This window comes from Prosopis cineraria, unplaced genomic scaffold (assembly GCF_029017545.1).
Source record: "Prosopis cineraria cultivar Desert tree isolate PC_DT_omini unplaced genomic scaffold, ASM2901754v1 PC9, whole genome shotgun sequence".
In the NCBI taxonomy this organism is placed as follows: Eukaryota; Viridiplantae; Streptophyta; class Magnoliopsida; order Fabales; family Fabaceae; genus Prosopis; species Prosopis cineraria.
The window spans coordinates 27,389,460-27,509,613 of NW_026555340.1; the positions used below are offsets into that span (position 1 = coordinate 27,389,460).

Sequence of the window (120,154 nt, forward strand, 5' to 3'; positions counted from 1 at the left end):
TGAGTTGGGACAAGAAAGGCGTGTAAAGACGTAAAAAAATAGCGAAGAAGGCATCGTCATTAGGGAGGTTGGGACAAGGACTTGTGCAACTCCGAGTAATGGGAATTTTGCTTTATAGTTTATACCATGGTCCAACGTGCGAGGTCAAAATCAGAGCAAACGAGTCCGAAAATTTCCACCACCAGAATAATCAGTCGCAAACTTTTTGCTTTAGAATCACAAAAAAATTTAAAAAAATTAATTAATTTAAATTAAATCTTAAGTGTTAAATTTTAAAAATTTACAAGTTCATCTTTAATTTTACAATTATACTGTGATAAATTTATAACTTATATTTTAAGTTTTAATAAAAAATAAATTTTTTATTCTTTAACTATGTTAAAATTTTAAAAATAAATTATAAATTTATTACAGTATAATTATAAAATTGAGAGATGAACCTATAAATTTATAAAATTTAAATCAATTGGTCATTTTGAACATCTCATTTTGTTTTTTGTTTTTGTTTTTGTTTTGTTTTGTTTTTTTTTTTTTTTGGGCCACTTGCGCTCGTGAGAGTGACTGCAATTCCTGCTTCGCCCCACTTATCATCGTTCACACTGACACTGCTACAGTGCTACTTACTAAAATTGCGTTGAACCTCTGTACCTGTGCTTTTTGCGATCTGGGTGTTTCATTAAGCGTCATCATCGTGGAAAACCATGATTGACATAAGAATAATGAATCCCTCTCTGTCTTTCGATAGATTCGAAAGCAAAAGGCGAGCAGCACGCACCCACTCAACAGAGTTTCTAACCACAATATCACAGACCAATCTATCTCGGCCACAAAAAAACTTGGACGCTTTGCGCTTTTCTGGTTCTCTTCGCTATCTTTTTTCACCTATACCTACACTGGCTTGGTTGCTTGCTTACTTCATACATGAACCAGAAAAAATACCCTTCACCAAAAAAATAAAATAAAATAGCTTTCGCTTAGAATGCTGAAAATGGACTGTCATGGTGGCTACTCCAGTAACTGGGTACGCCTCTGTGACTCTTGCAGAGTGTCTGCTTCGACTCTGTACTGTCACACCGATTCAGCGTACCTCTGCTCTTCCTGCGACGGACAAATTCATTCGCCGAGATATCCTTGTTGGCCCCACCATCGGGTGCAACTTTGCGGAGCGTGTGAGAACGCTCCGGTGGCCTTCACCTGCAAGGCCGATGATGCTTCGCTGTGCGTCAACTGTGACTTCGAAATTCACTCGGCGAATCCAATCGCTAGCCGACACAACAGGGTCCCTGTGTCTCCCCTGTCTCGTATACCGAACGACAACGTGGCAACTCCTGAAGACCAGCCTAATTACGAGGTTGTCGACAACAGCGTAAGTAGCAAGGAAATGGACGAGCGAGAAGCTGACTCATGGTTATTGCTTGATTCTGCTGACACAATAGACAGCCAGGTTGATGACGGGTTTATGTTCGGAGAATCAGAGGATGATCACCATGCTTACATGGGGCTTGTTGAAGAGTGCGATTCATCCATAAAGTTAAAAAATTTCCAGGAAGATCGTGATCAGGAGCAGCAAGCTATGACCTTTTCTGAAGAGATGAACGAAAGTGACAGTGTGGTGCCAGTTCAGACCAAGCAATTGCAGCCAAAGCAGCAGCAGAATATGTACTTCAACATGGAGAAGAAGCCATCAAGAGTGGCTTTCACAAATTATGCCTTGAATTGCCGGAGCGTAAGATGATTATTCATATTAGTGTTACTGTAATTTTTTGGGAAAACTATCCCTCCCTACACTTTACTTATATTTTATCGTAGATCTTTACATTTTTCTTTTTTAATATTTTGAATCCTTATAATTTTATTTTTTAATATTCTAAATTCCTACGTAAACATAATAAATAAAGTATAAAGACCTTAGATAAACATAAAATATCAGAAAATGAAAGTATAAAAATTTAAAATTTAAAAAAAAAGTACAGAACTTATAATAAAATACGAGTAAAATGTAAGAATTAAAAGGTATGTTTTCTCTAATTTTTTTATGATCATCAATATGCAACTGCGTTCACTGCATGTTCTCTGCTTCTTTCGAGTTGTTCTAGGATAATTGATTACTGTGTGTTGTGTAAATTCTTTTTAACTGTGTTTTTGTGGGCAACTTATCGACTGATTACAGCGGAGATAGCTTTTTCACTATGAAGCATGCTTGTATGATCAGAGACTAATATGTCTCTTCTCTGCTGGGCACTATGCATCCAAAGCGTTGTGGCTCAGCTTAAATTTAATTATTAATCATCATGTAAATGCTACCTTCACAAGGTAAGTTTTCATGAATAACCTTTGGTGCTTTATACGGCTGCCATATATATACAAACACACATTTGTCTGTTTGTGTGAACCGTACTCAAAAGCCCTTGAATTTTTTTTAGTAGATTAAAAAAAAAAAAAAACTTGAACTCTTCTACTTTACTAGTTAGAAAATTTTCAAAACTCAAGTTCCTGGCTCAGATTTTCATGTTTTGTTCCCTGACTAACCCTCGTGTTCTTCTCTCTTTTTTTTTTTTTTTCCAAAAACAGGTGGCGGTTCCATATATGGATGCTCCAGTGCTGCAAAGAGGAACGGCAAGTGACATGGCAGGCTACAGATTTGGCAAAGGAACAGAGATATTCCCGAGTGGATCAGTTCCAATGCAGATCCACTTTGGGCAGATGAACAGGAAAGCTGGAGTGGAAAAATACAGGGAGAAGAAGAAATCTAGAAAGTTCGAGAAGAGAATCAGATATGCTTACAGGAAGGCCTACGCCGAGAAGCGACCCAGAGTGAAGGGCAGATTTGTAAAGAGGCAAGAGTTAACCTCAGACGAAGGCGTGCCTCTCCATTGAACATCTCAGCCACCACGAGTGCTTAGCTATAATTGAATTTGAACTAGTTTCAATGTCAAGTCCTGCTGCAGAATATTAAGTTGTTCGTCGATTTTACTGAGTTTTGATCAGTTAGTTTGGCCTGTTTGTTTGTTGGCGAATGTCAAATTGTATCCTCTGCCACCGACTTTGAGCGTATTTCACTGTTTAAGAGAGAGAGACCGGGCTTGTTAAATTTTCCTCTAGCATTGGAATTTATATATTTGGGTTCAAATTTTAAATTTTAAATTTTAAATTTTAAATTTCATATTTTTAATTTATATATTTAAAATAATTTTTTTAGATGATTTAAAAAATTTTAAATAAAAAAGAAAGATGAACGGAGATTCAAAACGATATAAAAAATTAAAAATAATAAGTTTATTTTTTTAACAAGAGATAGATAAAATATAAAAAAATCATAAAGATATTAATAATAAAAATTTAAATAGAATAAGATATTTTAAATAATTAGGTGTAAAAAATTTAAATTATAAAAAATTTTAATTTAAAATTAATTTTTATTTGAATTAAATCTAAATTCATAAAATTTTATGTATTTAAATAAAAAATTAATTTAAATTTAAATTTTTATTTTTATTAATCCAAACATGTTTCTATATACTTCTCATTTTGTTGTTATGACGACCTAAACAATTTTGGAATAAAGCGAGAGTTAATTAATCTATTATCACTATGTCACATATCAATGATGATTTTAAAAACATTGATGATCTTTTTTTTTTTTTTTGAGATTACATCTCAACTCATGATTATAATACCAATAGGGGCAGGAAAAGTTGGTGTTATGACGTAATAATAAGAGTGCAACTCATATGTTTCATTTAAAAAAAAAACTAAATGACAAATTGACCCTCAAATGATAAGTCTAAAGCATTTGGATTTTAAATTTATTTTTTATACAAATTTTTTTTTTAATTTTTAAAAATAATGTAATGTCAATGTAAAATTAACTTTAACTAAATCAAAAAATGACCCCAGAAAGTACATATAAAATAAAAAAAATTACATAAAAAGATCCAAAATACAGCCAAAGACTTAAATAATTATATAAAAGGATCAAGAAAATTGTATTGGTCATTTTCTATAATATTTTAGGTTATTTTGTATAATTTTTTTATCAACTAACAGTCAAAATTAATATTTATTTCATTAACAGTAAAGGTCATATTATATAAAAAAGAGTTTAAAATTTCAAACACTTTTGAATCTATAATTTATGAGCTAATTTGCCATTTAACTTAAAAAAATACTAATTTTATTTTCTGTACACTCAAAATTTCAAACACTTTTGGATCTATAATTTATGAGTTAATTTACCAAGGTGATGGATAATTTTGAGTGTTCATCACCCTAGTAAATTTATAAGACTTAATTTATTAATCTTCTTCTTCTTGCTTTTTTTGTTTAGAATGACAAAGAGGCCTAAAAAAATTAATTAATTTAACATAGGTCTCAAGTGTAAAAATTTAAAAATTTTTAAGTTCAACTCTCAATTTTATAATTTTTTGTATGTAATGAATTTGTTATTTATTTTTTAAATAAAAAATAAATTGTAAATTCATTACAATGAAATTACAAAATTGAGAATGAAACTTGCAAAATTTTAAAATTTGGCACATAAAACCTAAATTGAATTCATTACTCCCTTTGAACCTACTCTCTTTGTTCCTATATATAAAATATTTTTGATTAAATTATGCAAATTAATAAAAGCTAGTTATTTAATTAAAAGCACAGCAATATTTTAATTTTATCCCTGATTATTATAAATAACAAATGAATCTTTTTTTAAAAAAATTAATGAGAGTACTTATCTTTTTTTTTCATAATTTACTAAGAGTATAATGATCTATTCATTAAAAAGTATACTAATAATTTTTTATATTTATGAATTGAAAAAAGTTTTATAAAACTTTTTATATATAGGGACAGAGAGAATATGTGTTATTCTCCCTTGTTTGCCCCTAACAAAATTAACAACATTGTTAAATAATTTGGCATTGCATTTACAACTCATTTTTTATTCAACTTACTTTAGATAAATGAGCATTGATATTAATATCAGGGAGAATTATATTCAACCTCTTTCAAAAAAATTAATCACAGATAAGAAATAACAAGAAGTTCCATTTAAGCTTGAAAAAATTAAAGCCAAGCTCAAACCCGATTGAATACCCAAATTTTTTATTATTAATAAAATTAGATTAAAAATTAAAAAAATCTTCTTTTTTAAATAAAAATTGAAATTGACTAAAACATAAAATAAAACACTCTTTTAAAATTCAAGTATTCAAGTCGAATACGGCTAAAAACCCAAGTTGTTATAATCAAATTTGAATATATGGCTTCTTTTATAAATTTAATGAGTACCTATACACCGTTGTTAACTTAAAGACATCATAAGCTCGTAACTTAAAAGTGATAGATTTGATCATATTAGTAGAAGAATATAAAGACAGAATCAAATTCATATAAGTTCATAAAATCAATTCTATATCAAAACTCAAAAGTAGAGATAGAACATAAAAGCATATTTGAATCCATCACCATGTTTTTAGAGAGTGTTTTCTAGATTTGTCATTGGTGGAAACTCTATATTTTTAAGAATGGGAACTAGAGAATGTTCTTTTTAATTGACTAAATCAGTGACCACAACTTCTATTTATAGATTTAATATGCTTGTGATATTTATGATTTGACCCCTAAATAAATTATAAATATCACACTAGTCTCCATACATTTGTCCCATCAAAATTATACCTCTAAACCTCAAAACTTTAATTTAAATAGATTATTTTATTTAAATTTAATTAAATAATGGCTACATTTTTAATGTGTGTGTGTGTAGCCCTAGGTTTTATTTACAACAAAGAGTTTTTAAATACTTTCACACTCACTTTATCAATATTATAAACAGTTTTGTACTGTCATTCACTTATAAATACTATTTTTTTTGAAGAATAAAAAAAGGTCCATTTACATTTTTTGACTTTTAACCCATATAGACGATGTAGAAATAGAATGTCGACGCGTAAGAAAAGCGAAAGAATATTGTGCACCAACAGGCGTAGGTAACCACCAAAAAGCTACCCTTGTTTAAAATACGTTCTTTTTCTTTTTATTCTCTGAAACAAAATATTCTATCTATATATATATATATATATATAGAAGGGGGTTCGATTTTTCTTTCAATTATTTAATGTGGAAGAAAATTCGAGTTCAACGTTTTTCAAATTTTATCTAAAATAATATCATGAAAAATATGTAAATAAACTATCCAAAATTAATTTTTGAACTTGATATTTATGTATTTACTTTTTCTCCACTTTATTTCTACTAAACCATTTCCCGTGTATACGGACAAAAAGAGTTTCTTCATACGAGATAGACATTAAAACCGAAACACATGGGCACTACATTATGAGGAATAAAACAAGATAAAAAGTTGAGTATGAAACTAAATGTACTACCACAAAAACAAAAAGTTACTTAACAGTTATTTTTTTTGTCTTACTTGACAGGGAAGGGAGGCCTACCTTTATCAAGTTTTGATTTTCAGGTTTAGCCTTTAGTAATAGTCAAAATTGCCAGCAACGAGAAATAAATCACTATATTTTATTAAAATTTTTATTATTAAAATTCTTATATCCTAAATCCTAAATCCTGAAAATCTAAAATCTTGGCTAATTTGCAAACTAAAATTCTAAAGCTAAGTTGCATAAGATATAAAAGTTGGCCAAAAAGAAAAGGATGTGCAAATATATATACAATTATATATAAATTAGTTATTAGGTCCAACCACTACTACTATCCACATATTTGATATCGCTTTAGCTATCTCTTTGATAACTTTTTCTGTAAGTGCAGTTGCTTAACTCACATAATAAATGTCTTCACAGTAATGTATATAAAAAGTCAATAAATTCAAGTCATTGCCTAATTAACTAAATTTGTTTATAATTAATAATTTAATGTAATAAATTTTAATATATATCCAAGAGGGTGTAAGTGATAATGTCTTTCATGAATTTTATTAAATAATAACTATAATTATTATTCTGATCTAACTAGAGTGGATACTATAAAAAAAAATCAATGAAATGATATAAAAATTGATGGTTCCTTGATTAAAAATTTAATCACTTGAATGAATTCATTTAATGTGGTACATGTGTGTAGAGAGTCAAAAACTTACTTGTCAAAAAGTTGTACCATATTTTTCCTGCTGCCTAGTTCCCTATTAAGAGCATTAAGATATTATATCTTCATAGTAACATGATTAACCATAATAAACATGCAATGCCTCCTAACAAGAAATAACAAATGTTAGCAAGCAAAGTAAATATAAAAAAATATTTACTCATACCAAAAGTAGCTCACCCTTTATAATAAGGAGTGAAAAATAAAAATATCATTGTCTGCTCTCATGTCTCTGAATTGATCTAAAAGCTTCCTTGGTTATATCACCATAGGAAGGGATGTCATGGGACCTAACCCTCTTGAACCTCAATTAAGGGCCACCAGGGATCATGAATAAGGAATAAAGACAAGTTCAATGTAAACATAAACAAGTTAACACACACATACACATATTTTTTAACATATAATTTAAGTAATTAACCAAGCATTGTTAAAAAATTACCTCATATGAAAGCTCATCAAATTAGTACTTGTCATTTTATGCTTAAGGATTTTATTTAAAACTTCATTCCAAACAACTTCAAAATAGCCTTGACTTGCTATATAGCCCATTCTCAAAATTAAAGACATCCCTAAGCATCACTTTATGTGCCATCCTCGTAGCTGTCCAAGTATTTCTTGAGCTTTATACTCTCTCTTCATACTAATTTTAATTCTTGTAAATTATAATCTAACTTAATTTATACAAAAATCAAGCACAACAACAAGAAAAACATATTTTTAATGGCAGCAGTAGTAACAACACAAAGCCATTACATATATACTTAATTCATCTCTAATGAAACACAATAAGAATAAATTTATTGATGCAGCAACAAGAGAAATTCAATTCGTAACTACATTAAAATCATACAATACACAACAATATATTTGAAAAAAAAATGTTGGCTTATGCCCTCTCTTCCTACTACATATCATCTATGTACCTTTCTAATCTAACTTAATTCAAACAAAAATCATGATGAACAACAAGGTACAACTCCGACATTGTACAACACTACCAGTATATGTACTTGATGGTTGTTACAGAACAGCTTTTTTACTTGTCATTTTTTTAAGTAACTGTCAAATGGTGTCTTATTTAGCTTTTTTATATGTATATATATATTTTTGGCAGTTAAGAAATTTAATTCGTAGGCGACGTGGGTTTAATTGAAATGGGTAAAAATAACAATAGATGTGAAATGATTCGAAGAAGATAAATAGTGGGAGGGTAGCGTATAATCCATGTGCTTTTATATATAAATAAATCCCCTCTTAAAAAGAATTGTTGATTTCTGTATGTATCACTTTGCATTAAAATGTTAATCTGTAATTTTTTTTTCTAATTTTATTATTGCACAATTTTTTATGTGCAGAGCAAAAGGTTATACATGCAGAAAAAAGTTATTTTTTAAAGCTGATAGATTCAACAACCGGGAGCTTGGATCAACGGGAAGGGAATTGATTTAATATAGCTAGTACAATAGTGATTAAATTTCTGATGGGAGGTATGTCCTCCAAAGAGTTCCCCACAAACAACCGGTCGGATTAATTTGGGTTAAAAATATGGGTATCAAAATTCGTGTGAAAAAAATGATGCATTCAATAAGAATAAATTAAAAAAATGATAATAATTTTTTTAATTATATAAATAACAAGTTAATCCTTCAAAATGTCATAATTTTATTAAAATTTTTAAAAAAAATTTTTATTATTAATAAATTTATATAAATGATCAAATTACTTTTGTTAAAAATATAAAATGATCACAACTTTTGTTTAAATAATTACAATTTTTTTTATATTCACAATAATATAATAGTAAATTACAATTTTACATATCAAATTCTTAATATTAGTGTTGGAAATAATAAGTAGTAATCACAAGTTTTATTTAAATAATTACAATTTTACTTCTTATATTCACAATAATGTAATAACAAATCACAACTGTATATATCTAATTCTTGATATTGCTACAAAAACAATTTAATCATTTATATAAATTTATTAATGAAATGAAAGTTTTTAAAGACTTCACTGAAATTATGACATTTCAAGAAATTAAATTATTATTTACATAATTTAGATAAAATTTATTGTCATTTTTCCTTTAAAAATTTATCTTTTTCAGAAAAATCATTAATTTAATTATTTCACATCAATTCTAATAAAATAACTAGAAATAATTTATATATAAGACGAGAAAAAAATATGTCATATTAAAAATAAATTGATTCGATGAACAACCTTGTGGCCTGGTGACATATCCCGAGGATGTTCCTGAAGAAAAGTGAAGAACGCTTTTGACTTTATAGATTAGAAAAAAGAAAAAAGAAAAGAAAAGAAAAGAAAAGAAAAGGGCTAATAATGAGAGAGGATTCCATGGTTATGGTTATGAGGTTGCAGGCACCTTGTCCCCTTGGACCTCCTTTTTTTTTTTCCTTGACCTCCTTTGCATCTTCTGTCTTTTGTCCCTTCTCACTTTAGTTCGACGAGCATCAGTTTTTCCATTGTCATTGGTTTGTGCTCCACCATGTCTGAATCCTTCTGGACCACTTCATTAATATTGTTTTTTTTTTCACTTTATATATGCATGATTATGTTTAAATTAATATCATATATCCCTGCCCCATATTCCAAAAGTTTATGCTGTTAGGGTTAGAGATTCGTCTGTTGCCCACACATTCCCTCTATCTCCTTGGAATGTTTCGAGTATCAAAGCAAAAATTTGATATAAGAAGTTTGTTAGCCTAAATCATCCTTAGACTCCTATACTCAACTTGATTTAGATTAGTAAGAATCAATGTGACTCTCAAATTGATTTGACATGAAAAAAGAACCAGCCTCCACCTGAATGTTTCATTTTCCATGGGAAATAGTGAATAAATTGAATTTCATTTTTGAAAAACCACTACACTCCATAAAAGTTACACATTAATGAAGATTTTCATGGACTTTATTGCTAAAAAATTGTTCAACTTTCATGCACTTTTTTGAAAAAGTGCAAGGCATGCATAGCAAGAGTAAATTTAAAGTTTTCTTGCAACCATCAAGCGCCAACAAGGTTGTAACAACTGGTAAAAAGTTATTTCAACTTAACTAGTAATCTCAAATTTAAATTATGAAATGCAATTGCGTTAAAATTTGGGGGTAGAACCCGTCGACTGAAAAAAATTTGCCCGCACTCAATTCAGATGAGCATAAAATTTCATGAATTTAATATGGGACAGGCATAAGATATCATGCACGCGAGCCATAAAAAAAGAAGAAGCTGTTTTTGGACAACAGTAATAAAAAAAGAAGTTAAAGTCTTGCATTCTTTTTCAAATGCCTTATAATTTAAAAGTTATTTCAAATCGCATGTTTAATGCTTGTGAAGAAAATAACAACAAATTCCTTAAAAAGATTGCTTTTTATTTTTACTCAAGGAGGTATAATCAAATTGAATATTATAATTGATGGAAATTATATTGATTACTAAAGAAAAGGAATAACGAGACTAACACCACGCATGCGCCGCCCAAAATATCAATGATGGCATATACTAAAAACAAAATTAGTACTAAAAAAATACTTGTGACCAAAATAGTGTTTAAAATACAATTACCATCATCAAGATTATGTTGCAATTAATTGCAATAATTACGTAGAACACAAAAATATGAAATAAAAAAAAAGAAACCATTGCAATTTTATTCAGAAATGAAGAACTTAACAAGCACATCATGGAACCTCCATGAATGTTTCGTGCTTTATGAGGCCCGCAACATGGCGCCATATCTTCACGTTTGAGGCTTATAATGACGGGCCAGTATTGCACATGATAAGTCCAACTTAATTCCCAGAACCAACAAGCGTGTTTCTATTTTTTTCCACAAAAAAAAAAAAGGAAAAAGCATGGAGTACTCAGAGGTTAGAAAGTGCTCACATGTATGTATGTTCGTCATTTCATTACAGTTCCTAACCAAAATGTGTCTGTGATAGAGAGAGAAAGAGTGCGTGTGAGCGGAAGCACATTTGAATCCATAATTTAGGCAGAGATATAGGTGGAGGTGGGAAACAAGTGGGCTTGACTTATATAAAATATTTTTTAAAAGTTGATTAATTTTTGAAGTTTTGACTTATTCAAAAGGTTTAGAGCTGAGTCCATAAACCTTTTATTATTTTTTTATTTTTTAAAAATTAAAAATTTTAATTATAATATTTCGTATTTTTAAAATATAAATTATAATATTAAAAAATTAAAGAACATATCTTCATAGACCAAGAACTACAAAATCGCCCCTTTCATTCTGGGGTGACAGTGGGATCATACCATTCAAGCCTTTTTTTCATTCTTTTCTCGAGGGTTTGGAGAAAATTGCAATTAATAGGATTTTTCTAATCCTCCCTTCCTGAAAGGAAGAACGTAAAAAATAAATAATAAAAAATTTAATTTTAAAATATGGACCTATATTTTAAAGTTTAAATTTAATTCAAAAAATAAAAATGTTTTATTTTTTTGGAATTAAAATGAAAAAAAAGGCTTAAAAAGGCTGTTGTATCCCTTTTTTTAGGTTTATCAAGGCTGGGCTTTAAAGCCCAAATTTCCTAAAACATGTCATTTTTTAACTCTAACCCTTATAAAAATGAGTTTAAATGAATGGCCTGTCAAGCTTGACCTTTATTTCTGGCTCTAAATATAGGAGTGCAATGAAATTGATCTTTCAAATTGTGTTTTCTATGGAAGGGATGGTAGCGAACTATTTTCAAGACAAAACCAATATAAGGACCAAAACTCCTTTTTCATATTCATGATACTTCTTTCATTCAAAAATATAAAGTATTTTTAACCGAATCTCACTTCTCAATAAAGTAGTTACCTACTTTCAAACTAACTCTATTTATTTATATTTATCTCTATCAAACACTCTATAATAAATATAAAGTCATTCATTAATGGGAACATTTTTTAAAAAAGACAATGATTGCACCTTGAAAGACTATAAATATCTTATATTTTTAGACGGAAGGAGTATTTATTTAGTTTGTCTCTTCCTTTTATTAAATCAGAAATATTATCTTAACAAGGTTTGATTAGAAACATAATTTTGACGTAAACATTTATTTTCGTGACAATTGTACTCTTTAAATCTTAAAATTTTTAATTCATAATGTAAACATTTATTTTCGTGACAATTGTACTCTTTAAATCTTAAAATTTTTAATTCAAAAATATACTTCTTTTTATTCAGGCTTAATCCTATGATGACATCATATTTGAACAAAATTTACATTTTTTTAATAAAAAAGGTTTAGATAAGTTGGTTTTTGAATGTTTACTAGACTTAGAGCATGCTTCTAGATTCAATTTTAAATCACCTACTAACAAGAGTTTAGTATTAATAGTGAGATTTGATTTCACAATTTTATAAATTATAAATCAATTTTTTATTAACTAGACTAATTTTTGTTGTAAATTTACACAATTCTACATATGCTAAATTTTATGCAAGAGGACAGCCTTTCACAAACTGCCCATCTAAAGTATAGTGCCCTTCTATCCACTAAGTGGATGGTTGTTATGGGCATTTGATATATAGTACACTTAGTTTAATAATATAAATCAATGGGCATTGTTGTTGTTTAAACACTTGATCAAAATAATTCAAAATTACGATGAAAAAACTCAGTTAAGAAAAATGACACTAACATACAAGAGTATAAATATAAAATAGGAAAAAATTATTTTCAAAATCACATGAGAGACATATTTTATATTAAAAATAAAAGGGAAGAGATTTGAATTGTCACTACAAGGATACCTATATTTAATATTTAACTGTCTCGAGCAAAATTATCTCTTAGTATAAGCACAAGCAAGTAAACTTGATCTAATACATCCATTTTTTGAGGTCAATAAATGTGGCTAGGCGAGCTTGAACTCTCCACGTGCAGTCTCTCCATGTTACTTTTAGAATTTGGTTTGAATATGATATGTTTTTTAAACTGAATTCTCACCAAATTAAATGAAAGAATCATGCTCAACCAATTAAATATACACGTTTCATCGAATGATAATAAGCACATGTATAGAGAAGTTTTTCCTTTTTCTCGTACCTAGACTTTGGATATAAAGATTCATAAAAATGATTTTTTTATATATATATATATATATATATGGTGGGAATTACAATAGGAAAAGGCACAAAGAGAAGAAGAGAATCTGATCTGAACACAAGCAAAAGAAGGGTGGGAATTTAATGGGTTTGACAACCACATGAAGAGAAGGCTCCAAAAAAAAAAAAATGAGCCATATAATTTTATCTCTTCATCCGTTCTTCACTTTAAGTATCTCAACACGTGTCAAAAGTGAGAAAGCCCATGCTCTCATATATTCTATCTCCATTTCTCAGATACCCTCCCATCTTAAAATTAAAAAAAAAAAAAAAAGCCTATTTCTGGTAGGAGGCAGAGTATATCTGGTTTCATCTCTATTAATTTCCTCATTTTAACTTATCCACTTGCTTTATTTGATTCAATCCTTCAACATTCTGTCCAGTCAATTCACAATAACCAATGCTCGTATAGTATGACCCATTTGGACTCAAAAAATTAAAGAACCCTCACCTTCATGCTGGGAGTAAATTACGTATATAAATAGAGTTAATCTCATAAATTATACTTACAATTGTGAGTGAAACATAGGGAATAATATAACTTTTAATCCCTAATCTCTTCTTAATTATTGATTTATAAATTATTAAACTTTGACTCAATATAATTTTGTCCCTGTACTTTATTGAGTTAAAAGAAATTATAGAGCTTGAGTTGTACCAAATCAAAAAAAAAAAATTAAGAGTCAAGTTGTTTCAAATTATAAAACTAAAAGGATTAAGTTGTTTTGAGTCAAACATTAAGAACTAAATTAATAGTTGTGAACAATTTCAATGACCAAAGGCTATATTTTTCTAATAAAAAATTATGTAGTTCTTACCCAGATTTAGATTGGATGTCATAGACAGATAAATTCCGAAACAATATAGCCATTTCTTTTTTTTGGTTGGATCTTAATGAATCTGTTAAATGATCAGGATTGAGCCATTTGGATTTTCTGATTTTTCCCAATAAAATGGCTAAGAACTCATAAGTTTTTTGACGAAACTGAACCACAGAATGCAACAACTGGATTTCAAATTGGGCGAGAGCCGTATAGGGGACTACTCATAGTTCCCTTTTGGTCTGATTCACAAATAACGCATATTCACTGCAGGGGGATCGGATGTATCTATTTCTGTCAAACCATCATTGGTCCTTCTTCTCGATCACAAATCTCCACTCATAAAGCTTCTACTTTGGATTCTTGGGTTGCTGTGACCTTTCTTCAAATGCTTGCCACTGAAATATACATCAGCTCCAGATGATGGATTGGAGAAACAGCAAAATATGGATGATAGGCCTATGTGAGCCTCAAGATTTGCCTCTTACCTTTTAGTATCAATTTCTTCTTTGTCATTGGCTTCTTCCCTAGCTTAGCGTATCTCCACTGATCACAAAGGGGTTCGTTTTTTTTATTCGCTGATCGATGTTGTGGTGACCAGCATCACATTTTTCACCGTGAATAAAATTCTCATCTAATCCTCTTTTCTGATCTGTCGTCTCTTTCCTTCCAACAAGTAAAAACGTGGCTGCCGAGGCTCTTAGAGATCGATCACTTTGTTAGCAAAAGGATATAATGCCAAACAGTAGGAACTATATATATATATATATATATATAACAAATGACACATGCATAATAGCATCATCAATAATAATGAATACTTTCCTTTACATTGGGCACTCTCTATATATCTGTTTAATCATTAGCTATCTTTCTTTCCTCCATGAGTATATACATTTTTTATTTGCTGATTTACCGAAGTAAAGATTACTGAATGAGGATGATATAACTGGTTCTAGCTAAGTACACTAACTACAGATCACACGCCCCTAACTGGTTATGATAATAATGAATTTCAAAATGACTTTAATTAGTCAAATAATCTAGGGCACGCCCGAACTATATGAGTAGACTAGAAAAGGGAAGACTTGGTTTAGATTTAAAACAAAGCAAAAGGCTTAAAATAACTCCCCATTTCCTTTCGATTTTGGTCAATTCAAACGAGAAGGATCTAGCAAACTCAAAGTTTACTGCTTCAAGAAATCTTGCCTTCATCAGGCGCGCTCCACAGCACCACTGCCGTGTCCTTCCAGAAAATAAATAGCAGTACTGAGACCATACCTATATATCTATATATAACTTATTTACATGTCTATATCGAAATTCTTTTACCGACGAGCCAATGGTCCTTCTTCCTGAAAAATATTTCATCATCCAGGGTCGATCATAGATTAAACCCCTCTAGCCAGCAAGATCATCAAGTTGTACATGAAATAAGAGGTCCATATAATAGTAGATCATCGAAAAATGATTTTCCCTTGCTCGCCCTCTAATCTACTGAGCACGTACGATGGAGAAATTGTTATATCAATACCATCTAATTTGACAGTTCAGAAAAACTGTTTTGTTCAGTGACTCTCAATCCATTTAAATTGATCATTCTGAAACAAGTTGGCTTATATATGAATGCAAGCTTAGTGTGGTTCATTAATTCTAGATCTCTGTAGATATACAGATGACAATTAACAAGTGATGATGAATATTCAAGATCGCCTTCTGCAATATGCTAGTGTAGTCTGATTAATTCTTTCAATTCATCGATCACTGTGTGTGTATCATGCATGCGATGTTGAAGTTACATCATGAATCCCAAATCATGAAGAAACCCATATACTGAGGATGATGTGATGACAAAAGCATTATGCGAATTACAGCGTAACAGAAACTACACTATGAACTTATATTATCATAGTTCTGAATTACACATATCTGAGGATCAACTTATTGCAACACCACTGTTATTGTATGTAACAATAACGTAGGCATGAGATTGAGGAATTGAGCATAAAGTCACAGAAACTGAGAGATAATATGCAGACAATATATGTATGTATATATGGAGTAGAGTTTCAAGCCCGTTTAAGAACACAGAAATTGAAAAACGAGTTATAAGGATCCCACTGGAACCCAATCTCGTCCCCTTTCTTGAGCTCCCTCCTTCTGACGAAATCTTGGTTCCACTTGCCTATGAAAACATAGCTCTTGGAGGAAGGCCATCGCTTGAGGACGAGGTGGTGCATGGATTTGGAATCCAAGTCCCAAACCCTAACGGAGGTACCTTCGTCGGAGTCGGCGGCTATTGCATGATCGAGGCCCAGCATAGGAAGGATCTGGCTCCTCACCAAATCCGTGGCCAGCAACAGACGGCTCGAGATTCCCAGATCGCTTTCGGTCAGGATCTTCTTGATCTTCCACGGATCTTCGTACAGCTTCAGCGTCGTCGACACTCCTCCTCCTCCTCCTTCGTTCTTGCTGCTGCAGAATCGTCGCCTTGAAGCTCTGGAAGCTTCTGGGTTCGTGTGTTTTCTTCTCTTTGCCGCGAACTGTACTCCCCTCTCTTGATCATCTGTTGGGCTATTCATGATGCAGCAACCGCTTATCTTGAAATATACAGCAGCTTTTGATGTTGGTGATGATATATGTAATGACTAATGAGTGTAGTTTGATTTTGAGCTCAAATGAAAGGACTAGCTGGTAGTATATATAATTGATGGGAATCTCGACTTCATGCTACTTCAATTCTTTGATCAAAAAAGACTTCATACTGCTGCGTGCGGTTTCTAGTGAATTGTATTCCCATGTCTCATTCCTTGTTTCCTTATCCTGCCTTTATATACGCTGGAATTTTTTTTTTTTTGGGAAAAAACGCAGGAATTTTTTTTTATAAACTATATACGCATTATTTTACCTAATTTACGTTCTCAATAAATTAACTATTAACTACTTTTAATCTTTAAAATTACATATTTTTATTTAATAGAAGTCTCAATTAAAAAAAATCTTACTAATTACACTTTTAGTTAAAGATATTTTTGTAAAAAATTGTTAACTACATTTTCAATCAAAATATTTTATATTTTTAAATATGATATTTTATTAAAAAAAAGTGACTTATATTTTTAAATGGAGTGATTGTATAATAATATATAAGCACAGTCAGCAATCAAGTTTGATGGTTTCTGGTGGATGTAAAACATCAAATTATAACAGTTCCGTTATTTCTAATTCTAAATGCTTAAACTTGTTTTCACCGTATGTACACCAAATATTAAATAGTTATATAAAAATACTAATAAATTTCGTTAATTATTTATGAAGTTTGGACACTCCATACAATACATGGGGCCTACATTGATTTGCAGTAGAAAGAATGGAACTTTTTCTTACCAAAAGTTAAAAAGAATGAAGCCTGGAATGCCATTCTTAAGTCTTTAGCCTTTGGCAGGTACGGAATGGGATAATTAAGAATATCCTTGCGTGCCACTTTCCACATCATGTAACATCACACGGACGAATATTAACAGCTCATTACTTCTAAATAGTTTAAAAATAATTTTTATAATTTAAATTTATAATTTTTTAACAGGTGTTTTTTAAATAAAAAAACTATTTTCTAGAAAATGATAGTTAAAAACTTATCTTTATTTTAGATTCTGCATTCATTTAAATAAATTTTTCTGAAAAAATAAAAGCAAAAAACTGTAAATCTAGATTATCCCAGATTAAATTTAAACAGTCTAAAAATAATAAGTTATTAGTGCCCATTTGTAGGATGAGCATTGAAGGTGACTTCTCCATTTGTCATAGGTAATGATTTAATTTAAAAAATCAATAAATTTCTGTTAATTACTCATCACTTTAGTCAGGTTTTATTAATGTCTTGCATTTAAAATGACTGTTGGAAGTGTCTCTCAAAGGTTGGACCTTTATAATTATGTTCGAAGTTTCATCTCTGAGTTCGAGTTTTAAAAACACACGTCTCTAGCTAGTCTTTGGATTTTTGGATTTAAATTTTGAGAGATTCACGTACGTTGCCAGCTTTGCACGCGAGTTTTATTCTCTTTTGTCATATTTGTCATTGAAATTTAATTTATATATTATTTAAATATTTAAATAAATTCTACCGCGTTTGTTGGTTTTTTTTTTTTAAATTGCTTATCCTTCTATCAGAGCTAATTATTCTTTTTTATTTTATAACAAGGTAATTATTCTATTTGAGGAATATTAAGGCACAGTCAAGTATTACTTGAAATTAATACTTCTTCTAATAGAGATTCATACTGTGACAGACTGGATAACCCCTTTTACTAAGTCCTATCTTTATTGGTTACGATGTTTGTTGGTTTTACTTTCTTTTTTTTTTTCTTACTCGGTCAGATAATTCATTTGATCTACTTATTATTAGGATTATAATATATTTTTAATCCTTTAATTTTATATAAAATTTTATTTTGGTCCATGTATTTTGATAAAGTATTTTTTTCAATATTTTAACTGAATACATTAACTTCATTAAAATAAAATATATACATTAAACTTTTAAATATTGACACAATATTTTAAGTGGTAGCACATTAAGTTTATTTTTTTAAATAACTATAATTGACTTAAAAATAATTATTTAAAACTAACGGTGGTAGTAGTTAATGATTAAAAAATATTTTATAAAATTAAGCTAAAATAAAATTTTATGTAAAGTTAAAGAATCGAAAATATTCTTTAGCCCTTATTATTAAATATTTATTTTGAAAAATCAATGAAAAGAGATAAAGAAACATTAATTATCAAAAACTAAATTTGAAAAAAAAAATCAATTTGACATGAAAAAACTAACTTCAACTAGTTTTTAAGTACATGTAAGACATATAGGCAAGTTCTAACTTATATTTATAATCCTAACATAATGTCATGTCAAGAAGCAAGAATGCTCAACTCGCCCTGCTTATCGCTTAAGCAAGTAGGTGGAATTCGATTATTTTTTCAATTTTTGTTGGAGAATAAATCCAATTATAAAGGATTTCTCTTTATATATCCTTGATGATATTGTATTTGTCTTTGTTTCCAACTGTATTGCAAAAAAAAAAAAAAAAAAAACTTACAACGGGTACACACGCACGCACACGTTCTAAGAGCCTTGAAAAAAACTGCAAAGTGGATTCTTAGGATTTAAGGGGAAGCCACGCAGTTAAATAAAATGTTATGAAGAAAGATGGTGAATTACATAAATCTAGTCAAACAATTGCAATAAATAAATAAATTTCTTTCACTGTCAATGATTTGAGAATAATTAAACTCTATTATTTATGAATTCTAGCAAATTTGTCTTTTATGATATCTCAACTCTAGCTAGTAATTGATTTCATCTTGGGATTTTCTTTTCAAATCACATATAATTAAAAATAAATTAATTATTAAACTCAACGTGATATATCACTCCTTCCAGTGTCATACGCGAGAGACTTCTTTCAACATGGTTTGGTTTCCAATAGTATAAAAAACAAATAGTAATGGCTAGTTCATTAATTGCTTTAATCCAACTCCATTAATTATTAATTAACGCAGCAATATAGTGTTCATCAGGCATTAATTGTTTTTCATATATGCGTGTTGAGTGGGAATTAAATAGGGGCATTAATTGTTGAAAAATCCTCACGCGCAAGACTTTATACTTAGTCTTATATATTTAACATAGTTTTATCCAATCATATCAAGACATGTGAATTTTAATGTATTAATAATATCAATAACAAAAGTTTGTTATCTAATATATGATGTATAATTTAATTAAAAACAAACACTTTAAGTATATAAGGCTGAACATATAAGTTTATGGATGAATGAACAAACTACTCTATGAACTTTAGGTCCAAAAGCACATTAATCCTGAACTTGTGTATTATATAAATTATTTTTTTAACTTTTTAAAATAGTACAATTTGGTTTTTGGTCCCCTTTTATAATTTTTGAGGTTATCTTTTTTTTTTTGTCAACTAACAGTCAAAATTAAACTTTTGCTAACAGTAGGGGCCATATTATATCATTTATGTAAGAGTTAAGGAAATAATTTGTATAATAAATAAGTTAGGGTTTATGATGCTACTTGATCTAAAATTCAGAGAATAATTTGCTTGTTTACTAAAGTTTTTTGAAAAATGATTTTTATTTGGGACAAAATTATGAATTTCAATTGCTTTTAACCAATTTTATTAATCTATGTGAATCAGTTATCTCTCACCTGTTTCCTACACAAGAAACTAGAGGAAAAAATAATTTTATCAATAAATGATAAAGTAACAATGATAATTCATAATATTTTGTATGATAGTGTTGGCTCGTTGTTTCAAAGAATTGGTTAGAGTATCATGCTTTTTAGAGGTGTGCTAGATGAGCATGTTTTCAAAATTGTAAGCTAGATCAGATGATCTAGTAGGTTTTTAAAGTTTTTTATTACAATTTCTTTAAAGTGTTGAGTAATTGTGAGAAATTGTGAGTACGCCAAGTGACATGTAGGATTTTGTTGTATTACTGATGCATTAATACAGTAAGTGTTCCATGGGGACAGAGGGAAGGAGAAAAGTACAAATTAGGCTACGAAACAAAGTTTGTTTAGATGAATGAGTTCACACGAAGTTGGTTAATGCAGGGTTAAAAGTTTATAATTTGTGTTGGGCAAGTCTTGATAAGTTTTGGTAGAGTATCGAAATCCTTCTATTATGTGCTCGTCACCTATTTATAAAAAAATAAAATGGCACCAGAAGAAGCAGATAATTGTTTGCTATATTAAATCACCAAGGATGTATTTTATCATGTGAAATGGTGAGAGCAAGTGTGCCGAAAAATTCAGGTAAGTTAGAGTGGGCGTCATTGACTTCTTTAATATCCCAATTTTAAATTTTGGAATTTAAGTAACATTAGGATGAGATTTCATGAAAATTGAAAATTACCATGTAATAATTGAGTAAGGAAAGTTTTACTTAAAAAAATTAAAATATATTTTTTAAAAAAATAAAGGTTAGGTGAAGTGAAAAGGGATATTTAAAATACATGTTTCAAATTATGATATTATAATTAGTTAATTATATTTTATTAAAAATTATTTAAAAAATAAAAATACATAAATTCAGGTCAAACCTTTAAATTTTCATGATCCTGAAAATTTTATTATGTATATATATATATATATATAGATATAAATACATAAATACACACACAGAAACGTGAACATCCACCCGCCCACCACGTGTTTATCACCGATGTGCCATATGCCTTTCTTCGTTCAATGCCCGAGGTGAGAGGCAGTATCATTTTTCTGTGCGGCGTTCGCAGAATAGCGAGAGCCGGATGTCGAGAGGGAGCTAGAGGGATCGCTGGGCAGCTTCAACTGAGTGCCGTGAGGTCTTCAAAATTCAAGACTCGGTTGTGTAACTTCTAAAAATATATTTAAATTCAAACTATATTTTAAAATATATTTTTATTAAAGTTAATAAATAGTTGGATTTTTTTATAATTTTTTTATATGTAACTAAAAAACTAAACACATACTTAATCTATCTCATATAAGATTTCTAAAATTTAGGTAAGTGATCTAGCTTCTTATCTTTTTTTTATATATATTTTTGGGTTTTGATAAGATAAAAAAAATATAGAGCTAGATAGATTTTAAATTTATTGAGCATTTCTAATTGATTATTGGGTTGTTAGAAGAGTTAAAAGGTTAGATCAAGAATTTTATATTATTAGTTTGCTCAAAATATTGATTTTGAGGATTCTAAGGTAGGATTTAATATTTTGATAGACTTATGATAAAAATAATGGCTTATTTCTGGTCTAATTGGCTAGAAAAGTTGTCTAGAGGTTAAATATATTGATAAATAAGCTGAATATAAGGATTGGAGTTGAATATATAAATCTAAAAAATTGGATGATAAACTTTGAGGTAGAGTTTTGAGTCATTTGAGAAAATCTGGGTGTAAAAATTTATTATTAAATTTATAAAGGTGAACAAGGAACAAAATTTTATGGAAATCATTTTAAGTTAAAAGATAAAATAGTTTAGAGATGAAATGGAAAATATTGGGAACTATTAGAGTTGAGTTTCAAATAAATAAATTATTAAGACTTATTAATGAATTATATTTATTCTTATTAATTTTTTGTAGACTAACGTTTGAGTTGAATTTGTTGAATGATAGCTTGATTTGTGGAAATAATTTCTTATAATGTTTAATTCTTTCAAACATGCTTGGTTGCTTTAGAAATTGAAAATAATAAGATTCCTTCTAGTGATTTTTAAAAGTATAGCAATTTCTTCCATCTCTTTAGCTTTCCTTGCTCTTCTAGCAATTTCTTCTAGTAGTTTTCAAAATTCTTATTTCACAATGGCTTTGTCCTCTTCCGGTTGTTTACCGAGGTAAACTAAGTTTATCTCCCTTACTATCTAAGGTTCATGTATTTCTTAAGGTTTGTTTTGACTTTAATCTCTTAACCTATCTTTCAAGGCATGAGTGCTCTCTCGCCCCTTGGCTCGTACGTTCAATTTGGGTGAGTATTCATGCTTTCTCTAGGGCTTCCTTTATCTTCCTAACTTGCAAAACAAGCCATTGTTTTTTTGGCCAAAGTCGGTTTGTTGGATTCTTCAAGATTCTCGATCTTCTTGACCCATGGGTTTTAAAGGTTGGGTAACCTATATCATCTTCTCATCTTCTCTAAGTTACTTTTTGCCTTCTTAGCATTTTATTATTGGGTGCTCTTTGTATCCAGTTTCAACCTTCGACTCTTTTAATTGCACTACATTAATAAGAGCTACTAGAGGGAATATATTTTCATTTATCATTATGATTTCTTTCTTTTCCTTAGGGAATTTGAGAATTCCTCCATTTATGTGTTCTTGAATTGCATTTTTGAAAGGCTAGCACATATTAATTGAATGATTTTAGGAATAGTGATACTTACAATAGTCTCTCCCTTTCTGTTCTTCTCTATAGGGGAGTTTGTGGTTGGTCAACAAAGAGATGACCTTTACTTTCAACAAGAAATCGGAGATCTCATCTAACTCGTTTGTGTCAAAGGTGCACTTGAGTTTAGGAATAAACTAAGCTTTACATTGTTAGAGTGGTTGAGTTCCCTATAATGGAACTGAATCTTGTAATGTGTTCCAATATAGATGCACCATCCTCACTAGAGAACAGTGTGAACTCCAAGACATAAAACCTTATCAAGAAGAGATCTTATGATCAATGGGCTTTGTATATGGCTTATGGAACTTTGGCCTTAATAGGGGCCTTAAGCCTAGCTCGTATAGTTCTCTCATTACCTCCCTGATGACCTCCAGGTCCACCAAAGTCATTTCCCTTCCTACATGATTCTTTATCCTGGTCTTCTTTGGATAAAAATTGTCCCTCAAGCCTTTGATGAGTTGCACGATGTCAAGTTCATATGCAATTTGGTAATTTAAAGGATTAGTATGGGCATAGTAATACATTTGTAAAGAAGCCTTATTTCTCATGTCAAAGTGGCCATGTTGGATTGCTTTCTTGATGGTTAGGGCTTGATGGACTCTTTTATTCTTTAAGGTTGCCCCTATTCATGAGGCTTTTCTCGAGAGTGTTTCACTTAAAGGTCTCCTCTATTATTATGTAGATTGCTGTATGGATGGTGAACTAATTATTCAGTAATTGCATAGTTTTCGTTATAACCTAGCACAGCTCCATATACCTTCTTTAGTCTTGCTCTTCTTACTGTTGGTGAAAGAATTCCCTCTCCTGTGCTTTAACAGCTCGAATTCTTTCTTTTTCTTTAGCCTTTTCCAATTGTTGAGCATGGAATACTACTGCCTCATCAACCTATTGTTTGGTTATCTTCCTTATAGCACCTCATGAAGTCCTTCAGGTTTTTTTGGATTTGCTTGGCTTTCCACTCAGAGCTTTTCTAAAGGCCCTCTAGGCTATATTCAAAAATCCTCCTAACACCTAATAGTTCTATGCGCAGGTTGGATATAAGCTTATCTAATCCAAGTGATTGGATGTCTTTTAAGTTGGGAATCCTGCCTCCTTTTTATCATAGTGAAGTAAGTCTTAAGTCTTGTGTGTTGTGCTTGTACCAACACATTTCAAACCTTGAGGGCCAATATGGTCTTTATCTTTAAAATCTTTAGAAGAGGTGTTTCTTGGCATTGTCTTTGACAATTTGGTTCCATTAAGCATGCAAAAAATTGCGTTAGCTCAATTTCTAGGGTATAGGTTAGAGTGTTATGCCCTTTTGAGGTATGTCAAGTGTGCCTTATAAGCATGTCTTCAAAAGTGTGAACTGAAGCAGATGATGGAGTGGGTTCTCAAGGTCCTTTACCATAATTTCCTTGGAGTGTCAAGTAAGTGTGAGAAATTACAAGTGTACCACATGACACATAGGACTTGATTGCATTAATGATACATAAGCATAATGAGTGTTTCATGAAGGCAGAGGGAAAGAGAGAAATACAAACAAGCCTAGAAAGCAAAGCTTGTTTAAATGAAGGAGTTTATACTGAATGAAGTTGGTTGACGCAAGGTTAAAGTTTGTGTTTTGCACCAGGCAAGTATTAGTAAGCATAGTACGTGCTCGACCCTTTTAAGCTCAAAAAATTGAGAACCAAGCTACTACTTTAGTCTTTAAAAAGGTAAATCGGGCTTAAAAGAGTCCGCCTTTTTAAGCCTGAAAAAAAAAAGGCTGACCCTTTTAAGTCCTAATATATTTTTTTTTGAAAAAAACATAAAAAAATAAACAAAAAAAGACATCACATCACTCAAGCTCAACACTCATTGTTTAGTCTAGACAGTAGACATGCACATTATTATTTGCTTGCTTTGAATGTTTTTGCATTCTTTAAATACCTTGAAATTATGATTTTGGTTTATTATTTATTTCAAATAATGAGGATGAAGAACAAAGATATGAAAAGCTTAATATATTTGCCATTGATGAGGATCCACAAGGAGAAGGATCAAATCATATTGATGTTTATGATGATGAAAATCATCAAGGTTTAACTAATGATACTACCAACGTGTAATTGATGTTAAAGTTAACCTTGGGATGTTATTTTTTTATCAGACTTAAAATTTTTATTGTGTGAATTAATTTTATTTTATTTTCCTAAACTTAATGTGATGTGTAATGTAATAACTTTGTTAGAATTTTAAATATAATTTTTAAAATTTTTAATTTTAAAAATAAAAAATAATTAAGGCTAAGGCCTTGAGGGCCAGCCTTTCAGCCCTGAGGGCAAAAACCGAGCTGCTAAAAATAAAGTTTTGAGGTATAATTGAATTTAAAATGGCTAACTTATTTAGGCCCTGATTTTTAAAAGGTCGGCCTTAATTAACACTTCTGTTAATAAGTTTTGGCAAAGTATTGGGAAGTGGTGAAAGCGAGTGCACCAAGAAATTTAGGTAATGGGTAAAGTGGGTGAGATACCGTTATTGACTTCTTAAACACAGCATTCCACTTACACTATGAGGCTAATTTGTTATTGGGTTGAGTCCCCCTTCACATTGGACTGGGCTTTGGCCAATTACCCTCTTGGGCCCAGTATGCCACTTTTGATCCAAATAGATGGAAAATAGCATGAATGAGGTGGATCCACTGTATGAATAATAAAGTAATAGCAATATTTCATTTTTAAACTACAAAATGCTGATTAATTAGTTACATTATAGATATTATTGTCAACTATTAAATATATAAAACTAAGTATATAAATCTTTGTCTTGAAGAAAATAAAAGGCTGAGTAAAACTTATCTAAATGGGAGCTTCATATTCTCTCTCTGTCTGTGTATGGCAAATCCTTATAACTTTGCAAGGAATATAGCTCTGTCAAAATGGAAGCACAATATTTTCCGTGACAGCTAGAAAGATTATACACTTCATTTTCTTAAAAAAAAAAAAAGAATGAAAATGAGAAGCAAAGCAAGAAATTAATTTTTTTTGGGGGTGGGGGGGATAAAAAGGATTGATGCTTTTTGAATAACTGGGGGAAAAGCAAACATGAAAAGGGTGCGAGAGAGAGAGAGAGAGAGAGAGAGAGAGAGAGAGAGAGAGAGAGCTTTTTGACATTCCTTTCTTATGTTCCCTTTTCTTAGTTTGGTTAGCTGAATGAATTCACATCCATAATGCCACTTGATATTCACAATCCGTTCAGCATAGAAAGTCATTTTGGGCGCGCACACACAGAGCCTTATTGTTATTTGATTTTTATTCACCAACGCCATTTTTTTTTTTAATAAAACACCTAACAGGCGTGACGTCTAATGGTAAAATGAAATCCTACTTATCTATGCTCGCACACTGGTGCAATAGTTTAACATTCCACACGCACATGTTAAGCAAGCTTGTTAATGAGTAAAGCACCAGCCTAAAATTTTGTGCTAAATGAATCAAAATGTGTTCTTTGGGTCCACGTACAGATGTTTGGGTCTAATTTGGAGTGATAATATGGGCCCATAGTGGTCAGTCCAAAGGCCAGCTCTGTGATGTCTCTCGCTTTATTTTTCCGGCCTAAAATTCCAAAGGCTGTTGTCCTTCCAAGTTCCAATCTGTATGTCACAATTTTTTTCTTTTAAGATTTGGTTTGGATGAGAAAAAATTAGAAAGAATTTCTAAAAAATAATTTTTTATCATTCTTGGAAGTTTTTCATGCTATTATTTTTTCCCAAGAGTCAGAGTAACAGTTCAACTAGTATAACAATTTTATATTCCATGATATACATGCATGCATCATGAATGGTGTTTTCAAACAAGGCGGCATGACAGATTAAAGAATATTTTTTGGCCGGAACTAATAAATAATTAGATATTTAAATGAAAGGTGACCGATGGTCATGTGGATTGGATGCACTAAAGCAGTGCCATCTTTGATTCAGTGAATTTGGTGGAGTAATCCCTTAAATTTTTATTAAGTTCCATTATCGAACACTTAAAAAAGGAGGGATGAAAAAAAAAAAAGTTAAATCAATAAAGGACCTATTTGATACTCCCCAGTATTAATTATGGGTTCCAAAACTATGGTTGTGGAATTCTTTATTTAAATATCTTTAATTTTCTTAAATTGTATTCTATTTACTTCCCAAAGCTCCATTGTACAGAAGCTTATTTTTTCTTATGGCCATCTATCCCCGCTTGAATTTAAAAAATCTTCAATGTTGTGTAGAATATTTAACATCTTTTTTAGATTAACCTGTCATATCTTGCTCGCTAAAGGAGTTGACCCTTTTTTAAGATTTTTGTTTTTTTTTTTTTGGGTTTCATCATATGGTGTTTTGAGAAATTTGGGAGTATCATTGCCACCTGTCTAAGCTATCTTTTTTATACATTTTTTTTTGCCAACCCTATCTAGGCTAACTCAAACATCACCTTGTGAGATTGTTTTTATTAATGCAACATAATTAAATAAGTTAATGCTATTAATAAGAACGACTTCATCTAAAGGTCCAGGTTTATTTAGGCCCATTTGTTTAAGCTTTCTTCATAAAAAAATTATTATTTTTTAAAAAGAAATTTATTTTATGACATTTTTTATTGTTTGTTTGAATTTTGAAAATGATTAGAATTCAAAAACAAAAAAATATATAATTATTTTAAAAATTACTGAATAGCTTCTCAAAATAATTAGATGACTTAAATGAAAGAAAATGCCAAAAAACTAAAGAGATATTTGAAAATATCATAAAAATTTAAATTAATTAAATAATAAATTATTTTTATGAATAAAAACTCACGAACATGACATAAAATGCAAAAAACAACTTAATAATAACCATTTTTGTTATTATAAGTAAAAATAAAATAATATTAACTTTTTATAAAATCTCTATAAAATAATTGTTTTTTGACAAAATCTCTCAATTGTATGGAAACTAAAAAAATAATATTAAACAGGACCAACCTTAATTTATTACTCTGCATGTTAGTAACTGCCTATCTTGTTATCATTAGAACGGTCCTTCATTCACTAAATTATTTTATATTTATTTTAAAATAAAATATATTATTAAATAAAGGTAAATATGATAAAATAGGATAAGTTTAAAAATAAGTACTCCCTCCGTTTAAAACTGTAAGGTATTTTTAATCGAATCTCACCCCCAATAAAGTAATTATCTATCTTTCAACTAACCCTATCTTTTTATATTTATTCCTATTAAACATCTTATAATAAACATAAAATCATTATCAATAGGGAAACTTTTAAAAAAATGATAATGATTACACCTTAAAAGATTAAAAATGTCTTGTATTTTTAAATATTTAACTCTTTAAAAAATATTTTATATTTTTTATCGGAGAGAATAACTCTTTTATTGAGGATAATATTCAATAAAAAATGCTTTAATCAGTATCAAAAGTCACCCTGAGAAGTAAATAATCATGCCAAATATTTATATTTTGTCTAAATTCAGAAGCCAAAATTGAAAGCACCCCAATTTGTCTTATCAATGCATTTTTTTTACTCCCTCCGTTTAAAAATATAAGGCATTTTTAATCTTTTGAGGTGTAATCATTGCTTTTTTTTAAAATGCCCCCATTAATGAATGATTTAATATTTATTATAAAGTATTTAATAGAGTTAAATATAAAAAAATAAAATTAGTTTGAAAGTAAATAACTATTTTATCAAGAAATAAGATTTAATTAAAAATGTTTTATATCTTATAAAAGAGAGAATAACTAACAAATAATTTGGCAAACATGTTGCACAGCCTGGCAGGTGAGTTTGGCAGAGTGCCAAACATATCTACAAAATTTCTTCCTTATTAAGATATATATATATATATATAGGAACCTAATTTTAAAAAAATTATAGATTTTTATAATTTTAATTTATCTTTAGACTTGTAGTCATGACACTATTCTTAAATATGATCCTAGAGAATACTATGACAATTGTGTGCGCGTGGATAGTTTTAATTGGAAGCGCGTCCGTGGGATATGCATCTCCCCCATCCCACGGCAACGAGAAGTAACGAAAGGTCAAAAAGAGTCCGTGTTAAGGTGTGGCAAAACAAGATCAAAAACAAAATCCAGTGACGAGAAATAAATACTTGTTTATTGTTCATTTTTCCATTCAGGCGACAGACATATCCAGTATGAATCACATTTTAAAATGGCCGATCCGTACACATGATTAAAACAGAATCTGATCACCAACTGTGGAAATACTGTCTTGATGCAAAACAACCACATCCTTCGTCCTCACGTGGAAGCCATCAGCAAGACAAGCAGGACGAATAAAACTGCACCTTACTTTGTCCCGTAATATCCTATCATGTAAAGACCTTGCATGCTTTCGCCTAATCTTCATACGATTTCCAATCTCTATGTTCCTTTTGTTCCTGACCATCCACTCGACAACAGCATGACCCCATCTGTTCAGATTAGTCAATTTTCATAATGCACAATTACGTAAGTCATGCAGGTTTTTTCACCCTTTCACCGCGCGCCTTGCGTTTGTGCAAATGTCTGGATGAGCTTGTCCCACTACTTGCCCAATATAATATCGTTTTAAGATCATCCAACCCGTCGAATGCTTCCAAATTGAGAATAGCATTGAATCACACTGGGAGATGCATATGATTCATGTACACAGTGGGTCAAGTGAAACGGGTCATTTCAAATGTCAAAAATGTCTTTTCGCTAGTTAAGGCTGTAGTAAAAGTCCTGTGTTCAGACCACTATTGCTTCTACCTAACAAAGTTTCTTTTCAGATAGGAGAGAGGACCCGCAGCTGTTCTAAAACAACATTGATTGTTGTCTATTGTGGAACGAGGAAAAAGGCAGGGGGCTGCGTGTCTCATTTCATACAATTATGCTTAGAGTTTACCATATCTCTGTCCAAAACCATGCACTTACGTTTCCCGATAGATTCATTAAATTATATCATAATCTGATATCATCGCGTAAAACAATCGCTTGATATATAATAGCATAGGCAAAAACTTCCACATGACTAAGAAGCTAGAATGCCCTCTTTGTTCTTCTGATTTAAAAAATAATAATAATAAACAATACTGTCTTTGTTCTTCCCCCCAACAACCCAAGAGAAGCGCAGTAAATTGGAGATCAGAGGATAAAGTTGCAGATAGGGCCAGAGGCTCCTTGGGTATGGGTTCAATACAATCCGAAAGCTCTTGAACTCCAGTTGGATTTTGCAGTTTTCCAGAAGTGAAAAAGCCCGCCCTTTTTTTCAATGACAGGACAAGATAATTAAAGGTGTGGAAGCTGAATCAGGTAATATGAAGATGTCCTGTTTAAACTATGGGTCTTATATTCTCTCCAAGTTTTCTTTCTACCTTGTGGTAATCTGTCTTCTTTTGCATTAAAAGCTCCCTCTTTTATTAATGACGGATGCAGAGGAGTAATGATGATTGCATCTTATCATCTAATGAAACCCAATGGCGCGACGAACGACCCTATGTCTTTGGTATTTATACTTTTTGTAAGATCCATTTCACTTTCATTGACAGCTTCTAGCTGTCTCTGCTGCTCCATGAGTCAGAGAATTAATGGGTATTTAGATTTCCAGGGGGTGGTGAGTGTCTCTAAGCCATTAAATAGAATTTGATCTCAAAGTACCTAAAATATATCCGTTCAAAGTGATGAAAGAAGAAGTGGTATTCTCAGGTGGCTATAAAGAATAAAGAGCTCCTTCTACCATTCTCATTTGAACCTCCTTCTCCTTCTTGCTTTCTCAGGATGGAACAATCGCAGAGCAACGGAGGCGCAGAGGAATGTCAAAGCAGTGAATCTGGGTGGACCATGTATATTGGATCCACCATAGATGATTATGAAGACGACGACGACGTAGATAACGATCACACCCCTCAAGCTGATGTAGAAGATGATGAAAGTGACGACTCGATGGCTTCTGATGCTTCTTCAGGCCCGAGCCATTATGGGAATCCATGGGAGAATATGGAAGGAGGCTATGGCATGGGAGAAGAGGAGCATGATGAGAAGTTTTTCTTGGGAAAGAAAGATAATAACAGAACAAGAGGGAAGCAAATAGCAGGTAGAAAGGAGGAAGAGAATGAAACTGTATCCATTGATGACAAAGGTAAGGTTCCAGATCAAGACAGTGACAAGGTGAGAAGAAATTTCAGGATGGCAAAACGGAAATAGACGTACCTCTATATGCTCAGTAGGTTAATTGTTTCGTGGGTTTTTACGTTATGTTTTAAGACATGAGTGAATGAACAGAAGGGGGTTGTGTGTGCGCGTGAGCCTTAGCAAAGCTGACAGTTTGTGTCTTGTTTAGATGTGTAATCTCATGAGGCAATTACCGCAGAGCATCTCTAGTTGCATGAAATGCAGATATTAAGAAAGAGGGGGCATGTATGAAGTAGTAGAGGATAATGATTTGGTTGTGGCAATGCTATTTAAGCTGTGTTGTAAGTTGTCATATATAATATTATCTGGTAAACTCAATTTCTTTCATATATTCATGATTCATATGCCTAGTTAATTAGATTAACTCCCATTGGTTAACATGGAGTCGGAGCTAACAAAATAAATAAATCTACTAAAGCAGCTTTGATGTTTTAATTGAGAAGATAATTATTGTTCAAAATTGTTAACTATAGATTTTTTCCCTTTTCCTCCCTGCATAAGATTATAATAGCAATAAAAAAATTTTGACCTGAATAATGGCAATCAAAATTTACATGACATATATGCTATGAGTTGTGTTAATTTGATTCTTTAGTAAATGAGCCGAGCAACTTGAGGGTGGACATTAAAACTAGGTTTTTCTCCTTTTGTCGAACATATTTGGGCTAGATCTGGCTCCGAAACAAAGATTAACCAAGCCCGACTTGAACTGCTTCTTTCTTTGATGTACATACACCTTCTGTTTTATATTAAGTGTCACGAAAACAAACTTCTTTTTATGGTTTAAAATAAGTGTAGTTTTTAGATTTTAAGAAGGTATTAAATGTTTTCGTTTCTCATTAATGCACTCATAAGTGGCCAAATAATATAATTTAAAGAACACTGGAGTCATTTTACAAAAGGAGAATCTCATCTAGGCCTCAGGAAAAAAAATTGCATTGAGGGATCAATGTACTCTCAAAAATGCTTTTTTGCAAATAAGTTTTTAGAATAAACAATCACCCTCAGTGGGAGAAAAAAAAAATTAAGTTTACTATCAATAAACAATTTCTTATTATATGTAAACTTCAAATTGAGAATTTGTAAATATCTAATCATAAAAATATAAACTTGTTATTATAATAAAATAATTTCACTTTTAATAAACAACTATTTGTTAATGTGTAAACTTAAAGTTATGAATTGGCAAACATGTAATTATAAAAATTCAAATTTGTTGTCACAATAAACCTTAGTTATAAATGTAGGAAGTCATAAATTTTAAACCCTAACTTATAAATAAATAAACATATATTTATGAATATTTAAACTTTTAAGTTATAAATTTATTAATTTGATCAAGACAAACATGCCATCCTTAAATATAAATTTTACTTTCAATGAATGATTATTTATTAACACATGAAAATAGAGCTATGGCTCCGTAAATATGTAGTTGGTAAAAATTTAAACTTTTACTCATTACCTTTTTTCACTAAGGACAGCTGTGTTTTTTCTTCTAAAAACATACTTTCAAAAAAGGTCTCTAGCCTATGGAATAATTTCATAATGTATGTGACACTAACTACAATTTTTTTCTTCCTCTGGGCCTAAGATGAAATTCTTCCTTTACAAAAGAAATGAAGAGCTCCTTTTGTACAATGACTCCATCGATTTTGAGTTATACTTATCTGATCCTCTTTATAAGTTATTTATATCAATTTTATTAATACTAATGTAAAAAAAGTATAAGAAATAAAAGAGCATAGAATTTCAAATATGCCCTTATATAATAAATCTAAAAAATGATGTCACAATACTTCTTCTCTTTTATGGAGGATAATTTTTAAAATACATTATAAGTATTATCTAAAAAATCACACCATGATTTATAAATAAAATCAAATGGACATTCTAAAATGTAACTTAACTTATAAATGAGATTGGAGGGAGTAATTCCTAAAGATGTCAACCACTTTCATTGTATAGATTATAAGATATTTTTAGATAAAATTACACATGCCAATAAAATTTATTCAATAAACTTTACAATCTTATTTTTTTAAACAAAATATAAGCTTTCGTAAATGCTTTTTATTTAATATTTTATTTGTAAAATAATGTTAAAGAGAGAGAATATAATATAACAACAACAAACCTTATCCTATAAGGGAGGTTAGTTACATGGACTATATGATATCATTATACTCTATCATTTGTTAAGTTTTTAAAAATGTTATTAATTAAAAGGTCTTACTCAATAATTTTTAAAAGCGTTCTCTTCGATATTTTTCTATCCCTCTTGACAAGATTTAAAGTCATCTGTTTCGCTTTCCTCACAATTGTCTCCCGTGGTTTTTTTTTTGTACATATCTGAACCACCTCAAATAATATCATTTTTTCTTTAATAGATGTCACATTCACTTTTTCTTGTATTCAATCATTTTAAAATTTGTCTTTACATATATATTCACACATTCATTTTAATATTCTCATATCTATTATTTTAACTTTATGCTCTTGTTGTTTTGTCAAAGTCCAACATTCACGACTATATAAAATTATTGATCTTATAGCAGTTCGATAAAACTGTTCTTTAAACTTATCAGGTATCTTATGATCGAAAATAACTCATTTAACTTTTTTCTAATTAAATCACTCCGCTTGCATTCCGTGTGTAATATCTCCATTAATATCTCCATTTTATTGGATAATTGCTCCTAAATATTTAAAATTTTTTAACTTAAAGTGTGATTTGATCACCTAATTTTACTTTTATTTGAGAAGAGTAAAATTATAAAATTATTATTAATAAAATTTTATTTTATTTTATTTTATTTTATTTTATTTATTTTTTTTTTTTTTTGAGAAAGGGGAGGGAGGCAGCAAATAATCAATTGAGCTCTCATGCACGCACGCACACTGCAAAAGTAGGGCAGGGGTGGAAGGTTGAGGGAGTTAATAGGATATCACATGCCAATGTACTATGAAGTACTGCAACTGGGTTTAGCATTAATTGCTACCTGACATTGTGTCCTTCAAATGAGGCAGATTCAAATCAAATAACTCGTTCCCCGACGTTCCACAATGTCGCTTTCCGTCACAAAGCATCCCCTAAATCCAGCAATAATATCACATGTATACATTCCTTCAGAGTTTTTATAAGCTGGCTAATGTCATCCATTCATCGTATCAATATTACAAATATAACAAATTTATTTAACTTGCCATTCCCAAATGTTATGGCTCAGGAACAACTCTTATTTTAGAAAATAATGAAACTCTTTGTCTAGGATGATCTTGACAAAGAGTAGCCTTGTTTATATTATTTGAGATCCCAGCAAAGCTCTTTTTTTTTTTTTTAATGAGAAAGGTCATGACAAGAATCATGCAAAAGACAAATCAGTGTTCAAAAAACTGTCACACCTTATGAGTGTTTTGTTTAAAATTTTAATATTTAGACTGGGCTACGGAAATTTAAGGGGGAGTAACATAAAAATTTAAAAAGAATATTATGTGGGTGTTTCATGCATGGGAAGGTTTCATGTGAAAATGAATGCATGATTGTGGTAGCAACTGAAAATGTAATGAAAATGGAGCAACTGAAATATCAACCCTCCGTTTCATGTTATTTCATAATTAATGAACAGGATATTATGCTTTAAAAATAAAAATAAAATGCTCCTTCATCACTACTCTCTTCGTCTCTTTATATGAATTATTTTGAAAAAATTAATCATTTAGTCTTTATAATTTTGACCTAATTGTAATTTAGTTCTTCAACTTTTACTTGTTATAATTCAATTCCTAAAGTTTTAACTCGGTCATAAAGCAATCTATAAGCTTTATCTCTTGCAATTGAGCTTATAAAGTTTCAACTTCTTAAATATTAGTCCCTATATTTTAAAAAATAAAATTATAATAATTTAAAATATTAGTAATAAATTTTAAAATATTTTGAATCTTTATAATTTTATTTTTTAAAATATAGGGATCAATATTTAATATGTTAAAACTTTAAGGATTAAATTACAAGAAATAAAGTTTAAAGATTGATTTGCAATCAAGTCAGAACTCCAGAAACTAAGATATAACGAGTCAAAGTTGAGGGATTAAATTACAATTGGGTCAAAATTATAAAGACTAAATGATTAATTTTCTCAATTATTTTTTAAAATTTTATTTTATTTTTAAATATAAGGAGTGTTATGATATTTTTTTTAATGACTTCACATTTTTGCTCCTATGTTAAAAATGGAAGGGATATTAGTTATAGTCTTGTGTTCTACCATCCCACCATGATATTGATTGTGATATTATCAGAGATAAAATTAAAAAATTATTATGATTTTATGTAATTTTAATTAAATAATAAATTTTTATTGACATATGGGATTTGATTAAAAAATCTCACATATAGAGATAGAAGGAATATAATATAGGGGCATTTTTTAAAAACTTGATCTAATATATAGGACATTGAATATGCTTTATATGTTTTTTTTATTATGTTTGTACTTTATTATATTTCACTCAAGGAATTAATAAATGTATTTTTAAATTTGAATAAGTCAGATATTATATTTATTTCATTTAATGGTATTATTGGGATTGAATGATATGAAAACTTCAATAAACCAAGACTTCAACTTAACTTTTTTAATAAACATAAAAATTTAGTGTTAATTCTTTTATTTTTTTATTGTTCATGTGGAGTATCATTTTATTGGAGATAATGTACGGTTAAATACTAAATGTAAAAATTTCTTTCTGGGAGATTTAAATTTTAATTTATTATATTATGAATGACTACTCCTTTATGCTAAATTCAATTCTTGTGAGTATTTCTTTTGTGCCTTGTTTAATATAAGGGGAGAGTTTTTTATGGAAGTCTAGCTAAAAGTGAAAGTGGAAGAAAAATAAAAAATATGTTTGATATGATGATGAAAATGAGATAAAAATTTTAGGTGAGCAAAATGGATGGAATTGAGTTTTTATGGAGGCATAATGATAGTGAATTTTGTGATTTTAAATAGAATTGAGTTTTTTGAGTTCCAATAAATTTCAAAGTTTCACCTTTATTTTCACGTTCACCTCTCCAATCCCAACTCCAACATTCCAAAAGAGGCACTATTCTTTCTCCATGGGACTACACGGAGGCATTTTGGATTGGTTTTACAAAAACTTGGATAATTTAAAATGATTTTTTGGGTCCCCAAGAACTTCCATTAAACCGCAAGAAGAGATAACGGTAACCGATAATAAACGACGACGTGGAGGGAAGCGAACCACGTCGCTCTTTCCCACATTCAGTTGGGTTGGGTGATCCTGTGACGCGTTTCTTTTCTTCCCCAGGCAAGCCGATTGTCATCACCATAGTTATGAACTGATCCTCCTTCGTCCCAGAAATGTCGAAGCTGCTTCCCTACAGCTCCGTTCACAGATGCACCACCTTCCTTGCCCCTCCCTTCCCCGCCTCTGTTGCCTCCGTTTCGCGCCTCCATTTTCGAAGCCGCCTCTGCGTTTCGGTTTCTTTTCAATCGCACCTTAAAAATCTTTGTCCCTTTCAGTCCCGTAGAGACCTATCAGTTTGCGCTTTCGATTCTTCATCTTCAGAGACTAAAGACGAGGAAGAAGCTGTCGGGAAGGATGAAATCAATAATCAGTTTGTTAGAACTGCTGGTGAGGATTATCCGACCGGGGAATTTGAATTTCAACCCATTACGGGTTGGAGAGGATTTCTAGTGAAGCTTAAGATGCTGGTTGCTTTCCCTTGGGAGCGTGTTCGCAAGGGCAGCGTTCTCACAATGAAGTTGCGCGGCCAGGTTTCCTCCTTGTCCCTCGATATATGTTTTTTGCTATGAATTCTTGTTAGGACTTGTTTTTAGGCGTTTACTGTTTTATTAGAGGAAATATAAAAAGGATAAGATTGCTAAGTTTGATTGTAGAAAAGTGGTGCAAAGCACTGCGAATATTTCTACATCTCAAACACTGAATCCACTGCTAGAGGTGTAAAGCTAGGATAGGCTTTGGATTTTTTATTTTTTTAATTTTTGTTTCGGAGTATAAACGCGCTGTTCATGTGTTCAGATATCTGATCAAATAAAGAGTAGATTCTCTCGGGGATTATCTCTGCCTCAGATTTGCGAGAACTTCTTGAAAGCAGCATATGATCCTCGTATTACTGGTGTTTATCTACATATTGATATTTTGAATTGTGGGTGGGGTAAAGTAGAAGAAATTCGAAGGCACATACTGAACTTCAAACAATCAGGTATATTTAGACTTCTATTTCGACAATGCCAGACTAAGAATTTTGCATATTAGATTATTTGGATCAAATGGAACTCTTGTAAATTCACTAAAAGATTTTCTAAACCTACACACCAAATTAGATGTTATTGGAAAAAATGAAAGAAGGTGGCAGCTTCTAGGTTGTACTTGGGGTTTATTTATCTAAATACTCCCGCCGTTCCTAAATGTAGAAACCAGTTGAGGGGGTTTTTTGGCTCCTAAATATAAGACCTCAATCCACTTTGTCTTCCAAATTTATTATTTTCCCCCAAACTATCCCTATTGATTGCACATATTAAAAGGGGGTTTCATCAATGAGGGTAGTTTCCATTGCAAATGATGAAAGGGAGTGTTTTAGGGAAACCAATGTACAATTTTTACAAATAACTAACTTAACTAATTTTCTTAATTGCTGTAAATTAGTTATGTAGCTTCTACATTTAGGAAAGAAGGAAGTATCATTGTAGTATGCCTTTTCCCAAGTCTCTGCTGATATGTTGAATGATTTATTGTGATGATTATTTATACTTGTGAATATCAATAGCATTGGTTGTTGATGTTATTTGTAGGAAAATTTATTGTGGCTTATGTCCCTTCATGTCAAGAAAAAGAATACTACCTTGCTTGTGCTTGTGACGAGATATACGCCCCTCCAAGTGCCTATTTTTCTTTGTTTGGCTTGACTGTTCAAGCCTCATTTCTCAGGGGTAAGGTGATTTTTTCTTTTCCTGTCATATATTCAAGTAATATTTTTCTTTTCTTACAATTCTTCATTAGGAGCGAGAGGGAAGAATTTGCAACTTTCAGGACCTGTTTTATGACTATTTTCCTGTTTCTTTACATGATTTTAAATCATGGCAAATGAGTTAGATAGACTATCTTTTGTGTCAGTTGATTGATGAATCTGACGTTTATTTGGAATCACAGAACCCTCGTCTTACCTTGAGTGCATTGTCCGATGTATTTTGACATGATTAGCCTCAAGACTTTCTCCTGATTTAGGAGGGTTGTATGTAAGGTTCCTATATTAGCAGCCTTTATAGTAATAATATGTTTGTATATAATATGTTGAGATATCCTCCTTGTGAGGGAATTATTTGGTACTTAAATTATCCATGTAAATATTCTGGTCTTGATAGCTGATACTAATATTTACTTGCGATAAAAGTGTGCAGAGGTTTGTTAAAATGCTATTATATATTTTACTAGATTAACTGAGGCAGAATTGGTTGCTTAATGTTTTATTAAATTTAACTCTATGGAATAACTCATGTATTGGTTCTTTTTTCATTTTTTTAAGAAAATCATGCTATGGTTATTCTTGAATTATGTTTTGTACACATCTTTGCATTTTTAAATTGCATTAAAGGAAGTTCTTCAGTAACTTCATGCATTTTTTTAAATCATTTGATGTCTGTCTACTCTTAAGAGAGTTAAGATTAAACTAATTTCTTACCATAATTTATTATTTCCTTTCAGGTGTTTTAGATAACATAGGAATTGAACCACAAGTGGAAAGGATTGGCAAATACAAAAGCGCTGGGGATCAACTGGCCTGCAAAACCATATCTGAGGCAAACAGTGAGATGCTGACTGCATTGCTTGACAATATCTACACAAACTGGCTGGATAAAGTTTCCTCTGCAAAAGGTGCACTTGCAATGAAATTTTTAGTTGAATCTTGAAGCAATAAGTAACCTCTGGGCTTTAAAAAATTTTATATAGGAAAAAAGAGAGAAGATATTGAGAACTTTATAAATGAAGGAGTTTATCAAGTAGACAAGCTGAAAGAAGAGGGCTTCATAACTAATATAATCTATGATGACGAGGTATGTGAAATTCTTATTTTTCATGTATTTGCTTCTTTGACCAGCTCATGGAGTTTACTGTTCTCACAGTTACCTACATGCAGTCATGCGCATATCTCATCAGAAGTGGTTAATTTATTGTTTCCAGGGATGAAAATACACATATATCAGAGGTTAAAAGGATGTGTGCTACATTCGATGTTTTGCAGGTTGTTTCAATGATGAAAGACAGACTTGGAGTAGAAACAGATAAAAATCTTGCCATGGTGGATTACAGGTTATTTCCACAATGATATACTGATGCAAACTTGCACCTATAATCTTCTAAGTCTTTTGATCATTTCCAAATATTAAGAAAACTTGAAAATCTTCATGTTTGTATTTTGTTGTAAAATGGGAAATTGTGTGGATGAAAATGGACTTGTAGCTATTTAATATGGTCAGGAATTTTTTCATTTGTACTCATGAAGTCAGAATCCTTAAGTTCTCCTATATTGTGGCACATTTATGTATATTTCTGTTTGCTTATTCTATTTTACTGATTCCCTGCTCAAAGTTGCTCTTTCTGATTAATAAGAACTTGAAACTAGGTCATATTAACGGTCTAAATGTAATCTGTTTGCATGATTAATCACAGAAAGTATTCCAGAGTTAGGAAATGGACCATTGGAATGTCAGGTGGTAAAGACTTGATAGCTCTTATCCGAGCCTCAGGGAGTATTAGCCGTATTGAGGGTCCATTGGGTGTGTCAGGCTCAGGGATCATTGGAGAGAAGTTTATTGAGAAGATTCGCAGTGTGAGAGGTACACTTGATATTTTAGCTTATCTAAAATTAAACACAGGAGACCAAGTAAAATTTGCTATAAATAGTGAAATGTTAATGCTTATTATGCTTGACTTCCTGATTATAGTGGTTGAAATTTAAGTATCAATTTCATTAATGTTCTCTTGTTTAGAACAATTACACAAATCTTTACAAAATGATGTGAAGCAAGAGATTACATTTCTATGCTACAAAACTTGTTCAGATGTATGGTTTCGTCCCCAAGACTTGAGGCCTGAAAGTGGAATCTGTAACATTTGTTATATATAATTTAAGAGATTTCTCAGGTCTCAGACACCAAGGAAGAGAGACTTACTGGCCAGAGAAAATTTGAGGGATACAAGTAAACGCAAATAATTGAGTACATGATAAATATATGTTTGGCAGAACCACTCATTTTGTATGTTCGACCATGTGGAGTGTGGGGGTTCAATTCCGTTCATATGGCATGCTACAGTAGGACTTTAACCTGGGGGGATTATCATGATCTTCATTGTTCATCTTTGGTGTGGTTTAACAAACCTGAAACCTTTGACAGTATTCTTACAGTTTATTTTCGTGAACTGGTAATGAGAATAACGTTGTCTCCTGGTCACATTTGAATTCTTTTGCTCTTCAGAGTCCAAAAAATACAAGGCTGCTATTATCCGAATTGACAGCCCAGGAGGTGATGCTCTTGCGTCTGATCTGTAAGTGCTGGTAAATTTCCCTCCAAATTAATTTTATGTATGAAAATTGCTCTGTTGATATGGGAATTGTAAGAAATTGTTGATTATTCGTTGACACTTTTGAGTTAAAAAATTAATCATATCCTTAATAATCTGTCTAAATTTAAAGTATGTGATTTTGCATTTGAGAAAGGAGTGTGAGAGAAGGATAACCCGCAGGTTCAGCTAATCATACTCTTGGGTCATGATCTGCAGGATGTGGAGAGAAATCAGACTTTTGGCTGCTTCAAAACCAGTCATTGCTTCAATGTCTGATGTGGCAGCAAGTGGAGGTTATTATATGGCAATGGCAACAGGAACTATTGTTGCAGAAAGCCTTACTTTAACTGGTTCAATTGGAGTGGTTACAGGTGAACTTAGGTGCTTTAATGGGGAAAGAATTGGGGCACGGAGATAGGATGATTTAAATAAAAGTCTAAAACTAATACTGTCTGTTCTTGTTCAAATAAAGAAAAATATAGAGAACTAAAAGAAACATTGTGTAAGTATCATACGAATGCATGTAAAAAATGTTGAATAATTGAGGAACTTGCCTGCATTCGTTTTGAAATCTACACTGGCATTGCTCAATTTGGGATATTCTTTTTACATGTTCCAAACAAAAATCATTCTGTTTCCATCTACCATTTTGCTCAAGACAAACAAATTTGCTCAGTAGCTAGATCAACTGAGGCAAGGAGGGGTATGTGCAAGACTGTACTATGCTGATTTGATAACTCTGCATGCTCCGGAATACCAATAACTGACACATGAACCCCGCCCCCCAAACATATATTGTTGTAATTCTTTATGCACATGATACTGCATGTTAGACGTTACACATTAAGAAAGAGTAAGATGAAATAAATCTTAATTATTGGGTATGATATATGTTGGAATACTAACCCCCTCATAATGTGGGAATTAGCATCCTCTGAATTATATATATTAAACCTAAAAAACCATTTATTTCTTTGAAAAATGCAAGAGCATTTAGGTAATTTCCTTAACAACGAATTAAAAAAATTAAAACGTCTTCCATTTATTGTATGTGCAATTTATAATCTGTTACTGTGATTACATTTTCTTTTAGGAAAATTTAACCTGGGCAAACTGTACGAGAAGATTGGATTTAATAAGGAAATCATATCAAGGGGAAGATATGCTGAGCTCTTTGCAGCAGAACAACGCCCTTTTAGGTAATATGGCCCGGTAAAAATTCTTTTGGAGGAGAGAATATTAACCATTGCACCATGCCAATAAAAATCCAGGAACTGCATAGTACTCTAAAACCTTTTTTTTCTTTTGGGCCAACTCTAAAAGCACTGAATGTTAATTTTTGGTTGCGAAACTGTCTTGATTCTTCCGTCTGAGTCAGGCTTCTGATTAGATACTGTATACATTTCCTTTTAGATGTAAAATCTTGCTCAAAATATTCCAGCTATCCTCGCTGTGGCCCTTTGTCTTGTGGTTTAAATGCTATGGCCTTTGTTTTGTCAATTGTCCTCCGCAGGGTTATAATATCTCGATTATATCAGCTCATGCATGATGAATGTGAGACGGGCAAATATTTTTATCTTATCTTTATTTGCTTGTGCAGACCAGAAGAAGCTGAGTTATTTGCCAAGTCTGCACAGCATGCTTACAAGCAATTTCGAGATAAGGCAGCGCTTTCCAGATCCATGACTGTATGTTTGGACTGTCATTCTATTCCTTCTCTTTCTTTTCTTCATCCCTGCTGATTCAAGTGAGAGCTGCTGTTTTCGTCAATAGGTAGATAAGATGGAGGAGGTTGCACAGGGGAGAGTTTGGACTGGTAGAGATGCAGCTGCAAGGGGTTTGGTTGATGCCATTGGTGGGCTTTCTCGTGCAGTAGCCATAGCAAAATCGAAGGCCAATATACCTGAAGACAAGCAGGTTAATTCAGAAATGCCTTTTTGGTTGGCAATGAGCATATATGGTCGTATGTTGAAAACAAGTTCTGATGGTGATTCTGTAATTATGAGACATATACCAGGTTACAATTGTGGAGCTCTCAAGAACCAGCCCTTCTCTACCAGAGATTTTAAGTGGCATTGGGAGTACCCTGGCTGGAGTAGACAGAACATTGAAGGAACTGGTGCAGAGCTTGACATTTCCTGATGGGGTTCAAGCCCGGATGGATGGCATCATGTTTGAGAGATTGGAAGGATATCCTTACGCCAATCCCATATTGACATTGATAAAGGATTACCTTAGTTCCCTGTAACCAATTCATTGTTCATTTCTTCTCATATCTCTTTTTCCGGCCAAAGAAGTTGCCCATGGTTGTACTTGTCCCCTCAGTCGTCTTCTCCAAATGCCAATCCTTGTACATGCATGCTGCAAAGTTCCTTCAATACATGTAGCTATATTCCCTTGTCCATGTTGTGTGTAATAACAATGTATATGCTACGCTCAGAGTCCTCACACGCCTCTGTGAAAATCCATGATTACGAGTATTCCAGCTACTGATGCTTTCTTTTGCTCAGACAACTAAACCATGGTTTGATAATGAAGTGAATAAATAACCATTAAAAACAAATGAATAAATGAATAAATAAATATGTTATTTGAACATCTTTTTAAAAATAGGAAAAATATAATCATAGGTCCTTCTAGTTCCATCAGGATTTGCTTTTATTCTTTATAATTTTTTCTACTGTTTTCAGTATTTATAGTGATTAAAAACACTAAAAAAACTGAAATTACATGTATCTAAATAATAAGTGTCACCAAATCTTTATCAAACTGAACTGAAAATATTAAAAAAAAAATCTACGAGTCTAAAAATAAAACCAAGTGGAATTAAAGAAATATGCATTTTTAATTGAATATCTCTTAATAAAATAGTTACTTATTTTTAAATTAATTTTATTTTTTTATATTTTTATTAAATATTTTATAATAATTATAAAATCATTCATTAATAAAAATATTTTTAAAAAAAGATAATGATTACACCTCGAACGATTAAAAATATTTTATATTTTTTAACATTTAATTTTTTAAAAAATGCATTATATTTGTGAATAAAGGGAGTATATAATTATCTTCTTTCCTTAAAAATATTATTTTCTAACATGGTTATCACCAAATTTCTTTTATTGCAATATAAGTAGAAGATTTTTAAAAAATATTAACGACACATCCCATAAAAAATAATTTCAAGTTATATTATTTAAAAAATTACGTTTTTTCCTACAACAATATTTACAAGTTAAAAATCTTATAATCCCCTTATCTATACGAGCTAGAGAATTAATTTATAATAATTAAAAATAGTTAAATTAATTATTTGTTGATTTTTCTGAAATACTTTTTTAAATTATTCGCACCGTAAACTAACTGTTGGGATGGTTTGGAAAAATTATAAACTTAAAAGATAAAATAAAATAAAACTTTACATTTAAAATCAGAATAAACCTATCAAGTATCAACCAATTCTTACGTATAAAGGACAGGAGGGTATCTTAGCGCTTTCGTTAATTCGTTTGCACAGGAAGGACACTGGATGGCTCCCTAATTTATATGAGAAAGATCATGATTATCCAAAAATAAAAGTTTATTTTTTATTTAAAAAAAGAAGAAGAAGAAGAAAAACTCGTGAAATCCCAACAGCGGACGACCACACCATTGGAAATCTAGCTTAGATCGATGTGCTGATAGTGTTACTGTTGTTGCTCCCTCTCCAATTACAGAGGATGCAGATGGCTTCCCTGTCGCCACCACTGTCATGCCATCACAACCAGAAGGTTCCCTTTCTTCGCAAAATAACTTCTGTGCCAAATAACAATCCTTTCCGTTCAATTTTGATTCCAAAAGCATCTCTTTCTCCCTCGAGACAAACCCAGCCAAAAAATCGCCTTCCTTTTACCGACAACTTATCTCATCAGGCTTCTTATCTTCAACACATACACGAGCTTTGCGAGTCCGGGAACCTCAATGAGGCTCATACTTTCCTGAGAGAAGATTTTGAAAGTTCTGTTTCCGCTTCAGAGCAGAAAGGAGAAGCTATGATGGTCTTACTTCAGGCTTGTACGCGCTATAAAGACATCGAGGTTGGTCGGAAAGTTCACGAAATGGTCTCGGCTTCGACTCAATTGAGCAACGACTTTGTTCTTAATACCCGTCTAATTACTATGTACTCTATGTGCGGGTCCCCCTCGGATTCTCGTTTCGTTTTTAATGGCATGCAGAAGAAGAACTTGATTCAGTGGAATGCGCTTCTTAGTGCCTATGCCAGAAACGACCTTTTTCATGATGCAATTTTGTTGTTTGTCGAGTTGATCTCTGCTACGGAATTCAGTCCGGATAATTTCACCTTGCCTTGCGTGATTAAGGCGTGCTCTGGACTTCTGGACCTGACTTTGGGCAAGGTAATCCATGGATTAGCGGTAAAGATGGCTTTTTTCTCGGATGGATTTGTAGGTAATGCGTTGATTGCAATGTATGGAAAATGTGGGTGTATCGAGGAAGCTTTGCAAGTGTTTGAACGTATGCCTGAAAGAAACTTGGTTTCTTGGAATTCGATTATGTATGTATTTTCGGAGAATGGGCTTTCTCAAGACAGCTATGATCTATTTGAGGGGCTTCTTAATAGCGAGCAAAGTCTCATACCGGATTCTGCTACTATGGTGACGATAATACCTGTATCTGCTTCTGAAAGTGAAGTGAACACGGGGATGTTACTTCATGGTTTGGCTTTAAAATTGGGTCTGAGTCAAGAATTGATGGTGAACAATTCCCTAGTTGACATGTATGCAAAATGCGGCTGCTTGCCTGAAGCGCATATTCTGTTTGATAGGAATGATCAGAGAAATGTGGTTTCTTGGAATTCCCTGATTGGGGGATACTCTAAAGAAGGAGATGCTCATGGAACATTTGATCTCCTGCAGAAAATGCAGACGGAAGATGAGATAGTGGTAAATGAAGTGACCCTGTTGAATGTCCTGCCAGCTTTTTTAGATGAGTTCCAACTGAGGAGCTTGAAAGAACTGCATGGTTACGCTTTCAGGCATGGATTTCAAGATTATGAATTGGTTGCCAATGCTTTTGTTGCTGCTTATGCAAAGTGTATGTCACCCTCTTATGCTGAGCGTGTCTTTCATGGCATGAAGACTAAAACGGTGAGCTCTTGGAATGCATTAATTGGCGGCCATGCACAAAATGGTTTTCCTAGAAAGGCTCTGGACTCGTACCTTCTAATGACAGAATCTGGCTTAGATCCTGATTCGTTTACTATAGGAAGCCTTCTTCTAGCCTGCTCCCACCTGAAACTACTACAATATGGCAAAGAGATTCATAGCTTTATGCTGCGTAATGGCCTTGAGTTAGATGAATTTGTTGGAATATCATTACTGTCACTTTACATTCATTGTGAGGAAATACTACCAGCAAAACTCTTGTTTGATAGGATGGAAGACAAAAGTGTAGTAAGTTGGAACTCAATGATTAGTGGTTTTTCGCAGAATGAACTTCCTGTTGAAGCCATTGACACATTTCGTCAAATGCTTTCAAATAGAAACCAACCTCATGAGATAGCCATAATAGGTGTCATTGGGGCTTGTTCACAGCTATCAGCTCTGCGTCTGGGGAAAGAAGTTCACTCCTTTGTGTTAAAAGCTCACCTAACAGAGGACACCTACATTAGTTGTTCACTGATAGACATGTATGCAAAAACTGGGTGCATGAAACAATCTAGAAACATTTTTGACGGGGTAAAGGAGAGAGATGAAGCATCATGGAATGTTATAATTGCAGGATATGGAATTCACGGGCATGGACATGAGGCTATAGAGCTATTTGAAATGATGCAAACCTCAGGCTGCAAGCCAGATTCTTTGACATTTATAGGACTTCTAATGGCATGTAACCATTCTGGCTTAGTAACAGAAGGGCTAAAATATCACCGTCAGATGCAGAGTTTGTATGGTATAGAGCCCAAACTAGAGCACTATGCTTGTGTGGTAGACATGCTTGGTCGAGCAGGCCAGCTGAATGAAGCCTTAAAACTTGTGAACGAGATGCCTGAGGAACCAGATTCAGGGATATGGAGTTCATTACTTAGCTCCTGCAGGAATTATGGTGATTTGGATATTGGGGAGAAAGCTTCCAGAAAGTTGCTAGAGTTAGGGCCAGAAAAGGCTGAAAACTATGTATTGCTATCAAATTTGTATGCTGCGCTGGGGAAATGGGATGATGTGAGAAAAGTGAGGCAGAGGATGAAGGGGATTGGCCTTCAAAAAGATGCAGGGTGCAGCTGGATTGAGGTAGGAGGTAAAGTGTATAGATTTCTTGTTGGGGACGCATCACTGTCAGAATCAAAGAAAATTAAGCAGACATGGATGAAATTGGAGAAGAAAATATGCAAAATTGGATATAAACCTGACACAAGTTGTGTGCTTCATGAACTGGAAGAAGATGAGAAGATTGAGATGCTGCGGGGTCATAGTGAGAAGCTTGCAATTTCTTTTGGATTATTAAATACGCCTAAAGGTTCACCGCTGAGAGTTTGCAAAAATCTACGTATTTGTGTAGACTGTCATAATGCTGCTAGATTCATATCGAAGGTTATTAAAAGGGAGATTATCGTACGGGACAACAAGCGCTTTCATCATTTTAGCAATGGGCTTTGTTCCTGTGGAGATTATTGGTAGTTAAAGGTGTAAACAAGTTTATTCGTGGATTTGTCTGGATGTGAAGACTTCCAGAAACCATCAAATAAGTTACAGCTGCAGAACTGCTACTGCTTTATTATTGGATTTGAAACTTCTGTACAGATTAGCAGGTTCTATTTGAAGCCCTCTCAAGGGTTGATAAAAATCAAGCCTGAATCAATGACTGATATGTTTGACAAAGTAGGGGGGGGACTTGATTCGATTTCTATTAACTGAATGTTTTCGAAGAGCGAAATCAAACTATTTTGAGGATCAGACACTTGATGAAGCTGCAATGTTCGAAGTTTAGACAATATTAAATGTAAAGCATACAACAAGCACGTGCTATTATAATTTTTGTAACTTTTATGTTCGAATTCAATCCCCCCTTCATCATAATAAAGTTCAATCCCACATATGGAAGTACCTTAATAGATGTCAAAAGCATTATGCTTGTGAAGGCTCTGCTATGGGGCCATTGGGGATTAACAAGTCTGAGAGAGCTTCTTGGAGAGAGGAAACCTTCTCTTTAAGCTGAACATTCTGTTGAAGCATTTCCTGGTTACATTCCAGCAAACTGATGATTTTTCGAGATAGTTGATCATTCATTGCTTGCAAATCATTTACGCGACACTGAAGGGCTTCTATTTGTTGCTTCTTCCGCATTCGAGATTTGCGTGCAGATTCTCTGTTAGAAAGCATTCTTCTTCTCTTCTGGTCATCAGCGATAGCTTTTGCTTCATTGTTGCTACTGTGAAGGGATGCATTGGGAGAGGATTTATGGCGCGGGATTTGAGTCAGACTATTGGGAAGGTGAATTTGTGAGTAATAAAGTGGAATGCAATGTGAGCTTTGAAATGGATCCAAATGAGCAAAGACACGGTACTCTTCCACTGTTTCCATGTTTAGAACAGGTTTCTCAGTTGCACATGGAAATTGGGGATGCTGGGTTGAGCTGGAATTAGGCACTCCATAGAGTTTCTCAGCATCGTGGCCCTCCATGTCCCAAAATTTCAAGGTGGATGTGAGAGAGAGAATAGGAATGAATGACCTGAGGTCTTGTGGATTAATCAGAGAAGCAAGTTTCAGGGTAAAATTCCATTCGTCCATGGAGTATTTAAAAGATAAGACCTTGAATGCACTCGGCAGATGAAGTAGGCAGTGAGAGAGATCCCTAAGATTTCTTAGAAAATAACATCACTTTCATTGCAATATTAGAAGACATTAGTATTTCTTGGCATTCAAGTAACTTGAGTTATGCCAAGTGCTGTAGTGCAACTTGCTTATGCAGAGGTGGAAAGTTAAGAATACGAGTAAGATGGAGATTAATAGTAACAAATTGTAGTTGGACCGTCTTTATTGTAATGAAACAATGCAAATATGCAATGATCAAGTGGTACAATTGATATGCAAAGAGACAAAAGAAAGTTGACAAGAAATGCAGCATTAATCTCTCGAGGCACTGCCCTTGTCGTTTTCTGACGAAATAAGGCTAAAAAAACACAGTGAGATAGCAACAAAACAAAGACGGGCAAGGCCGGCATCAGCAAAAGCCCATTCTTTGGGTAAAAAGAAGGTAGGCCGCTTTATTAGAGGTGGAGGAAGCAGACTGTGAATGAAGCCATTGCTGCGCATAAAACCAGTCAAGTAAAATGCCCTGAAGGTATATGTGTGGGTCACAGACGCATGTACTTGACTCGAAATAGGGATTCCATTTACCGCAATCAAGAAAAAGTCTAAAAAAAACTTTGAGAAAATCATTCTCACATCAAATACAAGCAATCTAAATGCATAAAATTTTTATGAAATTTTAAAATTACTCTAACATTTTTTTTTTTATTCAAGCTGTCAATTCATTACATTAAAGTTAACAATTGGTACTAGATAATTGACAACTAAAGAGCAATAATGAACAATTTAAATAAAGAATGAGATTTTAAAGTAATTATGTAATTTCATGAAATTTTTTTATATCTAAATTGCTCATATGAAACCTGGGAGTGATTTTTCCAAAATTTTTTTAGTTTCAAGGTAAGTGATACTAAGGACAATGTTACGTGACTTGCACGTATTATACAGGAGATTTGAGGCTTTTAAATAGATTTGTGAAAAAGATGCGTGTACAATGTAATCCTTAGTAATTACATACACATAAGTCATTAGAGATGTTAAATCAAAAGCCTATGTCAGTAGTAGATATCTTAAATGCACAGTAAACTGCAAGCAATTGAAACGTGGATGTTCAAATTAGCAAAGGCTGATTGAACTAACATTCAAGTGAACTGCTCGTCAACTCAAGGGATCTTTCCTGCACCAAAAAAATAATAATAATAATAAATAAAATAAAATAATCTCAGTAAATCGACCAAACATCATTTTGATCTAATCGGTATAACAATGATACAGTAATCACCAACTAGATAGTGAAATAGCACCACTTGCTTGGTATAAAAAGAAATATATTTTTAGATTAAAAAATAAGACATAACATTTTATTATATTCTTGAAATCATTATTAAATCATAATCATTATCAAACGTGCAGATTGAGATGAAGATTTATCTCTCATTCCCTGTTTCTTAGAACTCTCTTAAGTTTTCATGTATGCCAAGCATCATATAAAAATTTGAGTCAACTCATCTTATTAAATTAGTAAACAGTTAGATTATTATATTGATTTATTTAATAAAATATTTTATTTATAACTAATTTGATCAGGGCTTAATTGTGATTTTTGATCATTAATTTTTGAATTAGTACTTTTAATTGGTTCAATTTTTAGTGCTTTACCAAGTATGATCTATATAAAACATGAGTTTAAACTTTTTAATTAAAAGCAATAAAAAATATAGATACCACTACAAATATAGATACCTTTCCTAAAATCAAGAAAAATCTTAGAACTTGATAGCTACATCTAAAATATTTTCATTTAATCCCCTATTGAGTATATATATTTTAACTATCTACTTTCTCACACCAAAACTTAATGGGAGTAAAAGAAAAAACCCTGTAATAAAAAAATTACTAATGTAATTTACAAGCAGCAAAGACAAAAGAAATTAATCATTTTTCTTCTAACTTATAAATAAAACCAGAAAGAATATCTCAAAGCTTCTTCATTCAAGCTTGGTATTAGGAGAATTTCTTCTTCCCTGCAAACTGATACAGCCAAGTAATTTCACATCCTGAAGCGCTTTGTACAAGCTTATTTTTCCATTATATATAGAGATGACCATTATCCTCATTGCTGAGCAGAAATTTGTATCTTGCCACCCAATGTAGGTCCCAACAAACATATGCAACAACTGCTTTCCACGGTATTCCTCCTGCTTCCCCAGCAATACAATTTCGAAGGTCTTGTTATCCAATGCGAACCACGTGATGATGATCGCCACCGCCCAAATTGGATGTTGATCCAGTCATTCATAAATTTCCCCTGCCAATCCATTATGCCCTCAATCTGATAGCATAATTAATCCTTTTAAACAAATTGAAAATACGAAAATAAAGAAAATGAATACAATAAGATAATTGGTACTTGCTAGTTGCTATGCCTATTGTGCGTTTTTTTTTTCCCCAAATTGTTCACATGTAATATAACATTTTAAATTTTTCTATTTTGTAAATTCATATCTGATAATAAGAATTTTGAATATTAAAAAGTAATTTAAAATTAAAATTAAAATAAAGATAATAAAATTTAAATCATTAAACTGGAATTAGAAATTAGTTGGATTCTGCTTGCACTTCTTCACGGATGATGCAATAAGTCGACATAATACACGCTGGCGGCCTGCCCATTTCCAAATTGGAGAGATTGATTAAAAAAAAAAACGCAAGAAAAAAAACAAAAGCAAACGCAGCTCTGATTTTTTTTTTTTTAAAGAAAAAGAGAGACATGGCGTCAGGAGTGACGTGGGAACCCCTCACGCGAAGTGAATCATCAGAAGAGCAGAGAAGTTTCAAAAGCAAACGCACGGGTCTGGTTTTCATTCATTTCTCCCTCGCTCGTTGTCATTCGGCTCCTGCTTTTACACCATTCGTCAACAAAACACTCTTCCCTTCCCTTGTTATTTATACTCCTCGTCATCTCAGCCCATTCCTATCTTCTCTTCTTCTTCCTCTGCAACATGGCCTCCTCTCAGGACCACGTCCATATCCTCGCCTACCCGTTCCCCTCTTCCGGCCACATTATTCCCCTCCTCGACCTCACCAAAAGCCTCGTTTCTCGCGGCGTCTACGTCACCGTTTTGATCACCCCTTCCAACCTCCCTCTCCTTCAACCTCTTCTTCCTTCTCACGCCCCTTTCCTCCAACCCCTCCTCCTCCCCGATCCTCGTCACAAGAAGCTCTTCCCCCTCGTCACCGCCACGCGCCACCTTCACTACCCCTTCCTCCTGTCCTGGGTCCAATCCCTTCCTTCTCCTCCCCTCGCCATCATTTCCGATTTCTTCCTCGGCTGGACCCTTCACCTCGCCCGAGACCTCCGTCTCCCCCGCCTCGTCTTCTCTCCTTCCGGCGCCTTCGCCTTATCCTTCTTCTACTCTCTCTGGCGCGACCTCCCTGTAAATCCTGACCCCGGCAGTGCCGACTCTCTCATTTCCTTCCCTAACATTCCCAACTCTCCGCTCTACCCTTGGTGGCAGATCAATCACTACTACAGGCAGAAGAAGAAAGGAGACCCGGAGTGGGATTTTCACTGCGAAAATATGCTGGACAACATTGCTAGTTGGGGTGTTGTGTTCAACACTTTCTCCGACTTGGAGCGAGTTTACCTGAATCACATGAAGGCCGACCTCGGCCACGACCGGGTGTGGGCCGTCGGTCCCGTTTTGCCACCCAAGGACGACGACGACGAGGGCTCCGCTGATAGGGGAGGGTCCAGCTCCGTCCCATGTGACGAGGTGATGACGTGGCTCAACTCTCGACCCGCCTGTTCCGTGATCTACGTGTGCTTTGGAAGTCGCACAGTTTTGACCAGCCGCCAAATGGAGGTGCTGACCACCGCTTTGGAGGTGAGCGGGGTCCAGTTCATTCTGTCCGTGAGGGGCCCGGATGAGCGACACGTGGGGCAAGACGTCGGCGTCATCCCGGAGGAGTTCGAGGACCGAGTAAGAGGAAGGGGTCTGGTGATTAAAGGGTGGTCGCCACAGCTCGCCATATTGGGTCACGGAGCCGTGGGTTCGTTCCTGACGCACTGTGGCTGGAACTCGGTGCTGGAAGCTCTGACCGCCGGAGTGGTGATGGTGACGTGGCCGATGGGTGCAGACCAGTATACGAATGCGAAGCTGATAGTGGATGAGATGGGCGCGGGACTCCGAGCCGCCGAGGGGACCACTGAAAACATTCCCGAGGTGGCGGACTTGAGTGAGGTTATAAAGAAGTCGTTGCTGGAGAATATCACCCAGAGAGTGCGAGCCAGAGAGCTGATGGAAGCGGCTTTAGAAGCGGTGGAGCCAGAAGGAAGCTCCCATCAAGAGTTGGATGCTTTGGTGAAGCACGTTTTTGAGCTTCGCGAAGCTGAACGCTGCTTTGATTAGTTCTTTTTTCTCTTTTCGCCATTTTTTTTTTGGGTGTAAGATGCTAATTGCGTCTGTCAAGCTGATTCACGTTCTAGATCTTGTCAGTCTGTAACTGTACGTATCATTCATTCTGTAACTGCTGGTTCTTCCCTGGCGTTATATTGAGGGGTGCAAAACTGCAAATGCCCATTTTAATATGAACTTGATTTCTTTCTTTCTGACTCTTTATTGAGGAAGAGGGACTGACATATAGAGTATCCCTGAACTTCAACATTGATATGAATGGTTATATGTAAGTTATATGTGGGGCCACCACGCATTTGAGGCAGGCTCCGTCTCTGAGGTTGGCCCGACGGGATTATTTGCCTTGCTGTGTCGACGCACTCGTAAGCTAATACGTCAGTTAACCCCCCCGTCTCCATCACATCTTGTCATTGCTTGTGTAATAATTATGTTCTTAACTAAAATTACACACAGTCTCTACTCTCTAGTCTGTAGTACTTTGAGTTTATCATAAAATGGATCGAACTTGACCCTCTCGCGTTTCTCACCCTAAAAACAAGTAATTATCGAGTGAATAAATATCTGTTTTATAATGATACTAAGACACGGACCCACTCTAATCAATATTGCTTTGTGTACAATTATCCGAAAATTCAGGCAGAGGCATATCATTTCCCATCCTCTTCCATTCTTCTCAAATTTTAACCATTATAACAAGATTTGAACGGCTTAAATTTGATATATTGTAAAATTATTATTTAAATATTAAATTATAAGAAAATATAAATAATCAAACTTAAGTTACTAAAATTTAATTTGAGTAGTTTAAAACTGCAGTTAAACCAAATAAAAAAAGATATATTTTATAAAAGATCAAATTCAAACTACCCAAAATGTTAATCTTAATAATTAGTTAAGGAAGAGAAGGAGGAGAGGATGGGAAGGGGAGGGGAGAGACTCATCACCGAATATCGGGGCTGTCCAGTTCCTATGAGTCAAAGTGCGCCCAACATTTTTATATACTTGAGTTTTTTATTTTAAATTAATGTCTGGACCAACACTTCAAAATTTATACACTCTCCCCGTTTGAAATATTTTTATTCATTAATAAAATAGTTATTTTTTTAATTAATATTATCTTTTTATATTTTTTTATTTAATAAAATATTTTATTTTAAAATAAAAATAAAATTACTTTTTTATTATAGACACTTTAAAAAAACACATTCAATATATTTTAAAATATAAAAAATATCTCACATTTTTTAATATTTAATTCTTCAGATAATCAAGAGAGGGTACATATATGTGTATGTATGTGTGTGTGGATTAATGTGTACAAAACTCAGAGAATTTAGAGACTAAAATTCAAGTAAGAGTTATTTATTGCAATATAATATGTGTTTGGATACTCTTAAAAAAATTATCTTGATAAATTAAAATTTATTTTGATGATATAATTAAAAAGCAAATTTTGAATGTATAGTTACGGAAAATGTCATGAGTTTTATATATTACATATATTATTTTATCTCTTTAACAAATAGATAAATTAAATTTTAAAATTATAAGAATAAAAAAATCAATATATTGTTCAAAAGAACTATTTGTAAATACTAAGAAAAGACAAAACAGATTGATATAATGCACATTATATATAACTAGATCTATCTGATGAATAATATATATATATATATATATATTAATTACAAATCATGCAAACCTAAAAGTCTAAAACCAAGGTTCTATTTGGCATGGAGTATTGAATTATAAAGGATTAGGAATGAGATTGAGAATGTGAACGAAAGTAGAAATAAGCTTTAAAATTATGTATAATATGTGATGGGGTTTTAAGGGAGGAAAAAAAAATATAAGACTCAAATTAAACAAAAATTAAGTAAAAGATATAATGAAATTTGCTTTGCCATCACTCTAGTCCACCAAGTGAGTTGAGTGACTCTTGCTGAAGACCTGTGAATGATGAACACGAAGAACACGAAAGGCAAATAGAGCTGAGCTCACTAATTTGGAAGGAGTGATGGGTTCTGTTTCTGGCTGAGTAGCAACAAACTTAGCCTCATGCTCGTGGTGTCGGGCCAAGTGTCGTCACTTAGACCATAAGGTCAACGTTATCAACGCCATTATTGAAGTGGGTTTTGGGTAGAGAGATTGACAGAGAGGGAGCAACGAATTTGGGGAGGAAGGACGTCGTTGGGGGTGGAAGACACTGTCGGTATAGGGGAAGAATAAGAAGAAGAAGTCACAGCACAGCGATGGGGTGAAATCAAACGCCGTTTAGTTTGGAAAATTCAATCCTATATTGATATTAAAATTGGAATGCTTGTTGCCATCCATTAAACAAAAAATTGTCATTATCCAATCTTAGGCGCAATCTCCCAATCTTACATGCCAAACAAGGTCATGAGGTCTTAAAAGTAGAGCTTTTGTGCAAAGCTAGGTTAAAGGAATAAAAGCTATTATATATAGGAATGTTCATAGATTCAAGTTGATTTAATTTTGAACAAAAATCAAATCAAACGGAACCATTCAATTTACTATAATTGGAACCTGATTGGCTTTTATAAAATTTAGTTTGGTTCGGTTTTATTTTCAATTTGGTTTGATCTGGTTAAGATTTAAATCAGGCTTCAATACACTTATTTATTTTTTTTTTCATTTTCATAATAGTACTATGTATTAAAATTAAATCTAATTCTTTTTTGCTCTTTTTTTTCATAAATAAAGGTATAAAGATATAATAAAATTTCAATGTGATAATGATAATTAATCATAAAAATTGATATAAGTTTTTAAGATTAAAATTATTTAATATTATGCATTTCCTTCAACGTGATAATGATAATTAATCATAAAAATTGATATAAGTTTTTAAGATTAAAATTATTTAATATGATGCATTTCCATTCAAAAGTAAACAATGAAAACATTATTATACAAAATTTAAAATAAAATATTTTTGTAGATAAATTAAATACTAGGGCTTTCAAGTTGTAAATAATTAAATGATGATCGTGACATAATTATTATAATTATTTAATATTATGCATTTCCATTCAAGTCCTTTAAAAATATTTATCTATTATTATAAAAAAAATTTAAAACAAAATGCTTCTTATAGATAAATAGTTATATATTTTATAAATAAATAAATAAATATTATTTTTAATCAATTTTGGCTCAGTTTGGTTCAATTTTTAATACTCAAAATCGAGCTTGAACTAAACCAATCAGTTCCTATATTATAAAAACCGAACCAGACTTAATTGTTGTTTGGTTTTGATCAATTTCTTTCGGTTTAGATTGGTTCAGGTCGGTTTTTTTGGTTTGAATCAGTTTTGAACACCCTTAATTACATAGTATTTGGATTGATAAATTTGAATTTAAATTTTAGATTTAAAACTTGTATTTCAAATTTCATACTCCCTTTATTAAAAAATATAAAATATTTTTAACTAAATTTTATCTCTCAATAAATTAGTCATTTACTTTCAAACTAGCTTTATCTTTTTATATTTACTCCTATTAAATAACCTACAATAAATATAAAGTCACTATCAATAGGGACACTTTTTAAAAAAAGGCAATGACTACACCTTAAAATGATAAAAATGTCTTATATTTTTTAACATGCAGTTCCTCAAAAAATGTCTTATATTTTTTAATGGAGGGAGTATTTACAATCCATGTGTATAAAATTTTTTATTTGTGTAGTTTAAAATTTTTTGAATAAAAGTTAATTTAGATCTAAAAATAAAAATAAAAATAAAAAACTGAAAATGCGAGGTTATCTCTATTTTCATTGGTAATAAAGTAGGATGAGAGATACGAAAAGATGCATAAGTAATAAAAATATTAATTATATAAATATAAATAGATAAAATGTTTGAAGTGATTAAAATTTTAAACAATTAAGGTGTAGACAAAATTTGAAATCACAGAACAATTGTAATAAGAAATGAATTTGAATTTGAATCAATTCTAATTTTATAAATTTTTATATGTCCAAATAAGAAATTTAGACTAAATTTAAATTTAAATTCTCACTGATTCAAATATACCACAAAAGTATTCCAAATAAGAAATAAACTGATACAACTACATTTTGGAGTCCAAAACTAGATTTTGGGCTGTCAATCTTCAATCTAAACATAACCCAAGTCTAACCTTTAAAATGGAAAAAGTATAATTTTTTATCAAAGTGGACATTATTCACAATTAATTGTTCAACTGTTTTTTTTATTAAGACAAAAGATAGTAAATATATAATAAAAATTTATAAGGTTAAAGCATTATAATACAATTAAGGAGGGAAATTAAATACTGAGAAAAATAAATCCTCCAGAACAGCTTGAAAACGATCATGTTGAAATTTATGGAGCAAGTGTAAATCATCACTCCACGCAAAAACAACACGGAACTCAGAGTATTGTTCTCTTTCAATTCATATGAACAATCCAGTTTCAGATCATAGCGCGGATCAAGTACAAGCCAAACAAAAATATACCATCCAAGAACAAAAGCCCCAAAATTAATATACCAATATCCTCGCTAGAGCTATCCCGACAGTTTCATTCATGCCCACTTCGTCCATGTTTTTTGCCCCCAAATAACAATACGTGCTTTATTTATTCATTTTCCAGCTAGCAAACTCCGAGGTCCCTCCAAAATGATACAATCAACAAACAGAAAAAAGTTCGCCTTACATGATCTGATGATAAGATAATATTAATTATTAATACTTGGAATATAATAATGATTAAAAATAATTGTCTAGTTCAAGTTGGCATTGAGAAAAAGAAAATTGAATATAACTCGCCAAATTCAAACATTTTCAAATTAAACCCATGTCTTATCTGAACTTATTTTTGGGCTTGTTTTGGGTTTTTTTTTTCTTCGGGCCACCTTATATTACTTTTCACAAGCGACGCCGCAGCGGCTGTCACCATGATCCTCAACACGCTTCTGTTGATCCCAATCCATGGAGTTTGGGCTCACTGAATTGACTGTAGTGTACTGAACAACAAAGAATTGGGCCACTCTGACATTGGTGAATTGTCCATACCGCCCTCGTTGGCTGCGATTTCAGTTGATTCAAGTTGGGTAGGCTCTTTCGTTTTGCGCTGTTCTGTTGTTCATATCCCTTGTTTAAGTGTTTAACGGAATAACGGGTTCTTCCGAAGAGGAACGCCTCGGAGCTCAGCTCACATGACTATGTCGTTTGTTCCGATATCCCCCAATAAACGACTCAAAACCCAAGGCCAGGAGGACTCCGATCATGACCTCCACCCGCCACCTTCCTTCGAGGATAACCAACCTGATTCTTGTGGAATTTGCTACGCCGACCATGGCACTTCAATCAGAGGTCAAATTGATTGTTGCAATCACTTTTTTTGCTTCGTCTGCATCATGGAATGGTCCAAGCACGAGTCTCGATGCCCCCTCTGTCGACAAAGATTCTCCACCGTTCGCCGCCCACCTAAGCCCGGCGTCTTCCCTTCCTCGCGCCTCGTTAAAGTCCCTATTCGCGACCAGGTCCCCCGCTATTACTAATTTCTTTGCCATTTTACTCCCGTATTAACATTTTTCCAATTTATTTTGCTGGCGATTAGTATGGTTGTGTTAATTTAGTCATTGTTAGTTGTTTATGGATTTTCTGCCATGCTTGTATTGCATCAAGGTTGTGTTTTTTGCTGTAATGGGCTTTAATTTTAACTTACTGAATATCTACATGCTAAACTTTAGTTCTTACGACTTGTAGGTTTACCATGTTCATGGAAATATCACAACAGGTCCCGCGGATCCTTATGCCGAAACTCGGTGTAGTGTCTGTAATGGTAGGGAAGATGAAAGTTTTCTTCTCCTATGTGATCTATGTGATACTGCTTCTCATACATACTGTGTTGGCCTTGGACATGTTGTGCCTGAAGGTGATTGGTTTTGCCATGATTGTATTGTTTCCAAGGCGATTAATGGCGATAATGATGTAGATCATCAATGTGATACGCCGACAGCTGAGCCAAGTGTAAAAATCCTTGATATTGTGAAAGAACCAATCAGCCAGATGGTCCGAAGACCAAGATCATCGCCTCTTGTTACCCCTTTATCTGATAGGGTGAATAGAAAGAAAGATAGAAATCCTGACACAAGTGCTCGGACATTGGACCAATGTCGCAATGTGCAACGTAATATAAGAGCTTTGCGTGAAAATTGGAATGCTTTGAGAAATGGCTCATTAAGGTTTCCTTTCAATTCAACTGAATTTAGTGCTAGGCATGATCGAAAACAGGGCTCTGATTCCTTAGCTCATAGAAAATCAGATGAACCACATTCTTCGGCTTCCACAAGCCTTCATCAATCTACAATTCAAAGCATACCTTCTAGTAGCAAATCGAATGAGAGAGGCTTGAAAGATGTTGAAAAGGCTTGGAAAATGCTGGATAGAGCAAAGATGATGGAAAAGACTAAACAAAAAAGCAGCATTCTTCCACAGGGATTGGATCGTCTTTCAAGAGATGTAGGACATGGAAAAGCACAGAGCATTTATTGCAATGACCAAGAATTGAAGATTCAACAATCTAGAAGATCCTCAGGGAAGGAGAAGCAATACGGCTTTTCTAGTTTTAGTAAGGATATGGATAATCACCAGCCTCTAGAGTTGGGACATCAAAAGCATAGGGTTGCATATAAGGAGTCTTCACCGAATATTTGGGACCAAGCTTCTCATTTAGAAGGATGCTATGAACCTTCATTGCCCAGAAAAGTGCAAAGTAGCATTCAAGGTGCTCCCCCTCATGAAAATGGGAAGAGAAATTTCACCAAGGAACAAAGAAGGTCTTCTTGTTTAGTAACTTCGGCAGGTTCTGCTCCTTGTGATGGCAAGAGTGGTAGAGTGTCTTCCTCAAGCAGGGAGGCGGGTAAAAGAAAGTGGTTGTCTAAAAGTTTCAGGGATACAAACACAAGAGATAGTGAAGATTCTAAGAACGAGATCAAGTCTCTTGTCAAGCTCAATCTGAAGGTCCTTAGTAAAGATAAACCGTTAGGTATTTTTTCCCTTTGATCTCTTGTACAGTCACATGATCATGGTTCATTGAAAATTTTACATATTTCATCTACACACTTTTTCAGCAAGCCGTAGCTCGAGTCATCCATGGTCTAAGTTTTGCTTGACTGATGTGGCAGTTTTCCTATCCTGCTACTTTATTGTTTCTTTCGCTATTGATTTAATTTACACAATCTCTCTTTTAAGCCTTCACACACGTGTGTTTTAAACTGCTAGAGCAAAATGAAATGACAAACGTGACTTGCCTAAATTAAAATCGTTGCATTGAAGAGGACAAACGTGATGCAGGTGTTGATGTATTCAAGGAAATTGCTAGGCAGTCAACACACGCTATATTGGCTGTATGTCGATCGGAGCATGAAAAGCCGAGCACAAGCTCCTCAAACTCTGTATGCAGTCACGAGGGCGAGAATCAGCATTTTCCCAAGTCCACCTTGATGCCCAATTGTTGCCGACAATGTTTTTACACGTTTGTGAAGAATGTGGTCAACTCCACTATGATGGAGAAGCTGGGTGGTGGTGGGTAGGCATCTGATGGTAAGGCTTGTTGTCTGCCATTTGCCAATCTCCTCACAGCTCTAGGAGAAATTTATTTTCCTGTAAATTTTATCGGGGCGTAACTATTGATAAATTGATATTTTGGGATCTAACTATCATTTTCCCTTGTGTATATGCAACGGTCCTGATTTAATATTATGTAATTTAACGTGTCTCACGAGACTGAATCTTAACTGATGCATGTCACGTTTCCTATCTGGTGTTGCCTAATATAAACTTGAGCTACTGCTTTAGAGGCAAAAGCCCCAACAACTGCACCCACGGATCTGTGTCACATGCAAATCATTGAGTCTGAGACTTGAGAGTGACCTACGGCCTAAATGCTTGGTTTGCAAAGACTCTCATTTGTAATTGTTTATTCAATATTAATAATTTTTTGTGAAACATAGTTATCATTAAATTAATATTTTGGGATCTTGTCAAAAAAATTAATCTTTTGGGACTGAAGTGTTATTCCCAGAAATGTATGCACTCTGTCAAGCTCGTTTGAGGAACAAAAAGCTTACATTTGTACGAGGCTGAGAGCTTTGGATCTGTTAAAATGTTAATATTGTTATTTCAGAATTTGGGCCGAACTTCGCTGAACCAATATTTAGGCATGTTCCGGAAGCAGAAGCCCGATCTTGGGCAGATTTTACGGGAGTGACATATTATGTACAATTTGATTGCCAAAGAAATTAAATTAAGCTTTTACTTCATGTACAATGACAAATATTTTTATGTAAAATAATCGTGAAAATAGGGGTGAAATTAAGCAATAGAATGACTGTGAATGGATGCGGGAGCTTCCTGATTTCCAGATTCAGGGGAAATGAGGGAGGGAGAAATGGACGTTGTGGAAGTGGTGGGGCCACGTAGGAAGGTTGCACGTGAGGAAGCCACGTCAGATAGAGAAGGAAAAAGGAGGGCCCAGCTGGTGGCAGATTTTTGAATGGCCCATGAAGGACAGGTCAGTTGAGAAGGGAAAGCACATGCCCCCGCTTAGCGTTTTTTTTTTTTAAAAAAACTTACATAAATTTGGAGGAAGGTGGATGCATTTTTTCAGAGTGTGGACCCAGTACTCACCCTCACGTGACAACTTCACGAGAGCGAAAGCGACACGCACCGCCATCCAGCCAGCACCTACTCTTATGGCACGTGCCAACACGTACATTCGGTTCTCTCTGTATCGCCAATTCCACTTCCCTCTTCCCCCCACCACTCCTTTTTCTTTTTTGTTTTTTTTTAAATCAAAGTCTTTCTATGAAATATCTGTACTATTTATGCGATGATAATAACAACAAATATTGACGAATAATAATAATAAATAATCGTAACAAATAACATTTAAGACCACGTTTGCTTGTGCTTAGGCCCATTTGTTGCCGACCCTAATCAATGTGCAGTGTCATCCATAATGGACAGCCACATCCCCATCCAAATATACACCCACAAAAAAAAAAAGAAAAAACGGCTTCTTCCTCCGATTTCGGCCTTTTAAATATTGTACATGTAGTTGTATTTCTCGGACCAGGGCATCCATTTGTATTTTACATAAATAAACTATTAAATTTCCCATCACTTAAAGTTGTGTGAAGCATCCAATTATTAGAGATTGTTTCTGAGGCGTGTCGCCTTTTTTTGGGGGGGGGGGACAACAGGGTGTATCTTCTTTATTTTGAATAAAGGAATAAATAACCTTGATGTAGGAGATATACTTTGTTTAATTGGTAAAAAAAGACAATAAATGAATAATAAGGTCACAAAAATAGTTCTTGTGGCAAAAACGGTGGTGGAGAAAGAGGTGTGGTGTGGAGAGGAGACGGAACGGAATAGAGGGAGGGAGGGAGGGAGGGACGGAAGCGCACGCGAGGCGGCAGGGGATGGGCGCACGTGAGAGGATGCGTCCTCAGTCACGTGCGCAGCGTAACATGCTCACGTCTTCATAACAAACTGAGCACCCCTCTCTCTCTCTCGATTCGCTCGTTTTTGGGTGGGTCCCTCTTTTACGTCATTTTGTCCATAAAGACGATTCCATATTGCGTCCCTCACATGCCATCCTCTCCCACCCTTATCCCTCTTCCCCACTCCCCATTTTCAACCTTTTATTTTCTTTCTTTCTTTTTATCTCTCCAACTTCCATATGTAATGTAACATTTATATGCCATGATTCCTCCTCTCTCATATAAGTACGTAACATTTTTAAGCAACTTACATTCTAAATAAATTAATTTATGACATTTAAAATTATATCTTATTTTCATATTTATTCTAGTTTAACACGATATCTCAATTCTCAACCAAAAAATCTTATTAATTACATCTTAATTAAGGTCATTTTTTAAAAAATCGTATTGTTTATAAGTTAAAAGATCTAAAATATCTATTTTTTTAAATAATGATTACTCAGAAAAATTACCGTATAAAACTCATTGAAAAGGCTAATATAATGAGGTTTTGCAGAAACATTTGGCCACTCAAATTTATAGAGTCATTATATTATTGTTTGAATAAATTAGAGCAACTTGATTTAAAAAAAAATAAAAAAAGTGAACATATCAGGAATATATGTAGTACATGTGGTTAAGTCAATTGAAAAGAATAGCCATGACTCGTGGGTAACTGAGCATGCAGGCTTGACTACATGAATTTGGCACTGAGTGGCGTTTCTTGTACATTTTGTGTGGTTAAGTGTTGGGTTATAATTTTGCCCAGTCAGAAGCTGTATTTCCCAGTGTTGGCTTAATTAAAACTTGAAAGGGTGGGTAGAGGGGGATAACCAAATATTGGCGGGGCCCAGCAGAAAGGTTGGGTGAGTTGGCCACGTGAACCCCAGAAGGTGGAGTCGAGGCACGCAACCCCGCTTTTTTGGTCACGTGATGCAATGCGGATTGCGCGGAGATTCTTACACGCGTCCCCCCACTGTTTATCAGCGTCTTATTATAGTAATATTCGCTCCTCGCTCCCAACAACAACAGACCTATTCTCGCTTTAATATTCAACATTAACCCTAAATTTACAACGCCAAACAAATGGCTTTGGAAAATTCCCATGAAAAACAATAAGGCGATATATAAATACGTAGATTAAAAAAAATTGTGATGATAATGATGTAAAACATTGTAATTATAGGTGGGAGGTCAAGATTAAGTGATTAGTTATTGTGAATGGAAGAGAAGTGGATTAAAATAGTGGGGGATTAGGTAAAGAGTGAAGCGAGGGAGGAAATGGAAAGAGAATTGTTAACTGATCCCTAAACTGATTCCTGAAAGAGAATGTCTATGCCTTGTTTCCCTGCTTGCCATTTTCTTAATTCTCTCCTGTTCCGCTGTTTACGCTTCCGCTTTTGCTTTTTTCCCCGACACCTTATCTTTCTCTGAATCCTTCCACGGATTATATTTGACAGATTAAATCCCTTTTCACTACAGTTTTATTTGCTGCAAAGAATTTAAATTAGGGGAATTTAATCAGGTTCCTATAATTTTTAAACCATAAATTATATCCCTCTAATTTGTTTTATCCTTGTGGAGTCCTTAGCCTGATCTCGAGGTTAGAATATTTGAATTTTTCTTTTAAAAATGGAATTAAGAATTTTTATATTTTTATTAAAATATTATATAAATTTATATAGTTAATTTATATCTTCTAAATAATTTATATATACTTTTACAAATGTAAATACTGTATTAAACTGAATTTTCGTTTCCCTCGCTGACGTAGAAGTCTTGAATCAAATTTTCTATAAATTTTAAATGTGTTGCACTATAATAATTTTAACCCTCGCAAATAATGTATCTAATTGATCAAGATATGGAACTATGTAAGAGCTTGACAAAATAAGATAAAATGGAAGCATCTCTTTCAAAATGGAAGAAAACTGTAAGAGCGTGGGAATTAATTTTCTCTTTTAATTAATGGTACTATTTTTGAAATCATTTTGATGGAAATTTAAATCAGTAATTGATAAATGAATGCTCCCATCTTTCTTGCTGTGCAATTAATCCAACCAGCCACCGCTTTGATGTTGTCGTTTCCACGTTAATCATGACAAGAACTGGTCATTTTTTCTTTGGGAAAGTAAGAATAAATAGACACTTTGAATTTAAAAATGTCTCCATATATAAAAACCTGGGCATTGAAGATAGGCGAGTACAAATCAAATGAGCTGTTTGGTATACCCCAATATATAATTCGAACAAATTAACAGCAAAATAGAATAACAATAAAACAGGAGCTAATGATTGGGATTTGCATTAGAAAATGGCATACTAATTATATAAAGTAGTAGATGGACTAGCGCTCGAGAAAGTGCATTGCATTTGAATGAGTGTCACGTTCTGTGCAGCATCTTTCTTGTTTAAAGAGATCGTGAGTTAGATTAAACGAATTAAACAAGAAGGCATGATTTTGTAATTCATATACACACAATAACGTGCACAAATGTAGAAGTACCAAAGAAAAAGAACCTCGCTGATACGCTTTAATTATTACAGGCCACAATTCATTTTATATAGTGCCTTTGACATTATTCTATGTCTTCCTACTGATCTGTACATGAACCCGTTGCCCTCTCTTTCTAATGTTCCGGAATCTTTGCTTTAATCCAATTGATTTTGCATTAAAGTAAACCCACTTCTTTAACTTAATTATAGCACACTGGTTTATATTTGTGACTATTGATGCATCTACGAGGCAATAATGTTACAGTCGCGTGAGCGAAACCAATATACGCGTCTCCTAAATTAAACTTGTTCTTATTTCCATGGCAGAAAACCTTGTTTTTATTTACATGTCTATATATAATTTCGCTAGTGGAGTGATAAAATAATATAAGATTAATCTGGTTGTCTGACGGACTATAGAGGGTTGTGGCAAAAAATAAACAAAGAAAGAAAGAAAGGACGAAAATTGTGTTATATGTGTGTCAAAAGTGTGTGTGACAAATGTCCCACATTGACTAAAAGAATAAATCTCCTAGTGTGTATATACTAAGAAATGAAGTGAGCTAGTAAAATGAGTTTTGAAGAGAAGTGGCCTCGCGCACATGAGACAGGCCAATTCAGGGCAATCGCAGTTGAAATCAACCGATTTGCCCCCTGCGTGCGAGTTCAAGAGGCACTGGGTTTCTTTTACTGGATTATTTTTCCAAACTTTCTGATTGAGTAAATAATTATTTTAGCTTACCCGAAAAACATTTGATTTTGGAAACCTCTTCTGTGCGTTAATGTTTGGTCTACCAAACGTCTCCGGATTGATAAATGCTAAACATTTTCGGATTAATGGACATGCACGTTTTTGCTGTTTAAGGCGTGTGTAACTGAAGCATTAATCCATGAACGTTTGTTGTTTAATGTGTGTATAACTGAAGCATTAACCGGTAATTATAACCCAACGTTTGTGTCTCCTTCCTCGGCCTATAAATAGACATGGCTGCGGACAGAACAGTGTGCCAGCGTTCTCGTCCTCTCCTCCCTCTGTCTTCTATTCGTCTGTTCTTATTTTTAGTCTCCGCTATTATGTTCTCTTGCTCCGCTGCAGGAAGTGCTTGTTTAATCCTGAGGAACTGTTGGTCCATCGTCTAGGTGTTTCGGAATAGTTCTTAAGGACAGTGTCTTTCTGGGCACGACTCAAGCAATTCGAAGCTCGCTGTTCGCGTCTGCATCTGCTGCCTACAACAGATTGCAACAAGAAAACAAAAGGAAAGAAAGAAATGACGAAGGTCCTTGAGGAGGAGGGCACATATATAAGGCCAGGTCTTGACGTTTTAGTTATTAGTTTCTTTTATAAGATGGAAAACAAAAATTAAATTCAAATGAGTCGCAAAATTTATCAATATCTGTGCATGCTTTTTAGTTTAAAGAAGGCTCACATAATTGATATTTATAAATTATCTACCAACAAAGTTCACACATTAACATTATTAATAGGATTTGAAATTATGAATTTGTGAATTATAACTTAAACCCTTGCATTTTTGTTATCAGATTTTGTAACATACCTTTTACGTAATTGCTATGGTCAAACATTTTCAATCAACGTGTTGGGATTTGTTGTCGCGTGCACATCATTCTTGGACATAATTTTGGATTGAGACACTTCTCAAGTTTTATCAATTATTTATTTCAAAACTATTACGGGAATGCGAATATTTTATAAACCAATTCTTGAAGTTTTGTAAATCTGGCATTCACAACTATATCCAATGGTAGCTCTCAAAAGGAAAAACAGTTAACAACGCCTTATTAACGTGAGAACTGTTAATGGGTTCTATATTCTACGCATGTGCTTATAAACTTTTTTAAGGTTTAGTTTAATTATTAAAAAAGAATTAAATAAAATGAATTGAAAATATCAAAATAAAAAAAATAAATCATATTTTCTTTTAATGGTAAGCATGATAAAATTTATTAATATATATTATAAATATAAAAATTATTACATTCTTAAAAAATTTAACGAATCATAATTATCAATCTTATGAACTAAATTATTTATTTTTTATATTTTTATATTTATATTTTCAATTCATTCTATTCAATTTTTAAATATAGATGACTAGGATGTAAAAAAATCAAATCCATCAGCTCCATTTCCTTTTGCTTTTTTTTTTTTTTAACCCACCATCAGACACGCATGTATGTATATATAATTTCTTTTCAGCCGGCAGAGACTTTATCATTATATGATCCGGAAAAAAACTAAAATTGATTTATGCTATACTTAAATTAATGCTTGGTGGATATATGAAAATAAAAAATCAGGGCATTTTGTTTTTGAATGAATGGGTTTTGATGCTAGTCACGTGAAACTTGATTTTGTGAAGAACCTAAAGAGTACAATTAAATTTTACAGACGTTAAAGACGAAAGGAATGTATGAGAATGAATGTAGGCGGCACTCAAGTCTGATCGCATCTCGTTACTATCGACAATCAAGAAAAAACAATTCCACAGAGAGTGTTGTTGGAGGTGTCTAACTTATACTTATCTTTGATTGGCCTGATATTTTTAAAATTTATTTTAACTTCAAAACAATCGAGATAAAATTTTATAGGACGAAATGAGATGGAACATGGGATTATTATTCGGGATGGAAATTGGGATGTTTTGTTCCGAATATTATATATATATATATATTATTTTTTATTTTAAAAATATGTATTAAATATATTAATTATATTAATATAATTTATGTCTATATTAATTATATCAATTATAATTTTAATACATGCAATTCTTATTTAAAATTAAAATTTTTTATTGATAATTTTAATAACATAGCGTAAATAGGAAGATATCTTTCTTTATAATATATTAATTATATTAATATAATTTATTCTTATATCCATCTATTTAATAATTTTTATTTATATTGTATGTCTTACTTTATTTTTAAAAGAGTAATTAATTAAGCACATCTCAATTAAAGTATAATGACAATGAATTGATAGTGGTATTTGACTAACCTGTTGTTGCTACTCTTATAATTTAAGGATCACTTTTAATTGCTATTATAATGTGTAGTTGTGATTAACGTAATTTAATAATTACTTTTAAGTTATTATGATTTATGTATTTGTATTGTTTTAATTTTAAACTTAATAAATTATATAATTTAAAATTTAATGAATATTATTATCAAGATCTTTCTTTAATATTATCTAATTTATTGAGACGGCAAGATTTCTCAATTTTATCCTGATTCTTTTCTGATTCTTAATGGGATGGATCATAAATTTAATCTCAATTTTTTTTTATTAAGATGGAACGCGGGTGTTTCAATCCTACCTTGTTTCGGGAACACCTCGGTGTAAAATCTACTTTAGGATGAAATTCCGGACATATTTTTACTTAAAATCTTCCCCCCTTGATGGTTGACGCTTTGCATCCAGTATAAATGGATCTGGGTTCATTAAGTAAAAGATGATAGCTAATAAATAAATAATTTTTTATAATTTGACGTTATAATTATTAATTATAAAGCACGCCGAGAGCGGATCGTGATCGTCCATACTCCAAAGCGGTTATTTTATTTTTGTCGGGCACAGGAAAGAGAAAAGTGGTGCGGAAGAGCAAGTGGGCCGGTATGGCATCGTTCAAGTGCACGTGAGTTGAGGGGTCAACTCACGTGGCCCCATCCACTACCATGAATATGTGCAACGACAGGCACGACAGCGACGGCTGATGGCTTCTCCACGTCCCATCGCCCCGCCATCTCTCTGTGTGTTTTTTTCTTTTTCTTTTTTTTAACTTTTTGTCTGTGCTCCTATTTTTCAAACTAGAATTTTCGATCATATTATCTTTAGTCATTAAACCTGTAGTGATTTTACCCCCCCCCCCAAAAAAAAAAAACCTGCGGAGTCGCATGGGATCGGGGGTGAATTCCTTCTCGGCCTGGTTTCGTACTTTCATTCAGGGACGGTTTTACTTAATGTTGGAAACTCTTGGAATTTGTTTAACTATGCATTTGTTGTTGTTGTTGATAGGATACAATAATACTTTTTTCAAAAAAATTGTTAGAATACAATGATATAGAAAATTGTTTACTGTCTGTTTGATATGCGTTTTTCTACTATAAAATATAAAGTATTGACAATTAATTCAAGATTTTTAAAAAATATTAGTTAAAATTTTAATTTTCAAAATAATTTAAATTTTTTAATTTTATTTTTATTAAATATCTTATATAAATGTCTTGATATTGATAACTGAAACTCCAATACATTATTTTTTTTAAAAAAAATAACAAATGAAGTTGGAATATAGTTAAAAATAATTATAAAAATTATAAATTATTTTATATTTGGGACCAAGCAAAAAATTTTAAAAAATTTTTTGTATTATAATTTGAAAGGAGTAACGTTTAATATAATTTGAATGTGTACTTATCTTTTTAATGGGGACAAGCTTGAGTGTTGTGCAAAAAAAATGAAAAATACAGGGTGAGTGCGGTAGCTCCTGAGTCCTAACGAACACGGATAAAAGAACAGAAGTGAGGAAAAGAAAAGGGGGCGAGGGGGGAGGTGGAGGGGTGAAAATGATGAAAAGACAATATGGAAGGACGTCCCAACAAGTGGCGACAAGGCACTATCGTTGTAGCCCTCTGCTTTTGTCCATTGTCTTCAGATCTGCCAACTACAGTGCTCCTTCTCCCTTCCTTCCCCTCTTCTCGCCCCCCTTCTTCCTCCCGCATCAATACCCCCCCCCCACCACACCAAACGGCAAGAAATAAAAAAAAAAAAATTCACACAAGTCCTTCACAATATAATAAAAAATCACAAAATTCATTAACAATTTATTAGCAAAAAATAGGCTAATCGTATTGTCATCAAATAACTGCTATTTTTTTTTTCTGTCGATATTTAACTTGCAAGTAATTTTATAAGGAAAGAGAAAAAATTAGGTATGGGAGACTAGATTAAACAATTTATTTATTTTAAAAAAAATAAGAAAAGGAAGAAGGGGTGGGAGGGGAGGCAGTGTGCCTGCCAAGTTATGTAATGTGGACGGCATGAGGAAGCGGTGATGTGTGGATGGGGAAGATGTACATGTTAATCTCGGCACAACTCTTTTTTTTTTTTTGGCAAAAAATCTCGGCAAACTCTTTGTTGTGATGATAAGAAATTGATATAAACTTGAAAAATGGATCACAGGAAATGGAAGGAGGAGAAAAGCAGGAGGGAATATGTAAACTGTAAAGGCGACGGGGATATATATATTGGGAGTCCAAGCTGGCGTGAGGGGGGGAATGGTGGCCATGATTGTCGGAGAAATGCAAAAGGGAATATAAATTCGTGCATGAGGCTAATCTGGATTCATAAAAATAATAACAAAATAGGGGGTGGAGGCAGTCATCATCCAAGATTACGAATAATTAACTAAGTATTACATAAAGGCAGGGAAGGGCGCGGGAAGCTGCGGCCTCCTTAATCTATTCAAAACTCACATGCCTCCCCCTCCTCCTTCCCCGTCTATTCTCATTCTCCAAAAAAAAAAAAAAAACTCTGTTTCTTACACTGCACCTTGCCTCTACCAATTCTCTCATATATAGTTTTTTTTGAAATTCTAATATAATTTATACTTATTTACAAACTGGAAGTCGTGTGACAGTAAGATGAAGTCTGGTATGGAGGTGGGTGCCATCACTATTTGAAACTGGGCAAGAATCTGATATCAGCGATTGAGGTGCGGTTATATGTGCTCCAAGCAACTATTCTTTTTAATTTGTTTTTTATTATATAAACAAAATTGCATTTTTAAAAACGGTATTTGTTACAAATTTTTTAAATTATTCATGTTAATATTATCATTTATAATTAAAAAAAATTAATGAAGATTTGATTAGCACGGTTAATAAAAGAATATTATAGTTTATTTTTTTATTTTTAAACATAATTAAAACAGTTAATCGTACGAATGAAAACGGAGGGAATACTTGAGAAGGAGAGCGGGGCGGCACGTGACGTTTCCCATCGGGGCCCGAAACGAACGTCCTCAGGGTCGACTGTCCTTCTTTGCTTTTGTTGAGATCCCTGCCACCAGTGTGCTGACACCAACAATAATATATAGTAATGAGAAAAAAAGAAGAAGAAGAAGGGTGATTAGAAGGGAGCGGGAGTAATGAGGGGATAATGAGCTCGGGAAGCGCGCTCTAATCATGAGCATCAGTGTTAATAATATTATGATGGGTTTCTTTGGTTAATCCCGCGTCAATTAGTCCCGTTCTGCAGTCAACTCCACCACTCTTGTTACGCTCACGTGACCCCCAAACGAACCGCACCAACACATCCCTGAACCCACCCTTCCCTGTCATCACCTGCCTTCCGTCCTTTTCCTCCTCCATCTATTCTCCACTCCCCGTTCACCACCTCCTTCTTCTTCTTGTTTTTTTTTTTTTTAAACGTCTTTCCCCTTCTATTGTTTTCACCCAAACATGTCCCAACATCAAGCTGACGACACTTTAACATACCCATACTAATTCAGATCACGTTGGATCTAGACCCTTTCCAGTGAAAAATCTGAACCTGAAAATTCTAGCTAGTTAAACTTTTATAATTACATTACACGTTAGATCAATTGTGCAGTGACTCTCCTTTGGCCCAAAGAAATAGTCCACTGATTCTTTCCATCATTTATCGTACAAAAGTGATCTAATTTTTTTTTTTAAAAATTAACAATTACTTCGGATAGATTAAAATTCAATTGAATTTTTTCGTTGATGCATTGCGAATTTCATCCTCGCATATTCCACGTTTTTTAGGCAAAATATTTTCCCCATTTTTTTTTTGGACACAGTAAAAGATAGAGGCTTCTTTCAGAGAGTCCTGTTGCCTTATAAAAATTCAAGGAAGGAAAACAAGGATGAAATAGATAAGAATGGGGATCGGAGAAAATAAAAGATAATATTATGGGGATCGCCGAAGCATAAACATCACATAACATTATGTATGACAGTATTGGAGTAAACGGCAGCTTGTCGCATTAGAATAAACCGTTTATTTATTATTTTATTTGGTGAAACGGCGTTAGCCGCCGCAACGACGTCTCTGACGGAGTTATTAGCTTCACGGAGATGGAGTTCAGTTGAAAGCCACAACACAGAATGCGAGAAACTCTCCTGCTATAAAAAGATCTTTCACCCAACAGACGCCGAGAGAGAGAGAGAGAGAGAGAGAGAGAGAACAGAGTCCGACCTGAAGGCCACCCTTCTCACCTTAGTCCTCACAGATCAAACGATTCCGAAACAGAAAGTGACAGATTGGTTTCTTTTTAAAAAAAGTAAACTGATATTTTTCCTTCCTCTTCTTTTGATTCTTCTCTGCTTCCATCTCACTGCCCGCTCCAGTTTCTGTCATTTGATTCATGCCGGCTTCAAGTAAGCATGAAACTATTGCTATACACGTTGTCTGCTAATTTTCTTTTTTCTTACTACTGTATGTATGAACAAAGAATACTTGCTAACAAAATTCGAATCAATGCTTCAATCTTGTCCTCTGGATCCTTTGTCTTTTTAATTTTTGTCCTGTTTGTTATGGTGCTAAATTCCCGAAATTTCGTCTGATTGTTGCTTCTGGGTAGTTAGCATGTTTCCTTGGTTATTTTTTTTTATATTTTGTTTCATTTAAAAAGATGAATTATGCTACTGTGAGTTTTCTGCTGCAAACACGATCAGCATGAACCCGTAAAATTTGTGGCTAATTAGGTGTAATTCTGATTTTCCAGATTCCGAGAAATCTCTGAGTATGGATGATTTTCTGGTAGTGTCTTGGACGCGATGATCCCTTCCTTCTGAAAAGTTGATGAATAGACAGACATTTAGAATATGAGAAAGGGAATGCGTATCTGATCTTCAGCCTGGGGTGCGTAATTGCCAAGATAAGACGGACAGGAAAAATAGAAAATAAAAGAAAAAAGGGAAGGAAAAAAAAAAAAAGATTTCTGTGGATTTCCGATCTGAGAATCGCTTGCTTCATATTGATCCAAGTTTCAAGTTCTGAATCACGCTTCACTTTCGAATTTCGGAGAATTCAGTTTAAGCTTAGCTGAATTGTGCAAGAATTCAGCTTCTGCAGCATAAAGAATTCAAAATTCCATTGAATCACCGGTAAGAAAAGGTTTTGAAACAGCTTTGGATGCATGGAGCTTCCTCAAGCGCGCCCCTTTGGAACCGAAGGTAGTTGCTGGAACTGCTATTCTTCTTCTGTTTAATCTCCTTTGAATTTGTTTGAAGTGAAATTTTCTAAATCCGATTCTATTTTTTCCCCCGGCCTTGCAGCAAGAAAACCGACGCATGACTCACTGTCACTGTACAGTCATTCAACTGCCCAGCACGATCCGAGGCCACCATGCCAAGGTATTCTGATTTTCTTTTAACCCTATTAGAAAGAGCCAAGAGTTTTAGTAATTATCGAAAATCTGTTGACTGTGAATGTGAATTTTTTTCTCGCGGGGTGGTTATTGTTGTTGCATGCATCATGTTAAAAAAGAAATGAAGAATTTCAGTAATTATCCATCGCGGTTGTTGTTCGTGCACGTGACTGCAGTTGAATCATGGATCTGGGCCATGAATCTACCGGGCCACTTACTATTTTTTTTAAATGTTTTAAATTAATATAGTTCTTCGGGAGGCTTTCACATCAAATTGAAAAAGTAGCAATCACCAAGTATTTAGCACCGTCGGATTACATGGGAGACTTGGTGATGGTAGGACCCGATTTGCACTTGACTTAAGCAGATGATTTGACGTCTCTCGCCAGGCCTCGTGCAGCTGGGAAGAAGGAAAATGGCATTCTTGTGAACGCTTTTTTCTCCCCGTTCCTGAAATTACAGCCTCCAAACGTTTCACCGTCACTGAGAAGGGAATGAAAATGAAAATGAAAGATTTGGAATTTTGGATATGCATCTCTCTCATTTCGGCGTGTTATTTATTTATTTTTTAAATCTTTCTTCCTCAAAGTGAAAGGTTTGTCTTTTTCGGCTGAAATGGATAGTTTTGGTTTTGGCACAACCTTTAATGTCTTTCCAAAGCCGGGTTTTGCTTTTCCTACAAACCACGCATTTATGGCCTCCTTCTGTGCTTCTTTTTTAGTATATTATCGAATAAATAATTTATATTCTATGGAAGCAGGTAGAATCTCGGTTCATATTAGGTTTGTTCGCTGCATTAGTTATGGAGTAACGTACATGTTTACCGTGTTACTGCGAACCTGCGTTGATAGTGTACTGTGCCATATCGTGATATTGCTGATAATAACTGAAGGCTAAATTTAAAAGTAGCAGTATGTAGTTACCGGTCGTTGGTTCCTTCTCTGATACGTGTCTTTTGATGCTGTGATGAATTAATAACAAGAAAACAAACGACCTTCTTGTGGTCCTGCTTGAAATGAAAATGAAGTAACGGCCGTTCTTCAAATCCTCATGGTTTAGCTTTTTCATTCACGTTCTTCTTCTTCTTTTCCTGGTAATACTTATCGTTAAATCTGAGCAGCATCCTTCGCCTTTCTCATGCGTGAACAGGAAGTTACCTGAAGACTCGTGATTTCTTGCAGCCACTAGAACGGGTTGAGAAGAAAGCAAACACGAAGGAAGAAGCATCGGATGAGATATCATCAGTGGTTCAAAAGCTGCCGCCTTCTGCGCCGCCGCCGCCGCCATGTGTTGAGCACATCCTACCTGGAGGCATTGGGACTTACAGTATCAGCCACATTTCCTATTGTAGTAATCCCAGGGTTCCAAAGCCGGAGGCTACCCTTTTCACTGTGTCTCCTTGTGAAGCGAGTACAGATAGAAATGAGGAGAACTCCAACTGCAGTTCATACACTGGAAGTGGTTTCACTTTGTGGGAAGAGTCTACCGTTAAGAAGGGAAAGACAGGGAAGGAGAATGAGGTGGGAGAGAAATCCGTTATAGCAGGTAATAAAAGTTATTCTAATTTGTACGCGCATACACCTTGAAATAAATGTTGCGAGCTACTTCATATTTGTTTTAATTAGTAACTACCATCATCTGCACGTGCATGGACCAGAAAGATATTGATGTCAAGACCAACTTAAAATATAATTATGCGTTCTAATGGTAATGGTAATTATAACGGGACAATTACAACTTGTCAGTATTATGTCTATAATGGCTCTATCTTGCTGCTTTCTCCCGCCAGAGTGCGCGGCCAAGCCGGGGCAGTGGTCGGTGACGGAGAGAGCATCTCAGTCATTTGTTAAGAATCATCAGAATAGCTTCAATTCTGCCACTTCCTCTCAGTAAGTCAAATTTCTGTGTGTGTGTGTGATCATTATACGAAAACTAGTTTCTTTTTTAAAATGAGTTATTTACGCGTTTGTTTGGATTTCTGGGTATTAATATGACAGGAAAACTGGGCAGAAGAACCAGAGTTTTATTGATATGATAAAATCTGCCAAGGATTGCTCTCAGGATGAGGAGTTAGACAACGAAGAAGCATTCATCTTTAAGAAAGAATCCTCAAATACCCAACAAAGAGGTAGCTCATTACTCAGACCACTTCTATATATACGTGTGTGTTGTTCTTGCTATGATCCTCTTTTACGCTCGTTCCAAGTAGTATTGTATATTTCGCGGAACTAATTATGATGATATGATTGAGAACGCTGTGCAATTAGTTTTCAGGTTTGAAACCATTTTGGCCTCTAGCTGCCCCGGCTGTTGCAGTTTGCTATACTTTGTTCACAATCAATTTTGGTGGGGGTGGACCCATTTTGGTTGTGGCCACTTGTTTGAAGTTTGTTGTTAAATTGTGCTATTATTTGCAGGGAATTGAGAGTGAAAGTGGACGGGAAGAGCTCTGAACAAAGGCCAAACACACCGCGATCAAAACATTCTGCAACAGAACAGCGTAGAAGGAGCAAAATTAATGACAGGCAAGTGTTAGTTACCATGTATCAATCATTCAAGTCCGCCGCTACAACTTTCCTTGGGTGATAGTGAAATTGCATAGTCTACCTACATACACAAAACCTCAATAATGGGATGAAACTATCATATTCTTTCGTAATGTTTGGTTATATTGCTTTGAAAAATGATTGCATTGAAGTGCACCAATACCAAATTTACCGAATTTTTCGTAACACGAAATTACTGAGTGATGAAACTTGTGAAAGATGATGAGAGATTTTCAGTTATAATATCTTTCAGAAAAGTATTTTCTTAGATAATATAAGAATTTATTCAGTTGTTTCTCCTTATTGATCGGTCATGACTCAAGATTGATACTGTTGCTTGAATCTGATATGCCATTTCAATGCAGATTCCAGATGTTGAGGGAGCTTATTCCACATAGTGACCAGAAAAGAGATAAGGCATCTTTTCTGTTGGAGGTAAATTCATGCGATCTGATGGATATCTTATTACTTGAATTGCTAATTGTTAATTGCTAAACCGCAGTTATCTGAATTATTTGCAGGTTATTGAGTACATTCAGTTTTTACAAGATAAGGTTCATAGGCACGAAGGTTCATACCAAGTGTGGAACCAAGAGAAAGAAAAATTGACTCCATGGGTAACTATCATACTTCCTCTTACGACTTGCGGAGAATTTAAAGAGAGAAAATAATAATTGACTAGCCTTGTTATCCGTCCATCATTTGGTTGGATCTCCTTGTTGGAATAGATCCAGCAAGGCAGATAGATGTGACAGAAGTGGCAACCGATGCTTGTGTGTGACCTCTTATTACTTAAGAAGTAAATTGATTTGACTGTGACCTCTTCACCTAAAAAACTGATTATTGATCTTCAATTTTAAGCAGAGGAATAATCACAGGCGTTCAGAAAGCTATGATGATCAATCTCGCGTCATAAATAGCGGGTCACCTCCTCCTCCCATATTACTGTTCCCTTCAAAGATGGAGGAGGAAAATTTTAGCATCTCCCCAACAATTACTGGGGCCACAAAGAACGTAGATGCTGGAACTAGTTCTGCAACTACATTGAAGTCAATGAATCAACATCCTGGAATGACCAATAAGGCCGTGCCAATTCCTAACTCTCCACAGCCAAATTTCTTCAATCCTGTTCGAAGTGGCGGTCCAGGTAGATTGGTGTCTCAGCTCACACACAAGCTAACGTCAGATGCTGAAAACACCTTGTGTAATCCCTTGGGGCAATCTCAGACTTACTCTTCTGCTACAGGGGTGACTGCTGCTAGTGATAAGCTTAAAGAGAAAGAGCTCACCGTTGAAAGCGGTGCTATTAGCATATCAAGTGTGTACTCAAAAGGGTGAGAAATTGTTCAGTTCTTCTTAATTAGTTTTGTTTTCATGATAAAAATAAAAGTTTTAGTTCTTAAATATTTTCAAGTTGTACTTAATACATGAATGCAAACAGAATAGATTACTAGTAGGTTACTCAAAAGGCCAACACAAGGTGCAAAAATCAAGACTAATGCTATAGTCTTTATTTTTACACGTTGTATTAGCCAGGCAGATCACTGCACAAAATTTGAACTTAGTGAGTGTATGAAGTCAGAGGGTTCTTCTACCTTCGATTGAATTTTTATTATTATTTTTCTGGTCTGCTCAACTATATTTCTCTCAGAGACCCAAAATTAAACCTTTGTTACTAGGTTGCAATATTTCTCTCAAAAATCTGATTCATTAAAACGTTGGACAGGTTGCTGGATTCACTAACGCATGCACTGAAGAATTCAGGAGTGGATTTGTCACAGGCTAGCATCTCAGTGCAAATTGAGCTTGGTAAGCAAGCAAACATCGGACCAATTGGACCAACTTCTGGAGTAAAGGTATACTCACCCTGCATTTACCCTTTGCCTGTTTTTATTATAATACGGGGATTTGGATTTGTTACTAGGCTTCATGTTGCAGAGTTCTGAACTCTTGGCTAATTTTTCTATCATTTGCTATAGGATGAAGTTACTTGTACCAAGCAGGGGATGAAGCGCTCTAGAGTTTGTAGCGTAGAGGAGTCTGACCTAGCAGTGAAGAAGCTGAAGACAAGCAGAAGTTGATTCAACTGTCATATTCATTCGTTCCTTACTATACGTTTTATTCAAATTTTTGCTACTTTTCTCTTTCTCTACAATTAATTTTGAAGGGGTCTTCAAGTCGTCTTCTGCTGGCATCTTATCAGCGAGAAGGGTGAGGTCGACTGTACATGTAGTGTCTTAGTTGTGTTGGGACCTTTAGATTTCCCCAACAAAATGATATGAATAATTTATTTTCTGAATTATTTAATTATAGAGGCTTCCATTCTAATTGAGAAGCTGTTTTTTTAACTATCAAGGCTTCCATTCATGTAAAGTTTGTATTAACTCTTGGCTTTTTCTATGTTGTATTTTTTCTAACATTGGTTGTCTGGTCTAAACGTACTTTTTTAAAAGCTTGAGGAGAGTGCAACCTATTGCTCTCTTTCTGAATATTTTTGTCAGACCCTCTCCGTATTGCTTTAAATCCCGTCAAAAGGCATACTTTCCGTGCAGTACACCTTTCGCACAAAGGGAGAGCTTAAGAAAAACGAAGGGAATAAACAAAGTGACACTAAGATCTAAGGAGTTCTTGGTGGATTCCACTATAGCTTTAAGTTTTTGTCCATCTCTCTCTCTTTTGTTTTCCTCCTTGGGTAGATTCAGGCATTCAGTGAAAAAATCAAACTAGGTGACATCACTCTGATGTAATGGTTTATTATACATATTACATGATCAGTCACCTGAGAGTTATAATTATTAATCTTTTTAATGAAACCTGTAAAAATCACACATGAATGCAGTGCCAAAAGAGCCTGTCTGACTCTCTCGACGCGTCTTGCCAATATTTTATGATCACATTCAACGCAGCAACATTGGATCAGCTGCCACAGACCGTATTAATAATTGAACACATGATGCCATTTTAACAGTTCTCATCTCGAAGGAGGTGGTCCATTCTTTTCCGGAGAAATCTATGACCCATTTTTCTTATCTTCTGCTGCAGTGGCATGGGATCAGGCGTCCCGTACACTTACGACAGAAACATGTGCTTGCGTGCGTGCGTTCTAACAAATAGAGCATGAACTTTCTGCAATTCTAAGGAGCACTCACTTCTTCATCAGTCCTTAATTGGGTGGAAAAACTTTTTGCAGTCTTCTTTTAATTGGGTTTGATCTTTATCAATGAAATCTCAGAATTGTAATTTCTATTTTGGTTTACATATATAGTGGACCCTTGACCTGAGGAGAGGTGGCATAGTGAGAAAACGAGGTAATAATGTGACCATCAGACCCAAAACATAAACTTGCTTCGGTATCAAAAAAGTTGATAATGGGGCATCAGGCATGTGAGATTAAATACTAGTTCTTTATGGTACTTGTGATTGACTTACTTATAACCGTCCAAATCTAGGAGTTAAGAAGTCATAACATGCTTGGATTAGAACTAGAAATTTTCATTAAGTAAAATGCAAGGAAGGTAGTGCCTAGGAGAAGCAGAAAGCACCAACTAGGAAAGCCTCGTTGGTGATGAAGATTATTCATTGCAGATGCAGATTCAGATTATGACTGAGCAAGAATCAATCGCTTTAAGCACAAGCATTTGGCTCAACCCGAGCCAGCATCTCTTTATATGCTATAGCAGTATAGCGACTTGTCAAATAAATGCTGAATTCCAAGTGGCTTCATTCTCTAAGGTGGAGATTCTTGGATCCTTCAAGCTATTTAATTAATTATTTAACCTTATAGTCTTGAAACTTTCACGAGAACTTTCTCGGGATCTCCTTCAGCTTTCTATATTTTCCTTTTCCCCCCAGAGCCGATCCTATATAGATTTCTCCAACTTATAAGAATATTGTTAATTAATTAATTAATTAAAGTTAATGGTCCTTTGATCATTTGGCTAATCAACGAAGCAATGTTTGGAGAGAAGTTGCTTTCAGTCCAGCCCGGGTATACTATGACTCAATCTTGTTAATTCCAATTCAAAGTAGATACTTCCAACCTTTTCTTAAGCTTTTTCGGCCGAAGACCAAAAAAAAAAAAAACAAAGAAAGAATTAAGAAAGAAAGAAAGAAAAAGAAAAAGAACTTTTTTAAGCCAATTGCATTTGAATAATAATAAAAGCCTAACCTGGCAGCCTCCTATTAGATCCATAGAATTGAAGCAAAATGAAGGTGTCCGCCACTTGCTAGTTGTCAAAGAAGACATGGGTTTCTGGGAGAATCCTTGAAGTGGTGATCCACTTCTGAAAAAGGAGACGCATACAACTTACCACTTTCACGCTTGTGGCCATCAAATGTTCAAATAAAACATAAAATATACGATAATGTAGAATTTTGATTTGGACCACTGTGCGGCTTACAGCGCTCACTTGTTTATAATTTCAATGTGCACTTGCGAATAAATGAACGCACCAGTAATGTATTTTTTTTTTCTTGATAAAATTTAAGTCGCCATCATTCCATCACCGTTCTGGGATAAATCATTATTAATTATTAACAATAATACAATTGCGCCGGTAATACTACATCATGTTTTTGAACGAGGAAATGCGTTTCTATTATTCAGAAAATTTAAACTGAAAATAAATCATCCATAAAATTCACTGCGAAATTTTTAAACAAATATCTTTATGAACCTTCACAATTGTCTTGATTTCATTTGTAATTGTCATCAACTTTTATCTTAGTGGTTCTTAGTTGTCAATTACGTCTGTATTTGATTTTCGTTATTTCACATGGTAACTGTACGTACGACATGGCAAAACAAATGCCACGTATGTGTTCCGTTGGGTCTAAACATGATTGATGTCAAATTATAATGCTATGATAAAATGTTGGTATAACACGACAATTTCTTCAACGAATTCGACTTCAAATACCAATTTATTAATTAATTCAAGAACAATGGACGCGTGCTAGGCCGGAATAAAAGGGACACCGACAACATTGTAACAAAGCATCATCTTCCAACGACCACCTATTCGACAGTATATCATTAATGGAATAAAGTAATAAACCAAAACGAAAACAACTCAAGGGAACTTTTTCTGACTGGCTTGTGACCATTCATATCCCTCGCCTTCATCTCTATCAAGTCATATAAGAGGCTACATAATACATAATTATAATCGGCAAAGGCAGTAATAGGTGGGGATTATTGGACTTAACAGGTAAGCGCTTCCAAGAACTGCAGGTTCCATTAATCCAAATTTGTATAAGAATCTCTCTCGTGTACAATGCGCTTTACTAAGCTCTCGCCCCGCAATGTCAGGGTAGCTTCTATACATGAATGTGATTGGATTATTTGCATATATATATATATATATATAAACTATTTCCCGCCTGTTGCTTCAGTTAAACTTCCCTGAGCTTTCATTCAAAGTCTATATACCCTTAAAGTTCAACAGCCCCTTCTGAGAGAAAAAGCCATCATCTTGGCTGAGAGCCAGAAACTGTGTAGATCAGTATCCGTGGTAGAAAATCCAGGTGCACCAGGTAGAGACACAGGTAAATCCCATTATTTTTCCAAACACATTCCTCACGTACTTCTAAATGGATCATCTTCTGAGTGTTCTAAGCATTCCTCAGGATTGGCATAAAAATAATCCTCTTCTTTCGGCCTCTCGGGTATTGCTATTCTTTTGCTTGGATTGCCCATGCGACCGGCATGAGCTTGCTTCACGGCTGAAGAGAATTCATCCCAGTTTAATACTTCATTGTGATACTGATCTATCAAATCAACCAGGAGCTTTCTATCCAATAAAATTGTCTTCTTAAACCCAAGATATCTGTAAAAGCATCAAGGGTACAAAGTCATCTCACTAAAAAGAAAATGATATACACAGCTGATGATATATAACCAGTTTGGTATCATAGGTGGAGAGTATATAATATCAATTACTCGTTCATCTGAAGAGGAAGGGGAAAAGAAAAGCAAATCAAGAACACAATCGACACTTTCCAATATACATCAGAACAGAACCAAATTTTTAGCAGAAATGTACCTGCGATGACCTTCTACTACTTTGGCCATGTTTCCATCATAAGTGGGGACAAAGATATCACTCTCTAATGATACAAGGTAATCCAATGCTGCCATCTGGGATGAATGATTTTGGAAGAACTGAAGTTCAGATGGCTCCAACAGTGTCTCCTTCCTGACCTGTTTCAACAAGCCCACATGAAACAGTTAGAAAGGGTACACAAGCTAACAGGAATTTGCCCTTGACTTTTCAAGTACTCACCAGTCTCGGGTAATCCTTTGCAAGAGTTTCCAATCGCCGTTGCCCGCCATATATCTCCCCAGCTGCAATGTAGATCTGAATGTTGTGATCAATGTCAAGGGCCCTAAGCGTAAGGGCTGTTTCCTCAGGTGTCAAAGGACACAAACCATCTTTTCTTTTCAAGTCAGAATTAATTACTTTCTCTTTCCACCAAGGGTAAGCATACCTGTCAAAGCACAAGGAATAGAGGTTTGAGACACGCACATATAAAATATACTTTCAACATCCACAGTGAATACAAGAATCTGAAAATTAAAGAACAAGCTGAATAGTGCAGATTTGGCTGACCTCATTCTTGTCAACTCTTCCACCTCATCACTGTTGCAACCTTGAGTACACCCAGAAAATGCCAGCATATCCATCTCATACCTCAAATGAAGTACCAGGAATGGACCATTTTGCCGCAGAAGCCTGATCACCTTTTTACCCAACTCCTCTATTTGAGGAGTAAACCTCAGAGCACTAAAATTAACTCGACAACGCAGTTTTTGAATATCCAAGGGTTGACCATTATTAGCCAGTCGAGCATCAGTTCGATTCAGATGGACAACTTTGTACTTTTGTATCAAAGGTAGAATCTGAAAAGGGGAATCAACATGTTAATTCAGTTTAATTAGCAAACAAGAAATTTAAAATAACATAACCGAGAGACCAAATAATAAAGTTACAATCACATGCTAAGTGAGGTTTCTTCATATAAAGAAACCTAAGAAAAGTCATAATTTTCTCATTTTCAACCCAAAGATTATGAAAAATGACCTGGTTCTTATAGTAAGATATATCAGACCAACTAATTGGCGGCATGCTGTAATCTAAACCCTGCTCCACTCTCAGCTTAAGTCTTGGGGCAACTCTTTTAATATCCGCACCTCATCTCTCAATGAAGTAATAAAATGATCCACATCGAATATATCTTGGAACTCACTGCAAAAAAAAAAAAAAAAAAATCGCAAGCAGTCGTTAAGATAACCTAGTTTAGAAACAATGGGCAGAAAACCACCCTTCCTTTTAACGTTGACAAGGCAGCTGTCCAGTCATATACCAAGAAGAGACTAAAACACACCTGGGATCAGCCCAGAAGGAGGCTTTATCCAGTTCTGGTACAATAAGTGTGACATTCAAATATCTTGCAATTGCTACCATGTCACAAATCTGTACAGCATACACATTAAAGAGTCCGTAAGAGACAAAGGTAAGATGGCAACATATCTTAGTTGCACCAACAAGGAAATGTCAATCACGTGTCAACCACTCACCGCTGATCGCATTTGGTTCAGTCCTCCATTGCATGAGACCATCAGGTAACCATTATTTTTATAAACTCCTGGTTATAAGCAGGATTTTAAAAACAACTTCAGGGGAAGAAACAAGAATAAGTAACATGGAAACGGAAAAGTCGGCATACAGAATCGAAGAAAACTGCAGGGAGAAAAGGGAGAGCAGGGAGATGATTTGGAAAATAAATTACCAAGGACATGATTAAATCTGCAGGTCAAACACCTATCCCACAGGAACAACCAGAATGTAAAATTCAATCAAGTTTCCAAACGAAACAACAGGAAAATTCCAGGGAATATGAATAGCTTCGACTTAAGAAATGCATCGATTCTTTAAAACTCGCACATTCCCATCCACACAGATGGCATCAGAAGAAAGGAAAGATGAGAATTGAAAAACCATACAAAACTGTTTCCAAAGTATATTCATCAAAACCGAACAAAAAATCTACACCTCCAAATTTCGGGAAACCGAACAAAAAAACGGAAGATTATTACGATCTAGGACCAGAGTTGGAATTAACACAACAATTTTATGGAAATTTCAGGCAACAAGAATGACTGCTCCTGCGTGAACCGTTCTAGTGCGAGAAATTTGATAAAACTAGAACTCACTCTTAGGTGGGAGAACTCTGACAGGGGTAGAAGGCAACTCGGCATCCATCACCACGGCCGCAGACTCGTGTGTGAAACAAGAAGGCCAGCCCTTCAGAACTCTTGGACCCCATATATCACCCAAAGCCGTTAACTGAACGATGCACGTCCAAAGTAAAACCGAAGTGGTAGCACGTATCATCCACAGCTTCATTTTCGACCTTGAAGACACTGCCATGGAATTTTTCAGCTTCTCCCCTCTATTTTCCCCTAATGTCTTCAATCCCATAAGGCTTCCTCTAAGCTTATCTCTCTTCTCACCAAAATTTTCGCACTTCTTTTCAGTCCTTTCTGTCCTGCACATCTCTGTCGAATCCCTTCACACCAGTAACCCCACCGACTAAAAACCAACCAAACCCGAATTAAATACAAGCCTTTTCTCCTTATTCTACAACAATATGGAGAGCAATTTTCTCTCAATTTGGCCAATGCAGGACCCAGAATAGAAAGAAAAATATGAGATGAGATTGGAAAACTCTGAATGTAGATTAAATCAACGAAAGTCTGTTTTGGTCTTGCCCTTTCCAGCTTCCTCCAGTCGGAATCTCAAAGATCCAACCTTGCCAAAAATAGCTCCGGACCACGACTATATGGCCGAGGACCTTTTAACCGCTAATGCAAACAAAAATTTCACGCGCACTCAATAATTTCGAGTTCAAGAAGCACACCGCAAGCCTTAAGTCCGAGGTGCATTACCAGCCAGTCGCCTTGAGATTTGAGTAATGAACGAAGTCTGTCGGCAGAAAACACAACCACGCTTGTCCGAATCGGAACCGCACAAGAAGCCGACAAGATCTTTCCCAGTCGGGCAGCACCACAAGCTCAAATGTCCTCAACAAACCGGTATGATCGCCGGGCACTCGCGGCTCGAATGGCCAGCGAGTAACCGGGCGCGAGTACAATTATTATCAGGGGATATGAGTGCGAAGCACAGAGACGCATAAAAAAGAAAAAGAAGGTGAAAAAGGAACCGAATAAAAACGCGTCGCGAGAGAAGAGAGAGATCGCAAAAATGACATTCATTCACACATGCGCGCTCGCACGCCAACACTAACAGGCACAAAAGAGATGTGAGCCGGGAGACACGACAACCACACCGGTGGCTTAACAGTTAATACTAACCCTGGTTAAAGGTTTGCGGTGTCCGGGTGAAGCTCGATCCAACGATCATAAATGCCTATCATATGCTGGACCCACAACAATTCAAGCCCGCACACACGTGTTCCTCATCCATTCGTCGTATTCGACACGTGGCAATATCTCATTGCGGGCTTTCGGAAGTGTACATGATCTTGGGAGCATCCAATCTCGACGCCGACGCCGACAATATATCGCGATATTTTCGCGGATCTGCCTGTACGGGTCAAACTCATAAATCGAACGAACCCCTCAAAGAGAATTCGCATTTTGGAAAGGTTTATCTATTTTTGTAGGCCCGGAAAAATAAAAACAGAAGAAGTTTTCCCATTTTCTCACAGACACATGGCATTTAATAGTGCATATTGATGTTTATGAATAAAATTAGTGACCCTATGCGAAAGAAAAATCAGAGATTTTTGGGTTGGGACAGTTAAATTTCTTAATATGACCAATTAAAGAAGATCGTTTTCGATACGGTAATTAATGAGCAGTTAATAAAGGGATCATGGCAGAAGCATGAGAAGAAATTGGTTAAGAGGCAAGTTCGGGGTCCAAAACATGTCAATGGGCAGACTAGAATATGAATGAAGTGAGAATGTGAGATGCAAATAAATAAAATGAGATAAACACATAAATGGACGGCATGGAAGGTGGAGAGTGGAGACTGAGAGAGTTGCCAAAACAGGAGAGGCAGGAGTCTTCGAGATTCGCAATCTTTACTTTCCTTCTTTTTACTAAATAAATTATAAGTATAATTGCCTCCACAAATGAGGGAATCCAGTTGTAATTATTATATAATTTTGGGAAATTTTACCCAACGAGGCAATTTGGAGAGTAAAAAAAAATCGCCCAGCAACGAGCCCGAACGTGACCTGTCATCGCTGTCGATGATTCCGTCGGCTGTTAACGTGGTGACAGGGTCGTCGATGAATGGGGGGTCAAAACGGTCCGTTGCTTTAGACGGTGCGATCTGGTTTGGGACAGGTGTCGGCATGAGAATCCACCGGCACACATCTGACCATTCTTATGCAATGCACCAATGACAGATCAATACTAAATCACACTGTCGTCGACCAAAAGTGTGCGAACCCCGTCCGTATGAATCTGGGTCCCACTCGGGAGGCTTTTGAACTTGGTGAAAGTTGAAAGTTCGGACTCTGGCACTGACAGTTTGGCTTGGCTCTGGTTGAGTGGCGTGTGTGGTGCACGCTCTGATTGGGATCGTGGAGGTTGTGGGTTTGAGGGGGGCGGAACGAGTGTGAGGGGGTTGGTTGGTTATGGATAAAGACGTGGCCACGTAGGAAGTGGGAAGCATTGATACTGAGCTGGATAGATTGGGTCAAGATGGACCAGATCCGACATTGGCAAAATACTAGTGATTCAATTTCAATTTTTACGCCGATTGTTTAAGACACATAATACTTTTTTGGGTTGGATTCTTTTTTTTTTAAAGAAGTATAGGGCATTTTACATTGAAAATCGACAAGCAAGATTTTTTTTTGAATATTTTTTTAAGAGTAAAAAGTCCCTTTCATGAACTAATTTATCTTTGAACTCTTTTTTTTTATGAATATTGGGTATCATAAAAATTTATCAAAATAAAATTTAATAAATATTTTAATAATTTAATTATTATTATTTATAAATATTTATATATGAGAGGGTGGCACTCATCATTCAATATTTCATTTCCCTGTTCGCCGCATGTATATCTTGAATTCATGCTTGCACTTTGCAGAAATTTTAGTGAAACAACATCAAGTCAGATTTGATATCTGGAGTCTACACTTTTAGGACCTACGTCTAACTCAATGTCCTCGATCCATCATACATAGTGACGGAAAGATAACCACTGGCTTTCCCATAAATGACTTATCCGAGTTCTGACGAATGCCTGCTAAATTAAGGAGATCAATAAAATAAAATAAAAAATTCCCAAACAACATATATACTTGTAAATGATAGAAATATGATCTTTTAATTTCAAAAAAAGAGATGGACAAAAGCATATATGTGAAATTTACTTAAGTAACGTGTCCTATTTCCTATTTGAAAATGAAACGCTGACCGAAATACTTCTTTAATTTCTGGCATGGAAACACTTCGCTTGAATAATGAAATTGAAAACCACATTTTGCTTGTCGTCCATCGCTTTCCAGATTGGGTTGGTAGTTTTAAAATCGAGAAAATGGTAACATGGCATATATATATGTCTGTGCAAGACGTGGAGGGAAATAATGTCGCGAAAACTGATGACGACTTTTTACAGAGGATAAAATTTGCATGTAATGATTACTTTTTCTAACATTTTAAGTAACAAGCATTGATTAATTTATAATGAATAGCAGAATCATTGTAAGATGGGAATAAAAGAGGGGATTTCAGACTCAAAAGGCAGGTAGGACGTCATAGAGGAATGGAAACCTTGTGGGGGTTGCAACATTCAAATCCAAGAGAGCCATTCAACACTTTAAAATTAAGTTTAAGACGAGATAATTCCTTACAATATGATCAAATTTGAATACCTTCAAAGAAGAAAATACATAAGGTGTGGAGGTGAAAGTAGCCACTTTTGCTGGTGGTTGATCCAGGTGGGTATGACGTGGAATAGATCACTCACAATAAACAAGAAGAAATACGTAATAAAAACAAGATGGGAGTGAGAATTTGATTTAATAACAATAAAAAAGGAGAAGTGATTTGGAATGGGAGAGAAATGGAGGGAGGCGTGGTGGGGAGAGTGAAGTAGGTGAGGAACCTCACAAGCATGAATGCCAATTAATTAACATTTTGTTTCTTTCTCTGCACAACCACGACGCACGCATTAGTGTAGCGATGACCAATGACTCTACCAGAATCAAACATGTACAGTTGTACATGTTGGTTATATGTGGCATAGCACAAGCTGGGGTCTAGCCTATGTTTGACGTACGTTACTTTAATTTCGAATATAATGTGACCTTGTTCATATTACTCTAAAGTACCATCAATTTTATTTTGGGCGAAATGGCTTTTCATTTGAGCAATATGTTTGTGTGGGTGAAGGTATCGTAATGAATTAATGATAAAGTTGGTGCATAAGGGATAACGGCCTTTTCTGCAAATCATGAATCACGCACCGAATACATAACTCTACGCCCCTCCCAAACGGTGCCTTCCATTGCATCCTTTACTATAAAATATACCAACCCATGTTTTCAATCTACATATTTCATATTTCTATATCTATTTAACATCAACGCTTTCTTTCTTCAAAATATACTCTGTCGACTCTAATATTACGTGCTTTCACAGTCTTAATTATTATTACACTTGCAGTATTCTGTATCCTGGCTATGAACTTTTTAATATGTGCGTTGTGCGTATTAAGCTGATATAGCTAACTGCTAAATAGAATTTAAAGTAGAATGTGATAAAAAGAATGATCCGATCTGAATGGAAAGTCGTGAAGTTTTGGCGAGTAAAGGGTGACGATTCTGATTCCTTGCGTATTTTAAAACACGTCCAACTTGTAAAGTTAGCTCTCACATGATATAATTCCCAGCCAATCATTTTCTTTAACATTTTTTTTTTCAAAACAAATGCGAAATCGTTATCCAAACACACACAATTCCCTAATTACTATATATTTCTTGTTGCCTTCCCTTCACCATCATTCAATCACGTATCAATTTGACTGCAATCCATGTCTTCCAAGCTTGAACTTGCCAATATTCAAACCCTACGAGTCTACGACTCGTTCTAAAATCTAATCTAAAGTCTTCACGTATTCGTAATAAATGTATGTGTGTAAGTATATTGTATACATGGAGGGCAATTACTGTGTATAAGCAACATGATTTCACAAATCCATGTGCCTACGTACACACACACACACACACACACACACACACACACTGTTGCTATACCTTGCTTTTCCCTCTCGTGTTGAGATTCTTATTTTTATTTAAAAAACTACACATGCAGTTTGTTTATATTTAAACTATATTAAAATTTTGAATCAAAGGTTATTTTTATCCTTGAACTGTATACAAAATATTATAAATATTCTAAACTCAACTATAGGTCTAGCTTCAAAACTTTTCTTCTTTACTCTATTATTTTCTCGTCATTAGTTGATTATTGTAGACCTCACATTATATTTTTTTAATATTTTATTATAAAACATTTTAATTGAGGGATGAAAGTGACCTTTAACTTGATAAAAAATATTAAAAAATAGTAAGACTCATTGATAACTAATGAACATTAAGTATTTTTAATATCAAGTTAATGATAAAGGAAATTTTTAAAGTTGAAAGTCATAATTAACTTATAATTAAGTTTAGAAATATTTGTGATCTTTTATGTATAGTTCAGGAATAAAAATAACCTTTAATCATAAATTTTTAAATTAAAATATGGACACTATAAAATCTCTTATATATGAGAGCCTGCAACTAGTTCCAAAGAAAATGAAGCTTACGTGACCTATAACGACTTAATAATTACATATTAGTTTTGTGTGTTTATTTTCTTCGGAGAGAGCTTTCTCGTTGATTAGTCATTCTGAATAAAATTATAAAAGATAATAAATTAGCAAAATGGCGTGGGACTGAGAAGTTTGAAAAGAGATCATGATTCGAGATGCTTTGTTTGCCATTCATTTTTAATGTAAGAATGGCTGCTACATTTTAATCTATGATGCCAATAATTAGTTGTATTCGTTATTCAGAGAGGATAGGCTTGGAAGGAACAAGTCAATCTATGTCTAATTTATCATGACAGCAACATTTGTATGAGCTAATGAAAATTAATGAGGTAACTTGATTATTGCTCATAGTTAAGCGAAAGCACGAGTTGATAATTTTCTTGTTACCTTTTCTTGTTTCTCATGTTAAATTCAAAATATTTCATATATTATATATTAACTGATATATAAAAAAAGCGTGTAATTTTAAAAATAATTAATTGATAAATTAAAAGTGTAATTTGATTAAAAATATTTGATGATATTAAATTAAGATAGTTTTAATTTTTTTTTTCAATTTACAGTAAAATAATTGGAAAAAAGGAAAGAAAAATGCAGTCATGGGATTCTTCATTGTAGCTTATCATAATACAACACAATGATTGCTCTAATAATTGCAAAATGTGAGCCGTTAACTTTAGTGAATGTTTTGTCCCAAAAAAAAAAAAAACGTTAGTGAATGTGAAGTGACGCATACGTTACCAAACAAAAAGAACCTGACTTGACCACCGGTTTTGAAACTTCTGTTGTTAATTCAGTTTTCTTAGTAAAATCCCTTCTGAAAATGTTCATAAATAGAACACAGCTGAAAAAGTTTGCCCTCTCTCTCTCTCTCTCAAAAGAAAATCAGATAGAAAAAAAGGGAACAATAAAGTGCGACATCAACTCTAAAAGAATTGGTCACATGATTTATGCATCCCCAGCTGGATGAGATATGTATTAAAGAAGCAGTTAATGTGTAAAAGGTGGTCGAGGAAGAAAGAAAAAGAAGACAGGGGGGAAAAAGTCAAATTGATAGCACTTTGCAGAATATTCCAATTTATCATAAAAGACTTGATAAACAAAACATTGAAATCTTCAAGGGAAACATAAAAACAAATTTACTTGTAAACAAGGAAGATCACTGTTCGTGGAAAAAAATAAAATGAAAAAAGTAATCATATATATATATATATATATTGCTTTTGATAAGGCCTTAAAAAAAAAATTATGCTCCTTGTACGAAGAGAGAGATAGGGAATGAGCAGGCGGATAGATCTAGATCAAATGGATCCACGTAGCTTCTTGGGAACACTTGCGGGTCAAGCTAAAATGAAGAATCAAATCAAAAGACGACCACTTCGTGAATTTAACTTAACTCGAAAGCCCAATTATTAAAAGGCAAAAAAAAAAAACAAAAAAAAAAAACGGGAGAATCATACGGCCTGCGGGCATCAAATTTAGTTCGTGTGATGATTATAAGATGAAATTCCCAGCATGCTTGTCTTGGACGTCACCGCAGAGCTGGCGAAAGAAAAACTAATATAAACCTCACAATTCACAAGATCTTCCTGTTTAGTTCATCTCATATATATATATATATATATATGAGCTCAAGTAACTATATCATAATTGCAAGTTATAATATCAGCAGCTTAGTTTTGGAAATTAGATTTATCTACATGTGGCAGTAATTGCAAGTTTAGTTTTTGAAACAAGACCAAGAGAGGGAGAACGCTTATGTTTTATATATATATAAAAAAAAACATATTCCTTTACATATTCCAAAGCTTGTATATCCACCTCGTATAAACCAACCCTTCATTACAAAACAAAACCACGACCACTGCGACGGCCCCTGATCATAGAGTCTCCACTGCCATTCCTTGAAGATACATTTCATGATGAATATTCTCCCCAATGCTGTCACTACATCTATGATTTCGCTTACTTATCATCCTGAGGATCCAAGCAAGTTTTAACACAACTTTAGCACAAGTATGATACGGCAGTGAATTCTAGAGAATCACCAACTAATCCTAGACAGAGTCAGACATATCAATGTCAATATAAATTCATGTCATGCTTGGTCCAACAGGCTTTTACTCCCGTGATCCGGCAAGAAAACAGTTCATTTCTAACATCCCAATTTTATCATTTAGAATTGTTATTCGATTGGAAATTATGAAAAGGAGTTTGTTTACAAATTCATGATCACACACAGCCAGGGGGTAGAATTCTACAGATATCGTGTTTCCGCTGTGTTCTATGTTAATATATGGCTGAAGTTTTAACCATGGTATCAGCACGTTATGGTCTTATCCAAGTATGCTCAAAAAATAATATTTTCAATAGGCAAAATAGTGTTTTCGATGCTGTCTAGAATATTGAAAATGTAAGTGTTATGGTTCAAAATCTAATCTGACCAGTCATCGTTAGGGTTTTTGCATGCACCATTCAAAAGAAGAGCATGCAAACCTGACGATGAAGAATTGCTTCTTGTTTAAGATTTCTCTGTGCTGCAAAGCTGTGTTAATGGCCTTTTAAATCTCTTTGTTTTCACTGGGAGGCCAATTGTTGACCACATGTTCCTTTTTGAATGGGTTTATCATCTGTATTTGAAGGGCTAAAGAGCATATTTTGGGTCGTGGCCTTTTGACATTCATCAGGGCTTTTAAATCTCAGGCCCTTCTCATTGATCTTTCGAGGCATGAATCCAGCATAAAATAACGTACGATGTATTTAAAAAAGAATATATAAAAGAATTTGAGCTGTGCACGAGACTTATTTTCTCTGTTCACCGTCTCCACAGCACAGGTGTTGACGCTATCGTTTCCATGTATCTTTCAGATTTTGTAAAATTTTCTATGATTGTTACATGGGTATCACCGCAAGGGGGTTAGCAATGGTCGTCTCTTTTGCCGCAAGCATGTCGTCCTGCGATTGCATATTAGCATTTCTCTGGTGGCGTGGAATCTGAACATCTTTTGAGGCCTCAAATTTGAACATTTATTATGGCCTAATTGTTATCAGACATTTAGAGTTAATTGACTATTTATGCAGTTCAAACTGAATCCACTCTATAATGGAATTATCAGCATAATTATTCTACTTGTGCCTATTTTGTACAATTTGTAGTATTGATGTCCTGAGATTAGGGTGCATTTAATTAATTGAATTTAAATTTAAATTAGGCAGAAAAAAATTACTTCTCTAGCCATCCAGAAGCAACCTTTCCCCCTTCTTAAGAAGCTGGCCAAACTGCTTCAACTCATTTGTTTTCAAATAAAGGGTGGTTTCATTACGTAAACTATGAAAAAGCATAAATCTGCAGGAATTCTTGGAAGCTAAAACAAGGATTTGATCTATTCAGCCTATCCTCGAGAATATAAATAATAAATTGGTGAAAAAAAGACTGACAAATATTTCACTCAGAAGTATTTTTTTAAAAAGTTTACTGGCAGCTCTACATTAAAATCTGTACAGAAAATACAAACAAAAGGGAAGACAGAGACGAAAACGACAATAAAGTCTTACTGGAAATAGGATAAAACATATTGTGCTTACCAAACAAATCATTTTGTCCAATCATGACCAATGTCTCCAGTTCCATCATCTGAAAGACCAGGAAGGTTGTTGGCAAATGTGGAATCCAGATCAATATTGGGCTTCTATGACTATTCCAGGAGACAATAGATAAAATGCAATATTTCATGGCACACATCATATAGATTTTGCTACTAACAGGTTAATCTTCTCTTGATTATTGGGGTCATTACAATTGGAGTTGGACCAAACATAAATGTGCAGGATATGTAACTTCTTCAGAAATCAAGATCAGATTCTAAGGGCTAAAATAAATGAAGTGTACCTGCTTCATCATTACTGTCTCCCATATCTGCCAGAAGAAATACATCCACGTCTTGCTCGGTTGAGGTTGTGGTTTTGCTCTTTCTCACTTCTTCTATCCCTTGATTAGAGGTAAATCCAACATATGGTGACCCATTTGCTTGGTGATCTTTTTCTTGTTCAGAAGATTTGATCTCAGCATCCTCCATGCACTGCTTCTGATAGCTGAGGGGAAATTATGAAACAGGGCAGTTTAACACAACTAAAACCTCAGTACAGCTATAAAAGTTGCAGTAGAATGAGGGAGATACTAGAGCTACTTGCATATAAAACATCCAATTTTGTTTCTAGAGCAGATTAATCCCTTCAGTGGAGTTGCTAAAATACTTAACCAAAGTTACCATTAATATGAACATTTTATGGACATCCAATTAAATTTCAGATTCATGCAAATGACCGCACAGAATATTTGAAGAAAATTGAAACCATCATAGGTGCTGATAGCATTCAGTTGCCGATACTAGCTCTCTTCAGCAATCCAAATTACAATTTAAACAATTTCCTTGAAGATGTCACTTTCAGAAAATACAAATCCTACGTAAAACACAATTGATATCTGTTGAGCACCAAGCACCAGCCACAAGTGATATTAGCCAAAAATGAAGAAGGCAAATCAGAGCAGTCATCATTTTCTTCCCCCGCCTTTCATTCTTCATATTTTGCTTTCATTTTTTCTTATTTCCATTTGTTTTTTCATCTTCTTTGAAGCTGCCATTTTTGTCTCAGTTAATATAGTTCTAAAACTAGAAAAGAGTATATGGAACTAAAAATGAATCAGTTCAAGTATTGTGTTGTCAAAATTTTTGATATTGGTTATTTTGCCATTTATTTTAACATGATGTTAACAGATTTTTTATTAATTTCTTAAACATGATTACTTTGTAAGACCTATTTCTTGGTTTTGATTAGTGTTGTACTTTGTATTACACAAGTTTTTATATTTATCGAATTTGATCAGGTTGATCTGGATTGAAAATTTTTATTTTCATTTTAAGACCTGATCAATATTCTATATTTGGATTTGTATTTATTTATTTTATTAAATTTTTTTATTTTTTTTAAATAAAAAGCCCAGCTTGAATCTTTCAAATAAAGGCCGGACTTTAGAAACCAGCTATTTTTTGAGAAACTAAACTCAAGGGTCTAAACTCTTAAAGACCAAGCCCATATGAGCCAAGCCCACCCATTTCCATCTCTTATATCTTTTTAAGTTTCATTTGACCAGTAAAAATAATTTCCTCCGTGATTGACTTAAAAGAGTAAAGAATTCTGTATCAAAATGATCTAGGTCAGAAGCACAGTGTCAACTCACAAAAAAAAAACTCAAGCTACAAGACAAATTACTTAAGGTGCAATGTGATTGTGCACAAGCATAAAATAAATTTTCCAGGATTTCCTTACTTTCATGACATAGGGACAAAGCTAATATCTTAATTTTGAAATCTCGTACAAAACAACATGAGAAAATATTAATTCTCAAAGGTGTATGTTAAGTCTGTTCTATTAGCTATGTCTATGTACCATATGCAAACCAACCTTTTGCCAATTGGTACCTTGAAAGAGGTAGAGAAACTCTGTAAAGGCTTTCTATGGAGCTAACAACCTAAGAGGAAAAAGATTCACCTTGTTGCCTAGGACATTATTAAACGTAACAAATTAGATGGCAGTCTGGGTATTAAGGACTTGCGAAGTTAGAATGCTGCCTTTATTATTGTTTGGCACTTATTACCAAACCATCCACCTTTTAGGTCAAATGTTTAAAGGCCAAATATCAATGTGGGGACAATGAAATGCCATTTGTTATGAAGAAGAAGAAGCTCTTTGCAACTTGGTGCAACATTTATGATGTATAGGAAAATTTCAAAGTAGGTGTGGGAAGGAGAATCAATAATGGGTGCAGTACTAAATTTTGGTAGGATCTTTGGACACCTTTAGACCATCCTCTGATCAACTTTGTGATATGAAATAATGGTGATCTTAAACCTATTGCTAATAGTACTGACTTTGTTACACCTATAGGATAATGGGATGTAAGAAAGTGTAGCTTATTCCTACCACGTGAGTTGGTTAATAAAATCCTCATTATGCGTGCTCCAAGGGGAGATGTCCCTAATGTTTTCTATTGGCAAGAATCTTGTGATGGCTCCTTCTCTATAAAGTCAACTTACCAACTTGTCCATCATCTGAATTAAGGCCAAACCAATCATTTCAGAAGGAAACTTTGGCATTGGCCTCCTCCCGAAAAGATTAAATTCTTTCTTTGGCAAGCTTCTCAAGAGAGAATTCTTACCAACTCCCTAAGAGTGCATATAGGTTTAGCTGGGAGAGATACTTGTGTGTTTGAGTGCAATAGAGAAGAAAGTGTTATCCATATTCTGAGAGATTGTTGTAAGGCCAAACATTTTTAGAATCTATTTCTTAACCATAACTATTCTTGTTTTCTTTTTAATGGTAATTTACAAGACTGGCTTAGGAATGACATGGTTGGCGCTTTTGGAAATAGACATTTCAACAAGTAGCCATGGTTCACAATGTTTAGTCTTGGCTGCTGGTTGCTATGGAAAGCTCGATGTAAGAAAGCTATGGAAGACAAATGTACAAGACTCCTAAACCTGAGATACCAATGTCTTCACAGCCTAATAGAGACTGTTGCACATGATAAATATAGGCATGAAATCTTTTAGTATGAAGACCCCAATCTAGTTCATTGGACACCTCCATTGGGAACCACTCTCAGGATGGATGTGGACAGATCTGTTAATGACCAAAGACACGTGACATGTGGGGGAGTTGTTCGAGACAAAAAAGGAAATTGGCTTTTGGGATTTACAAGATCATTGGGGTTTATGCTCAGTATTGTGGCTAAGATTTAGGCTATTTGCTTAGGAATTGAAGTTTGTCAACATCTGAGCCTTAGTGAAACTATTCTACATTTGGATGCTGCTAAGGTTATACTCATTATTATGAAAGATGTTGAAGCTACCCATTCATTGAGGGTTAGAGTTAACTCTACACAAGACCTTTTGTTTGCAAACTCCAATGTCAATCTTGTTTATACAAGAAGGTAAACCATTCTGGTTGTTAATCTACTAGCCAAAAGTGCTCATTTAGGAAGTACCAATCTCACCTTGTTGGTGAACGCTCCTATCAAGTGTCGATATTTAATCCTTGTAGACAAGTAATGGATTGTTTAGTTTTGGTTTAGCCTTATCTTATTATTAAAGCCTTAGGCTTCGGCCTACCTCTTATTAAAAAAAAGATGCATATTAAGGAATTAAAGAAATAACTTAGGCATGACCAATAAAAAATCTAGGCGATAACTTAACATATAGTGGTATTACAACTTGATCCAAGTGAAGACAAGAATAAACAGTGGCTTTCTTGTCTCTAATGCGTACATTTGCTCCCTCAGCAAACTTAGAGGTCATTATACCAAACATCTCATAATTCAATGGCGCTGGCTCCTCTTAAAGTGAATAAACGCATTGAGAAACATACAGTGCATTTGCATGGATAGATCGTAATAGAAATACTCCACTATTTATGGTTGATAGTCTTATATCACTTCTACTAACATTTTCCCCAGTTCTAGTAAATGACTAGTAAAATGATTCATGGGTTCTTTTGGAGATTTGCGATAAGAATAAACCTCGACAGTAGAAAGAACAAGAGTGGCATGTTTCTATTGCCACTCGATAAGATTGTGCGACATGTTTGGAACAATAGGAACATCAAGCATCTGGATATCATCCGTAGATAGGAACCCTTATTTAGACAAGCTCATCATGCAAAAAGGGAAATTTATTAGCATATTATAGAGGTATAAAGCTTTTAAGGAAGCCGAACATGACTAATTCCAATATGTTTTTCCTTCATATTGTTTGAATTAGTTAATCAAGTGCACACATAGCAAAATACACTACAAAAAACTTGACTTTTAGCGACAACAAAAGTCATCGCTGAAAGATAAAATGTTGCTGTTGAAAAGTTTCAGCGGCGACACTTTGTCACCGTAAAGTCATCGCAAGAGCTGCTATCGCTGATTCTATTAGCAACGACAAGAAAAGTCACCGCTGAATATAGACTTTCTGCGGCAACATTACTTGCCGCTAAAGAGATCAAAATATCACCACTGAAACTAGTCGCCATTGAATATCATACATCAGCAGCAACATGTAGTCGCCGTTGATTATTATTTTCTGCGGCGACCCGTTGTCATTGCTGAAAGTTCATTCAGCGGCGAAATGTAGTCGCCGCTGAAAGTTCATTCAGCAGTGACATGTAATCATTGCTAATACTTTCTCATTTGCTGATATTTTTACATTAGCGGTGACATAGTGTCACCACAGAAGGTTACATATTGATAATTGTTACATTCAGTGGCAACCTTTAAAGTCGCCGCTCAAACCTTTTTTTTTATAAAATAACATTACTCAAATGGAGACATTGTATGATAAATAATTATATACATTGTTATTAAGAACATTTTAAAACTGGACATTAGAGGATTAAATGAAAATAAAAATTGCAATGTAAAGCATTTAATGTAAGTGTTTTACATTTCTATTTTGTGTTGAAAATGTCAGTGATCAAACGAGGGGCCAAATGTTTATTAATTATAAACTAAGATTGTTGGGTTTCAATCTCCAAGAAGGTATGATTCAATGCAATATCAGAAACACATACTATGGATAAAGCATTTAAAACATTAAAGCAAGTTCAAAAGACCTCAAAGTTTGAAGTTTAATAAGCATTTGCATTGGAGGAAAATGTACCCAAAAAACAACGATGGCTAAATGGGAAAGAGGACCCACTAATTAGGCTTCAAACTTTATCTAAGTCGAATAATTAACAAATTTATATAACAACTGAAGGAGTTGATGTAGATGTAGGTGCCTCTCGATCTTGTGCCTGTGAAGAAAAAGTTAAAAGTTTATCATGTCAAAATCAAATTATTTTTATTAATAAGAAACATTTTAGATACAAGAACATAAAGAGAGTTAAATTTCAAAACAAAAAGAGAAGCATATACAAAAGAACTAAAATCTCTCAAGATGAGATCAACTAAATTTAGCTTCTTTTCAAAGCTCCTCATGAATCAAACTTGTAAACAAAGACAAAAAGACATAGTAAGTTAGATGAAATTGCATGACTAGCTAGCTATTATTTTTCTTGTAAATGGAAAGTGATAAATAACTTTAAAATGTAAAAAAAATTATTACCTATTGCATAGAAGGAATTAAGGCAGCTAATTGTGCCTGTATTCTTTGCTCCATCAACTGTTCCATTCTTTGCTCAAGCTGTGTTTGCTCTTCTTCCATCTGTGCACGCTCTGCTGCAAGATTTGCTTCTATCTTTTCCCGCTAAGCATCAAATCGTCTTTAAATTCTTCTTGTAATTGTTAGCGCACGGTCTCTACGAATGATTCATTATCAAATTGGGAGAAATCCTCTTCCTTGTAGGCTGTGCTCCATAGCCTTTCCCTCTCACATATCCTAACCTCTTATCAAGAACAGTTGTCAAGATCTCATCAGATGTCATTTGATTATCACTCTCTGGGTCTTGTTGTTGCTCCTGCTGATGAATAAGCTCTTGCATGCGAGCCTATAGTTAAATAAATCAATCAGTCTAATAAAATTAAAATTAAAGACCAACTTATTGCAAAAGAAAATATTAATATACATACATGAATTTGTTCTGATTGTGGGTCTTCCCAAACCTTTTGCCCATCTACAGTTTTCTTAGTATGTGTTAATTCCCACAACAAATCAGGAGACATTGGCTGTCTAGTGGTGGTGTCTCTCTATTATGTATGAGGATAATAATTAATGTATTGAAAATGAATAAGATTAAACAGTATTATGTGTAATAAAGACATATTGTACTCACAACAGAGTAATCAATCTCCGCAAATGATCAAGGACCACGAGTATGCTTCGTAACTTGTAATTGTCGATTTCATTAATTTCTTGAACTTTTTTTCTAGAGGAAAATTGATAATTTATATATTTAGTATGGATTCAATAAATTAAGTAAAATACTACATCAACTTGTATAAAGAGCATGTTACCTTGAAATCTTCATATTAAAAGTATGTCACAAGCCACTCCCAATCTTGAGAACTAACATAATTAGGTGGATTATTTAATCTCTCCTAATCAGTGGCATAAGACTTATAATAAGCATGCAAATTAGTCTTCCAATTTCTAAAGGCATTTTGCATAGTAGTGTAGATAATCCTGTTAAACTTATCTTCCTTCGTTTGGTTAGTAGGTTCAAATTTTTCCTAGAGCACACTAAAATATAAATACTTGTTGAAAAAACAAGTAAATATGACATATGTGTATGTATGAAATAAAAAAATATCTTTACTTTCAAAAGCATCTCATCACCATACTTTTTGAAAATGTCTTTCTAATCAGCCCCATCTTAAAAGGATATTGTGGTTCTAACAACCAAACCACAGTAGCTAGCCAAGTCTCTGGCTTCTAAACCCACTATGCTTGTAATGTAATCTGAAATTCTAACTTTAATCCTTGCTCCAAATTTGGTCTTCAAGTCAACTTTGATAGACTTGTAAATTTCCCTACCCTTTTTATGGTATTACAGGAAGCTATCATTCATACAAAAGAGTTATATCAATTAAATGTTACATGTTATGTAGATTAATTATCTATATTGCATATACTTAAAGAAAATTTACCTTCACTACTATTTAGGGTAGGAGGAGAGTTGACATATGGTTCTTGAAGTTGCAAGTGTCGAGATGAAATAGTAACTCTTGTTTGATGTGTACAGGTATTACCTATACTACTTGAGCTACCACACCGTCCAATTGAATAGCCTTTCCCACCTTGTCCTCATAGTGCTAACATATCCTACAAGAAAGCATTGACTTTAGCGCATTTTTCAATAAGTAACTAGGACAATAATCACAAGATAAATAAATAGTAAGAAACAAGTATTTGTAAATGGTAAAGTCTATATATATATATATATATTTAAGTTATTAAGAAAAGAATAACCTATTAATAAATGCTACCAATTATGGAGATGATAATTTCACTTGTTAGAGTCTTCTGTGCCACTACTACTAGCACTAGTATCTTTTAATTTGTACTCTTGTATTTCATCTTCTGTGTCACTATCATCTTCTGTCTCACTGTCACTAGAAGAGAGAACATCCTCTTCATCACTATCTTTGTCCGCTTGTGATTGTATTTATGTGTCATCAATAAACCCAATCTCCTTGGCATTACGATTATTTCTTTGTGATGGTTCATCTACTTGGATAAAAGTTTGTGACTGTACATCATGTCTACACAAGTCAATAACAATGTTGGGTTGTATAAGATTTGCACCATACATATTGAAATCAACTACTGATTGTTGAGAAGCTTCCTCATTAATCACAGGAATATTGACCTTATAAGCATCATTATCATTCTCAGTTGGCATATTGAACAAATCACGTGGATTTGTTTTAACAATGAGAAGCCAATTAGGGTTTGTAATGTCATCCACATAGAAAACTTGTTCTGCTTGAGAAGTTAACACAAATGGTTCATTGGTTTGTAATGAATACTGGGTGTCGATGCTTGTGAACCCATAATTGTCAACCTTATATCCCTTACCATAATTAGCCATGTCCCACCAATGACACTTGAACAAGTATATTTTCCTATTTCCTATGTATGATAACTCAAGAATATCCTTTAAGACACCACAATATTCCTCATCAAAATTGGTATCATCACCCTTCACCATGACTCCATCATTTTGAGTTTTTTTACCTGTTGCCTGATCTTTTGTGTGGAAATGAAATCCATTCCTTATGAATATAGAGTACCAATTAACCACCTTTAATGGGCCAATTGATAAACTTATAAGTTTATCACTTACGTGGCCTTGATTGCACCACCTTATCACCTATATATATAGACAAGAACCATTCCTTAAATATGAAATACTATTAAACAAATTAATAAAAACAGCAAATAATAGAATATGATAACATACTTGTGCACAAAACCAATCAGGAAACTCCTTGCTATGCCTTTGCTCAATTGATCCACTTTCTACTTCAAGCTTCTTCCTATGATCCCTACAAGCTTTACAAACTAGTGAGAAAATACAAATTATGACTAATATTCTTTCTCTAAGTAAGGTTAAGTTACTCTATGAATGGCCAAACTTCTTCACAGTTCTGGAGCACATATATTCTAGCTTGATTGTACTATTCATGAGAGAGCGAAATTGACTCAAAATGTCCTCTAACTTCACCACTTGTCCTAAAAATATCGAGAATCAGCGGCGACACTCAAAAGTCACCACTGATTCTCGACTTTCACGGTGACTTATGTGTCAATGTTGAAACTTACAGCATATTTTTTTAAAACAAATTATAAAAATGTTGAGAATTAGTGGCGACACCCGAAAGTCACCGCTGATTCTCAACTTTTAGCTGTGACTTATATGTCGCTGCTGAAACTTATAACATAATTTTAAAAAAATTATAAAAAAGTGGAAAATCAGCGACACTAAAAAGTCGCTGCTAATTCTCAACTTTCGACGGCGACACTAGAAGTCACCGCTGAAAGTGTGACTTTCTGCACACTTTCAGCGGTGACTTCTAGTGTCACCGTCGAAAGTTGAGAATTAGCAGCGACTTTTTAGTGTCGCCGCTGAAAGTTGTCGTTGAAAGTTATTTTTTTTGTAGTGATACCTTCGAGAGGGAAATCTTGAAATGTGGTCAGAGTGATCCCTTGAACAAATTCTCTCAACTGTCGGCGATGCCAAACCTTTCGAGATCCTTGTTATCAATACCAGAGCTGAGATAGGGTTCAAGGAGCGCAATGCGATTGGGGGCTCTAATCCCATCGGTAAAGGTTTTGATTCTGTCGGCTCACTTGATGACTTTGAGTCTCAGCTGGTCGGCTCGCTTCGAGGCTTCAGCCGTGATTTCCTTGAAGCATTTGGCGACCTCCGCTACAACCTCAAAAAATTTCGTAATGCCTAAGGACAGGTCTTGGGCTCTCTTTGTGGCTTTCTTTGTGATCTCCTGAGTGCGCTTGGCTGATCACCTTTTTTCTTCTTCTTCGTTCAGAACCAGGAAGGTATGGATCATGAACCATCATTACTTCATTCAGGAACGGATCACAGAGCATTCCGTGCCACGTCCTGCGCTTGCCAACACAAGCACCAGCGACGCTTCCCCTAATTTTAATTACTTTTTTTTAGATTAATTTTCTTTTTCTCTTTGATATTTTGGGCCAATTTAATCTTTAATTTCTATATTTTTTATTTTTTGGCCATGTACCATGTATGCCTCTTATAAATTATATTATTACAAATTAATCATTGGAGTTCGTGACCAAAGAAGTAAAAAAAAAAAAAACGCCTGGAAAATGTGTTTTAATTTGAGCTAACATGCATGAATTCCCGTGTATCTAGTTGGCTCCTCGTTCGTATTGAGTGATATAGCCTAGCACACCCAGTCAAAGTTTGTGGACACGCACACGTTTTCTCGTCTATATTCCTGGGACGGCGAGGTCCTTCTTCCGGCTGGGAACTCGGGGCTGGACAGTTCCTTTTTAATTTTCTTCTTCAGCCTTGACTGAATCTGCTCCACATGACTGTACGGAAATTAAGTTCTTGCACCCAAAACTCAACTCTTACAGCATATATAAGTTTTTGAAGGAAAACCAAAGTTTCAAGCCCTGGTCTCCCTCTCCTGTCGCTCAACTAGCCTCCCAACTTGCCTGTGTCTCTGTCAACTGCCCAGTCTCTCTCGACCTCTTGATCTCGCGCAGTCTCTCCTAGCCTCCTGATCTCGCCTCGGTCACGATATCACGGTGCCACGATCCGTCGTCTCGATCTCGTCTCTGTCACTCGCGAAGTCGCGATCTCCACATCTCCAACTCGGCACCTCAATCTATCGCGTCTCTGACTCTCCGACCTCCATCGACGACTACTCACCTTGTCACTTCACAAACTTCAACGCTGTGTCTCTCGGATTCGGTCTCTCTCTCGATTTGATGATCTTGGCAAAGTCGAGTCATCACTCCTCTCTGCCTCTCACTTCAACGCTGATCTCTTCTATGATTGTGAATGGTGATCCCTTCTTACGCTCATTGTCTTTATTAAAATTTGTCTTCTTTTTTCTGATTCTGGTGTTTTTTGTTTTTAAATTATGGATTTAATTTGGGGTGTGGATTTGATCTGTGGATTATTCTGATAATCTGGCTTGTTGTGGGAGAGGGAAGAAAATGTAACGAGGGAGGACAATAGTTCTTATCAAGCTTGATTCAATTTGTTATTTATATATTCAATGCAAAAAATAAATAAATATTTTTCTAATCACAAATATTCCATCATTTAAAAATATAAGATCAATATTAATGAAAATATTTTTTTAAAAAAAGTAATAATTATATCTTAAAATATTAAAAATATTTTATATTTTTTAATATTTAATTCTTTAAAAAAATTTTATTTTTAAATGAAAGGAATATATAATTTTAATTTAATTTTTTAAAGTGCACGGCCCAATCTTAAGTCTTTTAAAAAAAATCCGGGCTTAAAAAGATAAATTTGAAAAAAATGGGTTTCAGTTTATAAAGGTCAGGTGTATAGGAACCGAGCTCATACGAGGAAGGTTGTCTGTTTCCACATCTATGGGGAGGGAAACAAATCGGATGCACTTGTAGGATCTGTCAACATTTCTAACATTACACCTGTTATGTTAATTAATGCATTAAATTCAAGGCGTCAAGCATTAATGGGTGGTGAAAGCTTGTCTACAAACAATAAATGATCGTCCCCTTCTCAAATCTGTGCCCTCTTGTTTGTCCCTCTGTCTCGGCAATTTTATCCAGAACCAGATCAAGTTCTTAATCATTGTATGAGGGTGAGGGCACAGACAGCGTATAACATTTAGTCCCCAGACATGTATATAACCATAAGACAAGTAGATAATTTGATCAAACGGAGGACGAAGAAAGACAGAGTAAAAGCACGGCTATAGCCGACAGAGTTTAATCAATGAAAAATTGAATTTCAATCCAATAACCAAACAACATCATTTTGCAGAATCTGTGACTACACGCACAACAGAGTGCTAACTGCTAACTTCTCGGTAAGCGATGAGACGTGCATGTTTGTTTGCAGACAATGTGCGCATCCGTTGTTGGATATTTAAAGTCAGTCTGAAAAATAAATTGAAGTGCATGCTTGATACGGCGAGATGCGACCATTTGCTGGATGCTTGTACTTGTCAGGAGCGGACTTAATTAATCGATCAGGATATTATGTGCTCTGTATATGCTTGCTGGTTAGATGGATTTTTTTTTCTTGGGCTACAAAATGATGAGATGAGTTTTATAATGCATGTATCATTTCACAATAATGATTTTTATCTGAAAATAATAGTTAATTTGTTCATGAAATTATGCTGTTATTACATATTTTTCATGCTTTTCATTATGTTTTATGCATATTAATCAAGCTTCGAGACTTTTAATAATCAAAACACAAACATCAATAAAAGGTCGCAACTTAATTTAACTTCAAGGATGAACACAATTCGCTTATGATGTTAAGATATCAGAACTTAATGTATGATTAGATGTGAAATTAAAAATCTTAATAAGATTTTATCACTCTCATAACAAAAAGTAAGGGATAAAAGTATAAAACGTAACTAAAAGATAAGGTACGTAAAATTCATAAGCATGAAGAATACTATCAAATTAAATCAACTCTCATCTAATCTTATCACAATTTCAGTTCCTTATCTTGTTTTGGTCCTGATCGATTTTTGGGTGTGTAGTTTAGTTAGGGTTTGCACAGCCTATCGTTACTACAACTTGATATTAATTTCACATAGTGAATGTTGGTTACAAGCAATGAGAGGATGATTTGGAACTAATATATCTACATATATATATATATGTGTATATATATTACGCGTATGGAGGTTCATGATTGATATCCTTCAAGTGTCCAAAACAAGTGAAATTAATTAATACTTGATTATCAACGATGCTATCTCACCTTCATTGGCATGTAGTAGACCCCATCAATTAAGTTTGAGTTTTATGGCCATGTCTAAGATATTTCAATGCAATATTATTACGATGATTACAGTCACCGTCCAAGTTGTGAGCTGTACGAAGCAGTGAATATCTAGCTCCCCCTCTGCATATGCACACATTGATGCTTGCAACATTGAGGTTACGTGCTCAAACATATCATCACAGACATGTCCTCCCCTGAAACACAACTTCCAAAAGCCCTTCATCGTCATATCACACACACACGTCCCTCCTCCATCAAACTGCTGCTGTCAGCTTCACATATATTCTGCAGCAAGGGTTCAATGCTAATAATAACACTGTTTAATTGTCAATTATTAATACTATTTAAACGGCGAAATATTAGGTGAGTGATGGAAAAAGACGATGGAGGTTGGCTAGGTTGGGACCATACATATGATACAGAGAAGGAGCATGAGGAATAATTGAAGGGGGATGATCGTTTTAGGCAATAGCATTACTGTTGAAAATGGAGAGATGAAGGCTAGCTAATGTTGACTGGAAGAATAGGAGCTGTGTTTGAAACGATAATTAGAGAAATTATGTATGGGTGATATTGAGACGTGCATGATCACGAGGGAAGGCCATGCACGAGAGTGACCGGACAGTGAGATAAAAAGGGGTTTGTTGAGTTGTATTTGTAAGCAACGATAATGTAAAAATGTCGTTCAAGATTGATCACGGGATCTTGTTTTGTAAGATTTAACAAGAAGACAACCAAGTGTCATATCATGTGGATTGATTGGGACCGAACCATTGACGACATTAACAAGAGCGCTACCCATCATCCTCACTCGCTGTACGGGATTGCGTGTTATCCCTGTCGTGTGTTTTCGCGGGGCTTGTCTATATTTCCTTCTCACTTGATTTAATGATCATACAACAAAGGAAAAAAAAAAATCAGAACTTCACGGGTTAACGTAGCATTTTTCATTTTACATAAAATTGTAAGGATTTTTTTGGGAAAAAATAAAAGAAAATTAAACATAACAAGGAGGTGGGCCAGGAAAATTGAATTCCAAAAGCAGTTTCTCGTAGAAATGAAAAACTAGTATAGGGTCACCAAAGACCGCGGATGAGAAATATTCACAGTGAAGATAAATTAAATCCGGAACCAATGACTTCAATTGTGTCGTGTATACGTGCTAATTAAGAAAGTTAATTACAAATAAGTAGATTAATTTGATGACAGTGAAATCAAATAATACTTTATTGAATATTTTTATATATAGTGACGAGTTATATAATTCAGGCAAGTGTTTGGATACTATTCATCATCATTCTTTTGAAATGGCAAAACAATTAAGGGAGAGGAGGATTTCACAGACTAATCAAGAGAGGCTTTAAAATTGAGGTTTGATTGGTGATGTATGAATGAGAGCGAGGTCTTCTCCAAGCGGGTTTTGTTCACTAGGGACTCGCAGGGATTGAGTTCACTGGGAAAATCTAGCATTTTGATTTCCTGCTAGTGAGCAGTTTGAGGCATGTCCAATCCGATGGTACACCTTTTTACTATAAATGAGTAAAAAGATGAGTCAAGGTCACAACTCACGAGTGCAAAATACAGAGAAGCACAAAGCCCATGTAATTAAGGGGAAACGACATTCAGCAGCCAGCAAATTGAAGGAGCAGCAGGAGGATATAAAGCAGAATCAAGGTCTTTAAAGGAAGGCGTTGGGGGGGGGGGGAGAAATTGGACGAATATATCTTCCCTCTTTTTAAGTTTGACAGCAAAAAAAAAAAATTGCTTCCCATTCTTTGAAAATCCTCACAATCTATTTGGAGTCCCTAGTTGAAATATGCGATGGTAACTAATAAATTTTAATGGATGCGCAGAGCCATTTTGGAGTAAAGAATTTTGTAGAAGAAAGATGAAAATACATACATGATATTGATTATATTGATGATTGATGTAGATACATGCAAGACTAATATCCAACAGTGAATTGAGAATGGGGAGAGTTGGGCCTGGGTGGAGGCCCAAAGAGGAGGTGGAGGGAAAGGGACAGGACGAAAGAAGACAGGAAATCTTTTGCAATCTAGAGGATCGTGAAAGCTGCACATACAGTTGAAAACTTTGTATCTGGCCCCATCCCCACCAATACCTTTCCCTCCCAAACATTTTGTATTTATTTTATTATGCAAGTCACGCAAGAACCCTCCCATACACTAGGATGTGGACAAGTACCAGAACAGGACCTAATGGGATATTCTGCCCACCACCGTCCCATGTGCATGTGACCTTGTCCCCTCCCTCTCTCTAGCCATCTCCTGCACCATCCATTCTCTTTCTTTCACAAGCCCCTTCAACCCGGCCAGTATGCGCGAGGCAACAGATTTTCAATTCCCACGAAAAAAAAAAAATGATGGTTTGAGTGGGCAAACACCGACCCTTGTTCGTGGTTGCATCCTCGTCGACCGTCCCTTGTTAGTCAACGGACGGCTTTCCGAATCTGGTGCTGTTGCTTCGCTCTTCATGGTATTCCACGGAGTAACATCTTTCTTACGGCGTGCCCCACGTCTGTGTCTTTTGTTGTATATGTTACTATTCAAGTTGGAGGTGGATGAATTTACTATAGGTGTTGAAGAAACGCGGGGCAAGTGTTGGAACGTGGTGGCCACGCAATCATAACGGAAGCAGAAGAACACGCATGGTTGAATTTGGATTGATGATGATGATGATGATGTGTCGAGAACCCAACACATGCACCTCCTCCATCAATGATGCTTGTCTTCCATGTTAAGTTGGTTTCTCCTCATCACCATTCTGTTTCTTACCTCACTCCCACCACCTTCCACTTCACTTCATCACTCTGTTCGCCACATTCCCTTCTCTCGTGCTCCTTCTCTCCAATATTTCTTTTCATTCCCTAATTATCCTCCTAATAAAATTATTATTATTCTTATTATTACCGCCACCGTCTTCAAGGCGCAAATTTATTGCCGACGAAATGTCCATGTGTGTGTATTTACGTACGTGGACGGTTGACAGAGAGTTTAGATTGGCCCGTAGTGGCCAGAATGAGTTATGAAACTTTAAGTGACGTTGCAGGTCGGGTTTAAATCGAATTTAATGCCCCCCATTATGGTGACGTGATGCTTTATCTGAACCCTAAACTCTTCCTTTAATTATTTCCGCCACTTCTTCCATAATATTAATACATTTTAATTTCTCCGCGCATTTAAACTTTTCTACATTTTTTTCTTCCCCTTCGCCCAATTTTAGACACCTTAAATATGTGAGTTGATTACAAAACTACGGCAACTGCTATTTCAAACGTCTAGACAAATAGTAGTAATATCTTATGTTGTAAACTGAAACAACCAAACACTAGGAATATGAGACATTATACTCTGTGATGGGTATGCTTGGTTGAGGTTCAGATCCTCTGCCCTTAAATTCGTGAAATTAGTTAGAGAGGTTAGATCAACTCGGGTGCCCGAAAAGGAAAAAAATAGAAATGACCAACAACTGTACACGCGGCACCTAATTTTTAAGGGCGGCCACAGAAGGAAGAGAGAGAATCAATGCACATGTGCTTCTCGACGTGTTACTGTTGCTTAATGGGTCAGTTTTAGTTAAGACAGTGACATCCTCAAATCTTTATGATCTCTGTGAGATTTCTTTCCCCAGGAACACGGTCCTGTACCTTGCACGTAGCACCTATGGCCGAGACTCAGTTTTCATGGCGTGGACTGGGATGTGAACGGATATTTCTGTTATAGCAGTTGGCCAGCTCATGCCTCCACTGCTACATATTCTTGCTTCTGCGTTCCAATTTATGCATTAACCTGTAAAATTAGCAATAATATGCATTGTTCCTGAATATCAAGGCGATGTTCATTTGACATACAGAGTGGCAATGCAATGCAACGAAAAAATCATGTATATGAAAAATATCAGGACTTCTTTTTAGACAAAAAACAGCAAAAATAATAAAATAAATTAGATAACATCTCTTGTATAAGCTTAGTTGAAGGACGTTTGCTTTTACCTTACATCCTCTGAATAGATTGTTCTCAATAAACATTCTCCCCTCCCAAATAAAATAAATTAGGTAAGTTTCCCGACAGAAAATGTCAAACAAAAACTATTGACATGTGAAAGATAAATGAGGCGTATTCAGTAAATTCAACAATGATAGTATGATACCATTCATTTTTATTTCTATATAAATTCAACCCTAAATGATTTTGTTATAACTTTTATCATGTGTACCATTGATTAAGATATTAATGTTATAAATACCCAGATAATTATATTTGAGGCACAATGATAAATGATGTCCAGGGCATTTTTTTGGGTTCCCATTCTGTAATCATCAATCGTTTGCCTAATTTGAGCTCTTCATTTCACCTTTAATTGATTTTTTTTGTTTTATTTTAATTTTTTAAAATTTTTTAGTATTTTACTGTTAAGATAAAAATTTATAAAAATATAAAAAATTAAATATTAAATTTGGACTGTCTCACATACTCAACAAGGGATGATTACTATCACTACTAAAGAGACCTTAATTGTCCATATTTAAAAATTTTTATTTTTATTTTATATTTATCAAAATAAAAAATTATAAAATATGCAAATTTTTCAATAATTTTGTTTATAATCAATATGGTTCACATTGATTTAATTTAGATTATCTAAATTAATATTATTTTTTATAATTTCATTAATTGATGTATTTTGAACAATATAAATGTAATCTGAATAATTTAATTTAGTATTAAAATTTTTACAATCATTAAAAACTATTAAATTACCCCTGATGTATATCAGGACATACATGTGTAGAGTTGCAAATACTATTAAATTATTACAAATTTAAAAATAAAAATTGTTAATATAAGAATAAAAATTATTAATAAAAAATTAATAATTTTCAACACTTGATGTATATAAAGATTTACAAATATGGAGTTGTGAATGATAATAAAATTATTGTGAATTTAACAACAAAAATTATTAATATATAAACAAAAATTACAAATTTTTTAACATGAATAAAGATAGAAGTGTCATTTTTTTAATGATAAAAATATTCTTTAAACCTTCAAAAAAATTATATCATCTAACGAAATAAATTTATTATTTATATAATTTAAATGAATTTTCCTGCCACTCTCCTTAAACATCAATTTGAGACTAAAAGCGAGCACGGAATGCGCACGCGTTTTCTCCGGTGAGATTACCATAGACCTGTACGGATGATGCGGACGAGGGGGGTGGAAATTATTATTATATTCAGTTTTTAAAAAACATCTTTGCAGAATATCAGTATACTACAGAGAAGTACTGAAAACATTGAAATCCGACGAATCAGGTTCAGATTGATTGTACAGCGTCACCAGTTACGGAGGCAGATACATCGTACAGTGCAGTATCCTGCGCGGCTCATTTGGGGATATCATTTCGACGCTAATGGATCATCTCCACATCTTACCAATAATATCCCTCTACGTGGCGCCGCCTCCACCACTTGTTCGCTGTTCCACTCTGCTCACGCCCTCCACTTCTCCATGCCCTTCCCCTCTTCTGTGGCCCCCGCTCTGCTTGCGACCGCGGACCACCCCCATTTTGCGTCTAACTCAGTGAACAATAAAATTTGAGGACGACTATTACACCTAAGTCCCGCAAAATGGTAACAATTGCGTCTGGAGCCCAATATATTTTGAATTTTCTCAATATGCCTAAAAGCCTCAAATACAACTATATTTCTTTGTGAACGCATTTTCTCTAAATGCTTCCCAGGCGTACATACAGTATAACATCTAAAAAAAAACACATGGCAAAATTCATGATAACAAAATGTCTGTATAGTTAAGTTGGCTAATAACATGCAACTTTTTCAAATATATGTACAGTAGAATCTTAAAAAAAAGTCAAAATTCATATGTATATAACACAATATCTATATATTATACATAATTTGTGTGGTTAAGGTAAATAATAATGTACATATTTTTTATTTACATGCATAATATAATATTCATAAAAAATATAACAATATCCATATATTAAAAATAATATTTATTTATTACACATGATTCATGTGGTAGAGGATAAATACGTTTTTTATGAAAAAATATTTTTATATTTGGGGCTTTCAGACATGTAAAAACAATTCAAAATATATTAGATTTGGATATAATTTTTTACTTAGAGGGACTTTAGTTGAGACTTTCCCATTAAAATATTTAGAATTATTTCATTTTGTTTTTTTGACCGTAGAATTATTTCATTCATATTTTACATTTTTCTTCTCCCAAAAACATGCGAAACGCCACGATCGTCGTTTCTCCTCCTCCCACGTGTCCCTCCTGGACGGCCCTTCCTTCCTCTCCCGTCTCCATTTTACCGTACGGTCCCCCACATTTTGGATTCACAACTTGTCTTTGAAATTTTACGTCACGCTTCGGCTCCTGTAATCAGTGGAGGTCGGCTGGTGGGGTTATTTATGTATTTTGATCCCTGGCCAGGGGCAGGCAGTGTAGTTTAGCCAGGGCCCTAGGGAGTTTTCCGTCAATTCGGTAGGAAAATAGTAGAAATAGAAGATAGATACAGTGAGTACAGGGATATTTGTCAGATCAGAACTGGGAAGCGAGGAAACTCTTTTCTCTAGTTCCCACACACTCTCCCACACTCTCCAATGAACTGGCACACATGCAGCACTGACACGCGGGGAGAGCCCTCTTTCTCATTTCTCAATCCTCCCCCTCTCACTGATCTTGATCCCTCAATCCTTGACGCGACATTCAGCCTTGAAATTTAGACGCGGAGTTTGGAGGCGCGCTAGTTTGGCATTGATTTCTAGCTATCCAGTCCCTTGACTGGACTTCGAACCAGTGATCATTTCATTTCTTTCCAGAGATAGGGGCGGAGCCCAACGACGATTTGTGACCCCATGCAGGAAATACATTCCATCGGAGGCGGTGGATTTTTCGACGGCGGTGGCGGTGGAGCTGGCGGAGGAGACAGGAGAGTGAGGCCGCACCACCACCAGAACCAGCAGGCCTTGAAGTGCCCGCGGTGCGACTCCCTCAACACCAAGTTCTGCTACTACAACAATTACAACCTCTCCCAACCCCGCCATTTCTGCAAGAACTGCCGTCGATACTGGACCAAAGGTGGCGTCCTCCGCAATGTCCCCGTCGGGGGAGGATGCCGTAAATCCAAGCGCTCCAAGCCCAAAACCAGTTCCTCTTCAGAACGTCCTCCCACGCCGATTCGACCCCCGGCGCCGCCCCCGCCACAAGAGCACCACAAGTCCACCTCTCACTCCAGCAGCGAAAGTTCCAGCCTTACCGCCGCCGCCACGGAAGCGTTATCGGCGCCCTCCTCGTTGAACCGCGAGCTGCTCCCCAGTCAGACTTCAAACCCCAATTTGGACTCGGGATTGATGGAGCAAAGCGGGGATTGCGGTATTTTCTCGGAGATAGGGAGCTTGACGAGCCTGATCAACACAACGAGCGAAGCATTGTCGTTCGGCTTCGGGAATATTCCGGAGGCGACGTCGTTCCGGTTCAGCAGTACTGCTCAGCCAGAAGGGATGGCCGGGAACGAGTTATTGTCGGGGGAGTGGCAAGCACAGCAAAAAGAGACGGCGATGAGCGACTTGATTTCACAGCAGGAGCTGAAGTTGCCGGAGATCACACCGGGGTCACTGCTTGATCCGACGGCTCCGGTTGATTTGTCGGCGTTGCAGAGCAAAAACGAGAACGGAGGTTTCGGGTCGCTGGATTGGCAGGGATGCTCGGACCAAGGTCTGTACGACCTGCCTAACACCGTAGATCACGCTTACTGGAGTCACACTCACTGGACGGATCAAGAAAATCCCAGTCTCTTCCATCTTCCGTGATAAGCTTCTGTCCAAGCTTCGAGTAACTTTTTTTTTTCTTTTTTCTTTTTAAGTTAAAAAAGGAAGCAAAGGAAATTTGAAAATAAACCCAAAAAAGCAACCAAAAGCCGAAAGGATTTGCCATAATTATGAGGTGTAAAATTTTCTTTTCATGGTTACTATTTTTCTTCAGAAGATGTTCGCGGGGGTTGATGCTAGTGATGATGTGCACGTACAACTAACTGGTATGGCAGGTTTTCTCTAATATATATATATTTTTTGAATTTCTGGGTTCATGTTTGAAAATATGTATGGGAATGTTGGAACTCGATTATTATATAAGAAAAAGAGAAAAAATGATAAGAGTGTTTATTCATTTATTTTTAAGTAGGGAGGTATTTTTGGTTAGTGAACAGTTAAAGCGTGAAGAATATAGTTTGAGAGGGGGTGCTTAATTAAGAGCGGGGACGCCAGGGGTTGAACGTTGAAAATGACGGCGATAATGGGGCATCAGATTACGGTGGTGGAGGGGAGAGCAGAGGATATAAATAAAGGAGGACTGGAGGAGGGAGTTGTTGGGAATGGGAAAGAGCGGCGAGGTGGGGGTGGGGACACGTGGGATTACGTGACGAGGCAAAGGAGGAGGGGTGGTGGGACCGGAGGGGATGCAGGGGCTGTGGGAACAAGGGAAGGGAGGGAAGTACTAGTGAGGTTGCCGTTGGAACACGGAAGAGCATATTTGGAGGAGGTGGGGAACGCCGCGTTGGGAATCCTCGAAATGGTGGGGAAGGGTGGCGCCGCTATTAATGGGGTGGCCCCACCCCTCCATCATCATCTGGCCTGTACTGCCCTACAAAAAGTCAGCATTGCTATGCTCTCTGTATTTTTGTGGTCTCACGCTTCCATGGTGGTGATGTTATGTACTCAAGTCCATGCATGGCCTCTGCTCTCACTCAATTCCTGTTTCTTCTGGTTTCCTACGCCCTCGCATTCAATGTCCGTCGCTACTTTACATTGCAGAGTCGCACAAGAGAATGGAGTTTGCGACAACTAACTTTACCAAAAGCAAATGGAATGGGAAAAATCAGAAGCGAGCAGGTTTGTGACAAATTATTTATACAATAGAAATTGTTTATCCACGATCAGGGTGGTAGGGCATAAAATGAATAATGGCGCTGCTCAATCCTTTCGTCCTATTATTCGTGCTGTTGAAATCGCAATGCTCTCAAAATCGCATTTTAGGCGAAGCTGTGTGTTTCTGCTTATCCATCCATCCTTCATCGAGGTCTTCTGAAAATTAATGACACTAAACCTGAATAAAAAACTATGCAACAACTGCGTATGAGATAAATTAAAATCAAATATTCACTTCAACCTATGATAAAATAAACTAGAAAATCAATCTAATTAGTTGAAAATGGACCAGATTAAAGTAACACCTAAACTGCTCCATTATCCATGCACTACATGCTCCTCTTATTGCGTCAATAATGTATATTTTCAACTGATGAATCCACTACGTGTATGCTTGTTAAATTTACACATTCGCCTCTTTCTACCAAAAGGGGGGGTGGGTGGGGAGCCAACCTTCGCAAGCAATGCATATGCGTATAAACGAACGCCAAACTTACAATGGACATATCGTAAGGAGTTCACAAATTAACAAAAAAGAGACATGAGCAGAGCCATGCCTGGTTCCAAATGAATTGGAATGTTATTATATGTCAGAACAGGCTAAACGATCCCCGGTGCAGCGTCACCTGCAGGTTCCTGAGAATAAGATAAGGACGTTTCGATCTGATCATCATGCGTAAGTCCCGAACATGCCGAACAGTGCAACCGTATTGTCGACACCAGCATGTCGGTCATACCTTCCCTCGGTTTTCATGGAGCATGTTTGTACAATCGATTCTTTTGAACACGCACTGTTCAATTACTTTCATAAAAGCAGAGGGCGACGCAACAGAAACTCGCTTTATTTTTTGGGGCCTGAATATATAACTTGAATTGAAGTTGACAACAACTTTTTCCTAATATTGAATCCGACATTGCAGGCTGGATTGTCACCGGTTCAAACCTTTCTTTAGAAATTAAACAAAGCTTTGAATGAAGAACCTCAGAACTTAATATCCGCTTGGTTATGTGGAGATGAAAATGAGGCGTTTTCAAAACTGCATAGACCATTCTATTCACATCTCAAGCCAAAAACGCATATGATTAGGAACGTGAAGCAATTAAGCAGTTTCTCAACACATTGTGGATACACGATCTACACCAAGACACCTTTAGTAGAACCATTAACTAAAAAAGAGCAAGACTACAATCTGTCGTGTTGATTTGAATAGTAAAATTTTCCCTTTTTTATTTCTGGTAGGTTTACATTATGGTCAGAGATCTGGCTTTCCATGTGGAATCAAGAAAGTGGAAAAGAAAATATGGTCCTTTCATTCTTCTTTTATTAATATATGCTTTGTGATGAATGGAATAAGGTAGTCTACTCCTTCCTTCAGTATATGCTTTTGGAGTTTGGGCTAGAAATACTTCTTAGTGAAGACCTTCAGTATATGAACGGGGTGTTTGGAATTTTGTTTTTTGATCTCAAAATCGTGGTTTTGGACCCCAAAGTTTGGAGGGGTATCCATACAGGCCCAGCAATGTTAGGGAACTTCAAATAAATATATGTTCTGGGCCATTTAGCATGATTTTGATAGTTTAAGATTTTGCCATCCAAACTTTTGAAAATTGGCTCCATCCAAGATTAAGATTAAGATTAGTGTTCAAAACGTACAAGTGAAGTGATTCTTAATGTTGGTGTATGTCGGCCCAATGATACCGTTCATCCTATAAAGATCAAAATACATCAAGTCCAAATCTTTTACTCTGCCGTCTTGTTCCTCTATCCGGCATATAGAGAATCAAATGGCCAAGTCACTTTCATTCACTCTCATTTTCTCCCGCTCTATATTCTTTACAGGTCCATCCCTTTGAGAGCAAAATTCTGACCTTTTACTTTGTATTTTGTAACATTAACAGGGTCACCTTTTTGCGCAGATTAACCTTACAGATTAGACGAGCAAGCTGCTCTGGAAAAATATAAAGGGAAGCAATGACTTCCAACAACAAGAAGGTGGAGATATTCGAAGAGTTAAATTCCATGCCTCATCATTCATGTTGCCGCTTGAAGGCCTGACGATACCTGGCACTACAAGGACTGTGTTGATGGTTATGACTACAAGCCATATGATTCAGATTTTGTTGCAAAGTAGATTTGTATGAATATGCGATGCATGATATATGTGTCATTCTTGCATGTTGACCTTTTCAATTAAACGTGTATGTTCATTGAAACGGGATGATTTGGATGAGATGGAGACGCAAAAAAAGGAAATAGCAAGAGAAGCTTATATTGTGATTACATCTTGAATTCAACCTCATGTTTTTTAATCCAAGAATCTAAGCCTGAGATTTTGCTGCATAGGTGCGGGTTTATAAGGTACGCTTTTTCATGGCAACCTTGCAGAGTGATCCACCTCTGATAAAGTGGCCATATCTATTTCTACTTACGATTCAGTGAGGTGATCATGGTCTGAGGAAAGGCTTTGTAAGCTATTTGCGATGGTGAAAGAATCCTATGTCAGCAGTCAAACTGTGTTTTACCAAACAAGATTCAGAATAGATATGAAAATAAATAAAATCTCTTGTGGGTTCTTTTCCTTTACACTGTAGCAGAGAAAAACTGAATGCATAATGAAGCAGCTTACGAAAAAAGCCTTGACATTCCATTAGCTTGGGATTTAACTTTGCTCAAGGGTACCCAAAGCCTGCTATTTCGCTATAGCTATAATGACATGGCAATCCTTCAGTCAAACTTCGGCTTTTTCTCCAATTAACACGTGATGAAGACTGAAAAGTGACTTTTTTTCTTTAGTTTCCTTTTTTTTTTCTAATGAAAATCTTATTAGGGCTAGTTAATGATGAATGGGAATGGCGATTCCTCGAAGACTATACTCTTTCCCTTTATTTTCTCCTCCTGTCTCCTTAAATCAAGGACAAACCGAACCAGTAGAGGGAATTATATCAATATGACCAGTGTGGTACCAAAAATGAAAATGGTACAAATAATAAGTCAAGGAAAAGAATGAGCAACTATCAAAATCTAATTTCCATTAAAAAAAAAAAAGCAAGAAGAAACTATCAGAATCTACAACACTGAAAACGCAGAAACCGGACCTTCTGCTTGCTTAAGCGCATACTCTCTGACCTTGGAAGTTGCACTGGGCTGCCCATCCATTCCCAACCCAACCTGCATTGTTCACGACTGCATTAGACATTGTTCCATAGAAGGAATCTGATAAACGGTTCACACCATTAAATATCAAGTTATTAACATACACTGGGAATGCAAAGGAACCTGTACTTCCTTCAGATTGATTAGAGTCCCTTGATTCAGAGGATAACGCTGTTCGATCCTCAACCTTCTCAACTTGACATGCCCTTTTGATGTTGTCCCTCTTTTGCTGTCCGCTCTTGCATATGATGTCTCTTTCTTCGTCCTAAAAGCAAAGTCATTGTAACATGGGGATAGTTATTTAGGGACATTACTGCAGCAGAACAAGTTTATGGGGTGAGGGAAATAGCAAAGCACCTGCTTATAAGGGCTCGTAGGATTTTGATTTGCATATGGTGTATGGTCGTGCGTGCTCTGTTTACTCACTTGTTCTGCATCCTCACCATACTTGAGCTGCTTTTTCAATCCCAGAAAGGAAAACAGATTGAAGAATTCAACTTTTGTATCATTCTCTTCTGTTATTTAAAAAAAACAAAGAAAAAGAAAGAAAGAAAAAGCGCGCGCGCGCGCACAATTGGTAATGGCTATGTACCTTGCGATTCACAGGCCTTGAATTTCTGGAACTCCCATCGACACCACTTGGAAGTTCAGACTTGACGCACTTGCCATCTTTTATAACATCAAATGCTCCATCATCTCTGAAGCAGAACACAATATAGTCTTCATCTGCGGAGGGTGACCAGCTTGAATCATCCACCGTGTGTCCTGGTGAAGCCTCGGTTTTATCCTTTTCACTTCGATTCTTTGTCTCTCTCTTTTTGTTGTATTTTTTGCTCGGTTGTGACAGTTTCTTGTCATTTCCACGACTGACTCGATTGTCGTTTCTCTTGTCGACTGCCATTGGAGGTGACGAAGCTGGTTCACCATCTGCATTGTTGAGAAAAACAAATGTTAAAAGAGAAGGCTTGTCCTTTTCTTGAAGATATCTCCAAGAGTTTCAGTTATACTACGATTTACCTAAAGGCAGGAAACATGAAGCCCAATCCCTAACTCTCCATCTGACAAATCTCGCCATCGTCCATGTGGTGCACATGTTTGTGGACTGATCTGCAGTTACCTGCTTTGCTGCTTAGAAGAGGATGGTGTTTGAGAAATGAAGGGTTAGAGTGATGGAGGTTGGAAGGAGGAGGGGGAAACTGGCATTTGAATTTGAAAAAGCACATTCAGCATCAAGGGAGTTACAGTGTTCATCACATAATAATGAGTAATGAGTCAGTTATGGTTCTGTACATAAAAAGATGAGAAATTTGTGGACATTTCTAGTTGACAACCGTCCATAATTATGTTCAACGGAGCATTAAAATTAGAGTCGCCATCTTTCCCCTTCCATAATCAAATTTTGATACCATCTGTTTCCAATCCTGAAAAGGGTCAAAAGTTATGTTACAGTCAACAGGCAACAGTAATAAGAAAATGCAAATGTGATTTAAACCACATTTTAATCCAAAACTTTAACACAAAAATATTATCTAAGTGTGATTTGATGTATGACATATTGCTCTAGTTCTATTTATAAACAGAGAGCGAATTTTTTTATTATATTTATAAAATATTTTATTGACTTTTTTTCACAATTTTTTAATCCCATTACATGTTAATGAGAGAAAATACATTATAAGAGTATGTATATTAAATAGAAATAAAATTAAAACCTTATAAAATTTTAGAGAGTTGATGAGAAGATTTTTCTTGATTTATAATAATATTGGGTGACTAATAAATAAAATGGAGGTGTACTATAGAATCATTATTTTACTAATTAAGTTTTATTGAAAATGTTTCATACTCACGATATTTAATATTACTCAATGTAATAATAAATCAACACATTAGTGTATTAGTAACAATAAAAGATTGATGAAAAATTTTGGCCAAAAAATAAAAAATGTTAATGCATGAAATAATAAACGTTTTAAACTTTCAATGTATAATTGGTCTATTATATTCAGGCAAAAAAAAAAATAGTCTATTATATCATAGACTCACTAACCTGGTATTTACAGTGTGATACA

The 120,154-nt window shown here is 34.6% G+C and overlaps 12 protein-coding genes across 17 annotated transcripts; 8 read left to right on the plus strand and 4 right to left on the minus strand.

Annotated features, from left to right (window-relative positions):
- The first annotated feature begins 760 nt into the window (after positions 1-760).
- On the plus strand, positions 761-3,091 carry LOC129321006 (zinc finger protein CONSTANS-LIKE 2-like). The gene is made up of 2 exons (XM_054966730.1): positions 761-1,726; positions 2,572-3,091. The coding sequence occupies exons 1-2, from the start codon at positions 980-982 to the stop codon at positions 2,875-2,877; spliced, it is 1,053 nt and encodes a 350-aa protein (XP_054822705.1). The 5' UTR covers positions 761-979; the 3' UTR covers positions 2,878-3,091.
- A 12,869-nt stretch (positions 3,092-15,960) lies between these two features.
- Positions 15,961-16,861, minus strand: LOC129319266 (B3 domain-containing protein At2g33720-like). The gene has a single exon (XM_054964271.1). The coding sequence runs from the start codon at positions 16,663-16,665 to the stop codon at positions 16,153-16,155; it is 513 nt and encodes a 170-aa protein (XP_054820246.1). The 5' UTR covers positions 16,666-16,861; the 3' UTR covers positions 15,961-16,152.
- Positions 16,862-30,102: 13,241 nt separating this feature from the next.
- On the plus strand, positions 30,103-31,541 carry LOC129319298 (protein SOB FIVE-LIKE 4-like). Of its 4 annotated transcripts, XM_054964319.1 has the most exons (4): positions 30,158-30,216; positions 30,311-30,344; positions 30,440-30,537; positions 30,809-31,541. In XM_054964319.1, exons 3-4 carry the CDS (start codon positions 30,509-30,511, stop codon positions 31,233-31,235), a joined length of 456 nt encoding a protein of 151 aa, XP_054820294.1. In that variant the 5' UTR covers positions 30,158-30,216; positions 30,311-30,344; positions 30,440-30,508; the 3' UTR covers positions 31,236-31,541. The 4 variants fall into 4 exon arrangements, with proteins under 4 accessions (XP_054820292.1, XP_054820293.1, XP_054820295.1 ...); XM_054964317.1 differs by having other exon boundaries at positions 30,103-30,344; XM_054964318.1 differs by having other exon boundaries at positions 30,103-30,344; positions 30,468-30,537.
- A 4,937-nt stretch (positions 31,542-36,478) lies between these two features.
- Positions 36,479-43,324, plus strand: LOC129319283 (serine protease SPPA, chloroplastic-like). Its single transcript, XM_054964301.1, has 13 exons — positions 36,479-37,027; positions 37,293-37,476; positions 38,066-38,203; positions 38,976-39,146; positions 39,222-39,325; positions 39,514-39,581; positions 39,942-40,108; positions 40,748-40,817; positions 41,052-41,206; positions 41,929-42,034; positions 42,436-42,523; positions 42,609-42,752; positions 42,853-43,324. Exons 1-13 carry the CDS (start codon positions 36,611-36,613, stop codon positions 43,081-43,083), a joined length of 2,043 nt encoding a protein of 680 aa, XP_054820276.1. The 5' UTR covers positions 36,479-36,610; the 3' UTR covers positions 43,084-43,324.
- A 1,158-nt stretch (positions 43,325-44,482) lies between these two features.
- LOC129319908 (pentatricopeptide repeat-containing protein At1g18485-like) lies at positions 44,483-47,624 on the plus strand. Its single transcript, XM_054965016.1, has one exon. It carries the CDS (start codon positions 44,558-44,560, stop codon positions 47,510-47,512), a length of 2,955 nt encoding a protein of 984 aa, XP_054820991.1. The 5' UTR covers positions 44,483-44,557; the 3' UTR covers positions 47,513-47,624.
- Positions 47,625-47,959: 335 nt separating this feature from the next.
- On the minus strand, positions 47,960-48,415 carry LOC129319721 (basic leucine zipper 43-like). Its single transcript, XM_054964801.1, has one exon. The coding sequence runs from the start codon at positions 48,413-48,415 to the stop codon at positions 47,960-47,962; it is 456 nt and encodes a 151-aa protein (XP_054820776.1).
- Positions 48,416-51,536: 3,121 nt separating this feature from the next.
- LOC129320801 (flavonol 3-O-glucosyltransferase UGT89B1-like) lies at positions 51,537-53,258 on the plus strand. Its single transcript, XM_054966417.1, has one exon. The coding sequence runs from the start codon at positions 51,646-51,648 to the stop codon at positions 53,053-53,055; it is 1,410 nt and encodes a 469-aa protein (XP_054822392.1). The 5' UTR covers positions 51,537-51,645; the 3' UTR covers positions 53,056-53,258.
- A 4,941-nt stretch (positions 53,259-58,199) lies between these two features.
- On the plus strand, positions 58,200-60,852 carry LOC129320619 (uncharacterized). The gene is made up of 3 exons (XM_054966147.1): positions 58,200-58,593; positions 58,820-60,101; positions 60,410-60,852. Exons 1-3 carry the CDS (start codon positions 58,267-58,269, stop codon positions 60,646-60,648), a joined length of 1,848 nt encoding a protein of 615 aa, XP_054822122.1. The 5' UTR covers positions 58,200-58,266; the 3' UTR covers positions 60,649-60,852.
- An 11,409-nt stretch (positions 60,853-72,261) lies between these two features.
- On the plus strand, positions 72,262-78,486 carry LOC129320484 (transcription factor BIM1). 3 transcript variants are annotated; one of them, XM_054965970.1, is made up of 13 exons: positions 72,262-72,531; positions 72,879-73,329; positions 73,432-73,509; positions 74,673-75,068; positions 75,313-75,412; positions 75,521-75,651; positions 75,940-76,048; positions 76,435-76,504; positions 76,591-76,686; positions 76,931-77,216; positions 77,316-77,403; positions 77,796-77,925; positions 78,049-78,486. In XM_054965970.1, exons 2-13 carry the CDS (start codon positions 73,293-73,295, stop codon positions 78,148-78,150), a joined length of 1,623 nt encoding a protein of 540 aa, XP_054821945.1. In that variant the 5' UTR covers positions 72,262-72,531; positions 72,879-73,292; the 3' UTR covers positions 78,151-78,486. The 3 variants fall into 3 exon arrangements, with proteins under 3 accessions (XP_054821945.1, XP_054821943.1, XP_054821944.1); XM_054965968.1 differs by having other exon boundaries at positions 72,267-72,531; positions 76,931-77,403; XM_054965969.1 differs by having other exon boundaries at positions 72,271-72,531; positions 76,934-77,403.
- A 2,801-nt stretch (positions 78,487-81,287) lies between these two features.
- On the minus strand, positions 81,288-85,389 carry LOC129320743 (rhamnogalacturonan I rhamnosyltransferase 1-like). The gene is given in 9 exon segments (XM_054966322.1): positions 81,288-81,897; positions 82,114-82,271; positions 82,354-82,558; positions 82,681-82,970; positions 83,152-83,240; positions 83,243-83,316; positions 83,456-83,544; positions 83,649-83,716; positions 84,285-85,389. Coding segments are annotated over 9 exon segments (1,566 nt in total). The 5' UTR covers positions 84,628-85,389; the 3' UTR covers positions 81,288-81,647.
- Positions 85,390-112,525: 27,136 nt separating this feature from the next.
- LOC129319326 (dof zinc finger protein DOF5.4-like) lies at positions 112,526-114,078 on the plus strand. Its single transcript, XM_054964359.1, has one exon. It carries the CDS (start codon positions 112,862-112,864, stop codon positions 113,813-113,815), a length of 954 nt encoding a protein of 317 aa, XP_054820334.1. The 5' UTR covers positions 112,526-112,861; the 3' UTR covers positions 113,816-114,078.
- A 3,823-nt stretch (positions 114,079-117,901) lies between these two features.
- On the minus strand, positions 117,902-119,208 carry LOC129319844 (protein BREAKING OF ASYMMETRY IN THE STOMATAL LINEAGE). The gene is made up of 5 exons (XM_054964923.1): positions 119,100-119,208; positions 118,675-119,009; positions 118,440-118,535; positions 118,187-118,347; positions 117,902-118,097 (listed from the first exon to the last, which is right to left on the minus strand). Exons 1-5 carry the CDS (start codon positions 119,173-119,175, stop codon positions 117,989-117,991), a joined length of 777 nt encoding a protein of 258 aa, XP_054820898.1. The 5' UTR covers positions 119,176-119,208; the 3' UTR covers positions 117,902-117,988.
- Positions 119,209-120,154: the final 946 nt, after the last annotated feature.

Excerpts from the sequence above, each read along its gene's own strand:
- LOC129321006 (XM_054966730.1), top strand. The coding sequence starts at position 980 with ATGCTGAAAATGGACTGTCATGGTGGCTACTCCAGTAACTGGGTACGC. Across the intron at positions 1,727-2,571 it reads ATGCCTTGAATTGCCGGAGC|GTGGCGGTTCCATATATGGA; the intron begins GTAAGATGATTA and ends TTCCAAAAACAG.
- LOC129319266 (XM_054964271.1), bottom strand. The coding sequence starts at position 16,665 with ATGAATAGCCCAACAGATGATCAAGAGAGGGGAGTACAGTTCGCGGCA.
- LOC129319298 (XM_054964317.1), top strand. The coding sequence starts at position 30,509 with ATGGCGCGACGAACGACCCTATGTCTTTG. Across the intron at positions 30,538-30,808 it reads CGAACGACCCTATGTCTTTG|GATGGAACAATCGCAGAGCA; the intron begins GTATTTATACTT and ends TTGCTTTCTCAG.
- LOC129319283 (XM_054964301.1), top strand. The coding sequence starts at position 36,611 with ATGTCGAAGCTGCTTCCCTACAGCTCCGTTCACAGATGCACCACCTTC. Across the intron at positions 37,028-37,292 it reads CAATGAAGTTGCGCGGCCAG|ATATCTGATCAAATAAAGAG; the intron begins GTTTCCTCCTTG and ends TCATGTGTTCAG. Across the intron at positions 40,818-41,051 it reads GATGCTCTTGCGTCTGATCT|GATGTGGAGAGAAATCAGAC; the intron begins GTAAGTGCTGGT and ends CATGATCTGCAG.
- LOC129319908 (XM_054965016.1), top strand. The coding sequence starts at position 44,558 with ATGCAGATGGCTTCCCTGTCGCCACCACTGTCATGCCATCACAACCAG.
- LOC129319721 (XM_054964801.1), bottom strand. The coding sequence starts at position 48,415 with ATGGAAACAGTGGAAGAGTACCGTGTCTTTGCTCATTTGGATCCATTT.
- LOC129320801 (XM_054966417.1), top strand. The coding sequence starts at position 51,646 with ATGGCCTCCTCTCAGGACCACGTCCATATCCTCGCCTACCCGTTCCCC.
- LOC129320619 (XM_054966147.1), top strand. The coding sequence starts at position 58,267 with ATGACTATGTCGTTTGTTCCGATATCCCCCAATAAACGACTCAAAACC. Across the intron at positions 58,594-58,819 it reads AAGTCCCTATTCGCGACCAG|GTTTACCATGTTCATGGAAA; the intron begins GTCCCCCGCTAT and ends TACGACTTGTAG. Across the intron at positions 60,102-60,409 it reads TAGTAAAGATAAACCGTTAG|GTGTTGATGTATTCAAGGAA; the intron begins GTATTTTTTCCC and ends AACGTGATGCAG.
- LOC129320484 (XM_054965968.1), top strand. The coding sequence starts at position 73,293 with ATGGAGCTTCCTCAAGCGCGCCCCTTTGGAACCGAAG. Across the intron at positions 75,413-75,520 it reads AATTCTGCCACTTCCTCTCA|GAAAACTGGGCAGAAGAACC; the intron begins GTAAGTCAAATT and ends TTAATATGACAG. Across the intron at positions 77,404-77,795 it reads TCAAGTGTGTACTCAAAAGG|GTTGCTGGATTCACTAACGC; the intron begins GTGAGAAATTGT and ends AACGTTGGACAG.
- LOC129319326 (XM_054964359.1), top strand. The coding sequence starts at position 112,862 with ATGCAGGAAATACATTCCATCGGAGGCGGTGGATTTTTCGACGGCGGT.
- LOC129319844 (XM_054964923.1), bottom strand. The coding sequence starts at position 119,175 with ATGTGCACCACATGGACGATGGCGAGATTTGTCAGATGGAGAGTTAGG. Across the intron at positions 118,348-118,439 it reads CTACGAGCCCTTATAAGCAG|GACGAAGAAAGAGACATCAT; the intron begins GTGCTTTGCTAT and ends CTTTGCTTTTAG. Across the intron at positions 118,098-118,186 it reads GGTTCCTTTGCATTCCCAGT|GTTGGGTTGGGAATGGATGG; the intron begins GTATGTTAATAA and ends TGAACAATGCAG.